The sequence below is a fragment of the Balaenoptera musculus genome, chromosome 6 (genome assembly GCF_009873245.2).
Source record: "Balaenoptera musculus isolate JJ_BM4_2016_0621 chromosome 6, mBalMus1.pri.v3, whole genome shotgun sequence".
NCBI classification, from domain to species: Eukaryota; Metazoa; Chordata; class Mammalia; order Artiodactyla; family Balaenopteridae; genus Balaenoptera; species Balaenoptera musculus.
Window position 1 is genome coordinate 68,621,568 of NC_045790.1, and position 144,179 is coordinate 68,765,746.

The window sequence follows — 144,179 nt, forward strand, 5'->3', positions numbered from 1 at the left end:
GGTGGACAGAAGCATTCCCAGCTAGAACTGAAATAGCAGCCGAAGTAGCTAAGGCATTACTAAAAGAAATAATCCCCAGGTTTGAGCTCCCAGGATCCATACAAAGCGATAATGGTCCAGCATTTGTGTCTCAAGTGATAAAGGGGATAACGAGTACCCTGGGCATAAAATGGACCTTGCTCTCAGCCTGGAGACCCCAACCGTCCATTGGGGAAAATGGAGAGATCCAATCAGACCTTGAAACGGGCCTTAGCCAAGCTATGTCAGGAAACTTGGATTAAGTTGTTTCTGATTGCCCTTTTCTGCAAGCGGTTAGCCCTAAGGGACAAGTTAAAGTTAAGTGCATTTGAACTCGTGTAAGGTAGACCCATTCCCCAAGCCTGAGAAAAGGGACACCTTAACCCACATGAAATAGAACAACTCAAGTATGCCCTCTAGGCAGGAGAAATGTTGAAAGCTCTCGCGGAATATGGTGACCAGGTGCTGCCTGCACCCACGACCTGGCTCTATTACCCCTTCTGGCCAGGAGACTGAGTGAACCTAAAAACATGGAAAACTGGCAGCCCGAAAGACCAGCTCATCCCTAAATGGGATGAAGTAACCCAGGAAGTAGTAAGAGAAGACGGACCTGAGCCCCTCAGTGCCCTTCCAGAATGAGGAGCAACACAGAGGAGGGATTTGTCTCTGGCAAAGCCCATTAACACTTCCAGGGGAATAAAAATAGAATCTGGATAATAAAGTCTAACCTTTTTTTCTTTTCCTTTGTGCTCAGTCTACTTGCACTTGCTCACAGGGTGCTGCATGCAGAGGCCTCACACTGGGCACTTCCGACCAGAGCTCCTAGCGCAAAACGCCTGCGCCCAACACCTCAGCTCGGCAGGCTGTGCGCAGAAGTGCTGCGCACGACACTGCAATTCAAGATGGCGGCGGCAGGCCGGGAGTCAAGCCGATGCAGCCTCCGGCAACGCGATCTGGAGCCTGAGCAGCACAGCTGTGCCTGCCCCGGGAGAACTCGGCCCCCTCCCCTCCCCACTGAGGAGATCCCTATAAAGGAGCCCCGCCCACAGCCTGTCCGGAGAGCGTGTGCTCTAGAGTGAGAACTACCTCTCCATTCTTTGATCAGAGAATAACGCTCTCCTTTGCTTCTAGAACTGAATTCGGTCTCGAAGGACACGAGGAAGGAGGACCCTTGCTGGGGACTGACTCAGGAGGGTCGGTAACACCAGCACCCTCTGATTCCAGAAGGACAGCCAAGCCTTTGTGCCATTGATGGGATCCAACTACATGGATCTTTGTGTGTTTTTTTTTAAATTTTATTTATTGATTTATTTATGGCTGTGTTGGGTCTTCGTTTCTGTGCAAGGGCTTTCTCTAGTTGCGGCAAGCAGGGACCACTCTTCATCGCGGTGCGCGGGCCTCTCACTATCGCGGCCTCTCTTGTTGCGGAGCACAGGCTCCAGACGCGCAGGCTCAGTAGTTGTGGCTCACGGGCCCAGCTGCTCCGTGGCATGTGGGATCTTCCCAGACCAGGGCTTGAACCCGTGTCCCCTGCATTGGCAGGCAGATTCTCAACCACTGCGCCACCAGGGAAGCCCCTGGATCTTTGTTTTTAAAGAATTCATTAAGGAGATTAAAAGTGGGAGAAAATGAAGGAAGTGTACTTCAAAGGTAGAAGAGGAAAATAATCTTATTTTAGACGATGGATATATTCCTAAAAACTGGGAGAAGAATTGCAGGTTTGTAAGGTTCAGAAGACTAAGTTTATGGGTTGTTTATGGGAAGGACTGCTGGGTTGTCCATAGGGACTAGGCACTAAGAACCTTGGCCTAAGGGCTCCAGCAAAGTTTCTGATAATTGGGCACCAGCAGAGTGAGCCTCTAGAACCACCACTAGCTCTTTTTTTTTTTTTTTTAATTATTTATTTATTTACTTTTGGCCGTGCCGCGTGGCATGTGGGATCTTAGTTCCCTGATCAGGGATCGAACCTGTGCCCCCTGCAGTGGAAGTGTGGAGTCTTAACCACTGGACCACCAGGGAAGTCCCAAGAACCACCACTAGCTTTGCATGGCCCGAGAAATGACTTCTGAAGCAAGCATAGACAGAAGCTGCTAATTTAGCTTCGGAGAGAGGAGTAAGGTCTGAAAATTGGCTGTTACTTGACTTTGGTGATTGGGCCTTAGACTGGGTTTAATCTGGTTGTCATGGACAAATGAAATCTGTTATGTACAAATACATATAATTCATAATATCCAAATATCATCAGCTGTTGGAGGATGTCATCAAGAAGGTGTGACTGCCAGTTTGACCTGATTGGTCGACTTTGACAGTTGGAGGCTCCTTACCCCCTTCCATGTCCTTGGAACGTGTACTCTGACTGCCTTCCCCGTCCTAGAAGCTGCCCAAGGACACAGCCTTACAAAAATGATGTGGTATTGAGACCATCAGGACTGGGTCCATGACTGAATCCAGTTAAAGTTTCTATAGAAATTTTCAAGATTTGGAGGGCAGGTGCAGAGATCTACTCATCTTTCAGTGGCCCAAGACAGGCCTGGTAAATAAGTTCCCTTGCTTATTGAACCTGCCGCCTTCCAATCAAGAGTGGTCGGCCTCTTTCTTCAGTCTCTTCCTGCCCTCTGCATATGGGGGGTGGTTTCAGATTTTACCCAGGAAGCTCTGGAGGGGGTTCATGAACCAACATCAGCAAAGAGATTCCAGGATTATACCTGTGTAGCAGAATGGAGAAAAATGATGATCTTAAATGCTGGTATCATAATTCTTTTTAGGGAGTATCTTAGTTCAGGTCTTCCAAGAAGCAGATGAAATTACATGTGCAATAGATTTACTGGGGAGAAAGACATGAAGTATAAGGGGGAGATGGGCAGAGTAGGCAAGGAGAGCCTTCAGATTGTGATGAAGATCTGATACCTGTGAGAGGAGACCAGAAGGAATAATTTGTAGGATGAACCTCCTACTGCAGCACAGTTCTGAGAAAGTCTTGGCCAGGTCAACGGGGGCATCCCTTAGCAAATTTCATGGGACTCCATGGAGAAGTCCCATGTCAGGCAAGAATGGCTCACTCTAATAGCCTCACTGTGCACTCACTGGCTGGGGGCATCTTAGGGGAAGCATAGCCTCAGTGTGTGTAGGGGGTGTGTGTGTGTGTGTGTGTGTGTGTGTGTGTGTGTGTAAATCAAGGAAAAAAGCTGACTTCCATCTCTGGATCAACAAGATACGAAACAGAGGTGCTGTGCATGGCAAAGAAAGACAATCTATAACTGAGTCAATTCTGTAGAAAAAGGAGTTCAGAGCCAGGGTGGTCACTAGAGAGCGTAATCTCCCAGAATTCACAGAAACCTTGAGGAGTGCATTGGAAATTCCACAGATTGTGCAGTGAGAGCACTGGATGAATATTGTCTAGCTCTGCCAGGGTCAAGGAACATTGACTGCAAAGGTAAGGTCCTCATGCTTAGCCACTGCCATAAGAAGTATGAGATGTGAAAGACTGGTAAGATTAAAGAAGAGAAGCCAGGACTTCCCTGGTGGCCCAGTGGTTAAGAATCCACCTGCCAATGCAGGGGACACGGGTTCGAGCCCTGGTCTGGAAAGATCCCACATGCGGCGGAGCAACTAAGCCTGTGCGCCACAACTACTGAGCCTGTGCTCTAGAGCCCGTGAGCCACAACTACTGAGCCCACGCCACCACAACTACTGAAGCCTGTGCACCTAGAGCCTGTGCTCTGCATGCAACAAGAGAAGCCCACGCACTGCAACAAAGAGTAGCCCCCACAGGCCGCAACTAGAGAAAGCCCGCGCGCAGCAACGAAGACCCAGTGCAGCCAAAAATGAATAAATAAAATAAATTTATAAAAAAAATAATAAAGTACTATACATTATTTTTCCCATTCGGCCAACAAGTTCTTTGTTTTAAATCTAGCTGGTCTGTTAGCACTATCCCACAACCAAACACCTGACACAGACTTGGATTGCCTTCTTTTCTCACTTATTCCAGTTTCAGCTGGTGTTTTGAAGTTTTCCTGAATTAAAAATTACAGCAATAATAATCTTTGTATGAATATCTATCTACCTATCTCTCTCTCTCTCTCTCTCTCTCCATCTATCTATCCTTTCATGTGTATTATCTTATTGGATTGTTGAGAAGACCCAGTAAAGAAAGCTGGTCAGCTGTTATGTTGCAACCACTTACAGATGAGGACATTGAGGTTTAGAGGATTGCACAAAGTCACACAGCTAGTAAAATCATTTTAATCTGGATATTTCTTGCTCCAAAATCCTCCTCCTTTCCATCGTACAACTTTTCTATGGTTCCTTCCATGCAGGTGATTTCCAAGATTCAGTGACTCTAGGAGCTACAAGTATATTTTGAGAAATGGCAGTATCTTTTTAGGAATACCCCAGAAGTAGACTCTGAGACAAAAAATTGAGTGCAAGTAGTTTATTTTGGGGGATGAAGGAGACCCTGGAGGGGAATGAGGAAGTGAGACAGGGGGGAAAATGTAGCCAATAAAGTCTATGAAATCATGCCAGCTAGGACTGTGGTGACTGGAGTTTAATCCCTTAATCCCTCTGTGGAAATTCTGGGAGCCTGTGTAGGACACACAGCTCAGAGTTATCCCACCTGGGAGGCGAGGCAACTGGAGTGTGCCCAACTCTGGTTAGTCTTTGGTTGAGGGCTGCTTCTAGGCAATTGGATAGCAATGTTGGCTCAGGTAGCAAGAGAAAGCCCTTGAGGAAATAAATACAAGTGCTGGTAGTTGGCAATTGAGCCTGTGTGCACTGAAGTGGTAGGGTGAGGTCATATGGGTGAGGCATCAACAGCATCTTATTGGAAGCATCAATGGAGTATTTTATACACAGTCATACTCACTTTTCTCTAATCATCATCATCATTATCATCATCATCAGAATGGAATATAGCACAATAAATTTAAAAGCCCTTTCACATATTATCAAATACTTCTTTGATGTAAGCAGCACTGTGCAGATGGAAAATCTAGGTATAAAAAGTAACTTTGTCAATTGTATTGAACACCTTAGGATGAATACATTTTATCTCCTTCATGAGGATTTCTCATAAATTAAAAATTGCTTCTTGTCTTATACCGAGTTGATTATTCCAAGTTCCAGTTTCCTTATTTTGTGAATTTGCACAGTGTTTTTTGATGGGACAGGCATGGAAGTAGGAAAATTCAGGAGGTATGGGGGATGGAGAACATTTTTGGACCCCCAGACTAAAAACCACTGAGAAATAAGCTAGAACAGCATATTAGAACCTCATTTAAAACAAACAAACAAACAAAAGATATCAATTGTAATTGGAAAAGACAAGCCATGTATAGATAGAGTTTAAATCAAATAAAATTTGTTCATTTATGCTATGTCACATTATGTAATAGAAGAAATATTTGCTTCATTAAATAGTTTAAATCAAAGTGTTCCTCCTTCCCCCTTCTCCAAGTTCTGGTGAGATGAGTTATTTCAAAGAAGTCACCACTGAGAAGTATTGGGAGAACTCTAGGACAGCCGAAAGAAGATTTTGTATTTATTAGCTTGTGTTTCAGGGTAGCTAAGTGAACAGTAGCTCTGCCTGGACAACCCTTTTAATGGGATTGTCCCTTCTGGGTTGAACTGCTGTTTCAAAAAATTCTTGCATCCAAATCCACTTGTTCTTGGATAATGCAAAGGAGTGACCCTGCTGCCAACACATTATAATGAGAAAGCAAAGGACACAGATTATAAGAACTTGCAGGGACTTCCCTGGTAGCGCAGTGGTTAAGAACCCGCCTGCCAATGCAGGGGACACGGGTTCAAGCCCTGGGTCCGGGAAGATTCCACATGCCACGGAGCAACTAAGCCTGTGCGCCACAACTACCGAGCCTGCGCTCTAGAGCCCACGAGCCACAACTATTGAGCCCGCATTCTGCAACTACTGAAGCCTGTGCACCTAAAGCCCATGCTCCACAACAAGAGAAGCCACCGCAATGAGAAGCCCGCACACCGCAACGAAAAGTAGCCCCCGCTCGCAGCAACTAGAGAAAGCCCCCGTGCAGCAACGAAGACCCAACGCAGCCAAAAATAAATAAATAAATTAATTAATTAATTAAAAAAAAAAACTTGCAGAGTTTCTTGTAAGTCATATTTTTGTTTCCTTATAAAGGGAAATATAATATTATATTTAGAAATTAGAGGGTTTATATTTCAATCCTCCATAAAAGAGATTAAATCTTATTGTTTATTAACGTGCTAGCAATTTATTAAATCTTTAAAGTTAAACATCAAACCACTAACAAATTAAATTTGAATAATTTTTATATCAGTGGAGAAGCACTGTGATTAAAAAGATGTATTCAGGATATTTTTTTTAAAGTGAGCACTAAGAATTTACCATTACGGAGTAAATCTTTTCCAAAATCGTGAGATTTCTATTTCAGCTGACCCAGTGTTATTTGTCTTGCCTCCAGCCTTTCTAGTTTAACACTCAAAACTAAGAACACAAAGGCAGCATGTTTGGGGACAATAGGACACTTTGGAGCCAAAGTGTCACAAGAGCAGGGAAGGATTGGAGGGGACAAAAGGTGCATTTGCTCTCGTTTGCTATGGTTCATCCAGCTGTTGCTGCCTTCCTGGTAGGACCATTATTTTAAGGCGCAACAGACAGTAATTTCGGTTGCTTTAGATTCTGTCAGTCATATAAATATGACCAAAGTAAGACATGAGCCAGCTTTTATCACATAGTTGCACGGACTCAGATTGCTCGCTGCAAATTCATTAGTAATTGCCATATTATCAAGAATAAAAACTCCCTAAAAATTATCTAAAAGTAGTTCATGGCCTGACCCTCTTCACTTCTAGATAGAGATCCACTTTTAGAACATAACCTCTTATATTTTTATATTCCTTTAGAGCACTAAAAATATTCCCACTTAGGATTATCATTTAATCTTCATAGTAAACCTCCAAGGTCAACAGAGTGAATACTATTAATATCCCCTTTAACTGATGATGAAACTGTGGCTCCAAGAGATTCATTAGTATGTCTGAGTTTTCAAAACCTACCTACCCTCTCTTCTCTCCTTGTACTGTTAATTTTGCTATTTTCTTCTCTAATATAATAATTTAAAGAAAAGGAAAATATGAAGTCACAGCTCTGAATTATGAGGCTGTTCTATAAAACTTTCAAATGAAGAAAAGGAAAAGTCTTACCTCCTCGGAACATTTTCTTCTCTTATATTAATTTAGGTGTCAGGGAGCTTTTAGTTACCAAGGAAAAGGTAAAGATATATAAAGAGGGGAAGATACATTCTCTGCCTTTCAGAGATTTTCAATCTAACAGATAAGAAGGTAGCAGATAGCTTCTTGGAAGGCAGATCTGTCTCTCTGGGAATCTTCTTTTTTTTAAAACAATGCTCTGCATAACACCCCGTTTAGAGAACTACCTAGAACTGGTAGGACCAAAAGGGATAGTACAGTGTCCAATAGATCTTCTGTCTTAATCTAAGCGTTCTTGGAGAGGGGCTTCGAGTAGATGACTTCTGGGAAACATTGGAAAGGATCTGAAACAATGGTGCAGCCACAACAGCTACTGTTAGCTTTCCTTACGAGTCCTTTTACATTCTTTTAATCATTATTTTTGCTTATTTTTCTTAGGCTCTGAAGCACAAAAATACAGAGACAAAATGTGACCAAAATAAGGGCTTAATGAGTGCTAAAGAAGCAAGATGAATTCCTAATCACACTCCCCCCCATTTTAGCCTGTTTCCAGCATCTCGAAACCAGTTCTACACTATTTACTCATATTCAAATTAACTTTTTTTTTTTTAATTCAAGACCCATTTATTCTCTAGTTCCGCCCACATGGAGACACCCTCCTTGAAAAGGCGTTGAATCCTTCCGTTCACTTTAACACCTTGTGCTGAAGACACGTGTTCCGAGGTTTCAACTATGGGATCCACATTCTTAAAGTACTAATTCTTAAACCTCATCTAGATTTCTCCCCTTGGATGGGGGGGAGATGACCCAAACACAGACAAGAACGGCTCAGGACTGTGAGCTCTGCTCGCCCAGAAGACTTTGCAGCTCCCCTGACCACCTGGCTGGAGCCAGGATTAGGGCCCTGAGACGAGGGGCACCTGCTGGGCTGCCACCTGCTGGGCTGCTGCCACTGCCACCGGCCCCCTAACTCCTTCCTGTCCTCGTCACTAGGCTGGCTGTCACCTCTAGTTTCCCTGGAGTTTGGGGATTCCAGACCATCTCTGCTCACACTTCTGCCTGCTGCCTCAGCACTGCTCATCCACACCAAGGGGGAGAAGCACACAGAACTGCTTTTCAACACACCAACGTTCCACACCAAAGTTATTTCATAAGCCCGCAGCTTCTTTTTCAGCAGAGGAGATTCCCCAGGCCACGACTTCCCCCGGCTCCCCACTGCCCTTGCCAGCAGACTGGACGTGCGTGGCCGCTGTGCTGAGTCGGGCACATGCCCCTGGCTCCACTCCGGCGCACTCTCCTGGAGGACTGAGGACGGTGCCCTGGGCTCATCTGTCCTGAAGCCAGTCTTAGAGTGACAAGAGCCACACCTGCAGGTCTATTCTACTGACCAGCCGCACAGGACCGAGCTGGGCCCACAGACCTTGGTCTGGACTGTGTCGGCTGGTCATTCTTGCCGAGGTTCACAGGCCAACAGCCAGTGTCCTTCCTTCCCTGCTCATCACTGCACCAGCGGCTCACTCCTACCTGCTGCCGTCACACGCCTGGCAACCTCGTGTTCGGGGCCAGCCAAGAACTGAGACCCCAGCAGGCCCCCAGTTCCCAGCAGGCAAACTCCCCATTAAACTACCGCTGCCTAGCGGTGTTCTCGAGGCTTCAGAGCCGGGAAAGTGCGGAGAGCAGAGCAGGCCGCAGCGCCCCAGTCCCCGACCCGCGATGCTCCGCGGAGGTGCCGGATCCTCGCCGCACCACCACCCCCAACACAAGCGGCCTCTGCCCCCGCCTGTCCCGCGGACCCGGGCGCACCTCCAGCAACCGCGACCCAGGACGGAGGCGCGGGGCGCGGGGCTCGGCCGGCGGCGGGCGCTGGGGCGGGCGGGGACCCGGGCAACAGCCCCGAGGCCGCGCGGACCCGCCAGGCCCTCCTGCGTCCCCGCCGCCCGGAAAAGCTCAAATCAACTATTAACCGAGTCTTTTTCTTTCTTTTTTTCAACGTTGTTCTTTAAGTAGCTCATGAATTGCAAAATATTTCTTAATTGGCAAGGTGTTTGGATTCTACTTATACTTACCCTGCCTTGCTCTGATTAACCATTCCTTTGTTTTCTGGCTATAAAAACTGATCTATAGCACATGTTTGGGCTCACTTTCCCAGACTACTAGGAAGTCAGCCCGCAGTTCTGGCAGCGACCTTTCCCTCTAATAAATTCTATCTTCTTTACATTCTGCCTTGTGTCTGGAAATTCTTTTCCAACTCGCGTTAGGACCACGACAGTTCTATTCCATATTCGTTGATGTTTGCCATAGCTCAACCTTTTGTCTTCATGATTCTAAAGAGCACTTTCAAATCCATCATTCCAGTCAATGATGGCTATTAATTAGTGCTAAACTCAGGGCTGGTTGATGCATGCTACCACTTCATAGGTTCTCTTCAGTTTCTCAGATTGGTAATAAGTCATTTAGAAGCTACTGTTTCAACATTGGCAAAAGTTGGAAATGGTATGTTGCTCTGTTTCTTGAAAATTCATGAGTTTAAAAAAAAAGAAACATAGAAGATAACAGCAGTAACATTCACCAGAGAACAAGCTCCTAGCAGCCAGCCCTAGAAATCTAGATCTTCTGGATAGAATCTGATCCTCTGGGCAGCCAGAAACTAATTCTTACCTCAGGGTGGGGGTAGCTTTGGTCTTGGCTGTCTGGCTGTAGCTCATAGCAGAGTCTTTCAGGGCTTTAAGCGGGGCCATGTTGCTCTTAATTTAGACATAATTTAGTAAGTTCAGTTTTCTGATATCCTAGATCATCTGAATAGAAACACAGAAACAGCAAGTTAGAGCAGAAAAAACAAGCTCACAGTAGCATGTAGTGACAGTTAAGACTGTGAAAGGACAACAGAGGAAATTGGAAAGCAAACATAAAAATCTAAAAAGTAAAGCAGCCTGGGGCTTGTTAACATAAGAGCAGATGACTAATTCTGTAATCTTTGCAGCCCTTGAACTGAGAGTACCAGGAGAGGAAAGAAAGAAAAGAAATTTTTTGAAAAATGGCAAAAACTTCCCAAATTTATTGAAGAACAATAACCTACACATCCAGGAAACTCTACAAGCTCCAAGTATAAATGCAAAGAGATCACAAATAGACACATCATAATACAAAACGCTAAAAGGCAAAGACAAGGAGAAAATCTTGAAAAAACCTAGAGAAAAACATTGCATCACTTACAAGGAAACAGCTCACTTCCGGCTTATTAAGAAAATCATAAGGAAGAGAAAATACATACAATGTATGTACAATGAAAGAAGATACATACAAGAAAATGTACAATACTGTAATGTCTTTATTGATACCACAGGTTTATATTGTCAGTTTACAAGATGAATCATCTCTCTGTCAATACCTATATCAGTATTGTCTTATATGACACAAAACACTGTAGATGTTATATGTATTACTAACACTAAATATCAAAAGTGAAAAAGAAATTCGTATTTATTTACAGGTATAACGATTCACGCATTGATAACAAAGAAGCAGCAATATGTTTGCTTTATGGTAGCCCAGTGTAATCGCTACAATTGCTTCAAGGTAGACTAGCCTATACACAAATGAATGAACTGTTATAAAAATTGTTATGGTATACAGTATTATGGTCCTATTCATAATACAGTATTGGAAACAGTTACATTAAAAAAAACCCACTTACCTGTGATGATAAGCTGATATGTATTTTCTCCAAATATGAGAGACAGAAGCATACTGTACAGTAGTGTAATTCTTTGAAAGCAAAGTCATAAAACAGTAAGAAAACAAACACATTATTAATTTTATATTAAATATTACTCACCTTATGCCTATGTAAGGATAGGCTATCCACTTCAATACAAGTCTTGCACACGATGTTCTATATGATGGATACTTAGGCAATGATAATGATGACACAAAAATGTCTCATACAGTTCTTGTCATACAATTATTAGACTTTCACATGAAGACACTCATACACATACACAACAGATAAGTTTATTAACTATATGGCATAATGATTATTTACTATTCACTAAGAGGAAGTGAATCACCATAAAGGTCTTCATCTGCATCATCTTCATTTTGGGTAGGCTGAGGAGGGAGGAAGAGGAGAGGTTGGTCTTGTTTTTTCAGGGGTGGCAGAGGCAAAAGAGGTGGAGGAGGTGTGAGGGGAGACAGGAAAGGGAGGCGCACTTGGTGTAACTTTATGCAAATACATTGTAATTTCTTTCTGATTTTTGCTTTTTCATTTCTTTAAAAATGTTTCCATATGGTACCAATCCTTCCTCCACCATTTGCTTTAGTTTCAGTGCCCATAACATAGAAGGTCCATGTCATAAAGAGGTCAAAAGCAGTCATGAATAATCAGAAACCTTCTGCCAGCTGTCTAGTGTCAGTTTATTTTCTGGCACTGCTTCTTCTACATCTTCTTCCTCATTGTCTGGTACTGGTTCGGAAGCACTCAGCCCCATCAAATTGTCTTCTGTTAATTCCCCGGGTGTGGTGTCTATTAGCTCTTGAATTTTTCTAATATCCATATCTTGAAATTCTTCACCCCCACTTTTTTGCCATATTCAGTCTCTTTCATGACTTCCTTGACTGGTTCTGTTGTAAATTCTGTGAAGTCATGCACAACATCCGAACACAGTTTTCTCCAGCAGGAACTTATTGTTTTGGGCTTGATGACTTTCACAGCTTTTTCTATAATGATGGCATCTTTAATGGTGTAATCTTTCCAGACTTTCATGATGCTCTCTCTATCAGGGTTCTCTTCCATGTGATGACAGTCCTTTTCCATAGAGTACCATGTGTAATGAGCATTAAAAGTCCTTACGACTCTCTGATCTAAAGGCTGAATAAGACGTTGTGTTTGGGGGCAAGTAGACCACTTTGACACCTTCAAGCGTTGAACTCATTGGGTTCTGGATGGCCAAGGGCATCGTCCAATATCAAAAGAATTTTAAAAGTCAGTTCCTTACTGGCAAGGTACTTCCTGAATTCAGGGACAAAGCATCAATAAAACCAGTCCAGAAAAACAGTTCTCATTGTTCAGGCTTTCTTGTAGTGCAATCAAAGGACTGGCAGCTGGTATCTATATTTTCCCTTCAGGGCTTGGGGGTTAGCAGCTTTATAGACAAGGGCAGTCTGGAACATAAACCCAACTGCATTTGCACAAAACAGAAACCTATCCCTTCTTGTCTTAAATCTGGTGCTCATTTTTCTTCCTTACCAATAAATGTCCTTTGTGGCATTTTTTCTTTCTCTTCAATGATATTGATATTCTTTCTCCTCAATGATTTTCTTAATGGCATCTGGGAACTTATTTGCTGCCTCTTGGTTGGGAGGAGCTGCTTCTCCTGTTATCTTGACATTTTTTTTTTTAAATTTATTTATTAATTGATTGATTGATTTTTGGGCGTGTTGGGTCTTCGTTTCTGTGCGAGGGCTTTCTCCAGTTGTGGCGAGCGGGGGCCACTCTTCATCGCGGTGCGCGGGCCTCTCACTATCGCGGCCTCTCTTGTTGCGGAGCACGGGCTCCAGACGCGCAGGCTCAGTAGTTGTGGCTCACGGGCCTAGTTGCTCCGCGGCATGTGGGATCTTCCCGGACCAGGGCTCGAACCCGTGTCCCCTGCATCAGCAGGCAGATTCTCAACCACTGCGCCACCAGGGAAGCCCTATCTTGACATTTTTAAAGCCAAACTTCTTTCTAAAAATTATCAAACTATCCTTTGCTGGCATTAAATTCTTCAGCTTTAGATTCTTCATCTTCCTTTTGCTTTGAGTTGTCATATAATAACTACTTTTTCCTCAAATCATATTAGAGTCTATAGGTATGCCTTTCTTATAATAATCCTGCATCCACATAAAAGCTGCACTTTTCAACACGAGATAAAAAGGTATTTTGCAAAAAGTGGGAGGTTTTCATGCCTGCTGGTATAGCAGCAGCATGTTTCACTAATTTCCTTTTCTGCTTTTACAATGGTCCTTAAGCTGGATTCATTTATCTTGAAATGGCAGTCAACTGTGGCTGCAGACCTCAATCTACGGTCAATGGTACATACCAAGCAACTCAGCTTTTTCTTGTAATGTCATGACTTTTCTCTGCTTCTTGGGAGCACTTCCAGCTTCACTAGTGGCACTTCATATATGTCCCATAGTGTTATTCAAGGTTTACAGTATTGCACCAAACATGATGAAAACTATGTGAGAACCACAAGAGATCACTTTTTACTGCTCTATGCAATTTACTGGAGGAGAGATGAACTGCTCACATGGCATCTTAAGCAGATACTCAAAACACTTGAGCTCACTACCATAGCAACGGTGGGTGGCTACAAAGTTAATACGGTAGTACAGTGTGTACTACAGTTAATTTTATGAGATTACTGTATCTTTACTTATATTTACATTTCACTCAACAAGAATGGCACCATGTATGATCTGTGTTTGTGTGTGTAAGTTTTGATAAATTTTAACTTTTTATAATAGATTTGTATTTTATGATAGTAAAAGATAAAAGACTAGTATCTGGGACTTCCCTGGTGGCGCAGTGGTTAAGAATCCCCCAATGCAGGGGACCTGGGTTCAATCCCTGTTCTGGGAAGATCCCACATGCCACGGAGGAACTAAGCCCTGTGCCACAACTACTGAGCCTGCGCTCTAGAGCCCATGAGCCACAACTACTGAGCCCACGCGCTGCGACTACTGAAGCCCGCGCGCCTAGAGCCCTTGTTCCGCAACAAGAGAAGCCACCGCAATGAGAAGCCTGCACACCGCAACGAAGAGTAGCCGCTGCTCGCCGCAACTAGAGAAAGCCCGCGCGCAGCAACGAAGACCCAACTCAGAAATAAATAAATAAAATAAATTTATAAAGACTAGTATCTACATATATTTTATGCATTTATGACATACATCTTTCTTAATTTTTTCATTATTTCTAAGCTATGTGGCTGTGAGTTTTTTCAAATTGTCACAAATCTCCAAAAAATTTTCCAATATATTTATTGAAAAAAATCTGCATATAAGTGGCTCTACATTAACAGAAGTAATGCGTAGACATTACTTAGAAAATACTTTAGTTAGACTTGGTACTCAGAGTAAGTTTCAGATATTATACAATTTATTGCACTCCCTGACCACCCCCCCGCCCTGCCCCCGCAAAATAAAAAAAAAAAAACCCTCAACATCACCCATCACCCAAATATAAGGAATCCTCTTCTACTTTTATTTGCTGCTCTGACAGCCAGGCTAAAAACATATTTGAGAGTTACTTCTTGTTGGTCTATGCTGGGATCCTATGATTTCTTAAATCGAGCCAGTTTCTCTCAGTGAAAATAAAAACCAGTTTTTGTCTTTTTTTTTAATCATAAAAGTTAACATAGCAAGATAAAAAGTTACCTTTCTAAGAAAAGGAAAAAACTCACCCACAATCCTATTCCCTCAACACAATAATTTTTCATTGTATTTATTCTCTTCTGGTTTTATTCCAGAGGAATTTACATTTTATTTTATGGAGGTATAACCATTTATATATATATTTTTTCAGTTGATATTACACTGGATACTTCAGCAAGTTTAATTATCATTTTTGGTAGCATCACATATATTCAGGGATATATAAGCTATTTTCTCATGTCTTGCTCCCATCTGCCCGTTCTATTTTCTATTGGTGAACTTAGAAGGCTCAAGATTTTCAGATTAAAACCAGCTAGGAAAAAATAGCAAAATGTCAAACTTTGGTGAAGTAATATAGCCTCTTACTTTACCAAAGCTTTAAAACTGAACTTACACAATTTGAAATTAAGTGTTTAAATATAAATACAAGTTTCATCTGAATAAGATTTTTTTTCCATCTAATATTTATAATGTAAAATGCTAATTAGAAGTTAAAAGTTTTGATTTATAGTCTATGAATCCACCATACTCTGCAGGTAATCTGAAAAAAAGCACTACATTTAAAATTTTTGATTCAGATGCCCCTATATTCATAAACCTACCTGCTACCTTTATTACCTCAACTAATATACTGCATTAAGCAGTAATTTTGGAAAAAGAAAGTTCAACTCTGAATTAAGTAGTGCAATAGTTGAAATTTGCATTTTTATCAGCACGTACAAAATATCACAAATTATTTTAAAACAGCTTTTCTCCCAATTTTTCTAATATAAATATGTTATTTGTTAAAGCATACTATTAAAAATTTTTTCTAGGAGTGTTATAGTTGTATTATGCAAGTTTAGTACGTGGCCTACAGGAGGAAATAAAGAGGGAGAAAAATAATTTCAGGTCCATCCGGCTTCTAATGTGATAACCAGTTTAACAGACTTTAGCTTACTGATATTTATAAAGATTCTATGCTTTACTTCCTGTTCTCCTCCCATCCCACCCTGCCCAAACTCTGTCAAGTGGGTCATTTCCAGGATAGAGGTATTTGCTTCCTTCCTTAGCATTACTCAACCAATTCAGTCAGAGGCATAACCATTTATAGATGCAGTAGAGATCTCTCCATTCTGCAAATTATAACTCAATTCCAGCTATCATATGCATAATTCCTTTTTTAGTTATTGGACATTTGGGATATACATTATTGTCAGAATGCAACATGCTGTCATGGTATTTGAACATACTGCCTGTTTTAAACCAAAACAACACACTTAAAGCCCATCCATCACCAATTAGTAACAACCGCTTTGATGCTTTTTTCAACGTAACTGCTTATTCCTGGCATGCTATAATTTTTAGTAAATGTGCTGCTGAAGTAAACATTGTTTATTCATGTGACTATAGTTACCATCTTCACTAGGTTTTAACACACCAAATAGCTGTTACTGACCCTTGTAAAATGGATTAGTGTTAAATACTTTAAATATAGAAATAATTAATTTGAGAAATGTTAAAGATACAACCTACCAATTTACTATTCAATGAATAACTAGCTGATATGGAGAAATCTAGGAACCATTTAAAAAATACTTATGATTAATGTTGGAGAGCAAATAAGTTTATGCTGTATTATAGCTCAAAAGGATCATTGGCATATTAGTCCAGATAAATTTGGTTACGAGAAGATAATGAGACATAGTACAACTCTTGACAATTAGATTGTAGACCTTGGCAAAGTAACTTCTCTTGTTTGGGCTTCCTCACTTGTAAAATGAAGGGATTAGGCTTTATTATGTCTAAAGTTTTTAAGATTTAAGAGTTTATCTGGCTTCCCATAATACCTGTTCTTGAAGTTAAGTTTTTGCCATATAGAATGTCTGCTTGCACCAAGAACATCCTATTTACATGACAATTGATCTCAGTTTACAATTAAAAATTCATTTACATTTATCAAGCCTTCTTAAAGTGAGCAAAACTTATATATTTATAGAAATCACCAAGAAAAAAACTACTGTGGAACATATTCTTAGCTGGAATATAGAACTGGTGATTTTTAGTAAGTTAGAAGTCTGGGCAAAGTGTGAAGATGATAAATCAATTTATTTAAGTTCTTATTCTGCTTTTTGTACTTGTAAGATATTATAGGAGTTATGTACACTGCTGACCCTTATCCCAGGATTAACATTACTATTCAAATTGCACAATGATGGTATGCACAAAAGCCACATATTGAAATATGTTATTGGGGCTACTCTAGTCAAGGAAGGTTAAAAATTGATATGAGTCATTACATGTGAGTGGGGCTGAGAAATTTTCACATTACATTAAAAATGTAAGGGATTAATCAGTTCCATCTTTTCTAGTAGGAAGTTGTGGCCCAAAGAAGTGACTTGCCAAGGTCACAGATCTAATTACTGTCAGTTGAGAAGAGTGCCCAGATCTGATTGCCAATTCTACATCATACTGTCCTTCTCCTAGATGCCACAGAGCAGGCAATCCTTTGATTAGGTAGAACTCTAAATGGAATATAAAATCTTAAAGGCACTTTAAAGACGGTTCATGTAGTTCAATTTCTCATTTAAATCTGAAATTTCTTCTGTAGCACTGTCAGATGTCATTCAGCTTCTGCTCCAGTGGTTAACATACTCACTTATCCTTCAGAGGTGATCCCTTTCCTTGATGGACAAAGAGCCATAAATTCTCTCTTACACTGAGCTCTAATCTGCCATTTTGCAACTTTCACCTAGTTCCACCGAGTCAAAAAGGATAAATTGTACATACCTGTCAAATATGTGAAGACAGCTATCATTCCTCAGTCATATAATCCTTCAGTTATTCTTTGGGTTTCAGTTTATGGGATTCTTCCCAACTTGGTAAAAACACCCCAGGATTTGCTCTAATTTAATATCCTTTCACTGCATCCTGAAATTAGTATTGCAGATGTGGTTTGACCAGCACTTTGTATATGAGATTTATTTCCCCATGATCAATTTTTCATCACCATCATCTTTTCAGGTTGTAAACAATTGGCTCAAATGTTATTTCCAGCAAGTTAAAATCTTTTTTTTCTTAAATTATGTTTTTGCTCCAGTTTTTTTTTTTTTTTAATTAATTTATTTTTGGCCGTGTTGGGTCTTCATTGCTGCGTGCAGGTTTTCTCTAGTTGCAGCAAGCTGGGGCTACTCTTCCTTGTGGTGGGCGGGCTTCTCATTGCGGTGGCTTCTCTTGTTGCAGAGAACGGGCTCTAGGGTGCACGGGCTTCAGTAGTTGTGGTGCACAGGCTCAGTAGTTGTGGCTCACGGGCTTAGTTGCTCCACGGCATGTGGGATCTTCCCGGACCAGGGATCGAACCCGTGTCCCCTGCATTGCAGGTGGATTCTTAACCACTGCACCACCAGGGAAGTCCCCAGATATTTTTCATCTATAAGCTCTTGACAAGTGTAGTTTCCTATTTTTTTCAATGCTTTTCTACTATTTCTAGAATAATGATAAGATACCATGTGTGATTGTGCCCCTAACTAGCTTGCCAGCCGCCAGCCTCAACCCTCTGCCATCATTTCCCCTTGACCTCTGACCGGTGTTAATTTCAAACGCACCATCCTTCCTCTAGGCTTCCACATACTGTTCCCCTTGGGCCACCCAGGCCCAATCTTTTCTTAGTCATCCTTCAAAGCTCAGTTCAAATACCACTTTGTGGGACTCCTCCTTGCCCTTCTTCCCATGTTCCCTCAAGAGTACCTTTCACCTATTATAATACCCTACAAAGCTCCTTCAGCCTTATACAAACAGTAATAATACTTGTGCAATAAGGTGTCTGTCTCCTCAGTTATACTGTGAAGGCTGTGAGGACAAGGTTGATGTCTATCTTTATCCGGCATAGGGTTTTGAATGATTTAAACATTCAATAAGTATCTGTTGAATGAATGAGTGAATACTGAATTAGTGTGATCAATATTTTGATTTTCCCAGGTGATCAAAGAAAACAGTTAAACTCTGGGGTATATGTTGTACAAAGAAGGAAACGTACAGGCTTTAAGACAATCTTGAGAAGGAAAAACCTCTCTAAAAGAAAGAAGGAATAATACAATTTAGAAAACTATAGATCCATGTACTATAAAGATGAATGGTAATTTTTTTTTTTAGTCCTTGTAGTAAGTAGGGAGTGAGGAGCATGGAAGGAAAACAAGCACAGCTGAGTGGCATATTTTTGTTTTACTGTTAATTTGACACATCTGAACCAAAGCATTCACAATACTTGATATACTTTGAAGAGAATCATACACTATAGTCTTAGACATAACCACAGAACAAGCAGAACAATTAAAACTACATAAGGCCTTAAAATATATCCACAGTGTGTATTATTTCAATATTCATTCATTTACAAATTAGACTACATACCATTAATTTTATTTTTCTTTTTCTTTCATTGTTTTATTCAAGCAGGATTCATTCAAGGAAAGGCAACTTAGTTTTTGTGTGAGCTTTATTTTTTTCACTACATTCGTTAATATAAAAGTTATGAATTAAACGTTTTCTTATCTCCTGCGTCCAGGAGTAAATCCATGAAATTCTCAGATAGTAATCCAAAACAACAGGTCCTATTCTTAAAAATAGTCAAAGGGAAGAGGGATCAAATAGCCAGTCTGTTTGTGGTCTTAAAGAACATCTAATGGACTTTCAGGTTTTCTAGTAGTGACAGTATCGCATTTCTACGAGATTAGTCAAAATTTAAAACATTGCGTACAAAATTATTCTTGAAGCTCTAAATGCCTTTTAAATTACTAAAATGAAAAATTTAAGTAGTTGCCTCACAGTACCAAACTTATTAATCAAAACTAGTTAAAATTCAGTGCTATTGTGACTTCTCATTTACAAGGTAACTAGTGGGTAAATTAACAAATGGCATAAAAATTAAGACTTACATCATTTTTTTAAAGGAGAACATGTATGATAACCAGGGAATACAGAAAATTCAATGTATTTTACAATAAAATAACCTTTAAATCTCTATCCCTGTACAACAGGGTTTAGGTCATCTTTAGTGAAATTGCATGTTTTCATACAGTTTATTCTGAGTACTTGAATTGTTTTAGATATACGCTTTTTATTGAAAGAATATTACATTTGTATACCAGGATAAGATTTAGTACATTGAGATGTTTTAAAAATATTTATAAATTTGTTTCTGATATGCAAAAGCATTTGGCAATACTTTCATAGCATTTGATCTTATAGAATTAAAATTCATACAGTACTCATCTTGATGTTTAAAAAAAAAAATTCACAGAAAAAATATAAATTACACAGCCTGACTGCATGATACTGTTATTTCCAGTTTCTAGTTTGGTAATTAAAACCTTCATTAAGTCTGTTAACAAATCATTACCTGTACATTTATGAAGGCAACTGACATGATTTGCAAACAAAACCTTCAGGTTTTATGTTATTTACCAAAGAGTGCAGTTCAGCAAGAATGAAAACCCAGTATGCAAATTTTCAGAATATTTTACAAATTTACCAGTTCCTGTGACACAAACTGTTTCAATCTTTCAAGATACTGTCCATAAAGTTCCACATCATTGTGACCTGCCCCTTCAACCCACAGAGGCTCCACAGGTCTTTGGCAACGCTCAAACAATGCGAGGCCATGTGAAAAGTCAATGACTTCATCTTCAGTCCCATGAATTATTAATACTGGAGAGGTAATCTTAGAGATTTTGTCAATGCTGTAGGGAAAGAGAAGGAGGAAAGAAGTCAACAAATTAAGTTTGAAAAGGAAACAAAACAAATTTTCTTGTGTTATATTAGATAATTTAAACATCAGAACCATCTTTCAATCAATTCAGAAGGGCTGGATACCTCTTGGATTTCAAATAAGATTCAAAAGTCATCTTTACATTACTCCCTACCTTAAGATTATCTGAGGATGTTAACTTCATGCACTTCTGTTTTGAGGGAATCCCTCAATAATTATAGTCATCCTACTTCGCCTTTGTACAATGTTGATATTTTAGCACAGAAACTTAGGTTGCAAGGAGAGGAAGAAACCAAGGACCATTTCAGCTATGTGCTATCTTCATACCTCTCTGCGTTCACATTTTTTTCTCCCTCCCAATATCCTACTAAAATGACAGCAAAATGTTTTTTTTGTTTTGGGTATTTACTACAAAAATAGGAAGAATATAATAAAACATAACATTTTGGAGCTGGAAAGCAGATGAATATGTGAGATAACAGATTAAAAGTATAGGAGAAAACACAATTTTTAAGAGAATAGAAGGGTAAAGTGAAGAAACAATCCAATTTATATCATGGAATACCCCAGAAGGCTAGGAACTGACATGCAGATAAAGGCGGGTGATTCAAATCTACAGAATTTGTTCAAAGTCTGTTTAAGAAATAGTGTCCTGCACCCCCGCCCCCCCGCCACCCCAGTTCTTTTCTTTCCCCTTCCTTTTGCAGCTGGGTAACTGCCCTCTACCTAAAACTGGAGGGTTTGTGAACTAGGGGATTGCCGGACACAGTTTAAGGCAGAGGTACCAAATAGCAAGTAAACATATACATGTTGGCTGCTATGAACCCATTTTCCCTACTGGGCTCTCAGAATGCTGGCAGCCAAGTCTCCACCTTTTAAGAGATAGTTGTAGGAAGAGTCTTCTTTGGAGACTATATATCTGCCTTAAGAGGAAAGATAAATACTGACATTGGGGGTGGGATCCCCACCTAACTGGCTTGGCCAGATCACTGGATAGTGAAACTCACAGTCAACAAGTCTTAATTCCCCACACTTCAGGTCAGCTCTTTAGTTCCTTACTCTTCCATGTGAGCACACAAGTAAGAATTATCGGACATCAGAGGAGAGCACTTTACATATAAGACAAGGATCAAAATAAACAGTAAAAAAGGGTAACTTGGAAGAGACAAACAATACAAAGAAGAACCCTTACAAAGAACAATTCTTTAAAAATTTTCTGAGAGAGAGAGAGAGGCACAAGGCATTATAACTATAAAATGAGGACAGAATCTTGAAAAAGAAGAAAATCATCAATGAAATAATTCAAGGCAGCATTTGGTAAGGAAAAAATGCTTGGGTATATTATTTGCTGTCAACTCTTCAATAGTAGAGGAATTAAATAAAAAAGGAAACATTTGATCTTTTTCGAACAGTTTACTGTTAGTGCTGCACTCTCTGTTGGTGCAGCTGAAATGAAAGAGGGAGCTAAACAGAGATGTAACTTGGCAATAGTTTACCCCAAATGTCTCCCTATCATTCCTACCATTCAGCTACAAAGTATAATGCACATACCTTCCAATCTACCATTTTCTAAAACAAAAACAAACCCCCAATAAATGTAAAAACCAAAAACCTCCCACAGTCTGCTCTGGTGATAATATCATATGCTCCCATACGCTTCCCTACCAAAGTAACCCCTTACTGGCTAATGAAGAAAAAATTTGTTTTGAAATGACCCTTGCTGTTCTTATAAAGAATCAAGTGGTACTTGGCCTGTGGCCTATCTATCACTCACAAAGAATCTTTGTATTGCTGCCAATTTGGGAAAGGAAATAAGACTGAAATTTGCCAGCCTGTCACTTCTTGCCTTCTTCCTTTCTTTGAGAAAAATAGGCCATCAATTTTTTTGTTAACAATGAAGAAGAACTAGTGGGAACTACCATCCTGTGTTGAGACGCATGAGGAAAAGTAGCCCTTCTTTTAAATTTGTCTAACACTTATGTTTGCAGACTCTGTGGGGGCAATAATTATTCTGGCTCATTTAAGACTCAACATTTTCGCAATTCACTTCTTTTGTAAATCAGATATCACTAATTAGACATCGTTCATTCATTTTTTACAGAAGATTTAAAAAAATTTTTTATTTATTTTTGGCTGCGTTGGGTCTTCGTTGCTGAGCGCGGGCTTTTCTCTGGTTGCCGTGCACGGGCTTCTCATTGCGGTGGCTTCTCTTGTGAAGCACAGGCTCTAGGTACATGGGCTTCAGTAGCTGTGGCACGCGGGCTCAGCAGTTGTGGCTCACAGGCTCTAGAGCACAGGGTCAGTAGTTGTGGCACACAGGCTTAGTTGCTGTGCGGCATGTGGGACCTTCCCAGACCAGGGCTCGAACCCGTGTCCCCTGCATTGGCAGGCGGATTCTTAACCACTGGGCCACCAGGGAAGCCCCGTTCATTCATATTTATGCACATGTGTCTCATTTTCCCTCTACTTGTTCCTCTCCTCCAGTATTATGCACCTCACCGGATGGTACTATCGTCCATTAGCAGCTCAAGTCAGAAACCTGGGAATTATATTCAAATTCTTTTGTTTAGCATCCTATATACAGTCTGACATTTAGTTCTATCAATTTTTTCTCAAATTCACTCTCTTATCTCCAATACTAGTGCCACCATCTGGGGTATAAGGCTCTTAGCACTTTTCACTTGGGTTACTATTGCTCAAACACTTCAGCCTTCTGACAGATGTCCTGCCACCACCTTCTTCACAAATTAATTTTTCCACAATTTCTATAATATATGTAAAATAGGAGCTCATGGCTGAGTGAACTGTATCATGAATACCTTAAGTGATGGAAAAAAATTCCCTCAAAAGTTTCTTCGAATTAAACTAATTGAATATTAATACTTACTTTGGGAATGCATCAAAACAGTAGGTCTTCTTGGTATCAGGAAAAGCGACTCGCATTCCTGAGGTCAAAGGAGAATGAAGAATAACAGCAGCACTCTCATACCGAGCAGCGAGATCCACAGATGGTACTGTCCCTATACTTTGGCCATATATAATCACATTTTCAGGGCGAATGCCATATCTACAAAGTTCACAAGTTTAAAAAAAAAGAGTTGGAGAGTCAGACTGGTATGAAGTGTTCAATCACTAATAAGGACTTAATCTTAAAAAAGGACAGAATGAGACAATGTCAATAAATTTATATTTAAAATTTAAGTTTCTTAGTCATCACTAACATTTAATACCACAATAAAATCTATATTCAGTTATGTCATCTGTTTCAAGTCTACCTTTTGGAAAAATAATGGCTGAGGTCTCTTAAAATTTTAATCTTAAGGAATGAATTTATTAAATCATTTATGGAATTCAATGTAGCATATTATTGACTATATTTGGAACATATGTCACTAATATTTTAATGGACTGATGTTTAATGGAGATTTAGTGTTTATTTTCCATTCAATGTAAAAAAGGTTCTTTATTTCTCTAGGCATTAAAAGTGGTTCATTTTATTTTCTGAAGTTGGTCATAGTGATGAAAATGCAACATACGGTTACAGTATGGAATGATGAATAAAATATATGTATTATTTTAGCCAAGAGCAAATTACTTATTTTTCTTGAGATTTACATTTATTTATCCATAGAAATGGACTAATGATTAGAAAGATCAATAGATGAATGAGAATTCCAAAAGCCACATGGGTCAGTGATTTATGAATACTTCCTTTAAAAATGATTCAGATTTAAATATATGAACTCACTAACTCAATTATATTGGGTATATACTATGTTCCAGGCATTGTTACTTGTCTACAGTATAACTGTCCTAACTACAAACTGCAAGTGTAAGTGAGGTACTATAGGAGCTAATGAATGTGGGATTAAGGGCTAGAGTGACATCAAATATGCCTTTCCACTTCAGCAGTCTGACAGCAGTCATTTCTGGATGCTAAGGGCCATTTGCACAACAGCTTTCAGTCTTCTGAAAATGTGATAAAGCTTTCCAAGTATCTGAACATTCACCAGGAAAGAGCAAGACAAACCCTATGTGCTCCCTATGGCTCTTCCCAGGGGCACAGGAGTATTTGGACTATCCAGGTGGTGACATACCTCTCCATAGTTTCTTCAAATCAGTCCTACAGAAGAATTTGGACCATGTCCCAAAGATTGGGCTCCATCTACTCCAGACTGACTCTAAATGTAACTAAACTCAGAAAAGCTTTTTTTGGACTTCCTTGGTGATGCACTGTTTAAGAATACGCCTGCCAACGCAGGGGACACAGGTTTGATCCCTGGTCTGGGAAGATCCCACATGCCGCGGAGCAGCTGAGCCCATGTGCCACAACTACTGAGCCTGCACTCTAGACCCCGTGAGCCACAACTACTGAGCCCGAGTGCCACAACTACTGAAGCCCGTGCGCCTAGAACCCATGCTCCGCAACGAGAAGCCACCACAATGAGAAGCCCGCGCACCACAACTAAGAGTAGCCCCCGCTCGCCGCAACTAGAGAAAGCCCGCGCGCAGCAATGAAGACCCAACGCAGCCAAATAAATAAATAAATAAATAAATAAATTCTCTACACAGAATCTTAAAAAAAAAAAAAGTAAAGCTTTTTTCTTTGCAACAGACCTAGCTTCATAGGAATGAAGAAATTAGGAAAATGAACATTTGCAGCATCGCATCAGCATAATGCTTGGGGCTGCATGGATGCTGTGTAGCTGAACAGCAGAACTGTTGGTGGCAATGATGGGTTTTAGGCTAAAGCTAGCAATGGCAAGACTCCAGAGTAGCAGAAGCAGCTGCCAATTTACCATCAGAGGACTCAAAAGCAGTAACAGAATTTCAGAATAGTACACGTTAGAAAGGACTTCAGAGACCATCTAATCTAGTTTGGCTGCTTACTGAGCAGATGTTCAAAGTCAGAGTAAGTTAATGACAGAGCTATAATTAGAACCCAGGTATCCTGACTCCAGGTCCAGTGCCTTTTCTATTACAGCACACAGATAATGAGCTCAAATACTGTGGAGGAAAGGCTGTATAGTGAATATTCATACTTTATTTTCTGTTGATCCATCAGAAGTTCAGAAACATGGTTACTATAGAAAATCAATTATCCTTAAAGGGAGGTTATTCAAATAATAATTATTTAAGTTCATTATTTTTTCCCTTCCTGGTTACTTAAGCCCTTTTTTACTTTAATTAAGTAAATGAAAGGCATGAATTCTAATTACACACATTTTATTAGGTGATAGAATTCAAGAACTGCAAAGAATCTTGGAGATCATTTAACTCAACCTCTTCATTAAACAGACTAAGAAACAGAGGCTCAGAAAAATTAAATAAATTTCCCAAGACTTCCTAACCTTACTAACTCTTCCAACCATATTTAGAGTTCAACATGAGAGAAATTTTAAGTCTGAAATTCTATGCTAAACTAGTATGTGGGACTAGGTAGCAATTTATCTGTTCTACTCCTATTCTTCATTCATACTGGTCAAGTGTATAAAAAGATTAATTAATCAAGACTAGAAATCACTTTAGAAAGTTTCCTGTAAATTGATATCCGATAAGATTTAAAAAATAATAATAAAGCTGACCACTTACAAGAGGGGATTCTTTTACATAAACATAGAAAGAACACTTAACTGGATACTAACATGTTTTGCTCGAATAAATTTATACTTTTGTGATACTTGGAAGCACTAATAATGAAGGTTATCTGCTTTTAGCACCTTTAAAAACTATACTAATTCACTGAAGTTGAATTATAGTATGTGAATTATATTGCAATAAATCTGTTATTAAAAAATTATCATATTTTCCTGACAGGTATTATATATACTATATTCAACTGGCTGAATCTGAAAGGGGGAACTCAGTTTTGTTTGCAGGCCTGAGGGGACTGACATGAGTATAACCAAAGCATATTTTGACTGTGGTCATTTAAGGTAGTTTTTAAGTTTATAAATTTTTACCACTCTGTGCCTGCCTCCCTCCCACCCCTAAACTCCATAATTACTACTTACCATCTATTTTTTTCTTACTTGTCAGAAATATGTTTTCATACCATTTCAATTGATTTAAGAATCCCTTTTATACAGAACTCTGCTATGAGACCATAGTTTTACTATACATCTTGGAGGGGTAAATGTTTCTAAAGATATTTTCTAAAAAAGGTTATATCTACTAATGAAATTGAGAAAGTTCTTCCCAACTAACTGAAACCATTAATATTTAAACATTAAATTAGGAATGGTAATTTTCTTTATGTACTCTAGCTTCAGTCTAAAATACTCTGGACGGATTTCCCTGGTGGTGCAGTGGTTAAGAATCCGCCTGCCAATGCAGGGGACACGGGTTCGAGCCCTGGTCTGGGAAGATCCCACATGCTGCGGAGCAACTAAGCCCATGCGCCACAACTACCGAGCCTGCGCTCTAGAGCCGGAGAGTCACAACTACTGAAGCCCGCGTGCCTAGAGCCTGTGCTCCGCCACAACAGAAGCCACCGCGGTGAGAAGCCTGCTCATCGCAACTAGAGAAAAGCCCGCGCGCAGCAACGAAGACCCAACGCAGCCAAAAAAAAAAAAAAACCAAACCAAAAAAAAAACACCTCTGGAAGTCAGGCAGCTTATTAATGTACAATGAGGAATAATTTGTACTAAGGTATCTTTCTGTTTAGTGTACATTAACTGTCTGATGAGAAAATACACTGAAGTATACAAAATTGCAATACTTTTCAAGAAAAATATATAAGTATCTTCGTGACTAGAAAAGATTGTTATTTCTATTTATTAATTTTTAATTATTAATTATATAAAATGATGCAAACCCTGCCTTAGGATTTTAACAATCTAGCCTCTTACTCTGTTAATGACAGATCAAGTGAATGATTAGCTAAATCACTGTTTTCTTCATTCCCTTGAAATGTTGCAACTTTGAATAAACATTTTTATACCACAATCCAATAAGTTTCTAAAACCAAACATTTTTCACTGGCTTACATTTTTAGGAAAATCACACACACACACACACACACACACACACAAGCTGTCAAACTCTTTTATGCTATTATACAAAATTTAAAATTACAATCTAAAAGTGTAACTCTTCATAGGTTTATACTGGTAAATATAATCTTTATTTAGTACTTCAAGATGTGTTACAAGAACAGATTTTATTCTATTCTTATACAAGACAATTTTATCAGCCATCACAAATGTGGAAAACAATTCCCAATCACCATTTACCTTGTCCTAAGAGCAAGCCAAGCAGCTTCTATGTCTGCATAGAGGTTCTTCTCTGTTGGTTTCCCAGAACTTGCACCATATCCAGAATAATCATATGAGAATATATTACAATTAATCCGTGATCCCAGTCCTATGTAAAAGCTGCTCATCTGACCAAGATCAACAGCATTTCCGTGTGAAAAGAGTAAAGTGTATTTGGCATTGGGTGAGCAACGCACAAACATGCAGGCAATTCTGTTGCCTTTACTGGTTCTAGTCATGAAACACTCAATAGCATCTTTTTCTCTAGAAGAATATTGCCAGTCTGCTCGTTCTGAGAGGTGTAACGTCCAGCGGCTTCCACTTTCATCACACATCAGCGTGTAAGTTGGATCAGGTGGCAAAAACGCTAATTTTGAAGCAATTTTCCCTGGACAAGGTGGACAGCAGAAGAGGCAACATAGCTCACTAAATGAAAGATTATTCATCTTCTGAAAAAGAAAAGAATAGTCAATGTTTTAATCACTGAATGTCCATTCTGCATTTGCATACAATAAAAGTTAAAACAAAGACACCAGTAAATTCTACTAGTGGACAGTGTCTACTACTATTATATGAAGTATGCTTTCCCAAATAGATTTTTGGCATCTTTCTAGAAACACTTTAAATCGTGAGGTGAGGCAAATATTCCTGACCAGGAAACAGACTCAAATACTATATGACATGTTGCAAATAGTAGTTTATATTTTATAATACTTAACCAAAATATGAAAAATGATAGTCTTACCAGAGAGGTATAAAATTGTTATTTCTCCACAAATAACAACATAGTAGGTATGAAATATCCTTAGTTAGCTTGTAATTTCTGTGTAACTCAGTGAAAATTCTCAGAATCTCGTGAGAAGCTAGGGATTTAACATAATATAGTAAATATACAATAATAGCACTGATGAAGCACTTACTATTTGTCAGGCATTGTGCTAAGGGTTCTATGCATATTAGCATGTTTAATCCTCTAAGCAACCCTATATGGTAGTCTGAGAAAAGAAACCTGCACAAGGTGAGGCAGTGAGGGAGCCAGGATTTGACACCAGGCTCCGTCATTGTCCTACATCACTGGGCTACACTGCTTCAAGGGCTCAGAACACTATTTGTCTCAGAAGCTTATTATTTTAGTCATATTTGTCTCAGAAGCTTATTATGTTAGCCATAGTGCCAATGGCCTAAATAACCTGTAAAACATTAAAATGTATATATGAATATATGTATGTATGCAATTATTGCCCAAATTAAGAAGGCATTATTATGGAAAAAAGATCTGCTCAAGGAAAATTTCCTAAATTTCCTAAATTTAGATGGAAATGAGCATAAGGTTTGAAGTCAGAGAGAGTTGTGGTAGCACTTACTAGCCATGTGCCCTTGGGCAAATTATTTACCTCTTTGACCCTCACTGTCTTCATAAGTAAATGAGGCCAATGCCTACAATGGACAGAGTGGTTGTGAAGAACAAATATAATGATATCGTCAAGGCATTTAACATAGTAATGGCCGTAGAGCTGACACACTCAGAAATGGTCCACTTTCTCCTATGCCTTTTTCATCAATATTTTAAAAGTATCCACAGCTCATATTAACTCAGAAACAAAATAAAGTGCTACTTGTTTGCCCTACCAGCATTTCCTAATTATCCTTTCTTAAATTCCTCTCTCTTTTTAGCAGTAGACCATTGCTTAGTTCCAGGAAGAAGGCATTCAAAACAAACACCTTCCAGAGGTTTGGTGGCACCTAATTTTCTCCAAAAAATCTAAATAAAAGGATAGGGAAAAAAAAAGTACTTCACCATACCAAAAAATGAGAAACTATCACCTCAGAAGAGTGATTGAAGTGTTAAGTACATATGGAAAGACAGGAATGCCTTTTTCATTAATTACTGATTCAAAATCTAGTTTACACTGCTTAATACAAATGTGTTAATTTCCCAGTGTGAACTAATTAGGTAGAAAGAAGAAGCAGAAACAGCACAGAGAGAGAAGAAGAGTAGGAGTGACATGAAAGGCTTCAAAGATGAGTAAGGGAAAGGCAGAAAAATGTCTCTTGGCTAATGGGAAGCACCTTTACTTGTTATTCTATTTTTATTCCCTTTCAGCCTTCAAAATGAATATAGCCTGAATAAGTTAATGTCTTACTCTGGTTGGAACAAGAGTCATATAGAACAGAAATGACAACTAGGTGTCATCCTTAGTGCTAACTCTAATTGGCTCCATGACATGTTGTACTGAGGAGGATTCTGAGAGCATGCCCAGGGCTTAGCAGGCAAAGAATGTGTGATAAATTAGCAAAGTCTACTACAGAATTTGGCTACAAATCTATTATCCGGGTCAGGAGGATAAAGGATCTGGTGAAGATGGCAGAGAAGGGAGTTCAAAGGGTCAGTTCCAAAGAAGGAGATGATCCCCAAAACAAAAACAAACAAAAAACCCTAAAAACAAAGAAGGAGATAACCTGGAAAAAGAAGATGAGGTAGAAGGTACAATATATCAGTGCTATCCGTTTAATAATCTGCCTATGGTCATTTCTTACCCCCAATTACCTTACATGCCCATCAACTGCTGACCCTCAAGAGCATATTAAAAGCTTGATTAAGTAAACTGTATATAGCCCTACTATGTTCCTATAATTTACCACTTGAACATGAAGACTTTTATATACTATAATAAAGTAATTTTGAAATAAACTGGCTGACGGAACATATATAATGCTGCAGAGACGATTCTGAAGATGAACACCAAAGGAAAAAATTAGACGAGAAAAAGCTGCAATGCCAAGGTCAAGTCAAATGAAAGACAACCTGACCTTCTTAATGGTGGCAGAAGAAATTATTCCTACCTCCACTGCCTCAAACCCAGACAACTGGTATCCACTTAATAACATAAACTTGGAAATTATCGCTTTCCTAATGATAGGTCTGATATAGGGCAGCAACATAGACTTGCTTAAAAAAGTTATTCTCTCCTTTTCTATAAATGTGAAATTTTTCACAATAGAAAATATAAATAAAACAAATAAACCTAAGTTTTACTATGATCAGAGCTGAGCAAATTACTGACAGAGAATATCTTATTCTTGATAAATCACTGAAATATCTTGTTAAATTTAGATAATTTAAATCCAATTTTTTTCATATAACTCACCTGAATATAAACATATTATTTACTAGTTATTTCTTGACAACAAAACCTTGAAGAGACAAGGCAGTGAGTAATCACAGGTGGAAAACAACAGAGTTATGAGAGTACACAAAAGTCATACAACAAATTGAATAATTTGTAGCTGAATTTTTGGACCAGACAAAACAAGGATTTAAAATAAGTTATAATAAACCTATTTAAAAAGAGAGAGAGAGAGAGAAGGAAGGAGTGAGAAAGAAAGAAAACTTAAAGATGAAGCAGAAAAAAGTGTCAGAAAGAAAAATTCAACTGGAATCCCTGGTATAAAAAAATCAGTATCTGAAATAAAGAATTAAACTGATGGGTTGGGTACAAGTATTGATAACAGTTGAAGAACACATTAGTGAGCTGGAAAATCAGGTTGAAGAATTCCCAGGTATGGAATCTTTCAGGGGGATGAAGAGATGGAAAATATAAAAGAAAATTTAAGGAGGATTTCAGTAGAAATACCAATATCAATACTATAGGAGTCCCCTCCAAAAAAAGAGAGGAGAAAATAAAGACAATCTAATAATTTTTCAGAATTAAAGAGAGAAAATTCAGATTGAAATAGCTCAGAATGCCAAATAGGTATTTAAGAAAACTTTCACAGCTAGACAAATTACAGTAAATATCAAAACTGCCAGAAACAAAAATCTGAAAGTTTCCAAAAGGGAAGAACAGATTACTTACAAAGGAACAAGAATCAGATGAACATCTAACTTTTGAATAGCAACACTAGAAACCAGAAGACACTGAAGCGATAGGTTTAAAGTAAGGAAAAAGCTTTCAAGCTAGAATTTCACACAGATAAAATACCAATTTAATATGAGGATAAAATAAGGATATCTGCAGGCACACAAAAACTCAGAAGGTTTACTAAGTCAAGACCCTCTTTGAAAAACTCCAGCAAGGAGGAAAAGAAATGCAAGAGAAGTCTGAGATATCTGAGATATGACAAATAAAGAATAGTTAATATAATGTCTTTTTTGGTAAGTAAGCAATGGAGGAAAAAAAAAAAAAGCAGCAAAGTATATCCCTAATAACCCAGAATCAAAACTTGGGAGAATACCAATGTGGAGGGGATTGGAATAAGAGTTAGGGAGTGTTTAAGAAGTAAAAATGTGCCGGGGCACTGGTCACTTGAATTGTTTGGAATATTAATATTGATAAGCTTAAGACACAGAAGAAAAGCATGAATATGACTCTTATTTATTTATTTTGGCTGCACCATGCGGCACACGAGGTCTTAGTTCCCCGTCCAGGGATTGTACCCATGCCCCCTGCAGTGGAAGCATGGAGTCCTAATCACTGGGTCACCAGGGAATTCCCATGACTCTTAATAAGTCAGACATAACCACCATAAAAATGATACTTTGATACACCTGAAGAGTAGTTATAGTTTTCATTACAAATGTCTAGCCTTGGGTATTTATCAACATGTTAAAACTCAAGAAGGAGTGTAAGCACAAAGAAATAAGAAATAAGAAATTAACGGTAGATATCAACAAAATAGAGAACAAAATGCAACAGAAAAAGAGGTCATTCTGGACCTCTAGTGCCATGCAGAGTATCTGACACATAATGAGGTTTCTAATTATTTTTTAGATGAATGAGTTATAGTAAATTAAGATTAACTCAACCCTCTGCACCTCAGAAGCCCCCACAAAAGAAGGAAAAAAGTTTACAAATCACATGTTAAGAAAGAAATCCAATATATTTTGTGACAATTACTTAGGTTTCTTGTATGGGGGCAGAATAGAAGCAATCAAATAAAAATCTATGAACCTGAATGAGGGAGGGTTCAGGCAGGAAAAGCATTGCTACTTACTGAAATCATTCAGTGTGTTATAAAGCACAGAACAGAACACTCTTCCAGGGAGAAGGAAATCTTGCCCCTTTGGAAATCAATTCACAAAATGAAACGTCAGCTCAATGTTAAACAGATGGCCCATTGTGAAAAATAAGGTTTTCCTTTTGGCGGGGGACTCAAAGTTACTTCACTTATATAGCAGGAGGAAGTTCCTAAAATTGCATGAAATAATAATTTAAGAACTTGCTTCTCCTGGTAACTTTTTCCTGCTCAATGACAAAGGAAAAAAGATGAACACCTGAGTCCTTTCTCAGCAAAACAGGAAGACTACTGTTAAAGAATGTCCTTAAATAAAATGACACACTATAATCTCCTTCCTCTCTTTTTTTTAAAAAAATAAATTTATTTATTTTTGGCTGAGTTGGGTCTTCGTTGCTGCACGTGGGCTTTCTCTAGTTGTGGTGAGCGGGGGGCTACTCTTCGTTGCGGTGCACAGGCTTCTCATTGCGATGGCTTCTCTTTTGCGGAGCACAGGCCCCAGGCGCATGGGCTTCAGTAGTTGCGGCATGCAGGCTCAGTAGCTGTGGCTCACGGGCTCTAGAGCGCAGGCTCAGTAGTTGTGGCACACAGGTTTAGTTGCTCTGCAGCATGTGGGATCTTCCCGGACCAGGGATCGTACCCGTGTCCCCTGTATTGGCAGGTGGATTCTCAACCACTGGACCACCAGGGAAGCCCCTCCTTCCTCTCTTCTGACAGAAGAAATTATTGAAACGACTTCTGTCAATTCCTGATGTAATAACATTTACTGAAAAAAATCTCACTTTCATCTCTTTTGTAATAGTTTCTTGGTAATGCAGATTGACTCATATTACTACCATCTACAAAGGACAATTGATTCTTTTAGGGTTCAAGATTTTGTCGTAATGAACAGAACTAGTACTCAACAGTCTTTTAAAAAAGGTTTTAGAGAAAACATTTTAAAAGTATCAATACTTATTATAACTTTTCTTCATTTTGTGTGGTATTTTGACAATTTCACTCTAAATAGTATCTAAGCTGATTTAAAGTCTTATCCAATTTAGAGTGTAGTCAGTAGATGATAAACTGCTTAAGTTTTGATATACTAGATTTCATGTTAAGAACTACATTCTAAAGTCCAAGATGAATTTCTTTGAATTTGGCTTCATGCATGGAAATCTGGGGAATATTACATATTCTGTTTTGTAGAATGTCAGAATTTGTTACCTAGAGAATCTGCGATTACTACTTTCAGTTAGTTATACGTCTATCTATTTAGCAATCAGGCTTCAAGAAGTCCCAGTGATTCAGAATAACAGCAACACTTCCCAGAGATTAATTTTTTAAGATAAACAAATCTCTGAGCATTCAAAGACAAAAAATAACTAAAAAAGGGAAGACTGCACAAAATGTAAAGACTGGTCTGTTTGCTACTGTAAAAACAACCCATTTTTGATGCTTATCTTTGGTTATAAAAATTAAAGCCTGATGTTTTTTAAACTGACAGAAGAAACCAGAAAAAATAAAAATAAAAATAGATTTATAGCAAAGCCTGCCTAACACCAGAAATGGATAAACGAGGTAGATGTTTGATTATTAAGAGCAAGAGGTAGCAAAGATCAGAATGAAGTTCGAAGCGATGGCACAGAAGATACTCAACTATGAAAAAGCAGGAACAAAAAAAATTCAGATTTTAGGTTAGTTCTGTACAAGGGGGCCATGAGCCCAACACATCCCAGTTGACTAATCCAAAGGAAACCACCATAATACTACTATACAAAGGGGGTCAATCACATACAGCTCAGTAGCCTAGGGGTATATCTAAATCAAATTAAGCTCACTTCAGTATCCTTGGAGGGCACCAAGGGAGTTAGGTACTGCCACCCTAAGATCCAGCATGTAATCTGTAGTAGCATTTACCAAAGTACAGCAACAAGTGAAACCACATGTGTTACTGTTTTTAGAGAGCTATATATATTACAGAGTTTAATGTATACAGAGAAGTTGAATAATCACCATTAAAGAAGTTTGGCACCAGCCTTATTTTTCACTCAAGACAGAGTATCCAAAGTACTTATAATGATCAAAATTTCTGCTAAATGTTACTTAGATACTAGGTGTTTAGTACATGTTGTTTTAACACATTTTCTTATTTGTATATGTCTTATGTAGAAATACAGCTTATGTAGCCCTTATCTCTTTGGGGTAGGTTGTATTTATTTCTTTTAGATCATTATAAGAATCAGCAGCAGAAGTACTCCACTGTCTGTGAGATCAAAGGACTTGATTGGGTGATTTTGCTAGGAAAACTTGGAAGACAGAACGCATGGGTTGTGTTACATGGGAATGGAAACTTAAAAACTTAGGAAAAGTTTTTTTAAAAAGCACTGTATTTTTTGTATTTCAAATTGGAAGGAGAAATTTGGCAAAACTATTTTCTTTTAAAGAGTTATGTCAGTTACTTTTAAAGATAGAGTTATAATTTTTAAATACTAATAAGATTCTAGAGATACTTAGTAACTGGGCCAATGTATCACTTGAAAACACCTATGAAACGTGGTTTTTGTTGGTAAATTGAACAGATGCCTTAATAATTGCGAGTTTTAAAAAATTTAGAGGAGTTTCTCAAATAGGCAAAACATAATGGGTATGTCAAAATAAGTTTCCTTTCCCGCTGGTGAGAAAAGTTGGGGTTAGACATGTAAAGAAAGTTGAGGTCTACCAGAGGTACCAAAATAGTCCCAATCCTAGTGTTAGTATGAATTTATTTATTTATTTTTTCTTCAGTAAAAGAAAGTTAAACAGTAAGAATCAGAAGTGAGGAAACTGGATTTATGACAAGATTATAGAAGATGGAAATTAAGGCTGAAGAGCCTATAAGCTACGCCAAGCAAACTAATTTGGCTCAGCACTCCTACATAGGTCAATGTAGCCACTTCTACAGTACTTATGTTTTCCCTTAGTTTCTCAATTCTTACTGCACTAATACAGGAGGCACTAACCACATACGGCTACTTAAAGTAATTAAAATTAAATATTCAGTTCCTCAGCCACACTAGCCATATGTTGACTAGTGGCTACCAAATTGCACACTGCAGAAGGAGCATTTCCATCACTGCAGAAAGTCCTATCGGGCAGTGCTGAACTAAAAGCTTTTAAACCCAGGCAATGCAGAACCAAAACTTACATGCTTCGTATCCATACTAACTTTAAATGTTGGAGCTCCTTCCTCTCCAGTCTTTCCATCATAGTACACATAAGCTATTTTTATAGGTCCTGTTGAACAATGTAACCACCCAGAACTAAATGAGATTACCTATACAATACTGTTTTAGAAGATTACTATCTTGATAAAAATATTACATCAAACCCAACCTTAATGTAAAAGCCATTTTATTTAAAACGAGGAATGCAAATCAATTAGACTATCCATACATTTTAATGCATGGTTTTAATGTGTCAAAGGAATTCAATATTCTTGAAAGGTTCCTTGTATGCTGGAGTTGCAAGTAAACCATAAGAAACTATACGAACATTTGTGATTATGAGTTAACTAATTTCTGAACACAGCCCATACAGTATTCTAAACACTTAAAATCCTGATAATCCACTTAAGCAATGCCTGAACAAAGTGAATCAAGTTTTCCTGATTAAGTAGGACAGGTTGTCGACTTTTGCATATGCTAATGTCACAGATTCCCATAAACTCTTGGTGACTGGACAGTGCAATTTCAAAGCCACACCTATACACGTTACTAAGCATAAGCTAAAACATGAACAGGCACACATTTCCCTAACCATAATCATCAGTTTTTGGCACTTCTAATGAAAAACTTTCCAAAACATGCTTATCCTCAAAGTTCACAGAAAAGCTGTCAACGTACGTTGGTGAAGATATTCCACAAATATACATTATTTTCTCCACATTTATAATAAGTAAAATCTGTTTCTGGGACATTTTCCAGGTGAAAACACACTACACACCTTAAAATACCCATCTACAGCACAATATAATTAAAGTAGTCATAAGTTATAGAAAATTTAAGGACTATTGATGATTATAAATGATGAACACAATCTTCTTCAAAAAGAGGGCTTATATTACTGGTATCCCAATTCGAATTCCTAAGAGTTATAAAAGAGATTATAAAACCATTTACCATCAACAATGAACAAGTACCCAATCAGCCATTCCTTATCAAGTAGTAAATAAAATAAGCTGTTCCAATAAAGTAAGAAACCACCTAGCAACGGCGAAGTTTCTGTTCTCAGGCAACTGAATTGCAGTAAAATATCCTGGACCCAGAGTCAAAAGACAGAAATGCAAATGGTGATAACACTAATACTATATTCAAATAATTATTAAACAGGCTGCATAATTAAAATTACTAAAATACTAAAAAGAAACATTGTAATTATAAAAGTATTACAAGACATGGTTTAAAAAAAGTCAAAACACAAGAGGTTAAAAAATAAAAAGTAAGTCTTTCTGCCAGGCTAAAATAAGTACTGGTTAAAAGTCAATTTAAGAATTCAGTTCCCTAGATACTCTTCCCAACTCAGAAGACCAGAGGTTTACATTGGAAGAATCTTCTCTGAGGAATCAGACTAATCTGAAAGAAAGATCGAACGATACTTATATGGCAGAGGTTACATGGGGAAGTTGTGGGAATGAGAAGGATGTGTGTTACACTAGGGGGCCTTCTGTAAGTGGGATGTCAACACGTAAAAAGTAGCAATATAATACTGTTATCTAGCAGACGTTGAGAATGGACTTGAGGACACAGTGGGGAAGGGGAGGCTAGGACTAGTGAGAGAGTAGCACTGATAATACATACGCTACCAAATGTAAAATGGATAGCTGATGGGAAGCTGCTGCATAGCACGGGGAGATCAGCTCGGTGCTTTGTGACCACCTAGAGGGGTGGGATAGGGAGGGTGGGAGGGAGACGCAAGAGGGAGGAGATATGGGGATATGTGTGTGCATATAGCTGATTAACTTTGTTGTACGGCAGAAACTAACACAACATTGGGAAGCAATTATACTCCAATAAAGATGTATAAAAAAATACTGTTATCTAGAGATATGGAGATAAATATAAAAAGAATCCTTCAAAAGAAAGTTAATACTCCCTGGGAAAGGATATATCAAGGAGACAGACAGGGCCCTGGCTTGCTAATTTTCACAACAAACTTTGTAGAACCATTTGGCTCCTTAACCATATGCTTGTATGAATTTAATAAAAATAAAGATTTAAAACAAAAGTCTCTTCCCTAATCCCACCCCAAACTCAAACCAAACCAGGTTCAATCCCAGAAATTATGACGTTCGGTCATTTGCTTTTAGATCTGATGTTTAATACCACACTCATATATTTATCCTTCACTATCATAATGTTTCATTATTATGAAAGATTAGAGAATTTACCCTACTTTTCCCCTTCTCTGCTCATTCTGATGTTATTTTTAAGTTTTTATAGGTTGTTTTTATAACTTTCAACATTATACTTGAATCTCCATTTCTTGTTCCATCAACTTTAGGAAGTTTCCACTGGCTTCCTATGTAATCAAATACCATTATAATTGGCTATACAATTACCTTCACATTAAGTTTTATATCATTTGCAGTTTGTTTTATAATTATAAAATTTTTGTTTTATCTATAGGTTGATTTTTTTAAATTGGGTAACAATAAAAAGTATTTACAATGTTATCCACTGCTATCCAAGTAGTGGGATATTTGTCACTAAATTCCAAGTGTGAAGGTGTTTATTAACTCTGATAACTGCTCAAAAATAAGGCACATTTCAGTTTGTTTCATATTTGGACTTTCTGAAGAGCCTTTAATTTTCCTAGAGCTGCTGCCTTTTTTTAATTTTCAGAAAATTCATAAGCTTTTATCACATTTAACATATTCCAACTTCTTATTCTTCGAATTTGTGCAACAGAATCTGTGTTGTTTCTGAAGCTGTTCTTAGTCCCCAGTGAGTTGTTTTAAACTGAAACAGTTAAGTTCTGGAACAGTTCACAGCCCAGCTCTGTCTAGCTAGGATTTCTTTTCATCATCCTTCTGTTGTTTCATAATCTCATGTTTTAATTCTTCTGTGGGATTATTTTTTGTTTGGTTTTGCTAGAATACATCTCCAAGCATTTGCCCTCCCTCCCTCACAAAGGCCTGGGGGAAATAAAGCACATTTTAATGTACACTTTAAAAAAGTTCTTACTTCGGGACTTCCCCAGTGGCGTAGTGGTTAAGATTCCACATGCCTCAGCGCAACTACTGAGCCTACGCTCTAGAGCCCGTGAGCCACAACTACTGAGGCCCGCGCGCCTAGAGCCCGTGCTCCGCAACGAGAGAAGCCACCGCAGTGAGAAGCCCGCGCACCTCCACGAAGAGTAGCCCCACTCGCCTCAACTAGAGAAAGCCCGTGAGCAGCAACCAAGACCCAACGCAGCCAAAAATATTTATTTAAAAGCAAAGTTCTTACTTAGATTTCACAAATGGCAAACTAGGAATGCTTTAGAATTACAAGTTTTAAAAAAAATTTCCACCCCAGTTTAAATCATTGGCCCACATCTTCTAGCATCCAATGTTGATTCCTAATACCAATCTGATTTTTGTTTTTTAAAGTAATTCCCATCTCTCTTCCACAAAAAAAAAACACTATGAAATTTTCCTTTATCCTGAGCTCTGAAATTTTATGAGACTATATCTAAATGTGTGTTTTCATGCATTCTGTTGTGTATTTAACAAGTCATTTTGATCTAAAGCCCCAAGACTTTCTTTAGCTCAAAGAATTTTTCTTGTTTTTTAATTCCCTCTCCACCTCTTTCTCTTTCTACCAGGAATTCCTATTTAGGAATCCTAGGACTATTATACTTACAAACTTTTCTTTCCTTTTCCCTTGTCTTTCAGCTCTATTTCCTAGGTAATTTCTTCTAGTTTATCTCACAGATCGCTACTTTGGTATTCTAGAGTATAAAATCAATTTTAACGTTAAAACTTTTTGGTTGGGCTTCCCTGGTGGCGCAGTGGTTAAGAATCTGCCTGTCAATGCAGGGGACACAGGTTCAAGCTCTGGTCCAGGAAGATCCCACATGCCGCGGAGCAACTAAGCCCATGTGCCACAACTACTGAGCCTGTGCTCTAGAGCCCAAGAGCCACAACTACTGAGCCCACGAGCCACATCTACTGAAGCCCACCCACCTGGAGCCTGTGCTCCACAACAAGAGAAGCCACTGCAATGAGAAGCCTGCGCACCACAGCGAAGAGTAGCTGCCGCTCGCTGTAACTAGAGAAAGCCCGCGCACAGCAACGAAGACCCAACACAGCCAAAAAAACAAGCAAAAACAAAAAAACCTAAACTTTTTGGTTTACGGGTGCAATATCCTCTGAAATCTCTCTTAGAATACTAAGTGAGCCAAATTTGTTTTTGTTCTGTCCATCTGTGTTTTTCAGATGTTTGTTCCTTCTGTTTGTTCATCTTTGATTTTCATGCTGTTAGATTGCTTCTTCACTGACTGCTTATATTTACGAACAAAGAATTAAATTGAGTATCCTTTGTATTTGTGTAAGCATGCTGACCCAGCAGACTTCTAGTCTGAATAGGACTGACTGGCTGCAGTCTTAGAACTCCTATAACTATGAAAATAAAGAGGATTTCTGGGGATAGGGTACTTTACTTGAGTCAGTCTCAAGTCTATCAATCTCTCCCATATACATCCATCCACCTCTGCCTATGGAAGAAAAAAGTGTGTTCTATTTACCGTTTTCAATGGGAACAGAAGATACCTTACAAATATTCAAGAACATGGTACAGCTTTAACTATTTGGTCCAGTAATGCAATTAGGGATTCTACCCAGTAAATTATTCAAATGAGTACAGTATAGTCCACAAACTAAAAAGTTGGTGACTTTAGGGAAGTCAATCCCTTTATATCTAATTCTCCTTTTAAATAAAATGAGAAGTTTGAACTAGATATTAAGATTTGTTCTAGTTCTAAAACTTTACAATTAAGCTTCATTTACAGTCAAAAGCTTCAATTCACTCAATCTTCCATAGCATGTAAAAGAGTGAAGAAATATATAATTTGAAAAACTTCAGAGATTTTCAAAGTTTCCCCCACCACTAAAAAAGTACCTAAACAAGCATGTTAATTTATATATTGCAAATTATAGTTAATGAGTTGTAATTTGGGGGAGGGGGATAGGCTAGTGACAATGTGGGGAGGGGGAGTGCAGGTATTCCTGAGGGGGGTGAGAGATTCCTATTTCACACAGTTGCATTTCAAAATGAGTGATTTCTGTATCTCCTGGCCACTCTGGGGGAAACAATGTGCATTTTAAAATTGTGGTAAAATATACATAACATAAAATTGATCATTTTAAGCATTTTTAATTGTACAATTCTGTGGCATTAGGTACATTTATACTGTTAGGCAATCACCACTACCAGTCTTCTTCAAAACTTTTTCATCCTCCCCAACTGGAACTTTGTACTATTAAGCAATGATTCCCTTATTCCCTCCTTCCCCCAGCCCCTCCCAATCACCATCCTACTTTTTGTCTCTATGAATTTGACTACTCTAGTGGAATCATATAGTATTTGTCCTTTTGTGACTGGCTTATTTCACTTAGCACATCTTCAAGGTTCATCATGTTGCAGTATGTGTCAGACTTTCCTTCCTTTTAAAGGCTGAATAATAGTCCATTTTATGTACATATCACATTTAGTTTATCCATTAATCAATCTGCTGGACACTTTTGGCTACTGTGAATAATGCTGCTATGAACATGGGTGAACAAACATCTGTTCAAGTCCTTGCTTTCATTTCTTTTGGGGGAGAAACAATGTTTCAAAAAGTACAAAAATATTTTTAGTTTCATTCTAATGTAGATTTATTTTGTTTGAATTATTTCTCACTTCCCATCTATCAGAAACAAAATAAAGAAATGCTGTATCTAGCAAGCTGTATATTTAAAGAAAATAAAACAAAACTAGGTTAACAATTCAAAGTTAATTTTTAAAATATGGGTTAAATATACCTTAAATTTTAATATGTTAAATATGAAAATTATACAGTCAAGTATTCAAAATATTTTATATTTCTAAAATAAAACTTATTTCAATTTTTCAAGAAATTTAAATTTAAGTATATACTCTGCAAACTCCTAAACTTCAAAATTTTTAGACATTTTATATCTGCACTACTCAGTGAATTATCACTAAAAAATTAAATTCCGGTCTGTACAGATTATTAAAAGGTATCTTCTAAAAGCATGGAAATGTATATGAGGGGCCCATGAAGCCCTGTTCCAAAAGGAGCCAGACTTCTTGGGCTTAAAAATGTTTTTTCTTTATTGTACAATTAATCAGCTGAACCACTTTGTAAATTACCAACTATTTACTAACCACCAGGACATTTCTGTCCTTATTGTTTTGAACCGTATCTCACACATACCCTTCATTGCATATACTCAACATTCAAGTATACCTACTTCTAGCAATGGCTGCCACACAGAAGTCACTCAAAAGCCAATGATAGCTGAGCTAGTTTGTAAAACAAATCAAACATTAGTATCACTTTTGACATTCAGAAATCTAAATCTGCAGGTATGATATTTTGCTAGGTTACAAAAGCAGAGGTAGTGTTTATTTATCAAAATACTTATACAGCTAGATCTTGTAAAAAAAAAAAAACAACTTCATAAGTAATCCTTATAACAACCCTATGAAAGAGATGCCATTATCCTCCCCACCAGCCCAATTTACAGATGAGAAAATTGAGAAGTTTAGTTTCCCCCAGATCACTGTAGTGAAGCCAGGGACTGATACTTAGCAGTTTGACCCAGAGTCCATGTTTTTAATCACTGAGTTAAGATTAGTACTGGGAATGAAATGTTTCACTATGGTGTGGACGTGGAGAGAGTATAACGAGTCCAGTGGAGAAAGAAGAACAAGGATGAAAGACCTTCCCATTTCATACACAAGAACATACCAAAGCCAAACCAAATAAAATTTAAAAATCTAAGACTACATGAAAAAAAAAAAAGTTTGTTTGGGGGTTCAGAATGTGAGACTATGTACCTGGGGCAAGAGGAAGGAAGTTGTCTTTGCCACCAGTTGGCAAAAGAGTAAGTAAAACCTGGACTGGCATTTATAAATTCACAGCTTTGATGTTCTTTTCTGAAGATTATGAAGTCACTGTTTAAAACAGGCAAATTTAACTTGTTACATGGAAGTGATATATTTCAGTGGCCTTCAAGTGTGCAAGGATTTTAGGAAGTCTTTGGATATATGCTTTAATATTGTCAAATTTCTATTTCTTAAAATGTATCCAAAATGGACTGCCAAACTGCTCTCAAAGGTGGCATCAGTTTCCAGTAACGAGGATACAACCACCCCCATGGGGTTTCCAAAAGCTGAGGGAAAACCCTCCAGGCTAGGAGAATAATACATGTAAAAGTATGACAGTTGAGAAAGAACTAAGGCAAAGGTACACGGTAGAAAGGAAGAAAAAACATCAGGGAAAGAGGAGGATTAGATAAATGAGAAATTTAAAAATAAATCTGTTTAACAATGTATAGAAAACCATTGTAATTCTTTACACATGGAATAAAGAATGATGCAGTCATTTAGGCAACTGCATATAAGCCTGCACTGACTTGGAATTACATTAGAATCTGATAGTACTGATGATTTTAGAGCACAGTAACTTAGTAACTTGTATACTACTGAAGAATTTTATTTATTTAAATCTTAAGCTTTCAAAAACAAACCTCAAACAGGCATACTCTTCAACCTGCTACATGGAGGTACATCAAACACACATTATTTAGAAAGCAGAAGATTTAACAAATGGCTATATGGTGCAAAATGTATAAACCACATCCTTTAATTAAATATCAGTACATGACTACATTTAAAGGTAATTGTTTCTCCAAATTAGTAACACGTAAAACTTTCTCCCACACAAAATAAACTAAAGGTAAGCTTGATTTACTGGATATTGTAGTTAATAAAAATTTTGTCTTAAATGTTCCTTTTAATGAGGCAAGTAGCAAACAAAGTAAATCCTGCAGACATTTTTTTCTTTGTTTTCTTTTAGAGACAATTTCTAGAATAGGTCTGAAAAGTATTTTAGTAAAAGCTGATACAGAACAATGATGTTTCTGATGCTGTATGCCCAGTAATGCAACTGCAGAAAAGTGGGATGGTGGGAAAGGGAACAGAAGCTTGCAAAAACAGTTGAGGCAAATCCTTGATACTTGATTTGAGAAGAATCTGAGAGCTAGTTTTAGATACATGTCTTGTGTATCTCTGGTGTAAATACTTGTTTGGGAGGAGGAAGAAAGCAAGCAATAAAGATGGGTAGTCCACTCATCCTTTCAAATGTCATCAACTGGGTTACTAAATATCATCTTAGGCATGAAATATTAAACTCATCTAATGATTTTTGGTATTGCATACAATTTTTACCTTTTGAAGAAGTCTTGTTTCACATTATATGTACCTCATTTTTATAAAGTAAAGGAATGGTAGAAACAGCACCAGCTGAGGAGTTAGGGAACTCATGTTCTAGTTACAACTCTATTTAAATGAGCTCTTATGCTCCCAACTACCTCAATTTTAATGTGAGAAGATTCAACTATTACATCCAGAGCTTTTCCAGCAAGAATATTTTATTATGCTAAATCCTAATTCTCCTTTGTAATCTGCCTGGATTTTGGGGGCATTGTATCCTATGTTCACAATGTTGCTCTTTATACAACTGGATATAATTCTCTTCCTCTCCTTGACCCTATAGAAAGAGAAATTTGATTGTTTATTCTATTAAAAATGCCAAGAACATAAAAACAGCCTCTAAAATATAACATTTTTAAAGAGAACAAAAATTGTGAAACCTGTGGGAACATTATTGAAATTAAGTTAAAACAGTATCAAACAGCAGGTAGTTTTCAATGACCTCGACCTCAATATTGTAAAGTCTAAATAAATACTAAATAGAGAGTTCAATTTGGAAAAACAATTTCTTTCATCCTTTATTGCAGATGAGAACACATGCAATTCCTTTGATTTACTGAGGTTACCTTTCCCACTCTTTTATAGTAATTCCTAGCTTTTACAAATGAAAGGACTGACCAGGGTTATGTAGAATAACACAGCAGAAGGAACAACTTAGAACGTGTGAGTAAACAAACAAATGGAAAATATTTGAGAGTAAATGTGAATTTCTTCCATTCATATGTTCTCCTAACCTACAATTTCTTTTCTATATAGCCTACAAGGTGATCTGCTCAAGAACTCCTTGATAGCTTCCCGCTGTACCTGTAATAAAATCTAACTTCTCCACAGGTCCTTAAAGGCCTTGTGTGATCTGGCCTTTGCTTACCCCTCCAAACTTATCTTGATACTTTCACCTCTATGATTGCAGACTCCCTCACTCACCCTCTTTCAGTTCCTTGAAAGCTGTTCCCAAGTCAGGATTTGTACACTTGCCTCATTTGCTCCCTCTGACCTCTCAATATTCCAGTCTCAAATGCCACTTTTCCCAGACATCTTATAAGCCTCAAATCTAAATTATTATTCTTCCTCATAGCACCCAGTTCTTTTCCTTTACAGCTGAATATTGTGATCCCTTCCATGTGTGCTTAATTGATTAATGCCTACTGTCTTTACTATGAGGTTAGTGACCATGTGTTTTCTTCAGCAGTATACAGGCAGCACCTGATCAGTAATAATTTACTAATGAAATGAAAGAGATAAAGAGTAAAGAAAATAAGAACTTTCAGTTATACCTAAAGACCTGACAGAACATAAACTGAGATAGATAATGCTAAATATAATTAAAATAGGTTTTGTTTTGTTATTTTGAACCAGGCTTCACAATACCAATGTATGTAATTTATGGCTTGAATCTTTCTGGAAACCATAATAATTAACAAATTATGCTCCTATTTATTTACATGGCACTCTATGCATTTAAAAAAACACCTTCTGATATACATAAAATCCTTAAGAGAGGCAGTTAAATAAGCAGACCAGTAAGGTAAGGATAATTACCACATGGACATTTTACTAATGTGCTAATTGGGGATGTTTTATCTGGCTAATACCCATTAACTGCAATAGCAAATCCATTTTCCTGATTATAAAGCTATAATACTATATTTTTCTATATTAAGTTATATCACGAGTATCTTCTGACAAGGCTAGAAAATCCTTTTTTAAAAGTTATTTGAATGGTGGCAAAAAAAAAAGTTGAAATGCTTCCAAGTTGATTAATTTGGGAGCCATTTTAGCGAGCCTAGTACTCATGAGTTACTTTGAAGAGTTAATTTAAATTGTGTATTGGCAAAAACTGAACATTCTCTGCTACTGACAGTTTCTTTTGGGATGAAATGTGTGCTAGTGGGAAGAATTTATATTCTTAAAGCATTCACTTTTAAATGATTTGGGCACTTAAAATAACTGAGTGATTTGCTCCTGCAGCCCTCAGGTGGAGCATATTGTCCCTAAGTGATAAGGTATCAGTCAGTGCCCCACTGTAAGCCCCTGAAGAGTGATTTTTCCCCCCCTGTATTACTAGTACTACTTTCCAGTGCCATCACAGGCAGAGGCAGAACTTCAAACTTAAAGAGAAGAACATGGAACTAAGTCAGTTCTTCACTTTGATAGGAACTCTAAAAAAATAAGATACACATGTGTTGATTAAAGATGTACTGTTATAGTCGGTTAGGCAATATTTACACTTCTATAAGCAAATAAGTTTATGCATCCAGGATAATATTCCCAAAGTGGGACAAGGTAGGGTAGTAAGCAATGGTACAAAATATCTGTTAGAGCAATTTGATTTTCTATTTCTGAAAGTATTTAGATTTACAGTGGCTTTCAGCAATTTAAAAAATAAGCCATAATACACAAAACCCAGAAGTATCTAACAAATTTACAAAAGGAAACAGTTTGTGAACTAATGCTTTGAATTTCTAGGAGTTGCTTTTGTTTATCATTTTATTAATTTCTTACAAGTTTGGTAATGAGAACCCTTAGAAATCAATTTGCAGCAAAACAAAATGTGAAAGAAGTTTCTAATATGGGGGAAATACAGTATTTAGTTTTTTTGAACACAATAAAATATTCAGCTATAACAACTGAAGTTTGTTATAAAATGGTAACAATGTACTATATTTTTGTATATATAAGTTTCATTTCATGAATCTTTGTTGGCATGGGTGGTTTTTTTTAAATAAATTTATTTATTTATTTTTGGCTGTGTTGGGTCTTCGTTTCTGTGCGAGGGCTTTCTCTAGTTGCGGCAAGCGGGGGCCACTCTTCATTGCGGTGCGCGGGCCTTTCACTGTCGTGGCCTCTCTTGTTGCGGGGCACAGGCTCCAGACGCGCAGGCTCAGTAGTTGTGGCTCACGGGCCTAGTTGCTCCGCGGCATGTGGGATCTTCCCAGACCAGGGCTCGAACCCGTGTCCCCTGCATTGGCAGGCAGATTCTCAACCGCTGCGCCACCAGGGAAGCCCGGCATGGGTGGTTTGAGGGCTAGTACTAGCCTATAATCAAGTTTTTACCATTCTTCAGCAAAACGAGAAAAGTTAAGGACAAAAGTAGTGAGTTAATAAATTTAAAGGTTTGCCCTCTATTTGGAGATCATATCCGTTCAACAGTTTTCTAACATTAAAATATCTTTTTTTGTGAAAAATGAAACTCTTGTAAGAAACTAAAAAATGGTAATAGGTACTAAGTTTTTATTTTTGAAGTGATTATACTGAGCAAAACTTAAATTGGTAGCCTCTCATTATCCTTCCCCCTTTTTGGAAATGTGATTGGTCCCCTTAAAAATAAAAATTTTTAGAACTACTGGGCTTTGAAGCTAGATATAAATGCGATCAAATCACAGCTCAGTTACCTTCTAAGTTGTGCGGCTTTAGACAAATCACAGTACTTCTCTCAGCCTCAATCTTATTTGTAAACTGTGCAGAGTTACTGGGAACATGAAATGAGACATCTAAATTCCTGCCATACTAGATGCAGAAAAGATGTTCTTTTCTAACTGGAAAATGCAGGCATGTATTTGATAATCCCTTTCTGGACCCTTGAAATCAATCAAATCCTGACTGCGAAGTGTCACTCCCTCAGGACCGACTCCTTCACACATACTCTGGAGGGTTCCAATGCCTCTAGCATCTTCAGAGACCCTGCCTAATCAGTTATCCTCTCTGATGTTTCCTGTATCTTCAGCATCTCCTGCTCTTCTGATTCATCTCTGCTGTTTATAAACATATTCAAGAGTCTCCTCTTTAAAAAAAAAAAAAAAGTGTATGTATCTAGATTCTACTACCTTCTCTGAGTATCCTTCAGAATCAAACTTTACTTCTCATTTTCCACTGTTCCCCATAAGGGCCAAAATGAATTGTGATCTAACATCTATCATGAAGTTGTTGATCCATTTAGGATTACTAGTAACCTCATAATTTCAAGTGCATTGGGTTATTTCTTAGTCTTCCTTTTACACAATCACTTGTGGAATTAAACACCATTGTCCTCTCCTCTCCTTCTTGAAACTAACTTCCAATCTAGGTTTTTCTGGTGATCTTTTCAAAGGTTATACTATTATTATTATTTACAAATTGCCTTCTTTTATCGTCCTCTTATCTTTTGTTTAACTCGCCCAAACCTATGCTTTAACTACAACTTTGGTCTTTTATCTTCCTGTCTTTTGTTCTCAGCCATACCCCTGGCTTTAACTACCATTTATACACTAATGGTGTCTAAATCTAAAAAACTAAACCTAAATCTCTAGCACAGACCTCTCCCTTAAGCTATAGACCCTGAATATCTAAATCTGTATTTCCTTCCCTCCTCCCCCCTCTCCCTCTCTTCAGACCTCTCATTCAATCAAGGCCTAACTCCTAGGTACCTCTCCATCCCCTCAGCCACATCTTAGCTCAACCACTTTTCAATTTAGTATTAAAAAGCCACTCAGTAATATCTATCTCATATCCCTCTAATGTACACTCTACACTGTTGCCAAGTGATTTCATTTTTTTGTTTAAAATCTTTCAATAGGTCTTACATCTCTCTTGGATAAATCTAAACTCTTTAGCATGTCATACCTGATTCCCCCACCCTCTTCCCTTCCTGGTATCTATCCTTATTTCCGAGTACTTCCCTTTCCATTCATTCTACTGAACATTTAGATAATCTCTTAGGTGCAACATTTTTTTGTGTGTGCATACCCATGTATTAGGTCATGAAAGCAAAACTTCTTATAGATTTTAACAAATGAAAAATTGACAGCAACTACCCTAGGGAATTCTATCAGAATGTCTTCCATGCATAATTTTTAAAGGTCTTCCTCACTCCCATTAACTTAACCGCCCTAAATCTTCAATAATAAAAGTGACAGTGAGGTCTGTTAAAAAGCTGTGAATGAAATGTAAGCTTGCCAAACCAAGTTACCGAATGGCATTATTTTCTCGCCAATAGCTGATGTGTGGAGAATAATTTTTACTTTTTAGGGGTGGAGATGGCAAAGCTAAAGAGTGAAAAATTACCAGTACACCAAGCAGGATACTAATCAGAAACAAAAAATCTAGGCTACAGTCTGCTGATGGAATTTTGGGGGGAAGTTTATTACAGGAATTATTTCAACTGCTTTTAATTTTCAAAACACATTTAAGAATAATGTAAATTCAGAAGCCAAACAAATTTGTTGCACTAGATAAACTGATAATGTCTTCTACTTTTGTTCCTGGAGGCATTTTCTTTTATTTCAGGTTTGTTGGGATTGGAATGGAGACTTGCCTACACCAAGTTAATGAGGTCATTTCAACGCCTCTTTCTTCTTCATCCTGACCTACATCAAGCATATATTCTCTTAATCCTATTCTTTCACTGTGGCTACATTCTAAAAATAAATCTTAGTTAAATATGTCAAGACAGACATAATGAAAAGAATTTCTTTAGCAGTATGTATTTTTAAGGGTAAAGACCCCTAACTCTATTGCTATAAAAATACAGAGTGCTACATGAAACTACATGGCAGAGGGCTGGGGCAGGGAGGGAAGGAGGTAGGTGCTTTTACTTGTTATCTACTTTAATCTTAATAATACTTTTCTCAGGTTATCATTCCTTTACATATGAAGAAATCAAGGCTTCAGGTTAAGTCAATCAACTTGTCCGAGTTCACACAACTTATTAAATGGGAGAGCCAGGAACACAGTTTTAACTTGACTATATTCTGTCCACTCTTCCAAGATTGTCCACATGGTTAATGCCCTCACTGCACATTGTGCTCATTCTCCCCTTCTCAAAGGGGAGACCTATTTAATAGGTCAAAACTTCCTCGTTCGATTTCCTCCCTACCATTCTCTACCTTTTCGTTAGAAGTTATTTATTGCTTTCTTACATATTAGATACTTATTGTGCATATTGTGTATGGTCCTCTGCTAGGTGGTAAGCTCTAGAAAGTTAGGGATCTTTGCTTGTTTTGTTTACAGATGCACCCCTCAAACCTAGAAGAGTGACTGATAGTAGACACCGGCCCATTCTTCCTTTCCCACTTTTCATCTTTAACTGTACAAGGACTTGTTTAACCATTTTCACTTTTAATTCCTGGGAAAACAAAACAGGACCTACATCTGAGCCAAATTAACATTAAAATATTTGAATTTAGTCTGAAATTCTGTTAAAAAATTAGGATAAGTATCATTTAAAAAATTCTAGCCAGAATAAAAAGTGATGACAAGACATATAAAACAAACTGTAAAATGCGGAGATGCAAATGATGAAAGATTAGTACCTAAGAGTACACGGCAACAGAAGGAAAAAATAAGGTCAGATATTAATAAATTGGATTTGACACAAAGTATATTTGTATTGTTTTAATATAGGTGAAGATTTTCAAGAATGCAACCCTTGTGTAAAGAGAGAAGACTGTACTTCTATTTTTGTTCCAACTTTACTGAAATTAGTTATTTCAGAAACTCCCTTATCAACATCAGGGCCTCTATTGGTATTTGAATGGCCAATTCAACACACCTGTTTAATCTGCTTTAGCAGCTGTCCTATTCATGGTGATCCTATCCGTGCAAAGTATCTGACTACTACTATTTCTTCTCGCAGTGCTTCTTAGACTTTAAGGTGCACTCAACTCACCTGGGAATCTTGTTAATATTCAGCACCTGAATCACTACGGTAGGGCCTGAGGTTCTGATTTCTAACAAGCTCCCAGAATTCTAATGTTACTGGTCTACTATCACACTTGGTAGCAAGATTACAGTGTGGTTGAGCCTGAGCATTGACACAGTGCAATACATTACTTTGTTATAAATTACTTCTTTATTTTAGTCAGGGCATTACTTTATTTAAAATATGAATGTAAGTTTATTATTATGAATTTCATTTTAGGACAGTATTGGGGAAGTTGTAAAATATTTCTATAAAAATGGGATATAGGTTCAAGAACCACTACCCTAGAGGAAGCCTTGCAAATGCACCTAAGTAAACATATACCGGAATATTCCCTACACACTGTTTAATAAGCAAACAATTGGAAACAACTAAAATGAGCAACAGAAACCTGATACAGTCACATAATGAAACACACACCATATGGCAGTAAAAATAAACTAGAGCTACCTGAATAAACATAGATAAATCCTGGCATGATCAGTGAAGAAAGCAAGCTACAGATACAAAATTCATACTTAAATAGTCTTAAACCAATCAAAGAAAAACCATATAGTGTTCATGGATATAAAGGAATGTAGTAAAGTATAAACGGAAGGATGCATGTTAGTGGTTGGGAGTGGGGAAAAGGGAATAGGATTTAAGAGGGGTACCAAGTACAGAGGAAGCTTTGTTTTGTAGTTTTAACTTTCCAACTGGGTAATGAGTGCATGAATATTCATTATATTGTATATTACCAATACTTATATTGCTATATTATTTCTCATTTCACCTCAGTTGGCGAAAACCGTTGGGCCTAGAGAGATGTTTGGAAAACTGCTCCAAAGCAAAGATTCAGGACGAGAAGTCAGAAGACCCAGATTCAAGTCTCAGTTCTGGTTCTTACAAACTGTGTAGCTTTAGGCAATTCAAATAATTAACTTCTCTAGGCTTTATTTCTTCTGTAATAAAGTCATAAAGCATCACTTTTCCTCTCCAACTCACAAGGCTGGGTTTGAGAGCCATATTGCTATGTGAGAAATCTTTAATAGGGTAGGAAAGGTAGGAGTAATTTTTGAGAAGAGCAAAACCTTGGATATATTAGAAATAAAATCTATCAGTAAACAAACCAACCAAGTCAATCTGTCACTCTATTTTCTTGTCATCACTGATTCTAAAGATGAGACCAAATTATATTTTCTTCTTAACACTGGAGAAATTTTGAGTTTATCACTTCCTAAGTGATGGCATATGGATAGACAGTCTCCCTATTATAACTATGTTTCTTTATCGTAATTCTTCACCAAGGAACTGAAATTCATGATACCAAAGCAAAATTTCATTAAAAAGTACTCTTATTAACTAAAACAATCAATGTCACATAACCAGAGGAACTGTTGGTTCTCACTGCCCTTTCTACATAGCGAGCAGATGCACAGTTTATTAGTCCTATATTACAGATGGAGAAACTGACTCAGATGTGGGATAGCTTGCCTGGAGTTGTAGACCAATTCAGTGACAAAACTTGGAACAGACACTAACTGCCTAGTTCTTCTGTGTTCATTAAACTACCAAAAACATTACTTTGCCATAGTGCTTTATGGCAATTCTGTTTGTCACAGGAAATAGAAAATTCTTTGTCGATGTCATGCACATTTCAAAATGGGCAAAGATACTCAAGGAAACAAGCCACTCATCAACTACAGTACTGCACAGCAAGTGACAAGATTAAAACTGCCTAGGCCTGCTAAAAATCTAATCCTATCCTTGACAATTAACCTTATTAATTCTACAGCAGGAGAAAAGAGAGGTCAAAATATAGGTGAGGGTGCTATTCATTTCCTCCTGGATCTCAAGTAATATAGCAATTATTGCACAACAGGGACCTTATTTCTTTTATAAGGTGAAACATGGCTATCTCCACTGCTCTTCTTTAAATAAGCCTCCACCCCTACTCCCAACCAAAGAGTTGGGCACCCAAATTAGAACACTTGCAATTATGATAATTATCAAAATACTGGCTCTGATTACATATTAGATAAATCACCCAAATGAGCTTATGCTATAAACATATGAGACAAACTCTTTATAAAGTTCATTTTATTGTAAGTCTTCTTGTTAATGTAAACAGATGAATGCTCTTACAACATGTACCTGACTTTTTACTCAGACTCATTACCTAATGACTAGTAGTTTTAAATGATGCAAGATTTCCAAACTTCTTTTTATTTATTGGAGCCTTAAAAAAAAAACAATGAATTATCTTACGGATCAAGTACTGCATGTTACAGAAAAGTTTTAAACATGAATACCTTTTTGTAAGCTAACAGCCAAAATTTAAAGGTCACCCTCCCTGTATTCCGTTACTCATCCTTCTGCTTAACAAATCCACTTCACGCTGACTTAAATCTATGCGTTATTTTAAAAAGTTATATCCTGGCGTTGGCAGAAACCTCCATGGATCAAAGCTCCGAACATTTTTCTTTTTTTAATTTAAACAAGAAGCCAGGGTTAAACTCTCTTCTTTACAAAAGCCCTTCACAACAGTACAATCTAACTTGACAGAACTTTTCGTTTCAGGGTTTAAAAAAATTCCAAAGAAAAACTCTAATTTTTCAATTCAAAAACAATTCCTGATGAGCCTACCCTAGAGTTCGGAAACAAGTAAAGAGTTCAACCATCGAGAGAAAACCACCCTACGGCGGCGGACCAGAATACACAAATCACCAAGCACGGTGCAGATTCGAGCTAAAGTCTAGGCTGGCACACACGAGGACATTCAGGAGACAGCCTTCAGGCGTCGCGACTCTCACAATGAGCCAGGGAGCGAAATGTGAACCTGGACCCATCCTTCCGTCCACAGGGAGAATAGCAAAGGAATGAAATGAGGCCCTTCTCTGCAAGGAGGACCCAAGACCTTTCCCAGTCCGTCTGTCCGTCCCTCTCCCGCCCCCAGACTCCCGCAGCCTCACCGACCGCGAAGACTTTCCTACCTCTCCCCTTCACCGAACCAACAGAGAATCTTCTCAAAAACCCAGACGCGATCGGGAGTGGCTTCTCCGCCTTTGCCGGCGCCGAGAGGCATCCCAGTCGCCAACAACAAAGACGCCTCCCGCTCCCCTCCCCCCGCCCGGCCCCGGCTCGTCCCTCCCGCGCTGCTGTTCCGGGCCTAGCGCCCCCTCCCCGAGCCCAGCCGCAGCGCCCCGGCCCCCCGCGGCCCCACGCACCTGCACCTGAGGGCCGCAGCCAAAGCGTCAGGCAGAAAGGGCTGGGAGCGAACCTCTACCGCCGCGCTGTCCTCTACAAGGCGCGATCCGCGCTGCTGCCGCCGCCCGACTCTCCCGGCCTGCGGGCGGGCCCGGCCAAAGAGGGCGGACGAGGGCGGCAGCCCCCGGCGCCGGGACGAGGAAGGACGGCGGCGCCCAAGGGGGCCGGCTCGAGCTCCCGAGTCTCGCCTCGCGCCGGCCCTGCTCCTCCACACGGGTTCGCGTTCTGCTGACTAACGGCCCCGGCGCGAGGCGCTGGAGCGGCCGCCTCCGCCGCCGCCGTCGGCTGCTGTTGGGCCTCACGTCCCGCGCGGCCGTGGTCGCAGCTGCCGCAGCCGCCGCCACCTCCCTTTCTGGCACTGCAGACACCACCCAGACCCAGCCAGGTCTTTCTTCTCTTTAATCCTCCTTTCTTTCCTCCCCTTCGGCCTGCCGGCAGCAGGGTTCACTCTCGTGGCGGGAAGGAGGCTGGAAGGGAACCCAGGGGCTAGCAGAGAGCTCACTAAGGTAGGAGTTGGTCACTAACTGAAGGAAAGTGCTAAGGCTAACCCGGACTCCAGCCTGCAAGCGGGCCGGGGGTTGGATACAGTCCAGTTTAGCCCGACTTCCACCAATCACAAGCCGCCCAGAGGAGTAGGGCGCCGGGAGAGGCCGAGCTGAGTCGGCAGGAGGCGGGGATTGCGGAAAAGAAGAGCCAATAGGAGCAAAGTTTTCCCGCCCCTTCACTTGGGCGGACTGCCACATTCGGACCAATGGGGGAATTCTCGCTTCGAAGAAACTGGGATTTTTCGCCGGGTTTGAGAAAGAGGCTTCGCGGATGGGGAGGGATAGAGACTGGGCTGAGTAAAAGACCTTTGCTGGAGCTGAAGGGCCGAAAGGTGTCCTTTGACCTCCGCGAGGAGTCACGTGGGCTGCCGGGGGCGGGGGCAGAAATGCTGGTTAAGTTCCTTCCGGGTCGGAGGTGGAAACGTGAACTCCGTGGAGATAGTTCCTGGTATACTAGTCTTGCGTGCATCTTCCTTGTCCCAGCGCGAGGTGGTTGTGGTTTCGGCGATGAGCTCCCAGAAAGGGAACGTGGCTCGTTCCAGGCCTCAGAGGCACCAGAATACGTTTAGCTTCAAAAATGACAAGTTTGATAAGAGTGTTCAGACCAAGGTAGGAACCTGCCTATTGCACTAAATCTGACCCCAGGGAGGAATGGTTCAGTGGAGGGGAAAGAAGGAAGTGAGAGGAGTTGGCCAGGGCAAATGTGGACCGCAGCCCAGAGTTAGTTTTGGCTGCAGTGTAGCCCTTTCTTTGACCTGGATGTGTTGTCTCCTCGTAAATATATTTGGCGGTCAACATTTGACTAATTGTACTGAATGAACGGGACCCTCATCAAACCTAAAATGCAAAGGGAAAATTGAGTCGTTGAACGCTCCCATCTGGATTACATATTTGCAGTAGGAAAACGATTATGACGCTAGTGTCTTCTTCAAATGTTGCACCAGGTTTATGCAGTCACTTTCTTTTTGGAAAATCCCAGGCCCATAGGTTTGTAGGGAGAATGTGAAAGCTCTTAAGCCCTCTTAGCCCCGGTGTCCACACCAACATAATTTCTCTCTCGTTTGTAAGATTGTTTTGAGAATCAAATTATTTGATGAATGCAAAACTGCTTGTTTTGCTGTTTATATTTCTTTAGCAGGTTTCTTTAAGCTGGAAGGAAATTCAGACTGTATAGATAGCCAGAGGTCTTGGGTTGTATACAGCTACTAATTTGCTGTTAGGTATTTTCCCCTCCTCACTTAGCTGTACGGAGGGGAGATAATTGAAGACAAGAGCAGCTTGGGGGCAGCCGCCATCACATCAGATAAACCTGACGTTAACATAAACTGGAGCTCAAATTTGCTAGGTGTGTGGCTTAAGCAAGTTATTAAATATTTAATTTCTCTGAGTCTTACTTTGGTCTTAAATGAGAAACCCGCCTGTATTGTTGAGAGGTTAAAGTAAAGTAAATGATATATATAAATGATCTGGATCATTAGTGTCCAACAAGTGATAAATTTCCCAACATTGGCTACGCAAGCAAAGTAACTTTTTTTTTTTTTTTGGCTGCGTTGGGTCTTTGTTGCTAAGTGCCGGGTTTCTCTAGTTGCAGCGAGCGGGGCTACTTTTCGTAGCGGTGCGCGGCTTCTTATTGCGGAGCACGGGCTGTAGGCGCATGGGCTTCAGTAGTTGCAGCCCGTGGGCTCAGTACTTGTGGCTTGCGGGCTCTAGAGCGCAGGCTCAGTAGTTGTGGCGCATGGGCTTAGTTGCTCCGCGACATGTGGGATCTTACAGGACTGACGATCGAACCCGTATCCCCTGCATTGGCAGGCAGATTCTGAACCACTGCATCACCAGGGAAGTCCCAAAGTGACAGTTCATGGTAACCAGTGACTTCCTTTTTCTTTCCTCTTTCTGTCTTCACTATACAGATATTTAATGAGCATCTTTCTTGTACAAGGTCCTATGTGCATGTGTATACAGTGTTCAAAAGAGTTGACTCTGCCTTCAAGGAACTTATGGTTTTCTGGGTCATGGGACAATAAGCACAGAGATATATAATTATAAATTATGATGAAGGGAAGCACAGTTGAGTAAAGAAGAATAAGGAGGGATATTTTCAGTTGGGTGCTCAGAGGACCTCTCCTTTCCCTTAGTTAGGTTCAGATTCAGAAGGAAAACCTGGAATGACATTTGGGAAGACTTTCCCAAGTTTGTGCCTGTCATCAATAGGTAAACCAGAGTAAAAAAGCTGTGCTATTCCAAATAGATGTCTTATCTTGCCCTGTATTCTTACTCTAAGTTTTTTCACAAGCATTTACTTCTGATTGTTTTTCATCAGGTGTAAACAGCAGTTTTAATAAGTATTTAGCTACAGTGTCTCTTACTGTGCTTCTTGTCCTTGTAAGTACAGGACTTCTTGAACTTGTACTTCTTGTTCTAGTACTTCGTCCTAGGCTTCTTGTACTTTTTCATAGTGCATTTTCTGGTGTTATCTAACAACCATGTCATTATGGTCTTAAATGTTTTCATGAGTCTCAAGTTCAGTCACTAAGTTTCATTTTGTTTATCACTTTTATCATTAATTCCTTTGTCTCTTTTAAATCGTGAGGAAGTCTCATTCGTCCATCGGTAGAACCACCAGGTGCTTTGTTATTGGAGGTTCTAACAAAAACAGCAAGAAATATTTTACTGAGGAAGATCATTAGGTTGATTGTTCATCTATCTAATGGAGGACTAATAATTGGCTGCATTCATGGCAGATTCTTGAACCAGCTATGTGTAGCTGCCTAAAGCCAAGATTTTGTCAGAAGCATCTGACCCTGTCTTCGTTCCTGCGCTTTATACCAGAAAGCTGTTTGAGTCAGCAACATCTAATAAAGGAGTGGTAAGATGTGCATGATTCTCTGTAACTCTCCTTGAAGGATTGTAGTAACAATTGACTACTTGTACCTCATTATTTTGTCGTAGTCTTGCATGACAGTTCTCCTTCTCCTCGTCTGCCAAGCAATTTGCCAGTACTGAAATTAGAAGTTGGATAATGACAGCTGTTTTATTGGAAAGTTTATCTAAGTAAAGCACCCGCTCCCAAAAAGACACAGGTGATAACTGTCTTCATATACTTGAATATATTCCAGAAGAGGAGAGAAGCTTCGCATTCCAAATGGCCAAACTTGAACCAACGGGTCAAAGTAAAAGAGATAGGTTTCAGATCAGTATAAGGGAATTGTCTAATGGTGAGGAGCATGCACTAGAATTTTGTAACCTCCCCGTCACTGGGGTTATTAAAAGAAGCCTCTATGGCCATTGGCCTGCAGTGCCCTCTCATGACTTGCAGAGGTGAGGTGGAGATGGGAGTAGGTTTAAATCTCTTCTAGTCATTTGGTACTAAAATATTGATTGTTATCAATATCAGGCTTGTGTCCCTTATTGGAAAGGCAATAATGTGTAGTGGAAGGAACCCTGGACCAAGAAAAAAGAGCCACATTTTAGCCCCAGTTCTGTTGTTTATTTTGCTTTGTGGTGTTAGTTTACATATAGCTTTTAATCTATACGACAGGGTTAATACTATCTTTTGTCTTACCTTCCTCTCACAATTGCTATGGAGATCATTACAAAAATATTTTTAAGAAATAGTGATACGAATAGAACTAAGCATAAAGCATATGATAATTTATGTGGACTTGCAGTTGCTCAAAGCTTAAAAAATTAATTAGAAAAGAAATGCATGTTTGTTGAAGAATATTGAAACAACAGAGAAATGTATAAAGTGTAAAAGTGAAAGTACCTTTTTCCAGGCCTGTTCCTCTTCAGATGTAGTCACTGTTAACAGTTAGCTGTGTATGTTTTTAGACATCTAAGCACAATATAGTACATATGAAATAAAATGCATTTCTCCTTTCTCATTTAGAAAAGTATGTCAGAACGTAGAGATTAAGCTCATTCTTTTTAATGGCTGTATAATATTCTATAATATATATGTAGATAGCTTATTTAATTACTTTCCTATTAATAAACATTTGAGTTGTTTTCAATTTTTCACTATGACAAATAAAGTTGCAGTGAATTCTTGTATTTGCATATTTGTTCCACATCAGTTATTTGGTACCAAACATTGTGGTAGATACTAGGGGTATAAGGTTGAGCATAATATACAGCCGTGCCTTTAATTGAAGCTTATAGTTTAGTGGGCAAGGTGACAGGCATTAATCAAATAATCTTTTGAGTATGTTAATACAAATGGCAGTAAGAGCTAGGAGGAAAAGTCTAAGGGAACCTTAAGAGTATCTAGCAGGAAGTCTTGATTAAGTTTGGAGGGTTTAAGAAGGCTTCCCTGAGGTCTGAAGGATGGATAGCGTTTAACTAAATGAAATGGGAAGAGCATATATTATCTTCTTAAGGATGCTGTTTGTTTCATATGTGTAGTCAGCATTGTTTTTACTAGCATGTCTGAAAGTGTTAGAGCCCCAGGATCACATGATTTTGTTAGGGCAGAAGTCAATTTCGTGGTCAATACTAGATCTCACTTTTAGGGGGGATCATAGTGTACATTAGCATAAAACACTTAGATGTTTTGCAGTTTTAAAAAAAAATTATTTAGCCAAAACTTCCCTGGCTGTGGACTTTGGTTTACATAATTAATTTTGGGGGGAACACACTCATTTTGGGAAACTCTTGTTACTACCTTGAAATGGAAAAGGAAAAGGAAAATCTGAGGCTATACTCTCTAAATAGTTTTGGAAATAAAGTTTTGTTAATAATAGCTAATGCTATGTACTTAAGTGTGTTAGCATCTGTGAATATTTAGTATGTATTATCTAATTTGATCTTCAAAAATAACCCTAAGACAGGTGCTACAGTTATCCCATTTTGCATCTTGGGAAATTAGGACTCAGAGGTGAATGGTGTGCCCAAAGTTACATTAATAGCATGTGGCTATCCATTGATTAGGTGTAGTTTGTGCTGGGAGACCTTAAAGAACGGGTAAATCAGAAGTCCCTTTTTGTGTCTGTATGTTGGTTGTTGTTTTTGAATACTGTGTTTTTGTCTATAATAGAAGCAATGTGACACCGGATTAGGGTTGGAACAGAGATGAGCTTTATTGCCACTACCCCTAAACACTACCTGTTTGAAATGTTCCAGGGAAAGAGTCTCTTCTCATAAAGTGTGGCCCCCTGGAGTGTCACATATCACAGATATGGGCTGGTTGGAGCGGGTCCCATCTAATCAGCCAGGGCTCTGGAGCAGGGGTGGGGCTCCTCTCACTCACTTTGTGTGAAAGCAGATGCTAATTCCTTCAAGACCCTCAGCTCCTGGTTTAGGCAGAAAGCTGTCTTAAGTTTAAGGTGATATGATTACATTTATACAGCAGAACAGGATTCTGTGTTTACAAGCACCTTTATTCACAATAGCCAAAAAAACAAAACAAAAAACAAACAAAAAACCCCACAAATATACTTCAACAAGAGAATAGATCAACAGATTGTGTCAATCATATAATGAAATACTACTCTGCTATTTAAAAAAAAGCTACTGATACATGGAAGCATGTAGGTAAATCTCAAAAACATTGTGTGGAAGGAAAGAAGTCAGGTGTTTCTCACATCTATAGAAATCTGAACAGTAGTTGCCTTGGGTTGTGGGGGAATTGACTGGAAGCGGTTCAGGACAACTTTCTGGAGTGACGGAAACATGAAGATCACAGGCATTTATTGAAACTAATTGAATTGAGAATTTAAGGTCTGTGCATGACACTGATATAAATTTTACCTCAATTATAAACAGATATGACAGCAGAATGACTGATTAACTACTCAGATGTCATGATGTTCTGTTTTTGTTGTTTGCTTTTTGTTTGGTGAAGTTGTAGAAATACTACCTATTATCAGTATGTTTTTAAAAGAAAACTATTTTTTTAACTTCTCCAGAAAGAAAACAAATGACAGGTTGACATTCTGTCATATTGAATATGTTAGCTAACCACAAGTCAAATTAATTCTAATAGTTGTCTTCTAATATTTTCCCATTTTGTAAGCTTTTATCTACAAACTCCAGTCATGACCCTTAAGTTAAATATTGTCTCTCTGTAAGAGGAATACAGATGATCGTTACAAAATGGATCTTGGGAACTCCTTGGTGGTCCAGTGGTTAGGACTCTGCGCTTTCACTGCTGAGGGCCTGGGTTCGATCCCTGGTTAGGGAACTAAGATCCCACAAGCCATGTGGCGTGGCAAAAAATAAAAAACAAACAAAAAACAAAAACAAAATGGATCTTGTTCATAAGATTACTGAGCCTGGATCTTATTTTTCTTAGACTGACTCCGGGATAGAGTCATAATAATTTAGTTGGCCATGATGCCTGACACTGTAAGATGAATGAATAAAACCTTGCTATGGAAAAGAGTACTATTGGTAAGGGTCATTTTGTTCAGGTAGCTTGGAATCAAGTCATATGGGATCTTTGTCCTATCTCCTCTAGCCCAAAGATGTTGTTATTTAGGAAGTGGTCTCAGATTGGTTTAGGTAATCTCTGATGTGAGTGATTTTGGTATGAGTGATGAAGTGCCAGTCATGGGAATAAGTGTTATTTCTTAATCAATGGGTTTCAACAATTAAGGTTTAAATGAGTGAGTAGCCATTAAACAAATCTGCAGCTGGGCAGGAATAGATTCCACTGTAGTTTCAAGGTAACCATCTTTGGCACTCTGGAGATCACCTGGGACTCCCTTTGATCTTTTTTTCCAGATTGGGAAGTGCTCTTTGATATATTTCACCAAGGCTGTCTATTACATGGATTGAAATTAAATGTATCCTACCCCCAATTGACTTCTTATTAAATTCAACATACTTTTTCAATTGACAAGGTGACTTAATCTATGGTGTGCTGGGCATTATGATACATAAGAGTATTGTAGTAAATAAAAGTCATTGTGCTAGTGAACATTCACTATTTTGAATGTTTTGAAGTATTGTATTCCCTATCTTTTACACAAAATACTCTCATCCATGTTTTGGGATATTTCATATACCTACAGTCCCAAGGTGCTTCCACTTGAAGCCAATAAATTGATTTTGCATGTTTCTTATTTTTGATGCCTGCTACAATTGTTTTTTTCTACATCAACCATATGTTGTAGACATTTCATTTTATGTACAATGAATGGCAACTGAAATTAACTTGTCTTGATTTGGTCTATGTGTTAAGGAATAGTACCATACTCACTGTTGGATTATAAAATTTTATAATTACATTGTCAACACTTGTTTCTACATAAAGTTAAATACTACCCTGTTAGAAATATTCTCAGAATTCTTCGTCTAGGTAAATTAGTTCACCTGAGAGAGAGAAAGTCGTAATGTATATTAACTCTTCCCCAAATGGGTCATTTTCCGTTTGGAGAAACACTGTGTAGTACGGAGTGGCGCAGTTGGACAAAGAACCTCAGGGATGACAGTTACAGGCTGCTGCGGCATTTGTTATTTTAAGCTATAGGACTCTCCACACCTGCACAAGTGTTATTGTGCGGTCACAGGCAGGTGTACAGAGAATCGTGTTTGTCCTCAGAGCAACCCTGCTGCCAGCTCACTCCAGCCTAATTGTTATTGGTCTTTTTCTCACCATTGACTTTTGTGAAAGGAAGAAATGAAATGAGAAGGGGGATAAACGGATAGCTAACATGCCTAAGATTCCTTTCTGAGATTTTCCTTATCACTCCAGGCCAAATAGCACTTAAATATACTGAATGAATTAAATAAACATTCCTCTTCTGAACTTGTCTATGTATGCAAGGCCCTCTACATGAAGGTAATTATCATTAGGATTCTTTAGTTGCTAACTTAAGCAAAAAGGGAATTTATTGGAAAGATACTGAACTGCTCTTATGAAGCTTAGAAAAGGTGTTTGTTAATTTGTTTTGGTTGCTTTTTTAGTGTCCAAGATTCCCAAGTTGGCCATTTTTGCTGGGAAATTTTATACTCATTTGGCTTTGTGTAGATCCTAGCTTGATACAGTCCTTGAACTTTTCAATGCCCCCTCTCCTAACCCTTCCAATTTGCCTCCTGGAACTGATAGTTTACTATCATCAAACAGAGACATAGTGTTGAAAATAAAATTTCGTTCACTTTCTTGCCCTAACTGACTATTCCTGGGAACTCTGTTTCCCTATAGTCTTTAAGTAATGACGTTTTTTCACCCCACATCTTCAACCCCTCATTTAGAACCCTTTCTCCCATTTGTTGCTTCAGTCTATTTTTTCCTTGCTCAGAACCCCAGCTCTTCTGAAATGCATGCCATCAGACTATTATCCCCGCCAGATCCATCCTTACCTCCTTGTTAGTACCTGGCTCACTGCTTTTCCACAGTTTTCCTGTCATTAGACTTAGTGATTGCTACAGCCACGTGGATAATCAAACATATGATCTCACAGCTTTTAGAACCCCCCACCTCAGAAATCTACTCCCATGGTCAAATGTTAAACCTCATTGCTGGTAACTGCTCCTCTTATAAACTTAAAACAAACAAACAAAAAGAACAACAAAAAAACCCACTGTCTACTTACCTGGTTTCCTTATTCCTCAAATAATTTTTTTTTAACTCCACTGGGTGCTCATGTGCATTAACTTTTCCACTTTTCACTGCACCTCATTCATGTCCTTTTTTCCCTCATCTAGCTTGGAGACCATGTTCTATCAGTACAACTGCTCTTTTTCATGTACTTCAAATCCCTTATCCTTCTTTCCTTCTGTGGTACTTGCCTGGCAGAATCCTAACCTTGCTTAGATCCAGCTTTCTATCCACCATCATATCTACCAAACTACCTGCATCTGTACCCCTACACTCTCCTTCCTGTTACAATGGATGAACTGCCTGTCTCTGCCTAAGACTGGTCCCTTTCCTTGCACCCTAGAGCTCATTTCTTCTTGCCTACCTTAGGACTTAAAGGCTTAAGACTTCTCAGTTGTCCATGTTCTGTTGCATCATCAGTCTTTCCATCTGTAGTGGGTTATTTCAATTAAAAAAAAAAATCCTCCTTAGATAGAACCCATGTTCTTTTCTGGCCCCACCCCATTTCTTCCTTCTTCTTTATAGATAAGCTCCTGGATCTCCATTTCTTTACCTCCCATTTTGTTCTATCCCTATTTAAATAATTTTTGTACATAACATTCCACTAAAACCACCCTTGTCAAGGTCATCAATCTCTGTGTTGCCAAATCTTTGTTAATGCTCAGTACTCATCTCACTCAATTGATCAGCAGCATTTGCCTCTCCAGCACTCTTTTTTTTTTTTTAAAGCAGCTTCTCTGCACTGTTTTTTTTTTTAAGTTAATTAATTTATTTGTTTATTTTTGGCTATGTTGGGTCTTCGTTTCTGTGTGAGGGCTTTCTCTAGTTGCGGCAAGTGGGGGCCACTCTTCATCGCGGTGCGCGGGCCTCTCACTGTCGCGGCCTCTCTTGTTGGGAGCATAGGCTCCAGACGCGCAGGCTCAGTAGTTGTGGCTCACGGGCTTAGTCGCTCCGCGGCATGTGGGATCTTCCCAGACCAGGGCTCGAACCCATGTCCCCTGCATTGGCAGGCAGATTCTCAACCACTGCGCCACCAGGGAAGCCCTCCAGCACTCTTCTTGAAATAATTTTTTTCATTCAGCTCAGTCCATGAGTTTAAATACCATCTTTATGCTGATACCTTCCAGATCTGGAACTCCAGGCCAACCTCTCTCCTAAGCTGCAAAGTTGTATATTTAACTGCCTACTTGACCTCTATTCTTAAATATCAAAAAGGTTTCTTAAGCTTAACATGGCAAAGAAAGAACTCTTAATTTTTCTCTTTCAAACCTTTTCCTCCTCCTGTGCTTCCCAACTCTGTAAACAACTCCACTATTTACCCAGTTCCTCAAACCAAAATGTAAGAATTACCCTTGATTCTTGGCCTTTTCTCACATTCTGTGTTTCTGTTTGTCAGCAAGACTGTCAACTGTTAAATTATCTTAATTTTCATAACTTTCACATTATTTTGGTAATCGGCTTTTGGTTAGAAGACTATGGTTGACTGAGACCTTTTTACCAAGAAGGATAGTCGAATAGATTGATCTCAAGCTGTGAATTAGAATTCCAATACTGTCAATTTAGGCCATCATTCCTATATGTAGATGTGGTCTGTTTTGTTTTGGTTTTGATCTGATTACTTTGAAGAATAAAAATATATTGAAGTGCATGCATTGGGTAGGAAAAATTTTTTTTGTCAATTTTTGTCAGATTTCAGATTTGGATTTTTGGCCACAGATATCAAGCTCTTATTCAATACAGTAGCAGCATGGTGTGGTAGAAGGACATTGATCTTGGAGTCAAAAGATTTAGGTCAAATTCCCTAGTATGTACTGGCTCTGTGATCTTGGATAAATTTCTTAACTAGTCAAGATCTTAGTGGGTTTAGCTATATTGTGAAAGTTAAGTAAGATTTATGAAAATGCTCACATGGTACTTGGCAGTGTTAAGTATTCTGTAAATGCCAGTCCATTCCTTCATCTTACTAAGATGTTCATCATGCTCACATGCTATACCCTCAGTAATGCCCTTCCTGGTTAATCCCACTGGAATGTCTCACTCCGTCCCTGTGGCATTTATTGCCCTCACCACACATATAGTGCATGTCTTATTAGTTATTAATATATATGTCTTGGCTTCTTTCTCTTTCTCTTACATGTACATACACAAATGCCATCTACCTCTGATGGGAGGGGCTCAAGCATTTTTTTTTAACTACTCATGGTGTACTCTGTAATATGTCGCAGCAGTTCAGTGCTCTGGAATGAAGGAATGGAAATCAAGTAGTTCTTATTGACATTGTACAGTTGATTGTTGGTCTTTGTTAATTCATCTGTCTTTATTGACATAACATCTGTCATATTGTTATGTAGCAAGCATTTGCAAAAGATGAGTATGATATGAATCCTTCATTCAGGAATCAGACTAGTAACTACTCTAAAAAGTGAAAAAAGGTAAATATGGAGCTTTTCGTTTATTAAACTTTTGTTGAAGTATAACATACAACATATAGAAAGTGCAAAAATCATAATAGAGTTCAATGAATTTTCACAAACTGAACCCAGTCAGCTCAGATCAAGAGAATGTCACTGACCTCTCCTATTCACTACCACTCTCTCCTCTAATAACCATTATCTTGATGAATATGAAGTATTTTTAAATAACCTTAAAGTCACGGCTTTTGGAGTCAAAGGAGAGGGAGTTATAGGTGCCTGGATGACCAGCCTTTCTTTACAGAAATAGTATTAGTGGATGTAGACAAGCATCCTGATGGATCATCTTAACTGCTTAAATGTACAACACGACTTGATATAACCCTTCTTTGGGATGAAAGAAATTGGTGTGATTTGATTTTCCAAGTGATTGATTTGGTCCCTGTAGGATTTTTGACTTCTAAAACTATCAAGAGTAAATTTGAACTTTCCTTTAGCTTTGGAGTTGATTATTTCAACCTCAATCCTAAATGTCTTCCAATTTATCTACTTATGAGGTTGAATTACATTTTTAGAACTTTATGGTGCATATTTTCTTAGATATTTTATCAAGTTCATTTCTAATTGGAATAGATTTATATTCTAAAGTTAATGTAATTATTCAAATTGTCCTTACGGAACGGAGTTATATGACACATTTTCTTTTTTCTTTGTTTTTGCTTTGGCAGAGTTATATGTTATTAACAAGGAAGTATTTCTTCTTGTAGGTGATAGAACTATACATGTATAATAATTTTCAGTGATGGCCCATCAGCATTAGAATTCTGTTGTAGCTTTATATTAATTGCACCTGGTTTTGAAGGCCATTTACAACATTAATATGAAACACCAAGCTAAACTAAGGATTATTTTAAATGCTTTGTTGTTCTGTAAAGATTTATATATAATTAAATGCTCAGCCCTGTCTTACCAGGTGGCTGACTTGTTTGTTTTGAAATTACTCATGTCCCTGAAGTCATCAAACTGAGTAATATACTTGACATCATAGTATATACTTGTATTTGTGAATGTTCTATATACCATCATTAGCCTTTATCACAAGACATTATAGTAATATGATATCATGTTTCCTGTAAATGTGAATGCTTGTAGGACATCATGCTAGATCTAATTTTTAATAAAGTTAGAATAGTCATATGGGATAAGTTGTCATTTATCATCCATATGAAAGAATATTATGGTTACTTTTACACATGTGATGCTGTTGCTCTAATTTAAACTCCTTATTGGACCATGGATGGTTCTTTGACCCTCATATGATGATTTCGTTGGCTGTTCCCTAGTATATTTAAATAAAAAACCTGGTTTATCTTGGTAGTTAACTCTCATCTTAGGGATTCTCTAGAGACACCTTTATTAATGCCTTCTTTTTGCTACCCAGTAAGAAAAAATCAGTCAAATTTTACTAAGTCTTCTTCTTCTTCTTCTTTTTTTAAAATCATTTCCTACAATTATTATTATTATTATTTAATATAAATTTATTTATTTATTTATTTGTTTATTTATGGCTGTGTTGGGTCTTCATTGCTGCACGCAAGCTTTCTCTGGTTGCAGTGAGCAGGGGCTAATCTTCGTTGCAGTGCGCGGGCATCTCATCGCGTTGGCTTCTGTTGTTTCGGAGCACGGGCTCTAGGCGCGCGGGCTTCAGTAGTTGCGGCACGCCGGCTCAGTAGAGTTTTTGAGTCTGCAAGGCTACCAGTCAGCCTTGAACCTCCGGTGACTCCTCCACCCCTCAATCCAAATCCTTCCAAAAGCCCAGTTTGAAGAAGCTAACAGTTAATCTATTGTTTTAAACACTATTTTAACTCTTAACAATACTATTGCTTACTATTCAGATTTCCTTCACGCCCATTCCTTTTGTCTCAACTAGATGTGAAGCCCTGTGAGGAGAGAACTGTGTATTGTAAATCTTCTGAATCCCTGCGATGCCTAGCATAGTACTGAGTACACAGTAGCTTGTACTATTTTCGAATTGTTCCTGTAGACAGCAGAGAGATGGTCATGGTACATGCTGTACTTACTTCTAACCTGTGATACATTTTATAATTTGACTGTTGGAAGGAGTCCTAAACTTGGAGTCAGGGCGAAGCAGGAGTAGACTCTTCAGATTCCTTCCTGTATGGCTACTGAGTCACTCTCTGTAACCATGGGTAAGTTATATCAACTCTCTACAAATTAGAATAACAATAAATAACAATACTACTTTCTTTCTTCCACACAGGGCTGATGTGAGAATAAAATAAGAACTATAGGACAACTTCAGATTTTTAAAAAACTATGGAAATAAATTGTAGTAGTGTTTTGTTATAGGTGATTTGCATCCTTCATTTCAGAACACACCTTAATTTTATCCCTTAGTTTTTTTATATTCTTTTTTTTTTTTAGTTTTTTTATATTCTTGTCATCAAAAACATCTTTCTTTTTTAAGAATGAGAAAATGCTCTCAACTGAAGTTAGGTTAAGTCACATGTGAATACTGCGCTCTAGACTAAACAAATCATGGCACAAACCTAATTTTTTGTGACTTGACTCCTCAATCAATTGTCAGCATATACAGGTTATTCTTATGATATATTAATGTGACCAGAACAAGGCAACTATCTTTGAAGAAATTAACTAGCTTCAGTATGGCAGTTGTCCTTGTATACCTGTACCCAAGTAAATGACATACAATGCTGATTTATTTTAAAAGATAAAATCATTTGGTTTGTGGGCATTGCCAATTATTATGCTTGGAAGAGTTAAATCCAGAAATTCCTAAAATATGCTATTAGAAGGAAATGAATGTCATTGTTCTTTTTTGTTTAATACATGCTAAACAATGGTTGGTCAGTAGTTTGCCTCTTTTAAGATCACTAACTTGGGGCATACCATACTGGTTGGACAAGATCTCAAATTGTGACTAACTTTTAATGAGTGCTTATAAAAACACATGTGTTGCCTCATGACACTACACAATTGCTGCTTGAGTAGGGCTTTTTGCATTCCAATTGGATTGTACATAGTTGGCCCATGTAGCTCACTACTTAGTTTACACTTTATTTTTTAGGTCTCAGTGTGTTGAAAATCTGTGAAGAACATGGTAGAAAAGTAAATCCTCCTCTTTTAGAACATTGCTTAGCAAAGGTAATATTTTCGTTCTTAAATGAATTTTTCTAACTTTTGAATTTTGTTTTGTGCCTTTTAAGCAAATAACATATAATACTGCAAGGTTACCTTAGGAACAAGCCAGCAGGTCTGGCCCTATTTGCAAAACAATATACCAGTGTTAGAATTTGAGTCAAAACATAGGACAAAAACATAGACAAGATTTTACTCTGCAAAATTTTGTGCTTTTCTTTTTTTCTTTTTTCCTTTACTATTTAGAAAACCTTGAAAGCTGTAGGGGAACACTTTCTACTTGTAACTTTAATAGAATGCCCTAAACTAAAAGGCATCTTTTTATGGGTTCTGCCTCTGCTGTCCTGATTAATTGTGTGACCTCAGGCAAATCTCTTAATTCTCTGAGCCTCAGGTTTCTCATCTGCAAAATGAAGATAATTATGCCTGCCCCTAGCCACAGGAATGTTCTAAGAATAGCAGCAGGGAGAATTTTTATAAAGGATTAGGCATGTGGTTTATAGATTTATGATAGCAGTGTTTTATGTAAAAATTATTTAGTTTGCTATTATTTTTATAGTGAAAACCAAAAAACCTGTTTTATAATAAACCATGTAAATAAATAATCTTTCCCTAAGCATGCTTTTGTCTAGACACCTGATCAAAGTACAGACATGTCCCATAGATACGAAATCACTCAAGGACTTGCATAAGCAAAAGAACATTGGCCAGAACTGTAAACAACCAAGCAGGGAGTTAAATGATAAGTATAGTAGAAGATTTCTTGAGAAGCTAGAAATACATGTATTTAGCTCTATCTCCTCCAGTTTTGATAGACATCCTCTGTTGGAAAAGAATGTATCAGGACCTCTCTTCCCTGTGCTTCCCCCAAATACTCATTAACTCTCCTGTTAATTAAGTTGTACTGTTTTCTGTATTTGATGATGAGAGTAACATGGGGCTGTGAACAGTAGAGGGAGAAACAAAGGTTGAGAATCACTGATCTGGAAATTACCCAGATTTCCTAGCATGTTCCTCATCTTAGATTCCATAGCTAATTGAGATTTGGTCTGACGTTTGACCTTTTAACTAAGGCAGGGTTAAAACATAGGGAAGAGTGAAGAAGAAGTAATTTCCCAGCTTTCAGAGTGTTTAGATTTGGCCTAAATTCCAGGAATAGGAATAAAGGCCATAAACTATTTCCATAAATTCTATTTTTCCTGACCATGAGAAAGTCAGAGTAGAAAACAGATGGTTTCTATACAGTGCAGTACCACTGTGAACCATGTCTGAATTAAGGGACTTTAGACATACAGACTGAGAATCTAGGATAAATTACATTTAGGGGTGATATCTTTTGATATTAAACTTTGGAAAAGCTTCTTAAGTAATAGCTCTTCTGGACTCTTGACTTATGTCTCTAACATAGGTTTTCCTGTCAGTTTTGAGGTTATTCTGGGCAACACTGTACGTTTCAACAAACACTGTATGTTTCAAAGATTTCTCTAAGTTACTCGATTGGAAATCAAAGTGCATCTTCCCAAGTAATGATGCTTTCAATGGGGAAACTAGAAATCAGACTGAGATTGTTTCTTTTTTCTTTTAAATTTATTGATTTTTATTTATTTATTATTTTTGGCTGTGTTGGGTCTTCGTTGCTGCACGCGGGCTTTCTCTAGTTGCAGCGAGCAGGGGCTACTCTTCGTTGTGGTGCGCGGGCCTCTCATTATGGTGGCTTCTCTTGTTGTGGAGCACAGGCTCTAGAGTGCGGGGGCTTCAGTAGATGCGGCACGTGGGCTCAGTAGTTATGGCTCGTGGGCTCTAGAGCACAGGCTCAGTAGTTGTGGCACACGGGCTTAGTTGCTCCACGGCGTGTGGGATCTTCCCGGACCAGGGCTCGAACCCGTGTCCCCTGCATTGGCAGGCGGATTCTTAACCACTGTGCCACCAGGGAAGCCCTGAGATTTAGTTTCTAAAAGAGAGACAGTATGGAATGGTGGGGCAAAATATGGAATTTGGAGTCAGCATGAGTCTTGAGCCCTGGTTGTATGACTGTGTAGTTGTGTGATTGTAGGCAGATTGTTAAACCTGTCTGGATTTGTTCCTTCATCTGTAAAATAGAAATAATACTATTTATCCCCTAAGATAGTCATGAGGAAATGATATGATTAACTGTGAATATTGATTTTTAAGATGATACTATATAAATGTCATTATTATTATTACCATTATTGTTATTATTTCTTCTCACACTAACCAGTGGTGTTTCAATTATAGTAATCAACTTTCTTTCTAAGGAAAAGTGTATCACCTCCTTGGTAGACATCTAAGTTGAAGGAGAGACAGAGACAGAGAGAGAGTGGGCAGGTGAGTGAGTGAGTTGATGACTAAATATTGAGGAATGGATAATTTTAAGGGGTAATCAGAGGAAGAAGTATTAGCAAAGGATCTTGAGAAGGAGCAAATGGAGTTTAGGGTACAATCCTACTTTGTAAGGCGGGTCTTTTTTCAGGAACGACACAGATTATCCCTAGATAAAACCATTGACATTTTGACCATTTACAGCAAAATTTTGAGGGAGAAAAAACTTACTTCCCGTAAAATTGCTCTGACAATAATGCTATTTCCTCTTAGAGAAGTTATTCTTGGGTTATTTATTTACTAAAAATGTCCCATAGTTAATAAGGAAGATGGCTCAAAGATAATTGAAAGCACATTATCTTAAAATACTAAGTTCCCAATGTTTTAATTGTTGTAAGGCAAAATTTCTCTTGTCCTCAGGAGATTATACTATGTTCTGCTTATAATTTGTTCTTAGCGTTACCTTTTAGGTCCTTCTATAAAAATATTTTTTAACATTCATAACATGCCCTCCTGAACTGTGCCTTTTAGAACAAGATGGAGAGAATTAAAAATCTTCATACCAGAGTGCTCTTTGTTCCAACTGACCACACCTTTTAAAGATGTGATTGGTTTATCAGTGCAGTGATTTGGTTGTTAGAATCCTTCAGAAATATTTGCTTGTTAAAATTTACAGCACCAATTTATTTTAATTTTTCCTTAAAAGTAAATGAATGAAATATACTTTGGAAAAAAAATTGCTTTCTTAATAGGTTTTGCTACTGCCAGAAGATATTGCAACAGCATGTTTCTGCCTGTAGGCAGGTGTGGCTTCTTTTAAGTGTCTGCATTCAGCTTGTCAGTGAAAATCTGAGTAGTTTGCATGGCTGCTGAAATAAATCAGTAGGTAGTTTGTACATAGACCCTCTCTGTATAATTGCAACTGACAATAGCTCTACCCACTTTTTGAGAGAATAGTCCTCTGTTTAGGATGGTCAGAACCCATTTTATATTCAGTCTTTGGATGAAAATGCAATTGTTTATTTTTGCAGATGTTGTTTGTTAAACATTTCAGCAGTAAAAAAAAAAAGTGGGAAAAGGAATCTAATATTATTTCATGACTAGAAAAGCTAGTATTGTAAATATGTTGAAGAAGAGGAGAATTTTGAGTATTTCTAGTATATATTTTCACTTTGCTCTGCTTGGTATTGGTGTTTTAAGGACTTAAGATGAACACAGAGTGAATGAGAGGAAGATGGACTAGACTTTAGGGAGGAAAATTAATTATTTTAACTTACAGTAGAAATATACCTCATTTTATGCCTTAGGTATCTTTTAATTAGAATTTTATATAGTGAAAAATCAAATACTGGTAACTGAAATGTTTATGTATTTGATGTATATATATATATGTATATCAAGTATTTTAGAACACTAAGGTAATATTTTGCTTATAAATGTTGAGAGCTAATCTCTAATTAGCTACATTAAACCAATGTAGTTTCCTAAAAAGAAGTAAGCGTATAGTAACTTTGGTCTTCTATTTATCCTTAAATGACAATAAAACCAATTTTATACGAGAACTCACTTCAAAAGTATTTCTGGTCTATTTATATAACTAGCTCATTTTGTGAAATAATAAAATACATAAAAATAGTAAGACTCAGTAACTTATCCAAATAAGGTATTTCTGAGAGTAACAGACATTTAGACTATTACTTCTTATTACATTAAAAAAGAGTTTGTATGTTTGAAAGTTTTAAGAGACTAGAACTCAGTATTAATATTCTGGATCATGTAATAGTGGTGTTCTATCTATAGTAATTGTGGTATTGTTGATTATAGCAAGAATGCTTTTTTTTTTTTTTTTTTTTTTTGTGCTGTCCTGAGAGGCTTGCGGGATCTTAGTTCCCTGACCAGGGATTGAACCTGGGCCCTTGGCAGTGAAAGCGCCGAGTCCTAACCACTGGACCGCCAGGGAATTCCCAGCAAGAATGATTTTTAATTCCCTTTTTGAAAAGGAAAGTGGCAGTGTCTTCTATTCTTTTTAACTTTTTAACTGCCAGGATAAAAAAACAAAGCAAATTTTTATAGACAATATTAGGAAACATTTGCTTTAATGTCCAAATAATTATGTACTTGATTTAAGAAAGGGACAGTTATTCTTTACTATGAATTTTTACCTCTGATAAAATTCCTGTTATTTTTACTCTTTTGTTGAAATGAGATCAGAACTTGTTATGTGTAAATGAGAATTTGCATGTTCATTAGAAGTTTTCTGATATTTATAACATAGTACATTTAAAAATATACGTATTCAGTCAGAAGTTGGAAACAGGCAGACTCTCAGAGAATAGGTTAAGTAAATGAAAGTATTACTCTGAGAGAATATAATACTGCCAATGAAAACATGTTTTAAAAGTATATATACTCTTATGAAAAAAATTGATAAGTTATAAAACAACGTGTACATTAAAAAGTGCAAATTTCTATAAATATATATGCTTGAAATGCTGGAAAGTATAGAATCTCTGAGTGATAAGACTTGTCTTTTTCTCTTTATCTGTATTTTTATAAAAATTTCTATAATGTGAATATTATATATAAATGCTCATATTGTTTTAAATCTATAAAATTGATCAGTAAAGTTATTTTTCATTTACAAAAGTAATAAATTCTACACAGTGGGGAAAAAAAGCATTAAAAGGAAAGAACTAGTTGCAAAACCAAATGAGGTGGTGGGAGATGAACAAAATTTACAGACTACTGGACAGAATACAAAAGAGATTTCTATGTGAAGCTTGAACTCTGTTTTTTCCCCTGCCCCATACATATTTATTGAGTGATAAATTTGATTTCCTAAAGTGTTATATAATATGATAATCCAAAGGCTAGCTATAAGGAATTGAACTCCATCTAGTTAGGATAAACTTTTTCTCGGTTTGTAACCAAAAAAACACTTTTAAACATATAAATGTACTTTTAAACATTTAAAAATAAGGACTTGAGCTTATTCTACAAGACTTTTAATGTTCTTGTGTTCTTCTAAGATATATAAAATCTTTACTTCTATTTTAAGTCCTTTTAACCCTTGTATATGAATCCTCTAGCAGCTGAACTAAACACCAAAACCAGAGACGTTATTAAAACAAATGAACAAACAACTATGGACCAATATCCCTCATTGAACATAAACACAAAAATCTTCAATGAAATATTAGCATATTGTATTCACCAATAAGAAGGATAATATACCTCAGACAAATGAGGTTTATCCCAGGAATGCAATGGTGATGGATTGGAATAGTCAGTATTGTTAAGATGTCAGTTCTCCCTCAAATTTATTTATAGTTTCAATATAATCCTAACTGCAATCATAGCAGGCTTTTAAAAAAATTTTTTTTAACATCTTTATTAGAGTATAATTGCTTTACAATGGTGTGTCAGTTTCTGCTTTATAACAAAGTGAATCAGTTATACAAATACATATGTCCCCATATCTCTTCCCTCTTGCATCTCCCTCCCTCCTACCCTCCCTATCCCACCCCTCTAGGTGGTCACAAAGCACCGAGCTGATCTCCCTGTGCTATGCGGCTGCTTCCCACTAGCTATCTATTTTACGTTTGGTAGTGTATAGACGTCCATGCCACTCTCTCACTTTGTCCCAGCTTACCCTTCCCCCTCCCCGTATCCTCAAGTCCATTCTCTAGTAGGTCCATAGCAGGCTTTTTTTGTTACAATTAAGAAATTGATCCTAAAATGTATACAGAAAAGCAGAGGAACTAGAATAGCCAAAATAATTTTGAAAAAGAACAAATTTGGAGGAGACACAGTACTGATTTCAAGACCTTAAAGCTCCAGTAATCGAGACAGGGTGGTACTGAAGAAAGAGTAGACACAGATTAATGTGATAGAATATTGAGTCCAAAACAGACTCACACATACTTAACTTTTTTTTTTTGAAATTCACGTTCTTTTATTTATTTATTTATTTATTTATGACTGTGTTGAGTCTTCGTTTCTGTGCGAGGGCTTTCTCTAGTTGCGGCAAGTGGGGACCACTCTTCATCGCGGTGCGCGGGCCTCTCACCATCGCGGCCTCTCTTGTTGCGGAGCACAGGCTCCAGACGCGCAGGCTCAGTAATTGTGGCTCACGGGCCCAGTTGCTCCGTGGCATGTGGGATCTTCCCAGACCAGGGATCGAACCCGTGTCCCCTGCATTGGCAGGCAGATTCTCAACCACTGCGCCACCAGGGAAGCCCCATACTTAACTTTTGACAGAGATACAAACACAATTCAGTGATGCTAGAACTTGGATGCCCATAGATAATTTATAAATTTATTTATTTATTTACTTATTTTTGGCTGTGTTGGGTCTTCGTTGCTGCGTTCGGGCTTTCTCTAGTTGCGGTGAGCGGGGGCTACTCTTCTTCGTGATGCGCGGGCTTCTCATTGCGGTGGCTTCTCTTGTTGCGGAGCACGGGCTCTAGGTGCGTGGGCTTCAGCAGTTGTGCCTTGCGGGCTCTAGAGCACAGGCTTAGTAGTTGTGGCACACGGGCTTAGTTGCTCTGCGGCATGTGGGATTTTCCTGGACCAGGGATCGAGCCTGTGGTTCCTGCATTGGCAGGCGTATTCTTAACCACTGCGCCACCAGGAAGTCCCGCCCATAGATAATTTAAAAAGAACCTCCTACCAGTATTTTGCACCATGTACAAAAATTAACTCAAAATAGATTATAGACTAAATGTAAGGCCTAAAATTACTGAACTTCCAGAAGAAAACGTAGGTAAAAATCATGATTCTTCAAAGACTTCTTAGATTTGACACTAAAAGCATGGTCCATAAAAGAAAAAATCGAAACATTATTCTTTGAAATTTAAAAGATTTTATCTTAGAAAAACGCTGTTAAGATAATGAAAATAAAAGCACAGATTGGGAGAATATATTTGCAAAGTATGTATCAGTAAAGGCCAGGTATCTAGAATATATACAGAACGTCACATCTCAATAATGAGAGAACAAACAATCCAATTAAAAGAAAAAAAAAAAGGCAAAAGATTTGAACAGACACTTCACTAAAGAAAATACATGATAACGTGTAAGTGCATGAAAAGACATTCAACATTATCAGTTATTAAGGAGATGCAAATTAAAAGCATAAATAGATAACTCTATCCACCTATTCAAATGGCTAAAATAAAAAAATCTTTGCAATTTCAAGCACTGGAAAGGATGTGGAAAAACTGGATCTTCATACATGGCTAGTGGAAATGCAAAATGGTATAGCCACTTTGAAAAATTGTTAGTTTCTTACAAAGTTAAGCATAAAATTATCATACAACCCAACAATACCATTCTTAGATAGTAAATCAAGAGAAATAAAAACCTTTCCACACAGAAATTTGTATGTAAATATTTATTAGCACCCCAAACTAGAAGCAGCTCAGAATGTCCTTCAAATGGTGAATGAATAAACATTATAGCACATCTATACAATGGAATACCATTCACCAATAAAAAGGAATGAGCTCCTCAAATAGTTATATACTTGATCATTTCATTTATATGACATTCTGGAAAAGGCAACACTGTAGGAGCATATTGAAAATTAGTGTTGCCTGGGGGTTGACAACAAAGGGGCATGAGGGAACTTTTTAGAAGGATGGAAATGTTCTATATGTTGATTGTCAGATTCACAGAACTATACACCTAAATTGGGTGAATTTTACTCTATATGTATTATACCTCAAAACTGACTTAAGCTGGCAACCTTTTTAAAAAAAATTTAATTAATGTAGAAAGAATGATAGAGTTAGCATTTAAAATGATTGATTCAGGCAAAGAACCTTGAATGGATGCTAAAACCATGAAGCGAAATGTTATTGTGGAACAGCATATTGACATGACCCCTATGCGTTATTGCTAATCTTTGTAATTTGAAGAGATCTGGGCAGTCACTACCTTAACCAAGTGATCAGTCAAATTTCTCATCACTGACTAGGTGAGAACTGGACATCTTGTGCCTCCTGACTTGGAGTAATGTGGAGTACATAGCAGTAGCACAAATGAACTGTTTTTGTCAAAAAAATCTTAAACCTGAATCTAATCAAGCCTTTAAACCTAACTTCCACCTTGCAGAACTATAGGACATAAAGCAATGAGTTAAATTACACCAAGAGAAACCAATGTTACAAATACAGAATGTGGAATATTCTCAAAGACAACTTGCCTGGTATTTTCAAAAACATCAGTGTATATGTATAACTGATTCACTTTGCTGTATACCTGAAATTAACACAACATTGTAAATCAACAATACTCCAATAAAAATTTTTTTTAAAATAATTGAAAAAAAAATCAGTGTAAAAGAGGGAAACCCTTCTAGATCAAAAGAGAGATAACAAACTGAACTTGAATACTGATTTGGGGGGGCAAGGGAGCAGTTGAGGACATTTCAGTGGAGACGGGCTACATTCAATGATATTAGAGAATTATTTTTCATTTTTTCTGAGGTGTGGTAATGGTATTGTGGTTAAGTAGGAGAAAGTCTATTTCCAGGATATGTATGATTGACAGGTGCAGTGTCTCGATGTTTGCAACTTATTTTAAGTGTACACGCACATAAAACGTTAACAGTTGTCTCTAGATAGTGTATACGGCTATGCATTAGTATTATTGTTTTAACTTTTTTCTGCATGTTTGAATTTTTCATAATAGAGGTGAATGTTTTTAGAACTCATTTGGGAGAAAGTATTTATTGAAGATGGCCTTATGATTTGCAGTGCATTTCTATAGATCTTATGAATATCAGGCCTCTGTATCTACTTTGCACGCCTGAAAATAACTTTTTTACTACACTGTGTTTGGCATGCTATAACACCAGCCTACTCTGAGAACTAAGGTAGAAAACAGCTCTGTGAAATACTTTGAATTGTAAGGCTGTTTTTGAGAACATTGTTTACTGTATTATATGGTGTCCTTTTTGGGAAAATGAAACTTTGGGTTTCAATGACAAGAATAGTTGTGCTGCTTCTGAGAAACTGGATTTTTGGCATGTTACAGACATTGAATCAGGTAGGTGAGCAGAGCTCATGTTTTTTTGACTGCTAGAAAACTCACATCTCACTTGTGGCCGATCTCTAGCAAGTGCACTTCCCAGCTGTACTCCTGACTGCGTTGTAATTTTCCCTACCAACTCTCATTTTTCCCTCAATCTGACTCCCTCATCTATTTTTGGTCGTATTTATTTTATAAGATACTTTATGCCCAACAATGTTCTAGCCATATTAAAAGGATTTAAAATAATACAGTTTATGATTTGAAAGTCACAACCTAAAATACAGATTTTCACATTATTATTATTAGTCATATAATATCTTACTACTAAATTCAGAGATCCTTTATCCTCTAACCAAATTTAGAATAAAGGAGTGTTACTAGAAAATTTTAAAATATATACTTTTAAATATAGTTAAAATACAAAATTCCTATTTTCTGGAATAACACTGTTGTAGCTATATTGGCAGCAAATACCTTATTTTGGTGTAAGGCAGGGGAGAGAACAAGGCCATTCCATTCCACTCCATTCCATGGAAATTCAGCTGCAGTTAGAGTTGGCATTTTTCTTGAGAATTTGATTTTTTGATTTCTTTTTTTTTTCAGTTAATGAAGGGAAGTAAAATATGCCACTGTTTTACCTTTAGCATTTCTGGAAGAATTATGATGTACAGAAAATCCTAATGAAAGATTATATTAGTTGCTCTTGAATGTTATTCAGATTCTTCCCCTGCAACACAGTAGTGCCTTCCTTCTGTTAAATGATACTTTATATTTTATAAAATATTTTTCAGCATCAGCATATTGATACAGATGTTATATTTACAATTTGCTCTTGCTACCTTCTTGGAGTTGTAGTCCTCACCCAGTTTTCTTTTGGGGATTGCTGTATTATTTTATCACTGATGCATTGTGGGATAACAACGTTTAACAGGGATAACAGCACTTACTATAAAATGTGTTGTATGAATTAATAATGGCTTAGACAGTTTTTAAGACTATGTGTATGTGAAGTAGGAGTGTCTTCTGATACATCTTAAGTCTATTCTAATTTTTAAAAGAAGTATTCGTTGATAAAGAAGGTTTTCTTTTTTTAGCTAAGATTCTTAAGTCCAGTGGAATCTTCCACTGATGATTTTTTTCCTTTAGAGATCTGGATAGTAGCTTGTTAAACTAAATGATCTTTAAAGGCTTTTGTACTTAGAAAACTATGTTTTGATTTTATATTTGAACATGCTTAAATCTTAACCTTAAATAACCTATTATCTTCTACCATGAGGGACATGCTAAAATTAACTGCCAAGACAGGGTTAGTTGTAAACATAGGTGTAAGGTAAGATTGCCATCTCCTTTGCTCCAGGAGGAGTGATTCCTAGAACTAGGATTTGGCTTCCTTTGCTCACGTGTCTGGAATTCACTTTTTCTAGTTTGCCAAAAAACGGTAAAGCAAGGTACACAGTTTTCTTTCTGCGATTATTTTTAAGTGAAAGTACTGTTCATTCTCATTCATTCATTTCTTTTCTCATTCATTTCTTAACACATGAAAATCAAGTTTAATTTTGTAGTAGTGCCTGCTGGTCATGTGGGTGCTGTACAATGTCTCCATTTATACTGCTTCACACATCGCATACAGGACAAGTTCCCACAAAGACCTGTTTTGTTCTACTCTCGATCCACCCTAAAGAAACCAGTTTCCAAACTGTGCACAGCTTTGTAAATCAAGATGAAATGGTCAGAAATTGGAACAGAAACAAGCAAGAAACCAAATAATCCTTCCTAGTTAACAAGTAGAGTGTGTTGTATATAATAAAATTGCAGGTAACGAAATGGTGTGCATTCTAAGAACATTCTAATTAGAAAGTTTATATCACATTCATATTATAATCATAGATCAAGTCATTAGTTTGTTTCTATTATTGTTACAGTTAGGAAAATATAAGCAATGCTTTCGGTAAGATATTCTAGGCAACAGAGGGCAGTGAGAACCAAAGATGAAATGTGGACCTTAGTTCTGGATATTTCTTAGCAAGCCCTGTATGCGATAACTAAGTGCCAAGGTTGATAAGAAGAGGAGTTTGGTGTTAGGCACAGATTTCCTTCTTTCTGGCAACAGTCAGTGGACCACAGAAAAGAGGGAATATAGTGGCATGCAGAATTTCTCTTCCCAGGGACTCTCCTTCTAGGTCAGGAAGAAAAGAATCCCCACACACAATTCATAAGGAATAGAATATGTTTTTCACCACAGGGTTAAATTCACACATAATGTATTCACAGCTTAATTTATGGTTTTTGAAAATATCCTTGAAATTTCTCTTGGAATAAACATTTTGTCATTATTTTACCTTCTTGTTTAGAACCTTAAAGAATATCAAGTGCTGTTCAGAAGTTTTGTTTTCTTTCAGATGATTTCTAAATATTGTGCTTTTAACTCAGTATCAAATAACCCTCCAAAGAATCTGCATCTTTTGGGATGCTTTTTTTTCTCCTTTTGAGAAATTAAAAAAGGAAACAAAGGAAGCGAACTTAAAATGTCCTTTCTTCATTATTCCAACAATAGGCAAAGACCAGGCTTCCACAACCAAAGTAAGTTAGAGAATTCCCAGAGTATTTAGTGAAAATATATAGTGAAAATATATAGCTTCCACAACCAAAGTAAGTTAGAGAATTCCCAGAGTATTCAGTGAAAATATATAGTATTTAGTGAAAATATATAGTGGAAATATATAGTGAAAACATGACACATTTAAAAATTTCCCTTCCTCATTTCCCAACACATTTTGAGACGAATATTATAATAAAAATGTTTATTTTCTTCATAAAGCCCCTTTTCTACCACAGTCACATGCACATATTTATTTTCTGTTTTGAAGAAACCAGGTTAGCAAGGTAACTTTTCGAAGACATCTTTACATGAGAATACAAAAGGTTTAAATTAAATAATTAAATACCTTCTTGCTTCCAGCTGCTTCTCCCTGGCTCTCCTTTCTCAAGTTTCTTAGTCTCTGCTGTCCCCTGCAGACTGACAATTCAGGACTGTCTAATTTCTCCGTTTAATTTCTCATTTCTCAGTGGTAAGATTTGAATTGTCAAAACAGTAGTCTTAAAATATGAATTAGATTTTCTTTTTTATTACTACCTTTTTTTGAGATATAACGTATGTACAGTAAAATGCATCTATCTTAACTATACAGTTTGAGTTGTAAAATAAATATGCATCAGAATCAATGGGGATGTGCTTAAAATACTTCTTCCAGGAAATTAAAAAGCTCCCTAGATGATTCTGAGCTACAGCCAGTTAAGGATCTTTGCCTTTGTAAAGAGCCAAATTGATAATGTACATAAATATGCATAGTATACCATCAAATGTTACCCAGGTTGAAGTTAGGTTGCTATTTAAAAAAAAACTTAGGCCTTCCCTAGTGGCGCAGTAGTTAAGAATCCGCCTGCTAATGCAGGGGACATGGGTTTGAGCCTTGGTCCGGGAAGATCCCACATGCCATGAAGCAACTAAGCCCGTGCTCCACAACTACTGAGGCTGTGTTCTAGAGCCCGCGAGCCGCAACTACTGAGCCTGCATGCCACAACTACTGAAGCCCACACACCTAGAGCCCATGCTCTGCAACAAGAGTAGCCATTGCAATGAGAAGCCTGCGCACCACAACAAGGAGTAACCCCCACTCACTGCAACTAGAGAAAGCCCGTGCAGCAACGAAGATCCAAAGCGGCCAAAAATAAATAAATAAATTTATAAAAATACATAAATAAAATTAAAATATAAAAACCCTTAAATTTCTCATGTACCTTTTGGGGTTTGTAATACTGGCTCACAAGTGAAATTCTCAATTTGTTTTTCTGTTTCTTTTTAAGAAAATTAATACAAAACTTCATGATGGAGTATGTCAGCATTGTAAAGAAGTTCTTGAGTGGCGTGTAAAATACAGCAAGTACAAACCCTTATCAAAGCCTAAAAAATGGTAAGTAAGTTTCTTAATTACCTCACCAGTAATATCAGTATCATAGTATATGACTTCATTCCCTGATTTTCAAAATCGTGTCCAGATAAATATTAAGGTGAATAGAGAAAAAATTTCCATTCTTCCCTGTAGAATAGAATTTCATCTTACATGCTGAATCCTAGCTTGTGAAGGCAAATAGATTGATTGAAAGGGTGGATTCACCATTCCCCTCCCCATTCTCCCCTAAATAAATAATGCACCATTTTTATAGCATCTTGTTCATAAAATGAGACTAGGCTTAAGGCAGAGAAGGGAAAGTTTGTTTTGCAAAATTCTATCTCCCACTGATGAGATAATAATATTTACTATTTAATTTACTAAATTAAATAATATTTTTTACCAAAGGGGGTCTTAAAAAGGGTCTGACCTTTTAATTTCACCCATGAAGATTACTGAAATGGCTTAGATTGAGTATCATAAATAAATCGCTAGATTGATAATTTATAATTTCATTCCTTTGAAGTTTTGGGTCTACATGAAAAGACACTGGACTTTGTTTCTCATCTCTCTGTCCTTTACCCTTCCTCTGTAATTTTGGCATTCTGTTTTATCAGCTTTATGTACACCCTGGTGCTGCTCCCTTACATCCTTTGGCTCAGCTGACTAAGGGCCATATTGGAGGGTAATTGCTGCCTAAAAGAGAAAACTGATTATTTTACATATAAAAATTAGCATTAATATGTACAGTATTACTTTTACAATTATGAGTTTTAATTTGGTAGTCTATGTAATAGCTATTTAGAATACATTTGTTCATTGTTGCTTTATTTTACTTTTAGCTATTCAGTAGTAGCAACTTCCTTAAATGTATTCCCTCTTCCTCTTTGGGAGGAAATTTTAATTAAAGTTTGGAAGTCAGTCTAAATAATAAATATGATATAACCTTATAACCTTTGCTGTTTATTTCTATTGAAAAATTATGTCAGCTTTTTTGTGGATCTTTAACTCAAGCTATGGGGTAATTTGTTTATTTGAGAATTTTAACAGCTTTGAATGTTTGGGCATTTTAGTTTGCTTAAGATGCTTCTTTTTAATACTGAAAGGTTAAAAACCTCAAGTAAAGATAGACTAACTTCAGCTTTTTAGAATTTTTATTTCTGTATTGCTCTTTCAGAGCAAATTTTTAGTATTTATTATAGGTATAGCTGATCCCCTTTTAAATAGCTATACAAGTTTCTGTCTCCTATCTTCCAGTCTTTCCTTTGTATTCTCTAGCATTTCCTCCCCAAAGAAAACACTTTTAAAGAAAATTTAAAAGTTTTATGCTCATTGGCCCAAATTAACAGTAGGGAAATTTGGCAACTGTTTGTACTGTTCAATGCTAGATTTCCATGAATGGAGTAACTCTGTTCCCTACCATAGAAATTAGATGCTGATTCACTATAAACTGTGTAGTTTTAGTTAATAGGCCTAATACAAGATTTGTAGTTTTTTGAATATTTTCAACAGGTCTTTCTTTTTATAAAGGTATTCTGAGATTTCATCGCCAATCTCCATTTTTCTCTTGGTAGTGCTAGTTCCTAAAAGAATTTTTATATGTAGTAAGTATTTACGTAGCTGTAGAGTTTTAATAGATTCATGATATAACAAAGGAAATAATTTAAAAACATTTGTGCCTTATCCATTATCTGCATTTTAATCTCTTATCTTTAATTTGTGCTGCATCCTTTATGTTTATCTTCATTGAATGTGCCAGTACATAAAAGATCATATCAATTATTATATATTTTCCAGATGCTGTGATTTGCTATAGAATTTCTTTTTTTTTTTTAAAGTTTTTGTTGAATTTGTTACAGTATTGCTTCTGCTTTATGTTTTGGTTTTTTGGCCCCAAAGCATGTGGGATCTTAGCTCCCCAACCAGGGATCAAACCCACACCCCCCGCATTGGAAGGCAAAGTCTTAACCACTGGACCGCCAGGGAAGCCCCATGCTATAGAATTTCTGAACTTATTTTAGACAGCTCTTGAATTTTTATTCTTTTTGTGTATTACTTATGGCCTTAATATTTTTATGGCTCCAGAAGAATTTGTATACTATAAATCCTAGAAGAACAGATATTTCATTCAGATAGAAAGACTCCGTTAAAAACAAAAGGAAAAGGAAACAGTTAACAAATCTTATGTTTAGTTCCAGAAAACTTATAACACAACAACCTAAGAATGGTTGAATGTGGACACATGGACCCAAAGGTCAGCAACTCTGTCCTGTCTTGGAGTCATTGAAGTCCTTGGAGTCAGGGAAGCTCATGGTGATGTTGCCAATAGCCGGTAGTATGTGACTCAGAGGCCTTAGAAATGAGAGCTAGAAGAGGACCTTAGGAGCTGCTGTTCTGTATCACCCTGAAGCAGATGAGGTTAGCCATAGAATAGCTCCCACTGAATGCAAAATGAAGGAAATATATTGTACAAATACCAAAGTACAGGTAACAAGACGTTAAAGCCTAAAGGAAGATCTCTAGTAATAAAGAAGCCCAAGCTAATACAAAAATGATAGCTTATGAGAGACTAAGAAACTACTAGTTAAAACAAGTCTGAACACGTTATTTAGGAGGTCAACTTGCCTGGCCTAGAATATCATGAATTTCAGGTTACGTTAGAATTTTAGATTACATTAGGCATTTTAGAAAGCCTAGCTTTCAAACTCCAAACCAAGATTGAGTGTTATAGAAAGCATAAATCACCTATGTACACTTTGCTGTCTCTGCATATCAAAACTTGACCAACACTATAAGGTTTTTAAATCCATTGATGAACAGTGCTTAAAGTAGCATAACTTGTTTTGAAATTTTAAATGTTTTGTTCAAGCTAATCACTTATAAATTAAATTTGTCCTTTGTTAGGATTTGTATAAGAAGTTTACTTTGACACTAGATGTGTCTTTTGTGTAAAGATTCATTTTCCAGCACCCTGAATATTACTTTTGGTTAAAATGCTGAGCATTGTTTCACTTGTCTGTCTCATGCCACAAATTATGTAACCAAATGATGTACATAAAGAAAAGTTCAGCAGAACATAAAATGGAGGAGGAGGTACTGTTTATAAGTGACATTTCTTTTGGAATGAGGTAATATTCTGAATATTGGGAAAATTAATGCCTTTTCTCCCATTTGTTTGGCATGTGAATCACCAAAAACCGCGCACGTCTAGCAAATTTCCATTGTCCATGGGATCTGATACCAAACATTTAGATCCAAGAAACAGAGTTTGACATCTAAACTCTTCAGACTTCTTTGTTTCAACCATGGGAAGCAAAAATTGTACGGTGTTTGTAAGTGGCAGACAATATTTTCATGTTTCTCTTTTTCCTTCAGTAAGGTGACGTGCTACAGAATTTTTATAAGCATGTTCTTTATGACAATTTCTCCCAATTACTGAAAACAACCCTGGACCATTCCCAGAGACTTTTAAGAAAAGAACAGATGTCCTAACTAGAGCTGAAAGAGGGAAGAGTTGAAAACTGTGTTTTTGCTAGAGAGGGATGGGATGATGGCTGTGAGGGGAAGCGGATAAAATGCATGTCACGTATTAGTGATGTGTGAACAATGCGATACTGATATGATACTACCCTTTGATATAAGATAATTTTAAATGTCATTGAGTATGCAAAGCTTTAGGTCTTTATAGAAACAAAGTGAAAGGCTCATAAAGATAATGCTTAGTTTTTTACAGCTTCTCATCTCTGTAAAAGTGCTAAGATGAGCTACCATCCTTGTTTTACACTCTGTCACTTAATCAGAGGTCAGTGTAGTTGTACCAGGATTTCCCCATCATTTTGGCTCATGTTTTTTTATTTGGAGGCGAGAAATCGCTACTCCCTGGTGGAGGGCTGTTGTGGTGCTATGACAGACATCTCCCTTGACCCCTGAATAGTATAATCATTATTAAGATTACTGCTAGATGTAAGAATTGTGGTTCAGGACGAGTCTAAATCTTTTTGTATAAAACCTCATTTTTCAAGGGGAATTACCTGGTGGTCCAGTGGTTGGGACTCCGCGCTTTCAGCGCTTTCACTGTGGAGTGTGGGGTTCGGTCCCTGGTTGGGGAACTAAGATCCCTGCAAGTCACGCAGCGAGGCCAAAACAAAAAACAAAAAAAACCCTCATTTTTCAAGTGCCTTGTTTTTCGTTTTTTGTTTTTTTTTTTAACATCTTTATTGGAGTATAATTGCTTTACAATGGTGTCTTGGTTTCTGTCAAGTGCCTTGTTTTTGACTTTTGGGGGAAAAGAAAAAAAACCCAAAGATAAATTAAAACCATTCGTTACCATTCCTGGTCAGTCACAAGCCACTCATGAACACTGTAAATAATTTTAGGTGTGGAGCTGAAAATTATTGGAAAAGCAAGGAATCTTAAAAGTATAAAGGGATTTGTATAACTCTTAAAGAAGAAAGGAATCTTGATATTTTTCACTTAAAACTCATTTATAGACATTTATATTATTTTCTGGGTAGTACAAATACAGATGGTTAAAAGACTGTCCCCTTCCTCAAGCAATGAAATGGGCTCTTTTCTTTCTTTCTTTTTTTTTTTTATTCTGGGCTCAGAGGGATTAAATATCTTATCAAGATAAGAAAGTAAAGCAGATGGAGTTAAGATTCAGATGCAAATTGTCTTATTTCAAAGCTCTGTTTTTCCACTTTCCCACAGTGATTTCTGTGTTTTATTATTCATTCAAAAAGTCCTTTTTCCCTCTTCACCTGAGCCTAATACTATATTAATTTTTATAAGTCACCTATCTTGTTTATGGAAGTTTCCTCCTGTTGAGTAGTATATATAGTCCTGCTTTTTTTTTTTTTGAAATGCATGTATCTAGACAAATAGATTTTACTTTTAGGTCCTGAAATGCCTAAGGCATAGAAACTTCTTATGCCTTGTGTTTCAGGTAACCAAGCAACCTTTTTTCTCCTGTCAATTTTGAAATGTGGTAGGCAAATACCCGCATATGTGTTAGAGTCTCTAGCCTGTTTGTTTTCTCTTCCTACCCATTAAAAAGAAATCACCAATAATATAGTGTTAGCTCATGTTTAACATTACCATTAGAAGAGAAAGGAGAAGCTAGTATAAAATAGCAACAGGCCACAAACAGATTAGAGTCTGGGAGGGGAGGATTTTGCCTCCTAGGGGATATTTGGCAGTGTCTGGAGACTTTTTGATTGTCATGACTAGAGAATTTGGGAGGGATCCTACTGGCATCTAGGAGGTAGAGGCCAGGTGTAGGCTAAACATCCCACAGTGCCCAGGACAGCCCTCACAACGAATCTATAGCCGCCTGACCTGGCAGTAGTTTCGTGGTTGAGGAACCCTGTTGCATACAAAATAGATGGATACCCACAGGGTCAAGCCACTGAAATGTCATACGTATTTGGTTCAGTGGTTTTCAAACTTTGCAGCTATAGAATTTTTGAATAAAACAAAAGGTTAAAAAACAAAACAAAACAAAAGGTTAAAAAACAAAACAAAACAAAACAAAACAAAAGGTTACCCAGGAGTCCACTGAATGCTACAGACCAAAATGGAGCTGCCCTGAATGGAGAGAAGACCTTAAATGCCAAAAGAAGAATGTTGATTGAAAGTAGATTTCATCCGAAACGTATTTCAAGTGAAGAGGAGAAGAATTGGTGTACCATGCCTTGGAACCACATTGCTCTAGGGATGTCTGGCCAGTTTCATGACTTGTGGGTGCTTTACGCCTAAAACAATGTTTGCTTTTCATTAAACAAAGTCACTCCCCCTGGTCCTCACATCCAGGTATTCACTTCTTTTTTAATTAATTAATTTATTTTTGGCTGCATTGGGTCTTCATTGCTGCGCACGGGCTTTATCTAGTTGCGGCGAGCGGGGGCTACTCTTAGTTGCCGTGCGCGGGCTTCTCATTGCAGTGACTTTTCTTGTTGCAGAGAGTGGGCCCTAGGCGCGTGGGCTTCAGTAGTTGTGGGCTGCGTGCTCAGTAGTTGTGGCCTGTGGGCTCTAGAGCGCAGGCTCAGTAGTTGTGGAGCACGGGCTTAGTTGCTCCGCAACACGTGGGATCTTCCTGGACCAGGGATCGGACCCACGTCTCCTGCATTGGCAGGCGGATTCTTAACCACTGCGCCACCAGGGAAGTCCCCAGGTATTGCACTTCTTACTTGACAATTTTAAAACGTACTGCCTCTTAATTTTTATCTCCACTGACTGCCCTGGTGCAATCCTTATCTCTTCATATGTCATTGCATTAAATAAATAAATTCTCCTCTATCTCATCTCTAGTTCCTTGGTTCAGATGAATAAAATAGTGTTTTTAAAAAGACTTATTTCAGGGGCTTCCCTGGTGGCGCAGTGGTTGAGAATCTGCCTGCCAATGCAGGGGACACGGGTTCGAGCCCTGGTCTGGGAAGATCCCACATGCTGCGGAGCAACTGGGCCTGTGAGCCACAATTACTGAGCCTGCGTGTCTGGAGCTTGTGCTCCGCAACAAGAGAGGCCGCGATAGTGAGAGGCCCGCGCACCGCGATGAAGAGTGGCCCCCACTTGCCACAACTAGAGAAAGCCCTCACACAGAAACGAAGACCCAACACAACCAAAAATAAATAAATAAATAAAATTAAAAAAAAAAAAAAGGCTTATTTCACATAAATGTTTCAAGTGCTCTTGTGGGGAAGAGTTGGGTCTCCAGCAGCAGGAAGCTAAGTGGAACTTGGTCCTCCCAGAAGTTTTGCTTTTGTATGTTTACTGTAGTGTGCTGGGGGAATGGATGGAGGTGGTCCTCTAAACTGTGGGAGAAAACAAAAAGTAGTACTACTGGGGAGAAAGTGAGGTGTTGCCCAACAGGTCATGCCACCCTATTGCTTGCCTCTCTAACCAGATGTTTGCTCCATCTTTACTAAAAGCTTTTTTTTTTTTTTTTAATTAGCCAAACTAAATCCTTAAAGATAATCTTTTATAGACCAACTGTGTTCTTTTTTTAAGTTGTCTATCTATCTATCTATTTTTGTAGTGGTGGTAAAAAACACATAACATAAAATTTGCCATCTCAGCCATTTAAAAGTGTACCGTTCGGTAGTGTTATGTATAATCACATGTGCAGTAGATCTCCAGAGCTTTTTCATCTTGCAAGTTTGAAGCTCTATAACCCATTTAACAACAACTCCCCTTTTCTCCTTTCCTCAGTTCTTGGTAAACACCATTCTGCTTTCTGTTGTTTTGAATTTGACTACTTTAAATACCTCATATAAATGCAATCATACAGTGTATGTCTTTTTTTTGACTTTCATTTCACTTAGCATAATGTCTTCAAGGATCGTTTGTGTTGCAGCATGTGACAGAATTTCCTTCCATTTTAAACCTGAATAATAATTGTGTGTGTGTGTGTATGTATCACATTTTGTTTATCCACTCATCCATTGATGGACCTTTAGGTGGCTCCCATCTCTTGGCTATTTTGAATACTGCTGTGAACATTGTTGGGCAGATATCTCTTCGAGACTCTGTTTTCAGTTCTTTGCATGTATACCCAGAAGAAGGATTGGTGGATCATATGGTAGCTTTGTTTTCATGAGGCTTCTCCATATTTTTTTCTATAGTGATCACACTATTTTATAATCCTATCAACGGTGCACAAGGGTTCAAATTTCTCTACGTACTTGCCAAAATATGTTAACTCCCTTTTTTTTAAAGGGAAGAAGTATTGTACTCTTAAAATTCTGCCTAATAAAGAGTACCACTGCCCTCACTTTTCAAAGAAAGCAAATTAATGCACAGAAAGCACCAGGTATATCCAGCAGCTAATGGTTAAATCATGATAGTACCTTGCATTCATTCCTTGGTGCTGAATTATTGTATTTGTCCATCAGTTGGCATTCATTACTTGTATTTGTTCATTGCGCAAACACTATAACATAAATCTCCTTGAACGAGTTATAATCACATTTTAGATAGATAGATTCTATTAGTAAGTATCCAAGGTGTACTTGCTTTCATTGCTTAGGAACTGAGCATACTACTTACTTCACTATGAGGTACCTGAAAAATAATGTTTGCAATATGCCGTGACCAGTCCAAATTGAGCCCTTATTCCCCCATATAATCTGAGTTTATAGCGTCTGAGTGAAGATCCGTTGTTTAGGTGGCTAATTCTACAATCCACATGTTTTGAACATTTTGACTTGCCTCCCTTTTGATGTATTGTAAAACTGAGCACATTTATCAGCTCTGCATTCTAGAAGCACAGCTTCTGTTATTAAAATACACCTTTGACAAGTCCCTGAGCCATTATTGGCCTAAAGCTATATTGCATGCATGGGAAAGATAAATAGATTCAAATGAAAAGGAAAAATAAATGGATTTTTAAATAAATTATTAGAGAAAGAATTTTTCCTTTTTTAAATTTGAAGAAAATATGTCAGGACATCTGAAAATTAAATGCTTTGTTTATTGTAGAATCTTCTAATAGAAAAATTGTCTCAGTGCTAATAAACATTGGTGCTTAACGAAATTAATTGGGATGGAAATGCAAAAGCTTTATATTTTATAAATATTATATTTCATAGCCAGAGAAGGCTCTTGACTTGGTGATATTTTATATAGTGAAATGGCTACAGATAAGCCAACAAAGTTGAATTTCTTAAAAACTGGTAAAAATTGGGAACTTCCCTGGCAGTCCAGTGGTTAAGACTTGGCCTTCCAATGCAGGGGGCGCAGGTTGGATCCCTGGTCTGGGAGCTAAGATCCCACATGCCTCTGGGCCAAAAAACCAAAACATAAAACAGAAGCAATATTGTAACAAATTCAATAAAGACTTTAAAAACGGTCCACATCAACCCATGATGCTCGCACCATCCGCTACCCTGATCCCCTCATCAAGGTGAATGACACCATTCAAATTGATTTGGAGACTGGCAAGATTACTGATTTCTTCAAATTTGACACTGGTAACCTGTGCATTGTGACTAGAGGTGCTAACCTGGGAAGAATTGGTGTGATCACTAACCGGGAGAGACATCCTGGTTCTTTTGATGTAGTTCATGTGAAAGATGCCAATGGCAATAGCTTTGCCACGCGGCTCTCCAACATTTTCGTTATTGGCAAAGGCAACAAACCGTGGATCTCTTTTCCTCGTGGAAAGGGTATCCGCCTTACCATTGCTGAGGAGAGAGACAAGAGACTGGCAGCCAAACAGAGTAGTGGATAAAATGATCTCTAAGTGACGTGATTGGGGAAGTCTTTGTACTTATCGATAATACTACATAATTAATAGCCTCTTCAGTGTTAAAAAAAAAAAAATGGTTCACATCAAAAAAATCTTAAAAAAAAAAAAACTGGTAAAAATTGGATGCTTAATTTATGGGTTTATTGCCTGACAACTGGCTTTTATTCCCTTCCTTCCTGTTTTTCTATTTTTCTTTCTTTCTATTTTTCTTTCTTTCTTTCGCTGGCACCATGTATTATATATATTGTATATACCTATATATAGCATATATATATTATTGTGGTAAATAAAGACTGGCTTTCTATACATTCTTTTATTTTTACCATTTAAAATAAACATAGTTGGATTGTTTATCTGGTTTATAGATTATTAGGCTCTTTCTAATCTTACCCCCCAAACCCCATCATTTTTATTATTTTTTTAATTTTTATTTATTTATGGCTGTGTTGGGTCTTCGTTTCTGTGCGAGGGCTTTCTCCAGTTGTGGCAAGCGGGGGCCACTCTTCATCGCGGTGCGCGGGCCTCTCACTATCGCGGCCTCTCTTCTTGCGGAGCACAGGCTCCAGACGCGCAGGCTCAGTAGTTGTGGCTCACGGGCCCAGTTGCTCCGCGGCATGTGGGATCTTCCCAGACCAGGGCTCGAACCCGTGTCCCCTGCACTGGCAGGCAGATTCTCAACCACTGCGCCACCAGGGAAGCCCCATCATTTTTATTATTAACTTAGGGTATTAGACTGGGTGGAAATAGAAGGTGAAGTTTATACCAGTTGTGTTCATTACATTTTACAAATTTTATTGGCTTGGCAAAAAGAGTTGGAATTTTTAAGTGGTGAATTAAATTTTGCACCAAGTCTAGGCAACATCCCAATCAATTTCATTGAAATAAATACATTATTAAATATCACATTTCCAGACCAGTGAAAAATTGATTACTTACTGTTACAAAGAATGTAATAAATTAGGAAGGAAAATTGTTCTAAAATAAAATAAGAGAAAAGGATATTTAATGATTAAACCTTCATTGTCAGTCAGGTCCTCTCTCTAGATGTGTGTGTACCTATATGCAGTTTACTTGAAAATTCAAGTAAGTTTGTGATGGCAGAGGTGATTGGGATGAAGATAGTTTAACAGTGTATGCTATCTGCCAGAATCCAAGCAGAATTAAAAGATATAAAGACTCAACTGTAGTTTGACTCTTTCTTTTCCTTCCCCTTCCTGCCTTCATCCCCCATTAACCTGGGAAAGGTGTACTGTAAATAGCTGGGGAAACCCCTGCAGTTGTGTGCCTTTTTCCTTTCAGACAGCATGACTTCCATGAATAGGAACTGGGAGTGGCATTGCAGAGACTATGTCTTAGGTCAGTAAAGTACTTTTAGTACTCTGGGATGCAGAAATAGCTTTGTTATTATAGAACCTTCTCCTTTACTTGTATTTTAGAAATCCAATTTTACTTTTACTGTTTGGGCACTGAAATGATGTATTCTTTCTGATTTGGATCTTAATTGTAAAAGGTAGAAGCCAGAAAGCTAAGAAGTCCCTTAAAAGTAGAAATTATATTCTGTTGGTGAGACTTGGGAGAATTTATTGCTGGAATTCTTCAGAGAATTATCAGGAACTTGATACTGTTTGAGGAATCATGGTAAAAGGAAAGGAAAAGATCTCAAATACTTAGAGCTGGCCTAAGATCACATAAAGCTAGATTTCACTTTAACCCTAGTACTGTACATTTTTCCATTTTTCTGATAGCGTCTTAAGCAAGTAGATAATTAAGATATTAGTATTGAACTTTGCATGTCTTCAAAGCTTTATCATATATATTGGCTTCTAGTAAGAACCCTATGGAGGTAGGAGCAGCAGATGAAAAAGTGGCCTTAGAAAAATTAGGCGACTTACCCTAGGCACAGCTGGTAAACAGCGGATTCAAAATTAGAATGCAGAGTTTTTTTTGTTTGTTTTTTCATAATCTCTCATTCCTGGCTTTCATTTTAATGTCAGATCCCTAAGGTTTGACTCAAAGTCATCCACTATGACTTGAACCATTTCTATACCTTAAATTAACGAACACAAAATTTTCCCTTGTAGAATGAAAACATATCTGTTAAAAAACTTTATTTTGTATAACCAGATTTTCCTTACTTGACCTACAAGAACCAAGAAACCTGCCCTGTATTTGAAAGATAATTTAGTATAATCTACATGTTTTGTTAGGAACAAAATTGTCTCTAGGAAGAGTCCAGGGTAGTGATGGAGGACATTATCCCAAACATAGCTATTTTCTGACAAAGAAATGGTATTGCTAGGGATAACAGACAAAAAATTTTGTTCAGTTTGCAATTATTTTTTTAAAAATAAATTTATTTATTTGTTTTTATTTTTGGCTGTGTTGGGGTCTTTGTTGCTGCATGTGGGCTTTCTCTAGTTTCGGCGAGCAGGGGCTACTCGTCATTTGGGGGCGCGGGCTTCTCATTGCGGCGGCTTCTCTTGTGGAGCACGGGCTCCAGGCACGTGGGCTTCAGTAGTTGCGGCATGCGGGCTCAGTAGTTGTGGTTCATGGGCTCTCTAGAGTGCAGGTTCAGTAGTTGTGGCACACGGGCTTAGTTGCTCCGCGGCACGTGGGATCTTTCCGGACCAGGGCTTGAACCCGTGTCCCCTGCCTTGGCAGGCAGATTCTTAACCACTGTGCCACCAGGGAAGCCCTGCAATTATTTTAAATAGCATCTTCAATGTACAAGACACTGTGCTATGTATTATAGAAGATACCAAAATGACTCTGTGACACCAAGGAATTTACAATCTGTTAGGAGAGGTGGGCCCACAGATAACTCTGTTGGCAGGTCGCAAGAAGTGCTAGGTGTAAGTAAAAGGAGACAGAGACCCAAAAGGCACAAGTTAAGACCGCAGAGGAATAATAAGATGAAAATAGGAAAGACAGATCTAGAAAAGGTAGTAGAGTGCTGTAAGCAATGTTTACAGGAAACCCTATAAGGAAGGCACCAAGGAATGGAGGGAAAATGAACAAGAATCCCCTGTTCTCTTTGATGGACAATGCAGGTACTCTCAAACTGTCTCTATATGTCTTGTCTTTGGGTTCTACGTAAGTTGTCATTTGTTCATTCATTTGCTTTTATTTTTTCTTTCCTCTTGTTACATAATCTTGGTGATTCATAAACATTAATCAGTGTTGCCTGTCAAAAAGATCTGCTTTGAATATACGTTTAACAAAGAGAAAACAAGACAGAATTTTGGTTTAGCGGTTAGATTTCTAGCCTTAAAAAAAGTGTATTGATCACTAATTTTTTTTTGATCTTTTATCAAACAAAAGTAAACATTGTTATATACTACAGTATGATCAGTCCTTCCATGTATACCAGTGTGTGGCAATAAGCTATATATAAGAGAGAAAGACAGTGAGTGTCAGTTTGGCCTCTTTGGTTTAGCTCTTCAACTCCAGCATTTCTTAGAATAGTTTGAGGCTCTGATGGTTAATCAGTGATAGGAGAGTCACGTCACCACATTCCAGGAGTATTAAAATGTCCTAGGGTGGAGTTTCAGTCACAGGCCACTCTGCATCATATTATAGTATACAGTGACTGTAAACCCTGACTTTATTCTTGCCCAGAACTTTGGTCTTTAATACTTAAAGGTAAAAGTGGAGAGTTTTCATTACTATCATCACTTGTGCACCTGTGCATAAAGCCTGCTTTTTGACATTAATATTGATTGATACAGCAAGCTTTGATTTTAAATTACCTGCTCCAAGTAATAGTTTTGAGCAGTAGTTTCCATTTTCTCTTTTTTTTTCTAAACTACTCTTGGTCAAAGGTGAATATTTTGTAATCTTTTAAGAATTATTCTAATCAAATCTACTGCAATAAGAAGAGGTAAAATCTCTCCACTTATTTTCAAATACATCATTTAGGGACACAGGGAAGTGAATTGAACTTCTACTCAAAGTTCTTGGAATTTGGGGACATTGTTCCCTTAAAAACATTTCCTAAGTAGCATATGATATAATTCCTTAGTGTGGTTTCTGGATCTTTCTGTGTTAGCACAGGTTACTTGGAGCCACTGTAGGAAATGTCACTTTATAGAACTCTGTCAATGTGAGTTTCTATTATTTATACACCAAGGGTGGAGTATCACAGCTCACTGTTTACGAGTATCACAGCTCACTGTTTAGCTGTCACCTGTGAGAATATTACAAGTGGAGCTGAACTGTGATAAAGGTTAATGTGTAATAATATAACCAGGAAATGAAGGCAGTACCAGAAAAGTTGTGGCAGAGTAAAATGAGTCTTTTACTTCTAGAAGTTACTAAAAATACCAGATCAGTTCTTTTCCCATTGGTATTTATTGTCCAGATCAGTACTTCTCAGAGCTTTTGTTCTCAGGACCTCTTTATACTGTTAAAAATTACTAAGGACCTCAGATAGCTTGTTTTTTGTTGTTTTTTTAAAATTAATTGATTTATTTGTTTATTTTTGGCAGCATTGGGTCTTCGTTGCTGCGCGCAGGCTTTCTCTAGTTGTGGTGAGCAGGGGCTACTCTTCGTTGCGGTGCGCAGGCTTCTCATTGCAGTGGCTTCTCTTGTTGCAGAGCATGGGCTCTAGATGGGCGGGCTTCAGTAGTTGTGGCTCGCGGGCTCTAGAGTGCAGGCTCAGTAGTTGTGGCGCGTGGGCTTAGTTGCTCCGCAACATGTGGGATCTTCCCAGACCAGGGATTGAACCCGTGTCCCCTGCATTAGCAGGCGGATTCTTAACCACTGTGCCACAAGGGAAGCCCCGATAGCTTGGTTTATATTGGCTTTTATGGGTTATATCTAATGATATTTATTAGCTATAATGATATTTATTGTATTAGATATGAAAACTGAGACATTTAAAAAATAATTATTTAATAAATAATATGAATGTAAGCAACATGCCCATTAAGTGTTAATATTAATAACTTTTTATGAAAAAATAACTTTTGAAACAAAAATATTAGTGAGACAAGTGGCATTGTTTTATATTTCTATGAATTTCATTAGTGTCTGACTAGTAGAAGGAAAAGGAAACAGTACATTTCAAAAAGAGTATGAGTAAATTTTAATAACCTTTTCCAGATAATTGTAGAAATTCATCTTTGATACCATACCAGATCTCAGAAGGGTAATTTCCTAGAGGTTTGTTACGGTATAGAATCTGAAACCACATCAGAGAACACTTTGTTATACTAAAATCCATTGGTCTGTCTTGCAATTGAATGGATCTTTCACTCATGCATGCATTTGCTCATTTGGAAAATATTAGTTCATTGAATTATACAGATCTTCCAAATGTTGCTATGTTTTATTATACAATAGAAAATGTGTTAATACTACAAGAATATCATTAGAAAGTCTGTGGGTTTTTCATTTTTGTTATTTAGCTATGAATTTGTGGAGGTGACAAATACAGTGATTACTAGTACAATTTGGTGCTGCTGTCTTTGTTCATGCTAAGTTGCCAGCACTTTTAGTACCCATTGTAAAGAATGAGACTCAAAGAAGTTAAAGTGACTTTCAATGATTATGTGGCAAGGATATGTCAAAGTTGGGCTAGATCTAGGTCTCTTGCTTCCCAAATCAGTGCTATTTTCAAAATACATAATATTTTCTAGTGTTTACAGTGGTCCTCAAAATCAAATTTTGTCTCTGACTTTTATCCTTAAATAGGTAGTGAACATTTTTTAGCTTTTAATTACTTTTTCTTTCCTTTTGTGTTTTTCATTATAAAAAAAGTAAATATAGTAACATTTTTAAAAAGTGTATTACTGTCTCCTTTGTTAGTAAACATGGTTCATAGGAGTAACCTGTGCTTTTTTTTGAGCACAGTTTCCACTAAAATGATTAGTTGTGGTATATGCATGGTCAAGATTGATTATTTCTGGGAATTGTATTCCATGGAGCAATGAAAAGAAGGCAAAACCACCATTATTTTAACATCTCTGGAGTTTGATTGGTAATGAACTCACAAAATATTCAAAATGTAGCTATTTTCAGGGGAAATTAGGTAAAATTTATATTTAGGTGAATTTCAAGTTTTTCCTTACTATGCATTTTGCAAGAAAAAAATACTCAGGAGTGATTAAATAATTTACAGCTATTTTTAAAGATGTTTCAAGATACTGCACAAGTTTTATTACAACTTGGAATGTATATCTATCATTAAAATAATGTCTAAACCATTTCATGCTTAAGATCAAGATTCTTTGGCTAGACGAATGTGATGTATTTAGGTGAAAAAAAGAGGCTGAAACTCAATTACTTTCAGATCTTCTCTCACTGTACTCCCCATGAAGACATAAAGCCTAGGTTAAGAGATTTGAAATTGAAGGCGCACAAAGATCTCACTTCTGTGACAGAGAAACTGGAAGGCTGTAAACGTCTAAAAATGTATATAATTTACCTTTTCACAAACATTTCACGTTTATAAAAAGGAAACGTGTCATTTGAAAAATGTGTATGTGTGTGTATCTCCTTATAAGATAGGTATATTTATACTCAGAGCTACTAGCCTAATACAACCTGTTTTTCTGAGTGGATTTCAATTTGAAAAGAGCATAATTGCTTTCAGCAAAAAAATTCCTTCTCTTCTCAACCACATTGAAGGATATTGGAAGACCCCCCTATCTAGGCAGTAGTACTTTGATCTGGTCAAGAGTTCTCAAGTGGTAATGCGCATAAGAATTTCTTGAAGAATTTGTTAACAGACAGATTCTTGGAACCCATCCCCAAGATTCTGATTATGTAAATAATGGGTGGAGACCAGAGATCTGCATTTTAATAAGCTATGCAGGTGTTTGAGCCAGTGATAAAAGTCGCTGTTTTGAGGATTAGATGTGCTAGAAAATGTAGAATCTGGTATCTTTTAACTCTAGATTCCAAAACAGGATATCCCATTTTTGAGCCTATTTTACATGTAAATTTTAACATTAACAGTTCTACAAATACGGTTTTATCCCCGAATTAGCAATTTGAATACTTAAGGATTAGTTTACCCCAGGAATCCCTGTTATAAAACAACATATTCATAGAAATGAATTTCTTTGAAGCCTCAGAGGAACCTAACCAAAACAGACTTTCTTTAAAATTATTTAAAAAAAAAGAAATTGAAGCCAAAAAACACTGAAATTTTTCCTAGTCCATTTGTATTATTAGAATTTTGTGTGTATTCTAATGGCATAAAATTTTAATCTAATTTTTATTGCAAAGTAATTAAATAAAGCTTTTTGGAAAGTCAAAACACAAAACATACCAAATTATTTAACAAAAAATTTTCATAATTATTTTCACTTCGATTGTGAAGTTTTAAAAAAAAATTCTGATTCATTTTTCCTAGTCAAGTCTCTTACATGCAGTAAAATGTACCCTTTGTAGTGTACAGTGTTAAAAAAACAAAATTCAACTGAGTGAATTTTAGAGATCTTACTGACTTTATCCAATTTAGCAGATGAAAAGGAGCTCTGAGGAACTGTAGAAAATGAAAGACTTTTGTAGGCAGAAGGGTGTGGGAACAAGAAAGTCACACTAGACAAAAAAGCAGGTTGGTTACTGCAGGGTCACTTTCCTTTAGGGGGTGGCAAGGGCCTATCAGGCAGAGTACTTAGCTTGTGCTGATTAGATGAGCCCTGATTGGTTTAAAATTCCATTTCTGGGAAAGCCAAAACTGAAATTGTCTCAATTCGGTGATTTGGGGCTTAGCTTAAGTGACTCTATTTTGGGGCCTGTTGTTTTGTTTTTAACGACAGTTTTCTAAGTTTTGACAAATGAATACAGTTGTGAGACAAACACCACAATTAAGATATAGGACAGTTCTATTACCCACAAACACTCCTTTATGCCACTTCGTAGTTCCTCCTACCTCACTCCCAGTCCCTGGCAAACACTGATCTGTTTTCTTTCCCCATACTTTTACCTTATTGCAGAATGTCATATTTATGGAGTCATACAATATATGGTCTTTTGAGGCTGACTTCTTTAACTTAACATAGTGGAGTTGAGATTCATCTGCACTGTTGTGTGGATCAGTGGTTAGGTCTCTTTTATTGCTGAGTAGTATTCAATCAGGATGTATCACTGACTGTTCATCCATTCACCACTTGATAGACATTTAGGTTTGCTAGTTTTTGGTGATTGTGAACTATGCTGCCATAAACATTTCATGTACAGAGTTTTGTGTGAATGTATGGTGAAGATCTGTTTAATTTATCAGGATTTATTGATCATGGTTTTGTTGTAGTTAAGAAATCTTTGCCTAGGGTCACAAATATTTTTTCCTTTGTTTTCCTCTAGAAGTTATATAATTCTTGGTTTTATATTGGGTTTATGATCCATTTCCTGTTAATTTTATGGATATCCAACTGTTCCATGGTTATTTGTTGATAAGTCTGTACTTTCTCCATTGAATTCCCTTTGTGTACTGTGTTGAAAATCAGTTGATTTATGTGGAAGAGTCTATATTCTGTCCTGTTGATGTATGTATCTATCTTTCACCAGTACCACACTACCTTCCTTGATTACTACAGCTTTAAGATAGGTCTTGAAATCCAGTCTTAAGAAAGTCTTCCAACCTTGTTTTTCTTTTTCAAAATAGTTTTGGCTAATATATTTACTTTGCTTTTTCTTATAACTTTTAGAATCAGCTTGCCAATTATCTTTCTCTTTTTTTGAATTTTATTTATTTTTTTATACAGCAGGTTCTTATTAGTTATCCATTTTATACATAATAGTGTATATATGTCAATCCCAATCTCCCAATTCATCCCACCACCACCCCCCCGCCACTTTCCCCCCTTGGTGTCCATACGTTTGTTCTCTACATCTGTGTCTCAATTTCTGCCCTGCAAACCAGTTCATCTGTAGCATGTTTCTAGGTTCCACATATATGCATTAATATACGATATACACTTTTCTTGTTTTTCTCTTTCTGACTTACTTCACTCTGTATGACTACATCCATCCACGTCTCTAGATCCATCCACGTCTCTACAAATGACCCAATTTCGTTCCTTTTTATGGCTGAGTAATATTCCATTGTATATATATATACCACCTCTTCTTTATCCATTCGTCTATCCATGGGCATTTAGGTTGCTTCCATGTCCTGGCTATTGTAAATAGTGCTGCGATGAACATTGGGGTGCATGTGTCTTTTTGAATTACGGTTTTCTCTGGGTATATGCCCAGTAGTGGGATTGCTGGGTCATATGGTAATTCTATTTTTAGTTTTTTAAGGAACCTCCATACTGTTCTCCATAGTGGCTGTATTAATTTACATTCCCACCAACAGTGCAAGAGGGTTCCCTTTTCTCCACACCCTCTCCAGGATTTCTTGTTTGTTGATTTTCTGATGATGCCCATTCTAACTGGTGTGAGGTGATACCTCATTGTAGTGTTGATTTGCATTTCTCTAATAATTAGTGATGTTGAGCAGCTTTTCATGTGCCTCTTGGCCATCTGTATGTCTTCTTTGGAGAAATGTCTATTTAGGTCTTCTGCCCATTTTTTGATTGGGTCGTTTGTTTTTTTAATATTGAGCTGCATGAGCTGTATATATATTTTGGAGATTAATCCTTTGTCCGTTGATTCATTTGTAAATATTTTCTCCCATTCTTTTTGCCTTTTTGTCTTGTTTGTAATTTGCTGTGCAAAACCTTTGAAGTTTCATTAGGTTCCAGTTGTCTATTTTTGTTTTTATTTCCATTACTCTAGGAGGTGGATGAAAAAAGATCTTGCTGTGACTTATGTCAAAGAGTGTTCTTTCTATGTTTTCCTGTAAGAGTTTTATAGTGTCCAGTCTTACATTTAGGTCTCTAATCCATTTTGAGTCTATTTTTGTGTATAGTGTTAGGGAGTGTTCTAATTTCATTCTTTTACATATAGCTGTCCAGTTTTCCCAGCACCACTTATTGAAGAGACTGTCTTTTCTCCATTGTATATCCTTGCCTCCTTTGTCATAGATTAGTTGACCATAGGTGCGTAGGTTTATCTCTGGGCTTTCTATCCTGTTCCATTGATCTATTTCTGTTTTTGTGCCAGTACCATACTGTCTTGATTACTGTAGCTTTGTAGTATAGTCTGAAGTCAGGGAGTCTGATTCCTCCAGCTCCGTTTTTTTCCCTCAAGACCGCTTTGGCTATTTGGGGGTCTTTTGTGTCTCCATACAAATTTTAAGATTTTTTGTTCTAGTTCCGTAAAAAATGCCATTGGTAATTTGATAGGGATTGCACTGAATCTGTAGATTGCTTTGGGTAGTATAGTCATTTTCACAATATTGATTGTTCCAATCCAAGAACATGGTATATCTCTGCATCTGTTGGTATCATCTTTAATTTCTTTCATCAGTGTCTTATAATTTTCTGCATACAGGTCTTTTGTCTCCTTAGGTAGACTTATTCCTAGGTATTTTATTCTTTTTGTTGCAGTGGTAAATGGGAGTGTTTCCTTAATTTCACTTTCAGAATTTTCATCATTAGTGTATAGGAATGCAAGAGATTTCTGTGCATTAATTTTGTATCCTGCAACTTTACCAAATTCATTGATTAGCTCTAGTAGTTTTCTGGTAGCATCTTTAGGATTCTCTATGTATAGTATCATGTCATCTGCAAACAGTGACAGCTTTACTTCTTCTTTTCTGATTTGGATTCCTTTTATTTCTTTTTCTTCTCTGATTGCTGTGGCTAAAACTTCCAAAACTATGTTGAATAATAGTGGTGAGAGTGGACAACCTTGTCGTGTTCCTGATCTTAGAGGAAATGCTTTCAGTTTTTCACCATTGAGAATGATGTTGGCTGTGGGTTTGTCATTTATGGCCTTTATTATGTTGAGGTAAGTTCCCTCTATGCCTACTTTCTGGAGGGTTTTTATCATAAATGGGTGTTGAATTTTGTCGAAAGCTTTCTCTGCATCTACTCAGATGATCCTATGGTTTTTCTTCTTCAATTTGTTAATATGGTGTGTCACATTGATTGACTTGCGTATATTGAAGAATCCTTGCATCCCTGTGATAAATCCCACTTGATCATTGTGTATGATCCTTTTAATGTGTGGTTGAATTCTGTTTACTAGTATTTTGTTGAGGATTTTTGCATCTATATTCATGGATGATATTGGCCTGTAATTTTCTTTTATTGTAGTATCTTTGTGTGGTTTTGGTATCAGGGTGATGGTGGCCTCATAGAATGAGTTTGGGAGTGTTCCTTTCTCTGCAGTATTTTGGAAGAGTTTGAGAAGGATGGGTGTTAGCTCTTCTCTAAATGGTTGATAGAATTCACCTGTGAATTCATCTGGTCCTGGGCTTTTGTTTGTTGGAAGATTTTTAATCACAGTTTCAATTTCATTACTTGTGATTGGTCTGTTCATATTTCCTATTTCTTCCTGGTTCAGTCTTGGAAGGTTATACCTTTCTAAGAATTTGTCCATTTCTTCCAGGTTGTCCATTTTATTGGCATAGAGTTGCTTGTAGTAGTCCCTTAAGATGCTTTGTATTTCTGCGGTGTCTGTTGTAACTTCTCCTTTCATTTCTAATTTTATTGATTTGAGTCCTCTCCCTCTTTTTCTTGATGAGTCTGGCTAATGGTTTATCAATTTTGTTTATTTTCTCAAAGAACCAGCTTTTAGTTTTATTGATCTTTGCTATTGTTTTCTTTGTTTCTGTTTCATGTATTTCTGCTCTGATGTTTATGATTTCTTTCCTCTACTAACTTTGAGTTTTGTTTGTTCTTCTTTCTCTAGTTCCTTTAGGTATAAGGTTAGATTGTTTATTTGAGATGTTTGTTGTTTCTTGAGGAAGGATTGTATTGCTATAAACTTCCCTCTTAGAACTGCTTTTGCTGCATCCCATAGGTTTTGGATCGTCGTGTTTTCATTGTCATTTGTCTCTAAGTATGTTTTGATACCTTCTTTGATTTCTTCAGTGATCTCTTGGTTATTTAGTAACGTATTGTTTATCCTCCATGTGTTTGTGCTTTTTACTTTTTTTCCCCCTGTAATTGATTTCTAATCTCATAGCATTGTGGTCAGAAAAGATGCCTGATATGATTTCAATTTTCTTATATTTATGGAGGCTTGATTTGTGACCCAAGATGTGATCTATCCTGGAGAATGTTCCGTGTGCACTTGAGAAGAAAGTGTAATCTGCTGTTTTTGGATGGAATGTCCTATAAATATCAATTAAATCTCTCTGGTCTCCTGTGTCATTAAAAGCTTGTGTTTCCTTATTAATTTCCTGTTTGGATGAACTGTCCATTGGTGTAAGTGAGGTGTTAAAGTCCCCCACTATTATTGTGTCACTGTCGATTTCCTCTTTTATCGCGGATAGCAGTTGCCTTATGTATTGAGGAGCTCCTATGTTGGATGCATGTATATTTATACTTGTTATATTTTCTTCTTGGATTGATCCCTTGATCATTACGCAGTGTCCTTCCTTGTCTCTTGTAACATTCTTTATTTTAAAGTCTATTTTATCTGATATGAGTATTGCTACTCCAGCTTTCTTTTGATTTCCATTTGCATGAATATCTTTTTCCATCCCCTCACTTTCAGTCTGTATGTGTCCCTAGGTCTGAAGTGGGTCTCCTGTAGACAGCATATATATGGATCTTGTTTTTGTATACATTCAGCGAGCCTGTGTCTTTTGGTTGGAGCATTTAATCCATTCACGTTTAAGGTAATTATTGATATGTATGTTCCTATGTAGTTTCTTCCCTTTCATCACTCTAAATATGTCATGCCACTCCCTTCTGGCTTGTAGAATTTCTGCTGAGAAATCAGCTGTTAACCTTATGGGAGTTCCCTTGTATTTTATTTGTCATTTTTCCCTTGCTGCTTTCAATAATTTTTCTTTGTCTTTAATTTTTGCCAATTTGATTACAATGTGTCTCGGCATGTTTCTCCTTGGGTTTATCCTGCCTGGGACTCTCTGTGCTTCCTGGACTTGGGTGTCTATTTCCTTTCCCATGTTAGGGAAGTTTTCGACTATAATCTCTTCATATATTTTCTCGGGTCCTTTCTCTCTCTCTCTTCTCCTTCTGGGACCCCTATAATGCGAATGTTGTTGCGTTTAATGTTGTTCCAGAGGTCTCTTAGGCTGTCTTCATTTTTTTTCATTCTTTTTTCTTTATTCTGTTCCACAGCCGTGAATTCCACCATTCTGTCTTCAAGGTCACTTATCCGTTCTTCTGCCTTGGTTATTCTGCTATTGATTCCTTCTAGTGTATTTTTTATTTCAATTATTGTATTGTTCATCTCTGTTCTTTAATTGTTCTAGGTCTTTGTTAAATATTTCTTGCATCTTCTCAATCTTTGCCTCCATTCTTTTTCCTAGGTACTGCATCATCTTCACTATCATTATTCTGAATTCCTTTTCTGGAAGGTTGCCTATCTCCACTTCATTTAGTTGTTTTTCTGGGGTTTTATCTTGTTCCTTCATCTGGTACATAGCCCTCTGCCTTTTCATCTTGTCTATCTTTCTGTGAATGTAGTTTTTGTTCCATAGGCTGCAGGACTGTAGTTCTTCTCACTTTTGGTGCACAGTGCCTGCCATGTGGCGTCGATGTCAGTGTAGAGGTTCTTCTTGGAGGGCTTGCCCGAGCTGACGCCGTAGCCCAAGTAGTCGTAGGAGAAGATGTTGCAATTGATGCACGAGCCAAGGCCAATGTAGAAGCTGCACATCTGGCCCAGGTCCACGGCGTTGCCATGGAGAAGAGCAGCATGTAGTGGCTGGAGGGTGCACACGCACAAACATGCAGCCGAGCCCCAATTTTATTTCTAACACTTTTTTTTGTATATTCTGTGATATTTTCTTCATAGACAATGAATTTTTAAAAAAATGAAGACATGGAAATTCCCTGGTGGTCCAGTGGTTAGGACTTGGTGCTTTCATTGCCATGGCCTGAGTTCAATCCCTGGTCAAGGAACTAAGATCCCGCAAGCCATGCGGTGTGGGGGAAAAAAAGGATAAAAAATGAAGACAGTTTTATGTCTTGCTTTCCAGTCTGTATGACTTTTATTTCTATTTTGGCTTTATTCTACTGCCTAGGGCCTCCAGTATGTTTTTGAAAAGGAGTGATGAGGGCAGATATTCTTACCCTGTTCCTGATCTTATGGGGAACATACACAGTCTTTTATCGTTAAGTATGATATTAGCTGTAGATTCTTTGTAGATGCATTTTACTGGATTGAGGAAGTTTCTTTCAATTCATAGTTTGCTGAGAGGTTATATCATGAATAGATGTTAAATTTTGTCAAATAACTATTTCTGCATCTATTTAGATGATCATATGGTTTTTCTTCCTTAGAACATTGATTTGATGAGTTACATTTATTGATTTTAATATTGAATCAGCTTTTCATGTCCCTAGATAAACTCCACTTGATCATGATGTGTAACCTTTTTACATATGGCTAGATTTGATTTGCTAACATTTTGTTACATTTTCTTGCATGTGTTCATTACCAGTACTCATTTGTAATTTTGTCCTTTTTTTAAAAAATTTATTTATTTATTTTTGGCTGTGTTGGGTCTTTGTTTCTGTGCAAGGGCTTTCTCTAGTTGCGGCAAGCGGGGGCCACTCTTCATCGCAGTGCGCGGGCCTCTCACTATCGCGGCCTCTCTTGTTGCGGAGCACAGGCTCCAGACGCACAGGCTCAGTAGTTGTGGCTCACGGGCCGAGTTGCTCCGCAGCATGTGGGATCTTCCCAGACCAGGGCTCGAACCCGTGTCCCCTGCATTGGCAGGCAGATTCTCAACCACTGTGCCACCAGGGAAGCCCTAATTTTGTCTTTTTTTTATCTTGATGTTAGGGCCTCATCAAATGAGTTGGGAACTGTTTCTTTCTATTTTATTTTCTGGAAAGATTTGTGTAAAATTAGTATTATCTCTTAAATGTTTGGTAGAATTCAGAAATTCTAAAAGCCATTTGGGCCTGGAGTTTTATTTGTTGGAGAGTTTTTAACCATAACTAAATTTTCCTTTAATGGGTGGAGGAGTTTTTAGATTATCTGTTTCATCTTAAGCAAGTTTTTATACTGTGTCTTTCCAGAAATTTGTCCATTTCAATGAAGTGGTTGGATTTATAGGCATAGAGTTTTTAGTATATTTTTCTTATTATTCTTTAATATCTGTTGCATATCTAATATTGTTCCCTCTTTCTTTCCTGAAATTAGTTATTTGTGGTCTCTCTTTTTTTATCTTGATCAGTCTGGCTATATGTTTATGAATTATATTAATCTTTACAAAGAGCCTGCTTTGGATTTTATTGGTTTTCTCTTTTTCTGTTTTTCAATTTCATCTATTTCTGTTCACATTGGTATTGCTTCCTCCCTTTTGTTTACTTTGAGTTTAATTTACTCTTCTTTTTCTTCTTTCTTAAGATGGACGTTTAGATAGTTCTTTTTGCTTAATATAAGCATTTAATTATATAAATTTCCCAAGAACGTCTTTAGCTCCATTCCATAAATTTTGGTGCTGTGTTTTCATTATCATTCAATCGAAGTATTCTAATTGCCTTTGTGACTTCCTCTTTAACCTGTAGGTTATTTAGAAGTGTTTTGCTTAATTTTTGTATATTTGGGCATTTTCCAGATATTTTTCTGTTACTGATTTCTGGTTAATTTCATTGTGGTAAGAGAACATACTTTATATAAATTTTAGGTTTTTGTTTTTAATTTGTTAAGGTTGGTTTTATAGCTCAGAATATGGTTTATCTTAGATTCTGTTCCATGTGTGCTTGAAGAGAATATATTGCTCTTGTTGGGTGGAGTGTTCTGTAAATGTCAGTTTGATTGATAGGCTTCTATCGATCGGGTGTTCTATATCTTTACTGATTTTTGTCTGCTTGTTGCTTCACTTACAGAGAGAGAAGTGTTGAAGTCCCCAGTTTTAACTGTGGATTTGTCTATTTCTCTTTTTAGTTCAATGCTTTTGCATCATTTATTTCAACACACTGTTTTTTGGTGCAATAAACATTTAGGATTATTTCATGCTTTTGGAAAATTGATTCCTTCATTGTCATTTAATATCCTTTCTTAAACCTGACAGTTTTCTTTGCTTTGAAGTCTATTTCAATAATAATGTAGCTTTCTTCTGATTAGTGTTTGCATTTTTTTTTTTCCTGCCCTTCTCCTTTTAACTCTCTACAGGCATATCTCAGAGATATTGTGGGTTTGATCCCAGGGCACCTCAGTAAAGCAAATACTGAAGTAAAGTGAGTCACATGAATTTTTTGGTTTTCCAGTGCATGTAGAACTTATGCTTACACTATATTGAGTCTACTAAGTATGCAATAGCATTATGTTTTAAAAAATCAATGTACATACCTTATTTTTAAAATATTGCCAGAAAATGCTAACCATCATCTGAGCCTTCAGCAAGTTGTAATCTTTTTGCGATAGTAACATCAAAGATTACTCATCACAGATCACCGTAACAAATATAGTAGTAATTTAAAAATTTGATATATTGCAAGAATAACCAAAATGTGACACAGAGGCACAAAGTGAGCAAATGTTGTTGGAAAAAATGACAACGATAGACTTGCTTAACACAGGGTTGCCACAAGCCTTCAATTTGTTTAAAAAAGAAAAAAAAAGCAATATCTGTAAAGTACAATAAAATGAGGTATGCCTGTTTATGTTTAAAGTGGATTTCTTGTATCTTTCACTCCATGTCTTTCTTATTTCTAATATATTTCCATTTGGCTTTTTAAAAATATCTTTATTAAGATTCACATACTATACTGTTCATCCATTTGAAGTGTACAGTTTAGCAGCTTTTAGTATTATATATCACAGAGTTTTGCAAACACATCAATTTTTGAACATTTTCATCATCTCAGAAAGAAACCTCATACCCATTAGGAGCCAATCTCCATTTCTCCCCCAAACATTCCCCCATCCCTTGCTTTCTCTTTCTATAGATTTACCTATTTTGGACATTTCATATAAACAGAATCATATAACATGTAGTCTTCTATGACTGCCTTCTTTCACTTAGCATATTTTTTTCAAGCATGTTGTAACATTTATCAGTGCTTAATTCTTTTTTACTAATAAGTAATACTCCATTGTATGGATATATATTCTTATTTACCCATTCATCAATTGATGGACATTTGGATTATTCCTACTTTTTTGTCTGTTACAAATAATGCTGCTATGAACATTGATGTACAAGTTTTTGTGTGCATATGTGTTTTCAATTCTCTTGGGTATGTATCTAGAAGTAGAGTTTCTGGGTTAGGTGATAGTTCTGTATTTATAACCTTTTGAGGAACTGCCAAATTGTTTTCAAAAGTGACCATACCTTTTTACTTCCCACCAGCAATATGAGGATTCCAATTTCTCCACATCCTTACCAACACTTGTTATTGCCCTTCTTTTTGATACTAGTCATTCTAGTTGGTATATGGTGGTTCCTTATTGTGGTTTTGATTTTCATTTCCCTGATGACTAAAGATGTTGAGGATCTTTTCATGTGCTTATTGGCCATTTGTATATCTTTTTGGGAAAATGTCTATTCAGATTCTTTGTTTATTTGTAATTGAGTTATTTGTCTTTTTATTATTGAGTTATAGGAGTTTTTAGTATATTCTAGATGCCAGTTCCTTATCAGATATGATTTCCAAGTATTTTCTCCCATTCAGCAGGGTTTTGTTTTCACTTTCTTTTTTTTTTTATTTTTTTTATTTTTTTTATTTTTTTATTTTTTTTCACTTTCTTGATAATGCCCTTTGATGCACAAAAATTTTTAATTTTTTGAAAATTGAGATATAATTGGCATATAACATTATGTTAGTTTCAAGTATACAACATAATGATTTGATATTTGTATACATTGCAAAATGATCACCACAATAAGTCTAGTTAACATGTGTCACCATACATAGTCACAAAATTTTTTTTCTTGTGATGAGAACTTTTAAGATTTACTTTCTTAGCAACTTTCAAATATGCAATACAGAATTATTAACCAGAGTTACCATGATGTACATTACATCCCGATGACTTATTTATTTTATAACTCAAAGTTTGTACATTTTGACCCCCTTCACCCATTTTGCCCATCCCCTACCCCTTGCCTTTTTTTTTTAAAAATTATTTATTTATTTATTTATGGCTGTGTTGGGTCTTCGTTTCTGTGTGAGGGCTCTCTCCAGTTGTGGCAAGCGGGGGCCACTCTTCATCACGGTGCGCGGGCCTCTCACTATCGCGGCCTCTCTTGTTTTGGAGCACAGGCTCCAGACGCACAGGCTCAGTAATTGTGGCTCACGGGCCTAGCCGCTCTGCGGCATGTGGGATCTTCCCAGACCAGGGCTCGAACCCGTGTCCCCTGCATTAGCAGGCAGACTCTCAACCACTGCACCACCAGGGAAGCCCCTACCCCTTGCCTTTGACAACTACCAATCTGTTCTCTGTATCCATGAGCTAGGTATTTTATTTATTTATTCATTCATTCAAGATTTTGCATATAAGTGAGATTATATGGAATTTGCCTTTCTCTCTCTGACTTATTTCCCTTAGCATAATGCCCTCAGGGTCCATCCATGTTGTCACAAATGGCAAGATTTCCTTCTTTTTTTTTTTTAATTCAAGACCCATTTATTCTCTAGTTCTGCCCACATGGAGACACCCTCCTTGAAAAGGGGTTGAATACTTCCGTTCACTTTAACACCCTGTGCTGAAAACATGTCTTCCGAGGTTTCAACTCCGAGATCCACAGTCTTAAAGCACTGATTCTTAAACCTCATCTAGATTTCTCCCCTTGGATGGGGGGAGATGACCCAAAGACAGAGAAGAACAGCTCAGGACTGTGGGCTCTGCTTGCCCAGAAGACCTTGCAGCTCCCCTGACCAGCTGGCTGGAGCCAGGATTAGGGCCCTGAGACGAGGGGCGCCTGCTGGGCTGCTGCCACCGCAGATGGGCCACGCTGCTGTTGGGCGCCTTCCTGCCCCACCGCCACCGGCCCCCAACTCCTGTCCTCTTCACTAGGCTGGCTGTCACCTTTAGGTTCCCTGGAGTCTGGGGATTCCAGACGGTCTCTGCTCACACTTCTGTATCCCGCCTGCTGCCTCAGCACTGCTGATTCACACTAGGGGGGAAAAGCACACAGAACTGCTTTTCAACACACCAACGTTCCACACCAAAGTTATTTCATAAGCCCGCAGGTTCTTTTTCATCAGAGGACACTCCCAAGTCCATGACTTGCCCCGGCTCCCCACTGCCCTTGCCAGCAGACTGGACGTGCGTGGCCACCATGCTGAGTCGGGCACACCCCCTGGCTCCCCTCCGGCGCACTCTCCTGGAGAACTGAGGGCGGTGCCCTGGGCGCATCAGCAGGATGTGTCCTGAAGCCAGTCCTAGAGTGACAAGAGCCACACCTGCAGGTCTGTTCCACTGACCAGACGCACAGGACCGAGCTGGGCCCACGGACCTTGGTCTGGACTGTGTCGGCTGGTCATTCTTGCCTAGGTTCACAGGCCAATAGCCACTGTCCTTCCTGTACTTTCTTGCTCATCACTGCACCAGCGGGTCACTCCTACCTGCTGCCGTCACACACCTGTCAACCTCGTGTTCTGGGGCCAGCCAAGAACTGAGACCTCAGCAGGCCCCTAGTTCCCAGCAGGCAAACTCCCCATTAAACTACTGCTGCCTAGCCATGTTCTCGAGGCTTCAGAGCCGGGAAAGTGCAGAGAGGATAGCAATCCGCAGCGCCCACAGCCCCAGACCCACGATGCTCTGAGGAGGCGCCGGAACCTCGCCGCACCCACCCCCGCCAACACAAGGGACCTCTGCGCCCGCCTGTCCCGCGGACCCGGGCGCACATGCAACCACCGCGACCCACGATGGAGACGCGGTGGGCGCTGGGGCGGGCGGGGACCCGGGCTCCAGCCCCGAGGCCGCGCGGACCCAGCAGGCCACCCACCCTCCCTCCCCGCCCGCCGCCCAGAAAGCTCCTTCTTTTTTTAAGGCTGAATAATATTCCATTGTGTGTGTGTGTGTGTGTGTGTGTGTGTGTGTGTGTGTGTGTGTAAGTATGTATTACATTTTCTTTATTCATCCATGAGTGGACACTTGGGTTGTTTCCATTTCTTTTCCATTGCAAATAATGCTGCAGTGAACATGGGTATGCATATATCTTTTCAAGTTAGTGTTTTTGTTTTCTTTGGAATAATACCCAGAAGTAGAATTGCTGGATCAAATGGTAGTTCCGTTTTTAATTTTTTGATTAACCTCTATAATGTTTCCCATAGTGGCTGCACTGATTTACATTCCCACTAACAGTGCATAAAGTTTCCTTTTTTCCCACATTCTCGCCAACACTTGTTATTTCTTGTCTTTTTGATAATAGCCATTCTGACAGGTGTGAAGTGATATCTCATTGTGGTTTAGATTTGAATTTCCTTGATTATTAGTGATGTTGAGCATCTTTTTATGTACCTGTTGGCCATCTGTATGTCTTCTTTGGAAAAATGTCTATTCAGATCCTTTGCCCATTTTTTAATCAGATTTTTTTTTTTTTTTTGCCTTTGGGTTATATGAGTTCTTTGTATATTTGAGTTATTAACCCCTTAACAGATACATGATTTGCAAATATTTTCTCTTATTCTGTAGGTTGTCTTTTCATTTTGTTGGTGTTTTCCTTTGCTGTGAAGAAGCTTTTTAGTATGTTATAGTCCCACTTGTTTATTTTTTATTTTTTTTTGACTTTATTTCCAAAATGATTTCCAAAAAGTTGCCAAGACTGATGTCAAGAGCTTACTGCCAGTTTTCTTCTAGGAGTTTTATGGTTTTAGGTCTTACATTCAAGTCTTTAACCAATTTTGAGTTAATTTTTTTGTATGGTATAAGATAGTGGTCTAGTTCCATTCTTTTGCATGTGGCTGTCCAGTTTTTCCAATACCATTTACTGAAGAGAGTGTTCTTTCCTTATTGTATATTCTTGGCTCCTTTTTATAAATTAATTGACCATATATGAATGGGTTTATTTCTGGGCTCTCTATTCTGTTCCATCAATCTATGTGTCTATTTTTATGCCAGTACCACACTGTTTTGATTACTGTGGCTTTGTAATATAGTTTGAAATCAGGAAGTGTGATGCCGCTACCTTTGTTCTTCTTTCTCAAGATTGCTTTGCTATTTGGGACCTTTTGTGGTTCCATACAAATTTAGGATTGTTTGTTTTATTTATGTGAAAAATGCCACTGAAATTTTGATAAGGATTGAATTGAATCTGTAGATTGCTTTTGGTAGTATGGCCTTTTAAACAATATTATATGGATACATGTGGAATATTCCAACCAAAAGCAACAAAATACCCACTCTTCTCAAGTGTCCATGGAACATTCTCCAGGATATATTTTATGTTAACCCACAAAACGGTTCTGAGAGAGAAGTTCCTAGCAATAAATGCTTACATCAAGAAACAAAAAAAATCTTAAACAACCTAACTTTGTTCCTAAAGGAACTAGAAAAATAGATGAAGTCCAAAGTTAGTAGAAGGAAGGAAATAACAAAGATCAGATTGGAAATAATTGAAACAGGAACTGAAAAGACAACAGGCAAGATCAATGAATCTCAGAACTGGTTATTTGTAAAGGTAAACAAAATTGTCAGACCTTTAGCTAGAATCTCCAAGAAAAAAAGAGAGAACTCAAATAAGTCAAATCAGAAATGAAAGAGGAGACATTGCAACAGATACCACAGAAATACGAAGGATTTTAAGAGACTACTATGGACAGTTGTATGCCAACACATTTGACAACCTATAAGAAATGGGTAAATTCCTAGAAACATACACCCTACAAAGACTGAATCATGAAGAAGTAAAAATCTGAAAGTTCAATTACTAGTAAGGAGATTGAATTAGCAATCAAAAATCTCCCAACAAACAAAAGTCCAGGACCAGACAGCTTCACTGGTAAATTCTACCAAACATTCAAAGAAGAACTAATACCAATCCTTCTCAAACTCTTACCCCCCCCAAAAAAAAACTAATACCAGTCCTTCTCAGACTCTTCAAGAGGAGAGAATGCTCCCAAACTCATTTTATGAGGCCAGCATTACTCTGCTACCAAACCAGACAGGGATGCCACAAGAAAAGAAAATTACAGGCCATTATCCCTGATGAACATAGATGCAAAAATCCTCAACAAAATATTAGTAAACTGAATTCAACAATACATCAAAAGGACCATTCACCATTATCAAGTGGTGTTTATTCCAGGCATGCAAGGATGGTTCAGTTTCCTCAAATCAATCAATATGCTACAGCACATTAATAAAATGAAGGATAAAAATCATATGACCATCTCAATAGATGCAGAAAAAGCATTTGACACAATGATATGATAAAAACTCTCAACAAAGCGGGTATAGAGGGAAAGTTTCTCAACATAATAAAGGCCATATATGATAAATCCACAGCTAACATTATGCTCAGTGGTGAAAACTGAAAGCTTTCCATCTAAGATCAGGAACAATACAAGGGATGCCCACTGTTGCCACTTCTATTCAACACAGTGTTGGAAGTCCTAGCCAGAGCAATCAGATAAGGAAAAGAAATAAAAGGAATCCAAATTGAAAAGGAAGAAGTAAAACTGTTAATATTTGCAGATGACATTTTTTAAAAGCTTTAAGAAAGTAGATAAATGTCTACTATTATTCTGAGCTGTACACTGTTCTCTAGAAATGCTATGTAATTAATCTAAAGTAACATATGAGAGTAATATCTGAGATTGAGGCTTATCAGCTGTACACTTAGCCACACACCCCCTTATTTCATTAAATAAACCTTAATGAGTAAAAATTAAGATTTTCTTTTCTTTTCTACTTTTAGTGTTAAATGTTTACAAAAGACAGTGAAGGATTCATATCACATAATGTGTAGACCATGTGCCTGTGATCTTGAAGTCTGTGCCAAATGTGGAAAGAGAGAAGATGTTGTTATTCCGTGAGTATTTCTTTTTATGTTTGGGATTTACTCTTCTAATTAATATGTGAATTTTCTTTTAAGGAAACATTCAGTAGCTCTGAGAGTCTTAAGATGCAGAATATCACACTAATGTAGACGTTGTTCTACCCAACAGGAAGAACATCTTAATTAATTGTTAAATGTTTCTATCATTATAATAAAAGTGAAGCATCATTTTCAGAAAGTGAAAATATTTATGAGGTTCACATTTATTACACATTACAAAAGAATTACTCATTATATAACTTCTTTTCTTTAATGGACATCATGTGTTAATTTCTTTCATCATACTTTATTGACAACTGTATTATAATTGGTTGGCTCTTGAGTTAATTTTCAAGGATCTTTTCCTCTTTATTTACTTCATAAGGCTCCTGTTAATCAAGAAATGTAGTGTAAAAGTCTTTTCAATCTACACAGTTAAACAATGAAATCCTGAGAAATTTTTCTTCCATCTTTAGGTTTAATAAAGAACCGGAAAAGACAGAAAATGTTGAAAATAATCTACGTTCCAGCCACAGAAGAAGCAGAAGAAATGAAGAAAGTGATGATGATTTAGATTTTGATATTGATTTAGAAGACACAGAAGAAGACAATCAAATGGATTGATATAACTATATTAAAAGACAGTTTGAAAGCATGAAATTCTGAACAACTTTGATTTTGAGGGTTTAAAAAAAAAATACTGTGGACTCCTAGTAAGGACATTGGAAAAACCTATAGAAAATACATGGACAATGTGAATTGTGTATGATATTTGAATAGTGATAAAGCTTTCATCCAGAGTTTTCTTATAATACATTTTTAAGTAGCATATGCTAGTATATCTGCCAAAATGAGCATTGGAGTATCGTATTGCAGTTCATGGGAATTATTTAGAAGAATATACTATCTAGTATCAAATTAAGCAAGATTCAGAATTGATGGTTGTATAGAAACTATCTCATGGAAAAATCAGATGACGTTATTATGTTGCTAGCCTCAAAAATTGGTCCTCAGGAGGTACCTTTTGAAAGATTGATATCAGGTTAATGTCCCACATAACAAAAGCCCTCTTGCTTTCGCTTGCTTGTTGTAAAGCAAAATGTTTATTGTTTTTTAATAATAATGTTTAACAAGTATATAGCAGTTTTTCTTTGAAAGTGTTTTTATGTATCTTATCATATTATTTTTACCTTTTTTCACTTACGAAATTTACATACAGAAAAAAATGCATAAAATCTATATGTATAGTTTAACACACAATTATAAAGAAAAATCATACATTTATCACCCACGTGAATAAAATACTCCTAAACAATATAAGTTAGCTTTGTCTGATTTTTGAACTTTTTTTCTATCTTTCTGTTTTGAAAAATCTCAGACCTAAAGAAAAGTAGCAGTGTAATACAATGAACCTTTGTATGCTCTTCACTTAGATTCACAATTGTTAACGTTTTGCCACATTTCCTTTATATTTGAATAGATATATGGATATATTTTTTACTTGCTGAACCATTTGAAAATAATTGACAGGCATTGGTTTTGAACTTTATATGAACAGACTTATACTATGCATGTTAATTTGTATCTCTTCTTATTTCATTATTATGAAACTTGTGAAATTGATCCGTGTTGTTGCAAGAGCTCTAATTTGTTAATTTTACATTTTTTATTCTACATTTTATTCTGTTTTATTCTATTGTATTTACATACCACAATTTATTTTTCCTCTCTAATACTGAGGGACATTTGAGTTATTTCAGAATTTTCCTATAACAAACAATATTAGGTGTTTCTTGGTATAAATGTCTTATTTCTCGGTACATTTTCTGTTAGGTATGTAATAGAAGAAGATTGAAATGTTTCCTGGTGTACTTGTCTTGTTTCTTGCTACATTTTCTGTTAGGTGTGTCTAGCAGTGGTAGAGGGCATCAGGTATATATGCATCTTCACTATTACTATGTACTATGTAATGCTGTCTTTCCAGAAGGATTGTTATCTCCCTTCCCCGTAGCAATGTATTAGAGTTCCTGTGCTCTGCATCCTTTCCAACACTTGGTATCATACTTTTAAATTTCTGTCAGATATGTGTGCAACATATGTCTTTGTCTTATTAATTTGTATTTCTCTAATTACTAATGAGCTTGAGCCCCCTTTAATGTTTATTGACCATTGGTTTTTGGGTAATAGATGATATTAAGGAATCATTTTGGTAAGGTGTAATAATGTTATTTGAGAAATACATATTGAAATATTAAAGGGTGTATAGTCAATTTACCTTAAAATATTTTAAGCATAAAAAAGTAGAGATACAGGTAACATTTCAGTGGCATCAAAAATATGTTATTTACCTAGGAAAAAATTTTAAAAACACTCAAGAACTCTGTTGACAAAACTATAAAATCTTATCAAGACATTAAAATTAAATGGAGACATAAATGGAAAAAGATAAAAATAAATGGAGAGAGATATCATGTTTATGATATAGAAACCTCTAAGTTTACGGTCTACAGAAAGTTTTTCTACCATAAATTCGTGTGGCTTACCTTTTTGTTTGTAAATTTGTTTTCTGAACTATGTAACTTTTGTGGTTAATGAGCCAACTTAATTATTATTAGACCTAGCATAAATTCTTCCCCATCTGAGTGAGTTATAATTCCTCAGATTACCTTACTAGGAGAGAAATTTAACGAAGAGCATCACCTAGTGACATGTACTAATATCTGCATTTCATTCTTTAGTGCTAAGAGAGATTTTGTTTTGTTTTTTTCAACAGACTGAAATTTAATTGTTACATTTAGCTCATTTACATATCTTTAGGTCTTATCCTTTCTAATCTAAAAATTATTTTTATTGGAACTCAGCATGGATCTAAGTCCTGGCTCGCCAGTTACTAGCTGTGTGACTTGGTACAAATTAATTAATCTTTCTGTGCCAACTATGAGAGCACTAAACAACTGATATTATTATTGCTACTGTGATTTTGTGTGTATATATATATAATAGTAATGAGTTAGTAATTATTAACTGGAAACGAAGTAATTAGTAATTATTAGTAATGAAGATGTCAATTTGGTTGTTTGCCTATGTTCTTCAGAAGAACATATATATGTGTTTATATATGGAATGCAGAATGTTAGAAGAAAAGTTCTATGGGAAAAAAAGTAAGGCATGGTAGGGTGATTGGGAGTTTAAGGGTATGGATGGGGTGGGAATAAGGGTGCACAAGGGGATAGGAAGTGGTCTTTTTAAATAAGGTGCCTAGAGAGACTTGTTGGGGAAGAATGTTCCAGGCAGAGGAAACAGCCACTACAAGGCCTCTAAAGCAAGATTGTGCCAGGTGTGTTCAAGGGACAGCAAGGAAGGAAGTGATTAAGTTGGAGAGTTGAAAGAGATAAGATCAGGAAGGTAATGGAAGGCCAGATGATGTGAAACCTGCTTTTAAGATGTTTTTTGTTTATCTTTGGTTTTCAGCCATTTGACTGATTTCTAAGGTGTGAATTTCTTATTTATGCTACTTAAGGTTTTCTGAGTTTCTCATATCTGTTGGTCAATGTCCTTGAACAGACTTGGAAAGTCGTTAGCCATTATTTCTTCAAATATGCTTTTTCCTATTCTTTCCTCTCCTTCTAGCACTCCCATTCTATATACATAAGAGTGTGTCCCACGTCTTTCTCATGCTCTGCTTTCTTTTTTCTATTTGTTTTTTCCTTTTTGTGTTTGTTTGTTTGTATGTTTTCTGTTGGCCTTTCTTGCATTTGTAATTCTGTCTTCTATATAAACAGGAGTAATGTGTTCAGTATGCTTTTATTTTTTAAATTTTATTGAAGTGTAGTTGATTTACAGTTAATTTATGCTGTACAGCAAAGTGACTCAGTTATATATATATATATTCTTTTTCATATTCTTTTCCATTATAGTTTATTACAGGATATTGAGTATAATTCCCTGTGAAAAGGGCATGTTGCTAGTATGCTTTTATTTATATTTATTTGTTTGTTTATTTTGGCTGTGAGGCTCGCGGGATCCCAGTTCCCCAACCAGTGATCAAACCCATGCCCCCTGCCGTGGGAGCATGGAGTCCCAACCACTGGACTGCCAGCCAGGCAATTCCTACTAGTATGCTTTTAAACCCATCTAATACATTCTTAATTTCAGATACTGAATTTTGCAGTTCTAAAATGTTCATTTGATTCTTTTTTTTAAATAGATTTATCTCTGTTGAAATATTCTGTGCTACCTATCGTGTACATTTTTTCTCTATTTTTTTAATGTATTAATTACAGTTATTTTGAAGTTCTTGTTCACTTTTGTTTGCTTTTACTAATTATTTTATCTCTTGATTGTTGGTCACTCCCCCCGGCTTTGCATATCTAATAACTTTTATTGTATGCTAGAAATTGTGGATGATACATTATAGAGACTTCCTCTGAAAAATAAATTACTGCAGATCACCTTGATCCTGTCAAAACTTGGGTTTAGGCTTGGGGTGGTCTATTTCAGTTTCACACTTATTCCTGGCTCTTACTCCTTGAGTACTGTTTTTATTCCTAAGCATGTATTTTCTGAGGTCTTAATGCCACTGGTGTTCACCAAGGAATCTCCCCTCTGGGTAAGCCCAAGCTGCAACACTGGGTGACCTCTGAAGTCTCTGCCTACCTCTCAGCTTCACAGCAGCTGTTCTCTGCTAGGACTCCTGGAGTTGTGCCCTGCATGTGTGCAGCTTAGGAGACTAAGGAGTGACCAGAGAAGTAGAAGGAGAACCAAGAAAGGGTGTCCTGAAAGGCAACAGGCACACATATTGAGTGCTTACTGTATTCTGACAGTGCTCTAAACTAAGCCCTTTACATGATAAACTCCTTGAATGTATATCATGGCCCTGTGTAGTGATAACTGTCATTATCCACATTTACAGATGAGAAACTGAGATTAAATAAATTGACATACAGCCGCGAAGTGTTTAGGTCCAGGTTTTGAACCTACACAATCATCTGATCCCAAACCCCATTCTGCCTATTAGGGTTAGTATGCTTAAGAAAAATATGTGAGTTGCTGACTAGATAACTCCACTATTTTTCATACTACTATTCCAGGGCTCTGTTGACGTTCATTTCCACTGCCACACTTTCATATTCCATTATTTGAGAGAATTTAGAGCTTTTACCTCTTTTTTTCTGAAGAACTGTCCCAGGCATCACTGGAGAGAGCTTAAGTTTTTAGCCACTGCTGATATACCTGAATTCAAGTCACTTTTTTTGTCCTCTCCTCCATGATTGTTGATTTCCATATATGAATCATAATACCTGTGATCTTCCTAATTAGTGATGTCATGTTATTGTGAGACCTACTTGCCTAATGGAAGGAATATAGGTGTTTGCAAGCAATTCTGGATATATCTAGTAGCTGTATTGGGAAGGTAAGTTGTAGTGATTATCTCCTAATATGGTAATAATTATTAGGAGAGTAAAAAGTTGTTATATGTACTCGGTGCTTATATATATTTTTTCATCATAAAAGATAAACAACAATGTTCTTAGTGTTCTCCATTTTTCAGGTGACTTACCTAAGGCTCGAGGTTAAGTAACTTGCCAAAGTCAAAAAGATAATAAGTAATAAACCTGAGGTTCAAACCAAGTCTATGTGGCTCCAAAGCCTATATTATTTCAACCACATTTGTGCAAAATTACAAATATTCCATGTTCCTAAACGCTTTTCTTCTTAAGTGAAATGTGTAACAACATTAACCTGAACACACCTCTATCCTTTCCTTATGTCCCTCTTTCTAGGTCTTTTCCCTCTCTCGTAACATTAGTCCTGTACTGAATGATTGCCCTGTTTAAAAGCTACATTTTTTTTAAAATAAAAAGATTATAGATATCCTCCATATAACTTGTGGCATAGAATTTTTGTCACTCATTATGTTCAAATTTGTCAGTAATGTTAAATGTTGCAAGATCGTTTTCCACGATTTTTACTGGCAAACTTACGGAGTCAGGGGAGTACGTTGGGATTACTTAGCTCTATGCTAATGAGCTGCACAATTTCATCAACAACTATGGAAAAAATTATGCATCCCCAAATCTCTTAAATAAGACTAATTTTTAAGGAATTAAATAAAGCACCAGGCTTTCAAAAGATATCATTACATAAAACTACACATAAGGTTACATCAGTGACTTCTATATAATCTTAAAAGTAAAAAAAAATTTATAATCTTAAAAATGTGTTTCCTTTCAAATCAAATAGTTTGCATTATAAAATGTATAGTTGGTACTTGATGCTAATATGGAGGGTTTTAAAAAATATATTGGATATAAAATTACAAACAGTACCTAAGTGTTCAAAAGTTGACTAAGTGATACAATATTCCATCAAAATTTGGTTTAGAAGTTTCTGTAACCTCCAGAAATATTAACTTGTAGTATATAAATTAAATAAAAATATTCAATATTTATATATTATTTAAATAATATTTAAAATTAACTTTTTTCTATTTTCTAAGGCAAATCAAATGTCTTTGAATTGAACATAAACATTAATTTTTAATTAACATTTTAAAATTATACATTGTCCATGGATGGACCTCACAGATAATGATGAACAAAAGAATCCAAACACGACATTATATATTTTATGATTCCATTTGTATGAAATTCAGAAATAGTCAAAACTGGGAATTCCTTGGCGGTCCGGCGGTTAGGACTCAGAGCTTTCACTGCCAGGGTGCGGGTTCAATCCCTGGTCGGCGAATTAAGATCACACAAGCCGTCCGGCGTGGCCAAAAAAAAAACAAACCCCAAAATAGTAAACAAACAAAACCAAACAGAACAAAAATAGTCAAAACTAATGATGATAGACATCAGAATAGTGGTTACCTTTGAGAGTGTGGTACTGACTAGGAAGGGACACAATGGAAACTTCTCGGGTGCTGGAATTGCCCTTATCCTGATCTAAGGATAGTTACAGAAGTATCTAAAAATATAAAATTTAACAGTTAGGGTTTGTTCACTTTATTGTATCTAAATTTTATCTGAATTCAAAAGTAATTATAGTACTTAATTTAAAAAAATTAATAGATACCATTAACAAATCCATTTTATCCTTGAAATCCATTTTATCCTTGAAATAAAGCAATGTGGATTTTGGTGTCAGGAAGAGTAGAAGGCAGAGAGACTTGGAGGCAGAAAGATCTGTTTGAACCCTCACCCTGCTCCTTCACTAGCTTTGTGACCCTGGGCCAATTTCCTTGTGAAGTTACCTTCTGTGCGCTTTACCTAGTTGTAAAATGAAGACAGTGATTTCTACAGTATAAGATTGCTATTAGTTTAAATACAGTATCTATGAAGCTCCTGGCCCATAGTAGGTGCTCTATTCATAGAGCTTATAAATATTACTTTATAAATTTTGGCTTAGACATTTTCTTTCAAATTACCCCAAGATGCTTTGTGGGGGTGAGACATAGGTAAACTGAAAATTCTTGGGTTGGGGAGAAAAAAGAAACCTTGATACAGAATTCCTATACGCTGAAAGTGAGAGGCAAACCCTTCCATTTGTAATAAGACATGTCAGGCTTGCTATCGGCTATTTTTAGTATTTGTGAGGGATAGGCCCTTCAATAACAACATCCAGGGACTTCCCTGGTGGCACAGTGGTTAAGAGGCCACCTGCCAATGCAGGGGACATGGGTTCGAGCCCTGGTCCAGGAAGATCCTACATGCGGTGGAGCTACTAAGCCTGTGCACCATAACTACTGAGCCTGCTCTCTAGAACCTGAGAGCCACAACTACTGAGCCTGCGTGCCTGGAGCCCGAGCTCCGCAACAAGGGAAGCCACCGCAATGAGAAGCCCGCACACTGCAACAAAACATGGCCCCCGCTTGCTGCAACTAGAGAAAGCCCGCGCGCAGCTACAAAGACCCAACGCAGCCAAAAATAAATAAATAAATAAATTTATTTAAAAAAAAATAACATCCACAAATTTGTGAGTACAATAGTGAGCTTTAGAAAAAATATTTCTGACAGTAACAACTTTATAAACTGCCCTTCATTTCTTTGTTAAAACTAAGTAATACCATATTGCCAACCGTAACTAATACCACACAGACACAGGAACTGAGAAACTTTAGTAAATCAAATGATCAAAAAATTTATATTTTTAAAATTAGCTAATGAATTAAAAATACAAAATAAATTAGAAAAACAAATTCCGTTACACTGAACTTTTATTTAAATTATAAGCTTGCATATTTAAATTACAAACAACATTATTTGTGTAGTTGTTTGTAATAGTTATTGTTTATTGTTTATTCTACTCTTTATTTTCACTTATTTAATCTACTCACAATTTTTTTGTGGAGTATATTTTCTTTAATCTATAAAAGAGTTATTTTTTTCTCTTAGTGTTATGAAGAAAAATCACGGTAACGTGGAGAACAATGACCTAAGTGGCTGATATAGGAAATGAATTGGCCCTGGGGAAATTGCCAGGACCAGCTGAGGTTAGGAAAGATGATCTTCTACAGGACAAAACTGACGTCCCTTAGAAGAGGATATTACAGCATGTCCACGAAGTTCGGAAACATAAACTGACTTAAATTTTGTTATTTACACTTTCAAATAGTATACTCAGTACGTTTCCTGATGAAGTGCTCTAAATTTAAAGCAATAGGTCCAATTGTTATTCTAGAAAAATATATAATCGATACACTACATAGTGTCCAGAACATCTGGAAACACAGGGAGAATAGTGTATTTATTATACTTCATCCAAAAGCATACTGAACATACTATTTGGAAGTACAACTGAATAGTTACACACTGTTTAAAAAAATAAAATTCTCCGATGTTTCTCGCCTTTGCAACATTTGTGACTACCAGCTGAACAAGGCAGGTGCAGCGAGAGCGGCTGCCAGCTGCCAGCGGACAGTGACAAAAACAAGACTTACTGAAACAAACAAGTGTTTCTTATAAATAATTTGGAAACAATTTTGAAATCCATTTCTTGGCAATGGAAATAGTACATTTCAGATCCTATTACGTGATTGATTTATATGTGGGAAGCCCTCAACTGGTAGTTCTGGAAATATTTAATGACGCTATGCCACTGTCTGTAAAGTTGAGAGGATATCCTACAGAAAATGAAAATCCCAGAGGAAGGAAGACATGTGGGAGTATGCTGTCTCTGCATGGTCACGATCACCTAATACAAGGTTAGTGCTGGAGAACTGTAGTGACACGACCGGTTACAACTGAAATGGGCCCTGGGGATGGATTGGAGACAAAACAGGAATCCACAAAACAGTTCCATTGTATGTTTGAACAAGCATCCAACCAGCCAAACTTTCTGTATTTTTCCAGTCATATGACTTCTCTTTTTCCATGATCCACTTAAGTACATTTTGCCCCCATGTGGGACATACCTATAGTCCAAAAGTCAGTCATATTCTTCCCAGCTGTAAACTGACTACAGAGATGACTAAAACACCATGGAATTGAACTTAAAGTAGTATATTTGCTTTTTTTTTTTTGGTTCAGTGCTGCATTAGGAGATGAAAAGATTTCGAAGAAGTTTCAACTCAGGGGCTACTGACCCCACCAGTATTCAAGAAGCCTATGAATCCACACGTGCACTCAGCATTGACAGTAGACTGAATAAATAATACGTCTTACATATGTATCTACTATTTTTATGTGTAGATATGATTAGTTAAATGCAAATTCAATTAAAATTATTACTGAGTTCACAGTATTCTTGAAATTATGTTTCCTCAATTTATACCAAATGTTCAATTCATATATATAAATATGCAGGGCTGTCACTATTTTTGCTGTTAAAAAAGGATTCTAGTCCTGGAAATGGTTGAGAATCACTGCTAAAAGTATCAGTCTTCACTGTGCTATAAATTCTGTAAAATTCTATAAAAGCTTTGATAATTCCATGTCTATACTTTTTAAATGCTTTATTGAGGTATAATTTATATGCCATAAAATTTACTTAAGTGTTTAATTTTATGATTTGGTAAGTTGTACAATGTTGTACAGTTATCACCACAATCTAGTTTTAGTCCATTCCCATCACCTCAGAAGGATCCGTCATGCCCAGTTTTTAGTCACTCCCCATTCCTATTCCCAGCCCCAGGCAACTAATCTCCTTTCTGTGTCTATAAAATTGCTTTTTATGAAACTTTCAGATAAATGAAATCACAAAATATGTAGTCAGTAAGTCTGGGTTTTTTCATTGAACATAACATTTTTGAGATAGATTCATGTTGTAACATGTATCAGTAGGTCATCATTCTCTTTTTCTTTTTTGCTAAATAATATCCCATTGTATGGCCATACTAATTTTGTTTACCCATTCCAATCTTTATTGTTTCCACTTTATGGCTATTATGAGTCATGCTGTTGTGAACATCTGCATTGTGTTTGTGTGGACATATGTTTTCATTTTTCTTGAGTGTATGTATATCTAGGAGTGAGATTGATGGAGCCTATGGTAAATTTATATTTAATTTTTAAGAAGCTACCAAATTTTTTCTGTTTTTCAGAGTGGCTGCACCATTTATAATCCTGCCATCGGTGTTGAGGGGTTCTCATTGAGGAGGTTCCACATCCTCACCAATACTTGTAATTGTTGATCCATTTTGATTATCACCATTCTAGTGGGTGTGAAGTTTATTATGATTTTAATTTGTATATTCCTAATGAATAATGATGTTGACTTAGCATCTTTTCAGGTGCTTATCAGCCAATGGTATATCTTTGGTAATATGTCTATTCAGATATTTTGCCTATTTTTAAAATTGGGTTGTTTTCTTACTATTGAATTATAAGATTTCTTTATATACATTCTATATACAAATCCTTTATCTGATATAACTTGGAAATATTTTTCTGCCAGACTGTGGCAGGCATATAAATGTAACTCAATTTAAAAATAGTATCCTTGGACTTCCCTGGTGGCGCAGTGGTTGAGAGTCTGCCTGCCAATGCAGGGGACACGGGTTCGAGCCTTGGTCTGGGAAGATCCCACATGCCGCGGAGCAACTAGGCCTGTGAGCCACAACTACTGAGCCTGCGCATCTGGAGCCTGTGCTCCGCAACAAGAGAGGCCGCGATAGTGAGGCGCCCGCGCATGAATGGCCCCGCGATGAAGAATGGCCCCGCTTGCCGCAGCTGGAGAAAGCCCTCGCACAGAATGAAGACCCAATACAGCCATAAGTAAATAAATAAATAAATAAATAAATAATAAATAAATAAAATAATAAATAAATAAATAAATAAAATTAAAAAAAAAATAGTATCCTTCACATTAAGAAATTACCGGTGTAGAGACATAATAATCCCTCTGGTAGCTATGGATGTTTGCAGTCCTGAAGCCTGACTAACTGTCCGCTGCCCCTCCCAGCTACATGCTGCATCATTTATGAAAATTTTAGAGCAACCATTGTGCACGCAGTCTTGTTTGTTTGGGTAGATTTCTAGAATTGGAAGACATGTAGAGAGCATGTAGTCCAGCACACTGCCCCAGTAAGTTAGTATGAAATTTCATGTTAGGAATTTTTGTTCTCTTCTGTGGTGGGTATACTGTGGGCATGTCCAGTATGACTAGGGAGTGGGGTGGGGGGGAGCGGCATCTCTTGAGAATGTGAAGAAATGGCTTTCGTTATCTTTAAGTCAAAGTAGTATTTCTGTATTTCAGTATGTGTATAAAGGTATGTGTGTGTGTATGTCTGTGTGTGTAAATAAACAAACATGGTTGGAGGAGGTGGTTCAACCAGGCACTTCATGAAGGGTACAAAAGAATAACTGGATCTACCTTCGATAATGAAAACTGTGTATACAGCAAACCATAAAAGCCAAATGTAGATTCTCATATTAGCCTCTGGTTCTTCCTGAGAAAATGGTGTATAACCATTGTAGTAGCAGGAATCGTTTTGGTCCATCTAGAGCCTTTTTTTTGTTCTGTAGTTTTATTTTCAAGGTTGCTCTTGTCCACCGCTGGACTGGCAGCTTTTTGCTCCACATCAGAGAGTCATTAAGTTTTTGCTTATGTTCTCATTCAAAAATGAGTCCGGGGCTTCCCTGGTGGAGCAGTGGTTAAGAATCCACCTGCCAATGCAGGGCACACAGGTTCAAGCCCTGGTCCGGGAAGATCCCAGATGCCGCGGAGCAAGTAAGCCCGTGCGCCACAACTACTGAGCCTGTGCTCTAGAGCCCGCGAGCCACAACTACTGAAGCCCATGCACCTAGAGCCCGTGCTCCGCAACAAGAGAAGCCACCTCAATTAGAAGCCCGCACACCGCAACCAAGAGTAGCCCCTGCTCGCCGCAACTAGAGAAAGCCCGTGCAGAGCAATGAAGACCCAATGCGACCCAAAACTAAAAAAAAAAAAAAAAAAAGAGTCTGCATCAGTTTTCTATAGAAAACATTTTAAAATCTCTTATATAAAAGTGCCCTGTGGGACTTCCCTGGCAGTCCGGTGGTTAAGACTCCGAGCTTCCACTGCACGGGGCTTGGGTTTGATCCCTGGTCAGGGAACTAAGATCCTGCATGCCGCGCGGCATGGACAAATTAAAAAAAAAAAAAGCCCCTCACTTGCAGTCTCTGCCTGATGCAGTTTCTTTTCTCTTCTCTCTTCCCATTTGGTGGAACGAATTTGTTCCTGTTTGAAACAAAATATTTTCTCCACTGCCCAAAAGTGTGGACACTAAGATCACTGTATAGTGCCATTAACCCCCTCAAAAAAAGCCCAGCAACTGAGATATGATATTGGGCAGTGGTCCCCAGACCTGGGTGTACATTAGAATCACCTGTGATGTGCATTTAAACTACTGATCCTCCAGCCCCTTAGGCAAAGCTCTTCTGCAAAGTTGATACCAGCTAGTTTGGGGAGCCAGTAGGGAAGGCTGAAATGGCTCAGCAGGCCAAGGTCCAAGCTGTCGGTGCATTGTGTCATTACAGTATGTTTAGCACAGCTAGAAGGAGGGACTCACCCTGCTGGACAGCCTGGTACTACAGACCCTCAGGCACAGGGCTGTCTAAACCTCAGGTGTGGGCCATAACTGATGGGGACAAGCTGGCCATATTTGGAAAAATTCTATTGTAAGGGGCAAATGTGGGTGAGATTTAGGAGCCATAGGGAAATATAGCAGGACAGATTAAATCTTGTGCTATGCGAGAGATGTGGGAGAAGCTAACTATTGGCAGAGAAGTCTCTGACTCCTGAATGGATGACTTGTGAGCATGTGGCCCATTTGGGTTGCAGCAGCTCAGCCTTTGGGAGATAGTTGAAGGAGGGGAGGAGTGAGAGGTGTACCGAAGGGCAAATGCACCCTTTCCTGGGCAGGGGTCAGCATTCAAGCTGCTGAAGGGAACCCCGTAACCTCTGTTTCCCATCTCTCCTAGCCTCCTCAAGTCCTGGTTCTAGAGTATATGATCTGCTCACTTGCTCAGGATTCTTAAGTTCTTGCAAATAGGTTTATAGAAAAAAGTTACCCTCACCCACCTCTTAAATGTCTCCTTATTTTGTTTTTTGGTGAGCGGAAGTAGTCTCTCTTTTAATGTGGCTTTATATGACATAGCATTCTGAGATATCCAATTTTGGTTCTATCAGATGAGAGGAAAACTGATTGTGAGGCTCCATTCTAATTATAACTTTGTCACTAACTGGCTCTATGACTCCAGTAAATTACTTCGACTGCCTCGCCTGTAATTTCTCCTTATGTAAAATAAGAGAGTTGATCTAGATGAGTGGTTCTCATCATGTGGTCCCAGGACCAGTAACATCAACATCACCTGGGAATTTATTAGACATGCAAATTCTTGGCCACCATCCCACACACACTGAAATACACTTAGGAGGGGGTCCAGCAGTCTGTGTTTGAACAAGCCCTCCAGGGGATTCTGATGTTCGGCAAAAATCTGAGAACCACTGGTCTAGATCAGTGGTTCTCAGTCATAGTTGTACATTAAAATCACCCAGGCAGCTTTTATCACCTACCAATCCTGAGCTTTAACCACCAAAGAATCTGATTTAAATGATTTCTGGTGGGGCCCAGACATTGTTATGTGGTTCTAATGGACATCTAGATGCTCTCTGACATCTGTTACAACTGAAAGTGACTATTTCCAAATGTAAATGTGGGCATCCAGACCTGTAGCCTTCTTAGGCCACTCGGGGTTGCTATAATAGGAAAAAAACCCCAAAAACAAACAAGAAAAGAGGCATTTTCAAAACTCTGCTGCTGGATACGCCCAGAGGAGGAAAATGTATTTCTTAACTTATGATAACAGGTTATTCTGTGATTTATATCTGAGTATAATTTGTTAAATATTCATTTGCAATTTGTTCAATTTTATTCAAAGGAAAAGTCCATCAATGATAGTATGAATTGTAGTATATACATACAATAGAATACTCCTCAGCAATAAAAATAGATAAACTAGTAATGCACACAACCACAGTGCTGAATCTCACAATTTGATGATGAGCAAAAAAACCAAAAAAACACCCCTTCTCTCCCCAAGAACTGGACACAAAATAGAAACACTGTATGATGCCATTTAAATAAAAATCAAAAACAGGCAAAATTAATCTGTGTTGGTAGAGGTCAGAATAGTGGTTACCCTTGGGGGGTAGGGTGGTAATAACTAAAAGTAAGCACAAGAGAACCTTCTAGAGTGCTGGAAATATTCTACTTCTTGATCTGGTGATACTTATATACATACTATACATATGTATGTTGAACTGTACTCTTTAAGATTTGTGCATTTTACTGTACAAATAATAAAGACTTACAAAATAAGTCGATAGTAAAGACTTACAAAAGTTGAAATGTAATCCTTAAGGGGAGTAATTGACACATCAGCCAACTATCACTCAGTAGACTATTTTATTTGTGCCATCTGTGGTCACCAGACATGAACACAGCACTTTGTTTTCATGTTGATATTAAACTACAGTGTACAGTATATCAATCTCTATGACCCCAAGTTAAGAAGGTAATGGCATGATCTCTATATATTTAAAGCCCTTGTTTGTTTTGAATATTTGTATGTGTCCAGGGCTCACATTCTGCAACAATACACTTGTGTAATTGATTTGTTTAGGGCAACCCTCTGCTATCTCTTCCTTACTCTTCAAATCTTGTAATAGAATCTAAGGAATAAAACTGCCTGTTCTTTGTTATCTGCGGAAAAAGACTTCACCACCTCTCCTGTCAGTGATAGGAGGTCAACTGCATCCTAACAAATCAAGGTGAGATAAGAAGAATCGATCTGTAGCAGAGAGAAACAAATCCTGGCAAATTGTACCAAGGCATTCACTGTCAAAACAAGGCATATTTAGAAGGGCATTCAGGGAAGAAAAATGTGTTGGGGAAAAGAAAACCAGAGTCACTTAGCAGAATGCACAAAAATCCATTGGAAAGGGAGCCTTATCATAATAGATGGGAAATTACCATCCATTACTCAGCTATCACTTTATTTATTTATTTTTTAAAATTTATTTATTTAATTAATTTAGTTTTGGCTGCGTTGGGTCTTCGTTACTGCGTGCGGGCTTTCTCTAGTTGCCGTAAGCGGGGGCTACTCTTCATTGTGGTGAGTGGGTTTCTCACTGCGGTGGCTTCTCTTGTTGTGGAGCACGGGCTCTAGAGTGCAGGCTCAGTAGTTGTGGTGCACGGGCTTAGTTGCTCCGCAGTGTGTGGGATCTTCCTGGACCAGGGCTCGAACCCGTGTCCCCTGCATTGGCAGGCAGATTCTTAACCACTGTGCCGCCAGGGAAGCCCAGCTATCACTTTAAAGTCCCATGCTGGGTGATATGATTTCATCTTAAGCCCTGCTAATCAAAAGCAGGAGCTGGACTGGCTGACGCCTGCCTATGAAATCACTCAAGGAGAGCTGAAATCTATGTTCAGCTGGGACTATATTAAATGCCATCAGAGTTTTCCCTGATTCAGTCATTTTGAAATGCTGTGCTCTGTCTCATTATGTTCCAGTCACTTTGATGTCCTTCTATTGGAATTGGGCAGAATACATAGGGCAGATATTTTTCTTCAGATAATTTGTTTTTATCATGCTTTATGAGTTACTATCATGTAACTCAGTCTGTGGATGTGTTATGGCCTAGCTCTGAACATTGAAGTACTTTCATTCATTCACTCATGCCAAACTGTCCCAGGTGCTATGGGAGAATCCATGGAAGGGTAAGACAGTTTCTGCCCCAAGGAGTTTATAATCTACTTGTGGGGACTGAACATAAACACACAACAGTTAATTTTTAAAAACTACAAGATATTTTCCATTTGTCTCTCTAGATTAACTCTCTATCCTGCTGCCCCTGCCCTGTGACCTGGGAGCCTGACCTTATGGGTTGCATCCATGATGTCCTTGCCCTTTGGCTTCCAATTGAATTTGTTCAATGGGAATCCCTGAAAGAAGAGTCCAGATTATTCCCCTGATTCCCTTTCACTGGGGTCACCATGGGCAGGCTGAGTAAAAGCAGAGAGAAGTTCTGATGGCTCTCTGCATATAGACCTCTCTGTCTTCCAGTTCTGGAAGGACAATCTCATATCTCCTTCAGGTCTAGGGGTGGTAATGATGCCATGCTATTCCTAGCCTCAAGGTACAGTACCATGCTTTGTGGGTTCCCTATACCCTACTCATATCCTTGTAAATAGTCTCTTTTAAAAACTCTCTTTAAACAATGCAATTTTAGTGTGTCATCTTTTTTTTTTTCTGGGATCTTGACTGACATAAAAATTGCCGTCACAAGTGGCCCCGGGAAATAGATGCTCAGAATGGGATTCTGGGTTTGGGTTGCACATCTATTTGAAGAGCACAGAGATACCTTATTTGCCAATGAGAAATAGGAAATATAATCCCTGGTATAAGGCAGCATTGTGATTATTCAGATTATCACTGTGTGGGCATGAGATGAAGTACAGGAAGAGGACAAGGCATTGGGAAATCAAGTAGCTGTGGCATTCAGTCATTATGCTGATAATAAATTATTATATAGATCATGGAGCCACCTGGCTTCTTTTGACAGCCTTAGAGAGTGTATGAAAGATAAAGGAGAAATGAAACAGTGAGTTTCCAACTGTAAGTGGATAATCTGAAAGCCTTTTGAAGCTTCTGAAGGTTGTCAGATTTTGAAAGATGAGAGCATCTCCTGTAGTTATGGAGCAGATGTCATTGTGGTTACCGTCATAGAAAGGGTAAAGTGAAAACGCTGGAGCTACACAACTCTCCCCATCAAGATAGTAAGCCAAAAGCGATTTTCTGTTTCTAGAGAAATTGCAGAGGTTGGTGCCACCATCAAACACTTGAAAGATGCAGTGGTGTGATTCTATCATATCCCCTTTTGAGTTGCTTGTTTGGCTAGTATAAAAGTCAGATGGGTTATGGAGATGTTACTGCAAACTTAAACAGATGGTAATGACAATCATAACCATGGCCTGACTGGAGTATCATTACTAGAACAAATCAATATAGTCCTACATATCTGTTTACAGCTGTTGACCTGGCAAATGCTTTTTTTCCATTCTCATCATTAATAAAAATCAGAAGCATCTTGAAGTAGTTTGCCTTTTCAAGGCAGGGCAACATATACCTTTCCTGATTTGTCTCTAGGCCATGTGAACCCTCTTGCTCTGTTATAAAACAGTCCAAAGGAAATTTGATCATCTTGATAGTCTACATAGCATCAGTATAATCCACTACAATAATGACACAATGCTAATAGGAACTGGGGAACAGGAAGTAGCAAGTATCCTAGATGCCTTTGTAAGTCACATTCATCCTAGAAGGTGGGACAAAAGTCTATGAAAGTTCAAGGGCCTTCCACATGTGTGATGTTTTGATGTGTGCAACAGGCTGAGGCATGTCTCTCTAAAGTGAGAGGCAAGTTGCTGCACCTTGCATTGACTACCACAAAGAAGCACAAGGTATGTTGGGTTTCTCTGGATTTTGGAGGCAGCATATGCCACATTTGAGTATGATGTTCCAACCCACTTACCTAATAAGCTGTGAAGCTGACAGTTTTGAGTGGGCTCCAGAGCAAGAAAGCATTCTGAAACAGGTGCAGGCTGAGGTGCAAGTTGCCCTGCCCCTTGAGCCTTATGACCCAGTAGACCCAATCGTACCCCAAATATCTGTGACCGATAGAATGTCTTATGAAACCTCTGGCAATCCCCAGTAGGAGATTGTTCATGGCAACTTTAGAGCCCAAAGCTGGGGGAAAAAACCTAAATGTTCATCAACTGGTGAATGGATAAATAAATTGTGATATTTCAATAGAATACTACTCAGCCAAAAAAGGAACGAATTATTGATATGTGCAATGATAAAGATGAATCTCAAATAATTATGCTAAATGAAAGAAGTGATATAAAAAAAGCATAGTTGCTGTATGATTTCATTTATATACAGTTTTAGAAGAGGCCAACTAATCTATAGTGACAGAAATTAGATCAGTGATTGCCTGGGGCAAGAGGGGAATTGGGAGGGTTGAGAGGAGGGACCACAAACTTTTGGTGATGACAAGTATGTCTATTATCTCAATTGTGGTGATGGCTTCATGGGTTTAGAGATGTATATTTAAACCCAAGAAATTGTACATTTTTAAAAATGCAAGTTATAGTATGTCTATTATACCTCAGTAAAGCTGTTTCTTTATATTTTTTTATATTTATAACACAATCCAGGAAGAAATTGCCTGGGTTTAATTAAATATGTACTATAGGAGTTTCAACAGAGAAATAGATCATGGAAATCCCACACAGTTAGGAAGATGAGAGAAGGGAAAGGAAGAAAGGATGCTTGTGTGCTCAGTACCTTACTAGGGTTTTTGGGTTTTGGTTTGTACTTTATCTCATGTAATCTTCATGACAATCCTAAGAGAGGGTAATATATTGATTGTAGAAATAAGGAAACTCTAACTCAGAGAGGAAAAGTAACCTAAATCCATCTAAATCTACTTCATATTCTTCTGCCTATACCATGCTGTCTTTCTTTCTCACGCCAGAAATTGAAATGGGCCTCCTATAACAGATATAAGTGAAAGTAAAGATTTGGGGAAATAGATTGCAAAAGGTTAGAAGCAACTCTAGCAATGGCAGCAGGAACAACTGTGTTTGAAAAACAGTGGGCAGGCTAGTTTGACAGAGGAAAAGTATCCTTTGGGGAAAGCAAAGGCAGAAACACTTATAATGGTGAGCAATAGTCAGATTTTTGAAGGCTCTGAACTTCTGTATAGAAAGTTGGGACTTTGTCCCACAGCCTGCGGATCTTAGTGAACAACAGGATTCACTTACCCCTTAAGCAGTAGGCACAGTGCCTAGGACTCATGATATTTTCAGGAACCCACAACAGTGTTTGAATTTTAATTTATCTCAAAATGAGAAAAAAAAGAATATATAAAATGAATCCAGTCTGGATTGTATCCATCTTTATAACCACACAGTTATAAAATTTTATTATATATATACATATATATGTAGGAGGATGATTCAGGAATATCTTTTTAAAAAAATTTTTATTGAAGTATAGTTGATTTACAATGTGTTAATTTCTGCTGTACAGCAAAGTGATTCAGCTATACATTGTATATATATTCTTTTTCATATTCTTTTCCATTATGATTTATCACAGGATATTGAATATATTTCCCTGTGCTATAGAGTAGGACCTTGTTGTTTATCCATCCTATATATAATAGTTTGCATCTGCTAACCCAAAACTCCCAATACTCCCCTCTCCAATCCCTTGGCAACCACAAGTCTGTTCTCTATGTCTGTGAGTCTGTTTCTGGCTCATAGATATGTTCATTTGTGTAGTATTTTAGATTCTACATATAAGTGATTTCATATGGTATTTGTCTTTTTCTTTCTGACTTACTTCGCTTAGTATGATAATCTCTAGGTCCATCCATGTTGCTACAAATGGCATTATTTCATTCTTTTTAATAGCTCTAATATTCCATTGTATGTGTACATATATATACCACATCTTCTTTATCCATTCATCTGTTGATGGACATTTAGGTTGTTTCTGTGTCTTGGCTATTGTAAATAGTGCTGCAATGGAATAGGGATGCATGTATCTTTTTGAATTATAGTTTTTTCTGGGTATATGCCCAGGAGTGAGATTGCTGGATCATATGGCAACTATATTTTTATTTTTTTGAGGAACCTCCATACTATTTTCCATAGTGGCTGCACCAATTTACAAGGAATGACTTTAAAGTTTAGAAACTGAAAAGGTTAAACAGAAAGGCTAAATGTGTCATGGCTTGAGATGGCAAAATCAGGAAAAGCTGGTTTATGGGAAATACTGATGTTCTGCTGAGTTGGAGGCTGATGCTGAAATTCTGGTATGAAGTGATAAGGATTTTGATCCGGTGCTGACTTTGAGAAGAGGACAGTGTCTTTGAACTGGTGTCTAATTGGATTGGGAAGAGAGGGTTCAGTATGGGAAACCACCCCTGGAATTTCCCACCTCTCTATCTGCTAGATGACCCCAGGCTTTCCTCTTACTGCCATGACAGGAAGACAGAGGTTGAGAGGTTCCTCTCACCAAAGGCTGTACTGGGTCACAGCCTCCCGTGCCATTAACTCTAACCTCTTTCACATCTCCTGCACCCCACCTTGTTCTCTGTGGTCCTATATACTTATGTAGATTATTGTATCATTTACATTTGAAATTAACTATAATGTGAAGAGCACAACATCATTGTAATATCAGCAATCACAATTTTTATTTGTAGAATACCTTACAGGTGCAAAAGTGTTTTCTAGGAAGTGCCTTATAGCATACGACACTCCCAAGAGAGAGAAAGGGCAGATTTCCTAGTCTACAAATAAAAGCTTGTCAGGGGTCTCAGTCTTTGATAGAGCTGGGATTAAAAATCATATCCTTTGACTCTAATTTTCTTTCAACTTCACCATTAACAATCAGCTTAGATTTAGTTGAAAAAAGTCAAAGTCTCACCACTTTGCAGGTTTCAATTCAATTTTAAAATACCAAAAACTTCTTTATGGAAAACCTCAGTCTCCCCTGTCCACTCATCTTGGAGATGCCTTCTAGCTCCCAATAAAAGCCCTTGGTCCTAGGGTGTAGTTAGCCTTGATTTATTTCATCTTTCTCCTTGGAGCCATTATTCTCTTGCTTTTCTTCCTTCTTTATTCTTTCTGTTCTAACCCTCCCTGTCTTTGCCCCTGTACTCTCTATTCCCTCTCTTCTCTCTCCCTCTCTTCCTCTATCCACTTTCCCTCACTTCCCCTCCTTTTTTCTCTTTATTTTTCCTTTTTATGTTCATATCTTGGTACTATCTCCCCAAAATTTGTCTTAGTGTCATCATCATTCTGTCTCCTGCAACTAATTTAATTATCCATATCATCATATAGCCTTGTTATATTTCCTTCGTGCTTACAAGATAAACTTGCATTTATAAAGTAAATCCATAAACTTTTTACAAGTGTGTGTTCAAACAATATAATTAGAAAATGAGCAAAGGGTATGAAGAGACATTTCACTAAAGAGGATGTATGGATGGCAAATAAAGACATGAAAAGACATTCAACATCATTAGCCATTAGGGGGATGCAAATGAAAACCACAATGAGCTATCACTACACACCTATTATAACAGCTAAAATTAAAAATAGTGGCAATACCAAATGCTGGCAAGGATAAGGATCTCTCATACATTGCTGGTGGGAAGGTCAAATGACACAGCCACTCTGGAAAATACTTCGGCAGTTTCTTAAAGTACTAAACACACACTTAGCAGATGACTTATAATCACACTCCTGGGCATTTATCCCATAGAAATGAAAATTCATGTCCACACAAAAATCTGTACATGAATGTTCATAGAAATTTTACTTGTAATAGCCTCAAACTGAAAACAATCAAAATGCCCCTTTATAGAGGAATGATTAAACAAACTTTTTTATATACACAAGGTTATTATATACACTGTTCTGCAACATGATTCTCTCCTCCCCCAGCTCCTCCCCCAATCATAATTTATCTAACCAGTCCCCTACCATTGATGGTCCAATCTTTTGCTGTCATAATAATATTGTACAATGAATAACTTTATATATATATATGTCATTTTAAAGGTATGAACTTATGGATACAGGATAAATTCCCAGAAATGGAATTGCTGTATTAAAAGAATCTGCAGTTGGGCTTCCCTGGTGGCGCAGTGGTTGAGAATCTGCCTGCTAATGCAGGGGACACGGGTTCGAGCCCTGGTCTGGGAAGATCCCACATGCCGCGGAGCAGCTGGGCCCGTGAGCCACAACTACTGAGCCTGCGCGTCTGGAGCCTGTGCCCCGCAACGGGAGGGGCCGCGATAGTGAAAGGCCCGCGCACCGCGATGAAGAGTGGCCCCCGCTTGCCGCAACCAGAGAAAGCCCTCGCACGAACCGAAGACCCAACACAGCCAAAAATAAATAAATAAATAAATAAATAAAGTAGCTATAAAAAAAAAAAAAGAAAAGAACATTATCTTTAAAAAAATAAAAAAAAATTAAAAAAAATGAATCTGCAGTAGTATCCTCAATAACTTTAACAAGTGATTGGGGTTGTCCATTTAAATTCCTACTAGCAATCAGAGTGAAGTGTCGGTCTTCCTTGCTAACAGAATGTGTTTTTTGAATTTTAGCCAATCTAGTAGAGGAGGAAAATGGTATCTCAGGATAGTTTTAATTTGCATTCTTTCATTATGAGTGGGGTTAAGCAACTCTTCATAAATCTACAGTCATTTGTACTTCCTTTTCTGTGAATGGTCTTTGCCCATTTTTCATATCCTTTGCCCATTTTTCTACTGGTTTTTTGGTTTTTCTCTTTTTGATTTCTAGGAGCTCTTTAAGTATTAGGGAGAGTGGCTCTTTTTCTGTGATATTATTTGTAAAGATTTTCCACTATGAATCTAACTTCAAAGTCACTGTTTTCTTATGTTATTGCCTTTGAACATAACGTAAATGATTTTTATTTTTATTTTATTTTTTTAGTATTATGAAGTATATTTTTCTCAACAAGTAAGTCATTCTCTTGCAGCTTGACAAAATGTCCTTTCCCTTTTGTTGCAGAATATTCCATAGGTATTGCAGTGTTGTCTTCTGTGTACTGTTCCTTGAAAAATGAGATCTTTCTGGACTTCCCTGGTGGCGCAGTGGTTAAGAATCCGCCTGCCAATGCAGGGGACACAGGTTCGAGCCCTGGGCCGGGAAGATCCCACATGCCACGGAGCAACTAAGCCCGTGTGCCACGACTACAGAGCCTGCGCTCTAGAGCCCATGAGCCACAACTACTGAGCCCACGTGCCGCATCTACTGAAGCCCCGGTGCTCTAGAGCCCATGCTCTGCAACAAGAAAAGCCACCACAATGAGAAGCCCGCACACTGCCATGAAGCCCCCCACTCACCGCAACTAGATAAAGCCCGCGCGCAGCAACAAAGACCCAACGCAGTCAAAAAAAATAAATTAAAAAAAAAAAAAAAAGAGAGATCTTCCCAACCCTAAAATTTGCCAGCAGAAGGGAGGCCTGCCCTGCCTCCTCCACTCTTGGGAGCTCTTGGACTCCTCTCTGATCATCAGTGGGGGCTGCTTTCAGTTGTAGCCAGAAGTAGTTCTCAGGTGGTCATAGAGTTCAGACTCCTGGATTAAGGCTGGCTCTTCTTCTGGACCTGCTACTTCATCACTTAACCTTACAGAGAATTTATTCCTGGGTAATTTAAACTAGCTTGCAATTTCTTGTTTTGTTTTGATCAGAAGTGGTGCCTGAAAAACCACAATGCCTAGGGAGCCACACTTGCTTTCAGAGCCCTCCTGAGCTCACGGCCAGCATCAGCATCACTGCTCATGCTGCATTTCTAGGGTTTGAAGACTCAGACTGGATAGAGAGAAAGTAATCATCAGTTTAGGGGTGTGGCAGTGGCCCTAACTGCCTCAGAAGAGGTCCTACAGTTTTGGGGTGACCTCTTGGTTTGTCCGTGGTGGATAGGAGAGTGAGAATAGAGGAAGCGGGTCTGACGTTCACCTCCTTCCTGCTCAAACACTGTACGTGTCGCTTCAGGGGTTCACAGCTGGCCTCTGTGCTGACTGATCCATGACCATGTGCTACCTGTTGTTAAGTATTTTCGCTATCCACCCTCCACCCTCCACCCTCCATCCCCAGTGGAGGCTTTGTTCTCCTTTCTTTCTTTTGGCTACGAAGTTTACAAAGTTTAGTTTCAGGGGTCATAATTTGAACCAGTCGGTGATGGTTTCTCAATCACGTTATATTTACTGAACATTAGGATCTGCCTTCCTGATGATGGATATTTTTATTTTGAAGTCCTGTTGGGACTTTCTATTCTTTTGTACAGTGTCTCTCTCTCTCTTTTTTTTTTTTTGGTAAATCCCATTAAGCCAGGGGGATGATTCAGCCAAGTGTTCTATAGCTGCCCTCTTAACCAGGAAGGACTGAAAAACAGCTTTCGGAGCCAAACCCTGAAAGTTGTATCCATTTTTTTGTTTGACTTTTCTAGAATTTGGTGTGCTAATAACACTCACTGCTTATCCATATTGTAAGTAATGTAACAATTTATTGGATTGTTTATATTTTGAGTTAAGAAACACTGACCCTAGGTGAGCCAAATAACTGGAATGTCTCCCTGAGCGTGTGACCTAGAGCGATGGGTTGTAACTGGGGATGCATCAGGATCACCTGTTATGCTCGTTAAAGGCCCTGACGCCTTGCTTTTATAGGTCCTAGCCTGGCCCTCCAGGTAGGTGGGTACTTGAAAAAATGGGGATTGATGTTTGACAAGGGACACGGGAAGACCCGTCTTCTTAACCCACTTACTTGGGTTTTCATTATTCTTGGAGTAGGATCCAGATTCATTTCCAAGGCATTCAGACCTGTGTGATCTGTGGCCTGCCCATCCTGAACGTCATCTGTTAGGGTCCTTCTCTTTTCTCGTGTTTCAGCCACACCAGCTTTTGCTGTCTCCCAAGAACACTAAGCTCATTCCCACTTTAGGAACTTTGTATTAACTGCTCCTGTGTCAGAGTGCTGTTCCCCAGCTCTCTTCTACCCAGCCCCCTCTTATTCTTCAGGTTTCAGGTCAAATATCCCTTCTTCAGAGAGGTCTTCCCTGACCTCCTTATCCAAAGTATCCTTCCCCAGAAACTCTACATTTCATCATCCTGGTTTTTTTCTTTTCCTAGCATTTTTCAAAATCTGTAATTTTTTTAGTTACTGACATTCTCATTGACCAACCTCTCCCACTAGACCCTAGGCTTCATGTGGGAGCCTAAGTCTGTATATGGTGGGCCCCAAGTCATGTATATGGTGGGCCCTCAATAAATATAAACTGAAAAGAATGGATGAACTCAAAGACATACCACAATCCTTTTGGAAATTAAATGGCAAGAATTATGAGGAAGATATGGCATACAATTCATGTTTTAACATAAAACATCTTTAGAGAGATTACTGTGGTAATCCCAGGGTCTGTGGCAAGAAACAATTTCCCTCAGGCCACTAGGGGAAATGGATACCTAAACCACTGAGTCTCATTAAACTGTGGACAAGAATAACTCATCATGAACTTTTACCTATCAGTGTCTCGTCTCACCAGGGCTCCGTTTTTATATGTGCTACTGTTGCTTTACTTTTCATTACCTTGAAATAGATTTAACTGAATTGCTAATACTTTCCTGCCTTAAAAAAGCAAAAAAAGATAATCCAATTTATTCACTTATTTATGGTTAGAAATAGAAGGTTCTGGAGCTTGCAGGCACTAGGCAGAGGTACTAGTGAAACATTTTCAAGAATCTTAAAGAGTGTTTGAAAAAAAACTAAAAATATTTTTAAAATTAATAGTTTTTGAATTGGACGCATTCTTAGAGATCATTTGGTTTAAGGCTATTTTCTTGGAAGACTAAATGGTAAAGTGGAAAGAGATGCTTGGTGTGTAGACTGACACTTAAGAGCCTGTATGACCTTCGGCAGATCATTTAATCTCGTGGAGCTCCACTTGCCTCAGCTGTAAAGAGGAGGGGGAGAAAGAGAAGGGTCAGCCTGGCCCAGTTATTCCGTGATGATTGCTGCAGGTGGACTTAATTAATTAAGTCAGCCAGTCAACAATTGCTTTTGGAGAGTTTTCGAGGTGTTAGCAACTGAGATGTGCTTTTAAGTCATGACTGTGAGCTTCCAGTCTCTCCCGGAGGACTGCTCTTTTCTTTGTCCTGCTGTGGGTTTGGGGATATGGTTTCCCTGCTGTTACTACTCCATGTAAGAACCCGCACTGTTTTAGTCTGATGGTTTGTGTCCCCTTTCTGCTGTTGCTTCTGAAGCTATTAGGAATTCATTCTTTTAAAAATACATTTTTTTCTGCCATTACAATGGGATTTGAACAAATGGTAAGTACATATTCTCATTACATCATCTTTGAAAAAATATTATGAAATATAGAAGACTAATGTAATAAACACCAGAGCCATTTAGTACATAAAATGTTTCCAGGACACTTGTTATTCCTGTGTTTCTCTCCCCTGAGAAGGATCCACTATTCTGAATTCATATTCTGTCATTCCCATGTACTTCTTTATAATTTTCCCATATATCTATGTATCCCTAAACTATACACACGTGCAACACATGTATTTGCTTATTTTATATATATATACACACACACACACACGTGTGAGCATATATTTTCTGCCTGGTTTTATACTTTATAGAAATGGTATAATATTGCACACATCTTTCTGTAACTTACTGTTTTTACTCTGGTTCATTCCTTTTCACTGCTCTTAAAGTATTCCATGTTACAAGAATACCACAACTTAGTACCTGAAACTTTTATCAACCTAGGGAATTTCTTCAACCTAATAATATTTTTTGCCTTAAATTCTATTTTGCATTAGTACTATAGCTACAAAAGCTTTTATTTTGGTTAGTGCTATCTATATTTCAGTTCTTTTATTATCAGTTTTTCTATGTTCTTATGTTTTAGGTCTTTCTCTTGTATATAGGATATGACTAGAGTTTTTATTTTCCAGTCTGACAATCTCAGTCGTTTAACAGGTAAATTGAGTTCATTTCTTTTTGTGACTCCGGATGTGCCCAAATTTATTTCTAAGTTATCTTTTGCTTTCTCATCCTGCTGTTTCCTATGTTCCCTCTTTTTTTTCTACTACTGCTTTTGTTACTGACCCTTTCGAGTTGGTACCCAAAAAGGGTCTACCTGCCCAGTGTCGTTGTAGTCAAGAGAATGAGACCAAGTTTGGTTCAGAAGCAAAGATAAGTTCTATTCTTCGATCCAAGAATGGAGAGGTGCGAGCTAGCACTCGTTCTCCCGACCGGCTGTGGGCAGGGCTGTTTCATAGAGATCTTGTCAGTGGGGAGAGGAGGGGGCGGAGTTCTTGCATGTTGGACGCAGCTGTGCCGCTTAGGCTCCAGATCCCAGCGTCAGGCCCACCGTCTCTGCACACGGCCCACCGCCTCCATCTTGAATGGAGGCGTCCTGCGCAGCGCTTCTGCGCACGCGCCCTCCGAGTGCAAGCGTCAGCACAGCTGTTTCTCACTAGAAGCTCCGTCTGAAGTGCTGGGTGGAAGGTTTCCGAGTGCGGCGTCCTACGAGCAAGTGAAAGACTAAGCACAAAGGGAAAGGAAAAAAAAAGGTTAGACTTTATTTCATTACCCAGAATGGGCTTTGCTGGTGACACTTTCTTCTGAATTTATTTATTTTCAGTTTGACTTTGGTTTCTTCTGTTTTGGATTTTATGCACTCATTTCTTTTTCTTTAGTGAATAGCCTTAATTAACAATCCGAAATGCATAGAAAATATAATATCTTGCTACTGAGAATGTGGTTCATGAAGCAATAACATCGGTACCACTTGAGCGCCTCTTAGAAATGCAGAATCCGAGGCCCCCCAGAACTGCTAAGTCTGAATCTGCATTTGAACAAGGTCCCAGTTGATTCATGTGCACTTTAAAGTGTGAGAAGCACTAGTTTAATGAAAAAACATCTCCTATATTTAACAAATATTGGCATTTTGCCATAATTACTTCATATATTTATTTTTTCTTTACATATTTAAAAGTAAATTGCAGAAAGGAAAAAAACTTGTATTTTAAATAGTTTAATATGGGTCTCTTAAAAATAAGAACATTTCTACATATTTGCAATATCGTCATCAAACTTAACAACATTAACTATAATTTCCTAATATCACTGAGTGCTCAGTTAGTATTCAGATTTCTCCAACTACTTCCAAAATAGCTTTTGCAGTTACTTAGTGTGTACTAGGATCCAATCTTGGTCTGTATGTATCTTTTGGTCATAATGTTTCATGTCTCTTAAGCTTCCTTGAATCTAGAATACTCCTCTCCTCCCTCCCACACACGCCTTTTCTTTTTATGACATTGTCTAGTTAACGACAGGTCAGTTGTCTTGTAGAATGTCCTCAATTCTGGTTGTGTTTGACTGCTTCCTTGTAGTCCTGTTTAACTTGTTCTTCTAGCCCCTGTATTTCCTGTAAACTACAAATGAGAGCGAAAGGCTTGATTAGATTCAGGCTAAGCATTTTTGGCAAGAATACATAATAGGCAATGCTGTTTACTTCCCATTGCATCATATCAAGTTGCACATAATGTCTCATTCCATTTAATAGTGACGAGAATATCCATCACTGGGTTCAGATGGGGTAAGCCGAATGCCTTCAACATAATGTTTGGTTTTTCCTCTTGTGACTCACAAGTAACCTGTGAAATATTTGCTTTGCAAATATCTCATTCTCCATCAAATTTTTACCTGTTGGTTTTACTGTTTATTTGTAATCCTTGCTAGACCCATTTTTTGTTTGTTTGTTTGTTTTGTTTTTTTTGTTAGGGGCTACAAAATGGTGACTCCTAATTTTTTATTTCTTTTACATGTATTAGCTGAAATTCTTTGATAAGGAAGAGCTTTCTTTTTGGCTAGGGCTGTTGGGTTACTCTTAATTGCAGTTCTTACTTCAAATATGGTATACAGGTTTAATTATTTCCTGTTAACCCTTACAATCTTAATGTGTGTTCTTAACAAAATCTAAGTTAATCCGTTTCCCCCCCAATTCAAGAACCTTGGCATTTGTCTTACACATTATTTTTTTCAGGGTTTTAATTCTATCTTCTTTTGTTTTCCCCCCTAATTAGACTTCATTATTACTGACTTATATAGTCAATCTGTGTGTGTTTATATTTACCAGGATCTTAGCCTGTTTCTTTATCCCCTCCTTCCTATTTCCTTCAATCACCTGTGATCACTTTCCATCTTCAGGTATGTTTTTTAACATTTCTCTAGTGAGAGTCTTTTGGTGGTAAGCAGTTTTAGTCTTTGTTTTTCTAAAAAGGAAAAGAGTTTTACTGAGAATGTGGTTCTAGGTTGATCATTGTTGTCCTTGGTCTCCTTGGTCCATTCTGAATTGCTGGTCACCGCTCTGCCTCTCAATTCTGTGACTTCCTTTTGTTGGGTCCCTGTTTTCTGTATTCCATGCTGTCTCCTTTGTTGTTGTTAAAACTCCTTTACTTTGCTGAAGCACATTCTACAGTGGCTTCTTAAGAAAGCATGAGCTAAGTTTTTGGAGCCCTTGCATGTATGTAAGTGTCTTTATCTTCACACTTGATTTGTAATTTGATACAGAATTTGGCAGGCACTGTTTCTTAAACATTTTGAGGTAATTGTCTTAACACCTTTTGATGCTGGTGTTGCTCTTCAGAATCAAATATCCTTTTTTTTGTGTGTGTGCAAAATTTCCTTTAATAATGACTGAGTCTGATGCAAATGAATAACAAGAAAGGTTTCTAAGACAGCCAAGCCATATC

The 144,179-nt window shown here is 37.6% G+C and overlaps 2 protein-coding genes across 4 annotated transcripts; one reads left to right on the forward strand and one right to left on the reverse strand.

Moving 5' to 3' along the window:
- Nucleotides 1-18,822: 18,822 nt before the first annotated feature.
- ABHD17B (abhydrolase domain containing 17B, depalmitoylase) lies at nt 18,823-54,636 on the reverse strand. 3 transcript variants are annotated; one of them, XM_036856265.1, is made up of 5 exons: nt 54,042-54,636; nt 28,385-28,502; nt 27,619-28,088; nt 23,271-23,450; nt 19,044-20,354 (listed from the first exon to the last, which is right to left on the reverse strand). In XM_036856265.1, exons 3-5 carry the CDS (start codon nt 28,083-28,085, stop codon nt 20,135-20,137), a joined length of 867 nt encoding a protein of 288 aa, XP_036712160.1. In that variant the 5' UTR covers nt 28,086-28,088; nt 28,385-28,502; nt 54,042-54,636; the 3' UTR covers nt 19,044-20,134. The 3 variants fall into 3 exon arrangements, with proteins under 3 accessions (XP_036712157.1, XP_036712160.1, XP_036712158.1); XM_036856262.1 differs by lacking the exon at nt 28,385-28,502 and having other exon boundaries at nt 18,823-20,354; XM_036856263.1 differs by lacking the exons at nt 28,385-28,502; nt 54,042-54,636 and adding an exon at nt 53,808-53,904.
- Nucleotides 54,637-55,036: 400 nt separating this feature from the next.
- On the forward strand, nt 55,037-116,170 carry C6H9orf85 (chromosome 6 C9orf85 homolog). Its single transcript, XM_036854217.1, has 4 exons — nt 55,037-55,235; nt 82,002-82,108; nt 114,190-114,303; nt 114,786-116,170. Exons 1-4 carry the CDS (start codon nt 55,134-55,136, stop codon nt 114,931-114,933), a joined length of 471 nt encoding a protein of 156 aa, XP_036710112.1. The 5' UTR covers nt 55,037-55,133; the 3' UTR covers nt 114,934-116,170.
- Nucleotides 116,171-144,179: the final 28,009 nt, after the last annotated feature.

Coding starts and splice junctions, on each gene's coding strand:
- ABHD17B (XM_036856262.1), bottom strand. CDS start 28,085: ATGAATAATCTTTCATTTAGTGAGCTATGTTGCCTCTTCTGCTGTCCA. Junction 23,451..27,618: donor TGGCTTGCTCTTAGGACAAG/GTAAATGGTGAT, acceptor TGAACTTTGTAG/ATATGGCATTCGCCCTGAAA. Junction 20,355..23,270: donor TGTTTTGATGCATTCCCAAA/GTAAGTATTAAT, acceptor CTTTCCCTACAG/CATTGACAAAATCTCTAAGA.
- C6H9orf85 (XM_036854217.1), top strand. CDS start 55,134: ATGAGCTCCCAGAAAGGGAACGTGGCTCGTTCCAGGCCTCAGAGGCAC. Junction 55,236..82,001: donor ATAAGAGTGTTCAGACCAAG/GTAGGAACCTGC, acceptor TTTCTTTTTAAG/AAAATTAATACAAAACTTCA. Junction 82,109..114,189: donor TTATCAAAGCCTAAAAAATG/GTAAGTAAGTTT, acceptor TTCTACTTTTAG/TGTTAAATGTTTACAAAAGA.